General features: G+C 46.6%; 4 protein-coding genes across 16 annotated transcripts; 2 read left to right on the top strand and 2 right to left on the bottom strand.

Annotated features, from left to right (window-relative positions):
- Positions 1–29542: 29542 nt before the first annotated feature.
- LOC8030073 (flavin reductase (NADPH)) lies at positions 29543–46904 on the bottom strand. The gene is made up of 5 exons (XM_002408811.5): positions 46663–46904; positions 39526–39684; positions 37829–37918; positions 33165–33296; positions 29543–30702 (listed from the first exon to the last, which is right to left on the bottom strand). The coding sequence occupies exons 1-5, from the start codon at positions 46745–46747 to the stop codon at positions 30551–30553; spliced, it is 618 nt and encodes a 205-aa protein (XP_002408855.4). The 5' UTR covers positions 46748–46904; the 3' UTR covers positions 29543–30550.
- Positions 44897–46216, bottom strand: LOC115322569 (methylglutaconyl-CoA hydratase, mitochondrial). Its single transcript, XM_029982931.4, has one exon. The coding sequence runs from the start codon at positions 45851–45853 to the stop codon at positions 44963–44965; it is 891 nt and encodes a 296-aa protein (XP_029838791.4). The 5' UTR covers positions 45854–46216; the 3' UTR covers positions 44897–44962.
- Positions 46905–47381: 477 nt separating the features above from the next.
- Positions 47382–121365, top strand: LOC115322567 (mitogen-activated protein kinase kinase kinase kinase 5). Of its 13 annotated transcripts, none has more exons than XM_029982924.4 (26): positions 47382–47699; positions 82369–82426; positions 86303–86458; positions 88290–88436; positions 88737–88809; positions 89366–89560; positions 90444–90525; positions 92170–92277; positions 92632–92710; positions 93263–93324; positions 94225–94313; positions 99051–99089; positions 106446–106493; positions 107889–107922; positions 110242–110407; positions 112360–112547; positions 113281–113407; positions 113992–114071; positions 114160–114220; positions 114531–114799; positions 115331–115428; positions 116324–116493; positions 116611–116703; positions 116807–116933; positions 118521–118574; positions 118712–121365. In XM_029982924.4, the coding sequence occupies exons 1-26, from the start codon at positions 47598–47600 to the stop codon at positions 118797–118799; spliced, it is 2793 nt and encodes a 930-aa protein (XP_029838784.3). In that variant the 5' UTR covers positions 47382–47597; the 3' UTR covers positions 118800–121365. The 13 variants fall into 13 exon arrangements, with proteins under 13 accessions (XP_029838784.3, XP_029838788.3, XP_040361121.2 ...); XM_029982922.4 differs by having other exon boundaries at positions 47411–47699; positions 99000–99089; XM_029982921.4 differs by having other exon boundaries at positions 47442–47699; positions 98997–99089.
- Positions 121366–125518: 4153 nt separating this feature from the next.
- On the top strand, positions 125519–137207 carry LOC8050915 (putative glucose-6-phosphate 1-epimerase). The gene is made up of 10 exons (XM_029982917.4): positions 125519–125637; positions 125702–125753; positions 125814–125872; positions 128444–128526; positions 129107–129180; positions 129637–129707; positions 131098–131204; positions 134436–134500; positions 135151–135236; positions 136551–137207. Exons 1-10 carry the CDS (start codon positions 125568–125570, stop codon positions 136712–136714), a joined length of 831 nt encoding a protein of 276 aa, XP_029838777.3. The 5' UTR covers positions 125519–125567; the 3' UTR covers positions 136715–137207.
- The last annotated feature ends 5922 nt before the right edge of the window (positions 137208–143129 follow it).

Genomic DNA, 143129 nt, shown 5'->3' with positions numbered 1-143129 from the left:
TGCGACTCTCAGAAGTTATGTGAACCGATTTGGGTTTCATACACTTCTGCTGCCATTTAACGTTCGGGAAAAAAAAAAAAAAAGGAATCGTGAGGTTAATACTTCGGAGGTGAAAATTCATACTCGGCGTGAACTTTTGTGTGCTGCGTCGTCATTGGAGCACAGCGGATATGGTGGGCTTACTGGGAAAAAATCGCTAACCTTCATAACGTGGCAAAAAAAAAAAAGAAGTTTTAAGCTTGAGCTTTAGGTTCAGAAAACGTTTATCGAATTCATATGGTTCAATGCTCACCTTGTCTTTTTACTCTCACCGTCGGACTTGCCGTTCGCAACGATCGTCTTGGTCATGAGATCACGGGCAAGAGACATAAGAGGGCGCCACCGAAACATTTCGTTGCAATAAAGCCTAAACTCAGCCGATCCCGTGAAATTATGGCCATTGTTAAATGAGTCAATTCAACTATTCTCTGCGCGTTACCCATCACTGCATACTTTCTTTTCCCCAGATGCCACAGCTAAGTCATTTGTTGTTCAGCGCTGCGTGCTAAGCGCAAGCTTCCGCGCAGACAAGATCGTTGTTCTTGACGAACAACAACCGAAAAACTCAATCTGAGTAAGCGCTCTGAACACAGACTCAGCTGCATCTACCGAAAACTCTAAAAATCCAGTGCTTCTACTTTCCAGCATACAATCGCGGGAGAACCAATCGCGGCTCTCTACGAATGGGACTCGGCGAATTACGAGGCTCCAAATATATTTAGGACTAACAATACAGTCTGCGCTGCGACGCAAAACATAAATGGTCTAATCACGTAAAATGTCGATCACGCTGACAGCCAGTGTTTCTTTTTTTTTTTTTTTTTAAGTCTAGACATCATGGGGTGCAGTATTGCGTATACGAGCAAACGCAAGAAGCGCTGCGCCTTTGCGTAAGCGTTCCGTGCTCCACGCGTCAATACAGGACCGCAGTTTGGGCTCCGCGCACGCGCAGTGTAGAACACGCAACGCTAACGGAAACGCACAGTGCTTGCGTTCGTTCGATATATTCCATACCAAAACTCCCTCATTTCAGCCTTGTCATTCACATAGTCCCGCATACTGCAGCAATTGGTTCTCCCAGGTGCTTTGCGGCAGAGCAGACGCGCGGAAATTTTTTAAAGTCCATATTCGGAACTTGGGGTCGCCCTATCGGGAAAACATGGCGGTCTAAAACAGGTCGTGTTGTATCAAGTGCCAGTTCAATTTTGGTTGAACCTAACACAACGCACGGGTTTCGGCAGGCGAGCATTGGAGGCAACATGGTTTTCCCTGATTTTTATTCGCTACGTTTCAAACCTGCGTCGATCTGTTGGCGATAAGCGAGCTTCCAGAGTCTCGACCTTGGGGAAGCTCGATGGAAGAACTGCGGTGTTGATGAGCGTCGATCAACGCGAAATGTCTGGTTAAAACGGTAACGCAAGCTGCGTTCCGAGCAATTCGGGAAACACGCTCATACGACAGTAACGGCAGAGTCATCGGGACCACTGTTCCATCGCGCCAGCCGCCGCCAACATGTAATCACGAAAACCGCAATTGGGTATACGAGCAGAAGATCGCGAAAGGAACTGTTCCGTTTCGTTCCGTGTTTCTCCGCTAGGTGCCGTTCGGTTTGCTGGAGTGGCGGATAGATCGGCACTCGATTCCCCGATTTTCTTTCGGGCGCCGCCATCTTGGTTCTTGGTGCATGCCGGCGCAGCTGGCGGTTGGTCGAGAGGCACGATTTCGTGGGCTGGACGCGGTGTATAGGAAGCTCAGGCAATCTCATTTTGCACTTTCGCCGACTGTTTTAACATTCCTGGAGGTAAAAAAAAGAATCGTTTCCTGGCTGATAAAGTTTTAGATAACTGGAAACTGGGATTTTAAGTCCCAAGATGGCTGAAGCGTTGCCAGCCCCCCCCCCCCCCCACACACACACACACATTTTTTTTTTTTTGTGGCTCCATAGTTCTTACGCAACAGTGTCATTCTAGCCAAGACTAGACGCCATATAAACTCAAATATTACCGTGTATTTTTTGCAGCTCGTAATAACCTTAACAAGCGCCTCAAGAGTGTATATAAAAGCATCTTTTGCGAAGGTAACCGACCGCGTTTCGTTAAGGCGGTAATAAACGAGACCCTAGTCGGCACGTCACGCCATTCTGAGACGCGCGCTGTTAAGCAGACGTCGTTAAGCGTAAGAGCTTCTATGTTTCGTTCAGCTGACAGTGCGATGGAAGCTACGAGCCCGTTGGACACAGTCGTACGCCGCCACGTGACCAGGCTTCCACCCATGTATTAACGTGCAAAGAGCGAGGTCAGGTGATGAGAGAGATGCTGTTCATTGGTCCGGTGGGAACGAAGCTCTCAGCGCATTGCAGCTTATAGGGGGCGAACGGAGTTTAGTCGAGACACCTGTAATTGATTCTGAAGGGGATGGCGTAATATTATAAACTCGAAAAATGAGCGTCGAACAACCGAGGAGGAGGATGCTACATTAAAACAACATCAAGCAGACTTTTACAGGTGCGCCGAACTTGGCGCGTTGAAGAACCCGCAACTTCAGTAGCGTTGCGCTTTAGACAAACAATTAGTGGAACGTTTAATCCTGCAGATTACTTCCGGTCGATCAAACTTTTCGTTATTACGAAAGTTATTGATCTTCAAAAATGTTCGAGGGTTGAAGCGCAAGGGAAAAACAAAAAAGAGACAAAAGTAGAAAAACAACAAAGAGGCCGCATCTCCACGTGTTGAATGATGTTGATTGGGGCGAAGCTCTGGTGGTGCTGGTGATACTGATTTTATGGTTCATAGGTAGTGCTGATGGTGCTGATTTTTTTTTATTGCTCATATGTAGTGCTGAGTTTCGGGTTGCGTTTCGACTTCATTATTACTGCTTTATGGTCGGTGAAATGCAGAGCCAGTGGTTCTTCTAGCGGATCAGCTTGGATCCGCTAGAAGCCGTGAGAACGCATCTCCACCGCTTAAGTCGACGGTCCATGTCAGAAAGAGAATGTGTGGTATGGAACGTGGTTATATACACATTTGAGCATTTGACCGCAGCGCCCTCTCGTCTATAAACGTTGAGCCAATGCATGCGAAGTTTAACGCGATTATATACGCATTTGACCGCAGCGCCCTCTCCTGTATAGACGTTCAGCGGCTACATGCAACGTTGGAGTGTAGCGTAGTGGTTGAGACGTCTGCCTCTTAAGCAAGGGGTCCTGAGTTCGAACCCCCGTGCGGGCTTACGTTTTATTTTTAAAGTGGGCCGATCCCGGAGGCAGTGCAATCGATGTGAGCACAGACGCCGGACGGACAAGGCTAGACCCTAAGGAGCTTCGTCCCTAAAAAAACTGTCAATTTCTTCGATAAATTCCAAAGGTGCTCGAAATGCATAAAATTTATGCATTTTCTTTGCCTCACACAGCTTACTGCTCTCGCATGGTCTTCTCCGACCGGTGAGCTGACACCCTGACATAACATCGCGACGCCATGTCACGTGATGACTTCACGTGACGGGATGTCACACCATGGTCTCACCTGATGTCATGCCCCGTCATGCGTGCATATGGTCCACGTCCCCTGAAGTCAAATCACCTGACACCATGACGTCCCCCTTTTATCGAAGGTACAGTCTCCACCAATATCAAAGACCCACTCGGAGCGCGTGACCGAGACGCTGGCTGGTGGGGATGCGTCGCGCGTTGTGGACAGTTCCCTACGGTTCCGAGAGGAACGAAACTCAATAACGCAAGCGAACGGAATCGGCGCGCACTGACGAAGCCCCTTTCCTTCCGCTGAAAGCAGGTAGTATTGCCGAAAGTGCGAGCAGCGCCCCACCAGCCGCCATTTTGAATCATTGCATAGTGCACTGCACGATTACTCTACGAATAGCGCGCCGTTGGTGTTAGGAGTCTTGGACGACGGATCTGCCAAATCACAGTCGGCGACGTCGACAGCAAAAGCAAGAACGCGAAGCAAAGTACTTTGAGCAAGTGGCTCGCACGCTAAAACCTACAAAACATTTCAAAACACCTTGGAAACGGTAGCTACTATGTCTTCCTAAGAATGCAGAAAATAGCGGAGGTGTTCACTCTACTCCATCATCTTTCCGGGCACAATAACAGTTCAGTTGTGCAAGAGTACGTAGGAGCGCAGCCGATGCTACGAGCCATCCCAGCCAATCCGATGCCGCCTTCGTGTCACGTGACCCTCGGAATTTGAGTAGCGACGCGCGGGTCGCATATTCCCATTGTACCATAGTCTCACTAAACCGAGACCGCGGCAGAAGAAAAAAAAAGTTTACATTGGTAAAAAAGAAAAAAAAAAGAACCAGACAACGTCTTGATACCATATTAATATGGTATACTTTCACCAGCTCGCCTGCACACTCTACACCGATCAGTCGTAAGCTGACAGTGCGGTGGAACGCGTCCAATGGCTTCCTGCGCTGCTTGATTGCGCACCTAATGGCTGGCTCTGCATCGCTCGCGAGTTGCCTGCCGTCTGCGATGACGTAACAAAACGAAACGCACAGGCTTTAATTATTAGAAGGTGTTGGGAGGACACCCCTCGAGCGAGTTGTTCCATGTTGCCCCCACGTAACTTGAAACAGTCGCCGCGAATGCCACCAGTCGAGCGCTCGCTGGAGGTATTCGCGCGTTCCCGCGTTACGGACGAGTGATTATGTTACCACTGTACACCCGAGCACGGACACAAAAACCATAAGATCCGATCCTGTAAGTACGTTGCATGTGAAAACTTGTTAGCAGTCAGCATCGCATAGTTAGTATACTTACATTTGCTCGCTATTAAACTTGTCGCGCCTGCGCTCAGTCACGTTTTCGAGGGAAAGAGTCGCCCCCTAACGGATTTAGAACGAACCTCTATGAAGGGTCGTTGCCGTCGCCTCGGCACTCGTTTCAACATAACGGGTGTGTCATCTGCTTCCGGCTTGCCGGTTCTGAGCAAAATGAATGGTAAACCTTATGACTAAAACCTGAGATAAAGGAAGCAAATGCGAAGACACATAAAAAGTGAAACATGCAGGCACACTGTTTCTGACATTGAATATGTATCGCACAACACAAAACCAGACCCCCGCCTTCACCCCCCCCCTGCCCCCCCCCCCTGCCCCGGGCCACACAGACCCATACACAGAAACATTTCTTTCCACTGCCCTGGATTTCCAACGCCAAGCTTTCCCAAACCAAGTGAAAAGTTCAACGATTGCATAAACCAAACACTCGTCTGCATTTCAGCATAATCCGGCAGTTAATACGGCAAACCCCTTTGTTGCCTCTGCCCCCGATCAAAGAATGGGGAAGAAGAAATCTCATTAGCATATCCAAAAGCAAATGCGAAATCGCGTGTGCGCGCTGTGGAATACGCAAATGAGTTCCCGTAGCGATGCCTCTTCCGACGGTTCGGAAAACAAGCAAAACAAAGAAACAAAAAGACACAAAAACGGGATACGGAAAGGGAGGGTTAAAGGGAAACGGTTAGGGAGTAAGGGGGAGGAAGGGTATGCACATGCACTCACAAAGCAGGCAACGTTCAGACTAAGGAACCGCGTGCGCCTCTTTTTTTTTTTTTTTTTTTAAATATCCGGCCCCGATATGCGTGCGACAGGTGGGGCGGACCTCTTTTATGAACTTTTTGTAATTAAAGAATTTGATGAAAAGCAAGGGGATAAAACGTAAAGGGGAACACAAAGGAAAGAAAAAAGTGGGAAAGAAATCTTTCATTTCTTCAAACTGGAGCCAAGATTGCGCGAGTTTTCCGTTTCACAATGTTCCTCGGCGCTTGTATACGATGGCGAGAACGGCGAAATTTTGTTGCCACACCACGCAGACTCATCTACGGATAGAACGGAAGTTACGAACAAATTTTTTTCAGTCGCAGGTTTTGCGCTTTCGTTCGGGAAGATGACAACAGGCTTCAGCTTCTAGAACAATCAAAACAACAAAGGCTGGTTCACAACACTCGCGACTGCTCATACAACCGAGTGCCTCGAAACCTATTGGGATCTGTTACGACGGAAGCAGACACTGGCGCTATCTAGCGGGTAACTGCGAAACACTTTACATTTCCATATATTTACATTTACATTTAAACAAACACTGACTGCTGGCATATGTATGTTCCAAGCATACGGACGTGTGAAGCTTTCGAACACGCGTGAGTCGTGTCCGCAAACGATGATGTCATCATGACTGCTGCGACGAACGCCGCCGTGTCTTTTTGTACGACGTAAGTGCGGTGTCGCTGCGGCTTCAAAGCTCGGTGTGACGTCACAACATTCAGTCCGAGCATCGTTTCGGCCTCGTCATCGTCCAAGCTCGTCTTACCCTAATTACCGTGATGTGATTGGATTTTCGAGCGCTTTGCGAAAAAAAGTAGACACACGGGAAGATTTTAATAATGTATAGAGCGCAACGCGTAAAAAAATTATTATTTTTTTAACGCAAAATGCGTAATGCAAAGTCAAGGACTGTATTTAAGGGTCGAAAAGGCCAAGCAGGCGCAAAACTGAGAGCCGCTGCGGTACGGGCTAACACGATTTGTGCATTAAGTTCAATTATCCGGTTAGCCGCCAAGTTTAGTTCCCCGCGCGCTAACAACTCCGGATGTGGCGAAGCTTAAAACGCCGAGGTTTAAAAGCCACTCTCGACCCGCTTACGGTAGAGCAGATAAAAGAAAAAGGCTATAAACGAATTCAATGGACAGTTTAGTTGTGTTTGTTTCATTTTAGAACCTAGGGCTGTCATGCTGAAGCAGTGCAATGATGTTTATATATTGAGCAATGAAAACTCTCTATCTCTCTTTTTCTTGTGGATTAGTCAAGCTACGTATTTCCCTGGAATTATGTAGAATAAAAAATAAAAACGATGGAGATTAGACGGAACTAAATTAATTTTCTTCTCTGCGGAACTATGGTGCATTTCGCTAGTTTGTGAAGCAACTTGATTCTGTTTAGCACCACTCGAGCCATGCCAATTAATAATAATTAAATAAACCAGTAATAATAATAATTATATTAATAATAAAGTATTATTATTAACAATCTTTATCGATGAATCAAAAATAAAATATCGACAGATTGATTGAGATTGCAAAAACGCATACGTTCAAAACTTAAGGTATGCTTCCCCGCACAAGCACCCTTGCTGCGGCGGAGCACCCTTTACAGGGCAATCCGCGTCGAGATGGAAAAAACTTTTCCGGGCATCATTATAATGCGGGGCTCACGTTCGTCTGCTGCTTGCACAGGGATTGCATTGACGTCAGAACGCCGAACTCGGATTGGCTCTGATGAATGGAGAGTGAGTGGGAATTTTATACAAATTTCGTTAATTAAAAAATATATATATATTTCTATCTACTTTTTCCAGCTGGCTATGAAGCTGCGATGCCCTTTTGTTTTCCAAAACGTTTAAATGTAATGTCTCCCGGTTTAAGGATGAATCTTACGAATATGTGCCCCTAAACAAATTCAAGTCAGAGACAACCAACCCATCGTGCATCTGACAAGCATATCTTTGCATGCTAAAATGCGAGTGCAAGAATTCTGCTAGCACTCTAGAAAACTAAAATTTTGATATGATAATGGTAGGCCTCAATACCCTCGCAAAAGCTTCCGCGCGTGGCACTTACATATTTCTTGGCACGCCGCGTCATCTGGCGGCACTTGATTCAATCCACACAAGGACGCAGCGTTGCCAGAGCGGCGCGACTATCCAGTCAATAATAGAGAATTTCTAAATTCTTGCTGGAGCGAGAAATGCATGTGGGATGGAACCTAAGGGTCCAGCGCCGAAACTGAAGCATCAGTTTGGCTTTGTCTGGTTATTGTATACTTACGCAGAAAATAAAAACAGAGATAATTTCTCTTCTCGGTGTAAAACTGAGCTGAAAAAAAAAAGCTGAAAGCGCCGATTTAGGAAATTCCTGTACTCTGCCGGCAGTGTCTTCTCTTGCGATTATTCGCAACGTCATTTACTGCGCATAAGCCCAAAAGATGCTAGCGCAGATTTTACTATACAATGGTTTTACACAGAGTCCGGCGCACCAACCATAGTTTCGCACCCTTTTCTCAAGTATACATTTCACTCACTAAACTTCACAAAGCGAAATAAACAACCTCCCCTCTTAGAAACAACTACTTTGGAACAAGAGGCTTATCTACAAAGCGACAGAACTCTTACATAAGTGAGAGCAATGGAAAACATGAGCTTAGTCATTCTGAATTATTTTTTTCTTCTAACATAATGCCTAAAGCATTCATCGTCATGTCGAGCCCAGAGTGCCTTTATGAATACACTGAAGACGCAAAATCAAGTTAATGTTAACTGACCTAGATTACATTGTTACTCTGTCATTCACGCCGCTTTTCATCCGATCTTTGACTCGAGAACGGATAACTGCGCTGCGTCTCGCAAAAAAAAAAAAGAAAAAAACAGGTAAAAACAAAAGGAACCGATTCGTAGACGACATATCTCGTGACGTCACAGTCGGCGCCGCCATGACGCCACGTCCCGCCCCAGTGGGATTTCCAGGGAAGCAGACGACAAGCGCGCGGTACGAGAGGGCGGACGCCGGCCAATGGGGCGCCACGCCGGGGTCACGTGGTCCGCGGCGGACCAATGGGGTCGCCTGGTAGCAGACGGCGCCGGGGTAACGGCGTTTCGGTTGACCCTGGAGGGGGTGCAGATGTTCGCGCTCGGGACAGACTCTTTTTCGGGAGCGGCGATTCTGGGCCAAAGCAGTTTTGGTTCTTTGAGGGACGGCGAGCAATGGCGGAGCACAAGTTTGCCTTCGTGGCGTTTGTGGTGCTCGCTGCAGTGACGCTGAACAGCGCTGGTGAGTTGGGACTTTTTTTATTTTATTTCTTTTAGGTCGTCTGCTAGCTGTGCATGCTTAGAAAACGCATTTTCTTCTCTTTTTTATTTTTTTTTTTTTTTGAAGGGCATGCTGATGTGTTTCTTGTAGTATTCCCGTCATACTGTAAATTCGAAAAACAAACTCGCGATTTTCGGTTTTTATGTACTGTAAACGACTAAATTTTCGCGGGCTCAAATTTTCGCGAATCGGGCCAAAGCTGAAAATTTGAAATTATTCGAGGGTTGTAGTTTTCGCGAATCGAGTGTAGCTTACGTAGCGTTCACATATTGCCCGAATTGTTCGCGGGACGTGTTTTTCGCGAATTGTAGGTGATTCGAAATTAGGTCGTCGCGAAAATTTAGTCGTTTACAGTAATCGACAGAGTAAAATACATCGAGAAATAAACAAATTAGAACTATACGGCTGACATTTATGGGTTCCTGTCTCTACAGATCGCATCACAAAATACGCCGTAGGGAGGATAAAAAAAAAAAAAAAAAACTAAGTGGGCGCTTAACGTATCGTACAGCTGCGTTTCGCGCCAATGACATCGTGAAGTATTTTTTAAAGTATCTGCCTCTCGACACTTTTTCTAACTGCGCGGCTGTTAAATAAATACTCAGCAGTTAAGAGTCGTAATCTTCAAGATAACAAACAAGCGCGACGTTTACGCAGGGCTCACGGCAGCTTGCTACGACGAAGACGGTAGAGGCGATTGCAGGAATGGCAGCGCGGCAGCAGACGACGTCACCGCGGTAAAGTATACACGCTCTTTTTTTAAAGTCCACCTCTTTCATCCGGGGCTCGGCTATCCGGAAACAAAACCAAAATGCACTCCTACAAATCATTCCGAGTTCATTTGTTTGTAAGAAAAATATAAAGAAGGGGAAGAAAAAAGTGTTGGGTATATAAAAGTCGACTACTCTTTGTTCGTTTATCCTTCCGCGCTTGTGTGCTCTTGCTTTTGTCCGAACCCTGATTTCTTATTTATGCAGAAATGCTCTCTCTTAAGATTGGAGGAAGAAAAGAAAAAAAAAAGAAGGAAAACGCATGTCGGTTCTCGCCAAATCGATACGGCCTGAATATGTTCCGAGTTGCAAACTAGTCGTTTGTTCGCAGACTGTTCGCGAAGGCGATGTCGGGCCGAAATTGATCGCATGTGGGAAGGGCTCCCGCAGAAACAGCCAAGGCGCGCAACTTTAGTTCCGAATCGTTCTTAGAGAGGTGCACGTGACGTTGACCCGCCCCTTCTCAGACCTTGCACAAAGAAACGTGAGGAGCCGGGCAAACATCTCATTATCGCGGCGCAGCCAATCAAGTTCCGGCATTAGCAGATAAGAAGCCAAAGAACCAATCAGGAAGCGAGAAATGCGAACGGTATAAGCCACGCCCTTTTTTTTTTTTTTTTCAGGCTGTGAGTGACAGTTGAGAGCACAAAGGGCAGGACTGGGAAACAAACTTGCGTTTAGAAAAAAAAAAAGGGGGGGGGGGGATTAATACCAACGTGACAAGGAAAAGCTGACGGGTGTCCGTCTGTGGACAAAGCAGTGGAAAGGGGAGCGCGCCGTGGAGAGAGGGTGGTGACGTCACGGGGCGGAAGCCAATGAGCGCGCGCGGATGCTGGGGTGAGTCTGAACTTGCAGGTGTGCGGAGTGCGCATGCCTTGGTTTGTGCTACAATGATGGAGTGGGAACCAGGTACTAGCGCTGGTCCGAGTAGGCGGCCAAAAAAAAACATTAAAGGAAGATTCATCGGTGGATTCTTAGAGAATGCGATAGCATCACTTTTTGGAAACGCCAACACTGACCCTGTGACGATGCCAAAAAGTGACAGCAAAAAAATATAGGAAGAAAGAGAGAAAGCCGCAACAAAAAAGTGAAGGGGTCAGCGTCAGGGTCATGCTAACGCATTTCATAAAAACCCACGAATGAATCTTTTTTTTTTTTTTTTTTTTCTAATCACCGTATTTTTTTTTTTTTAGGTGCCAAACGCGTGGAATGAAACGCGCGAAACCCGCGATTCAGTCCCCGGCGAAGTCGGCGGGGAACACGGAGAGATGTCGAAACTGGACCGCAAAAGCAGCGCGCAAGGTACGTTCGTCAAATACACGTAGATGGGTTGGTGACCAAGTTGGAAGTCGGTCGAGTGTGTTCCGTTCTCAGCCACATAGTACGTTGCATACGATATCTAGAATTATAGCCTTCGACTGATGCTGTTTTCTCCGTAAAAATAGTCAGAGTGCAGGCAAGCTGGTGTAAGTTGAACATGATTGTAAACCTGAGACTGGGGCAGAAAAGAGAACACAACAGAACCACAGCCGAGGCCAAGGAAGATAAGAGAAGGTTTACCCAAGTGTCATTGTCCTCTTGTCATGTGTGTATTTTTTTTTTTTTTTTTTTTTGTAGAGACGGCGTTGGAGATGGGGTATATAAAGCGTGTTCGAAATAAACTTTGCAGCTGAGTTTGAGACGTTGCCTCCTTTTTTACTACCTTCTGTTGTGTTCTCTTTTCTGCCCCAGTCTCAGGTTTACAATCATGTTTTCTCCGTCTTTGTTTTTGTTACGTCCCGTTACGGCTTGTGACGTCAAAACGGTGTTACTTCTGTGGAGGGCCTCATTGTCCGCTAAGGATCGCCGCCATCCTGGCTGTGACATGGGAGCTAAAAAGAGTACAAAACGATGCCTCTTCAGACTGTAGTACGACCTAAAACAATGCATTAAATAAAAGAAAGAAAAAGTGCAGCCTTACATTCTTTGTCCAACATAATAGAGCCCAAAACTTCAGTCCGACGAACAGCGTACTCACGTGGAACTGACGGCCACAACTTTTACAAGGGGCTTGATAACGGTGCGATATAACTTATTAAAAAACTAAAGTTTGTATCAGACTAAAAAAAAAGTTTTGTAGTAGCGTGTATTTTAGTTATTTTTATCAGTTGTACCAGTCGGCTATCGAGCCGCTCGTGACAGTTGGTACCGTCGGGTTAACGTCAGTGCGCTGTCCGTCGTACTGAAGTTTTAGAATGCATATATGGCACAAAAAAAAAAAAAAAATTATGCCGTGTTTTTTTGTTGTTTTTTTTTAGGCAGTGTACTACCTAGAAAACAAGGTCCGCGCATTGCGTCATCGCTAGTGCATTTTGGACCCGCTTCAAGCGGCACACACGCTGACGCTTGACTGCAGTACACCGCAAAGTGGATGACTTTGTCCGTCTTGGTGTCGCTGCGAGATGCGCGCGCGGTGATGCGGACGAGAGCTATAGGTGGCGCTGTGTGCATCCATATTGATATAAACACTGGCTAGGTGGCGCAAGCCGCCGCCCAATTCAGCCTCATCCATCCGTGACGTCAGAGGAGGAAAGGCGCAGGCTTTGCCTCCTACATGGTATTGTCAGCAGTCGGGCGACTTCCGGAAAGTTTCAACGAGGAGATGGTGTCCGTTTTCAATAACAGACTCCATTCATCTTCGTGTTTCCGCGGGACGGAGTTGGCCGCCATTTTCTCATTGAAAATTAGGTATGCCGCGAACTTTTTTCGAACCGAAGGAAGCGGTTCAAAAGCTTTCGAATTTTCCAACTTTCCATAACGAGAAATTCGACAGAAGTCGAATTTTCGAGCTTGTTAAACTAAGGAGTTCGACGCATTTCGAAATTTCGAACTTTGCACGTTCAGAAATGCAATGTTTTTCGAACCTTCGAAACTATTAGGCTAGAAAGTTCGATCCTTTTCGAACTTTCGAACTCATTACGCCGCAAAATTCGATGCTTGTCAAACTTTCGGATTTGATAGACCAAAAATTCGGCGATTTTCGAACTTTCGACTTTCTTGCACTAAAATATTCGAAGCTTTTCGAACTTTAGAACTTCCTACGCTAAGAAATTCGATAATTTCTGAACTTTCGAACTTATTTATCTAAAGAATTCAAACATTTTCTAACTTTCGAATCCTGAGCAGTCAAAAGTTCGACGAACTTCGACCTTTGAGAGTAAAAGTTCGAAGTTCGTCGAACTTCGAAAGACCGGCGGGCGGTTTCATTTGGATTCAAGCAGTGAGGTACATTCGTTATTTTTTTTTCCCCACTTTTTACATGCGGTGCCGCATTCTTAGCGAAAGACAATGCCGTTTATTTCAATGTTCTGGCATGCGTAGTTTTAATGACATAAATTCCTGAAGGAGCGAGGAAGGACGACGGGTTTTTGACAATTGTCGTTTGTGCCATATTTGAAGCGTGCGATAGCCGAAGCTATTTATGGTAGAGATGTTAAACTTCTTAAGAATGACCTATGTGTAGCCTAGGTAATTGTCGTCCTAATATATGACTATTGTTGCTCAAGATGAGTTTCGAATAAATATCCAAACATGTATCTACGGGCAATTATGCCCTAAACTTGGTAATTTTTTTCGTCGAAATTGTTTGAGGTATTGCATTTGAATCAACACTACAGAGCTAGAGTACATATCATTGCAATCTGCAGAATACAAAATAATGTATTTATTGTTGTTGTTTTTTTTCACGTTGAGGAAGAAATGAACTCATGGGGGAAGATTCGTAATATTGTTCAAGTTCAGCACGTCATAAAAAAAAAAACAAAAAAAAAACATTTTTTTAACGTTTTTGGGACGTGTTTCTTTCAGCCTGTACACGTTTTTGGTAGGAGAAACTTGTTTCAAAGTTCTGGGCCTCCGAATATACAAGAATACAACACTTCCGGCGGGTTCTTGATGGGTCCCTTTCTTTTAGCTTTTTATCACCGCGTTTATTGTTATGTTTAACTTTTTTTTTTGTTATTAACGGCACAGTTCTTTAGATTGAAAATACATAGCTTTGAACTTCCGAACCACTAAGCATGTGACGAGCAGTGCCTTCTGACAACGACTTTCTAACAATGAACATCTACGCGATCTTTTATGCAGTGAAGAGCGACAGTAGCCACACATATGCATAAATAATTTCAGATTAAAATAAGCTCGACCACGCCCTCTTTGCCCGTGTTGTTTTCTTTAACAGTTCAAAGTATCTGAGGGGAGGGGGGGGGAGGGGGAACTACAACCCCCCCCCCCCCCCCCCGCTCTCCCCTTCCTCCCCCCCCCCCCCCCCCCTCGTTTTTCCTCTTCCGACGCCGCTGGTATGGTAGAACGCTCCTCGACCTCGAGTTGTGTCGGCTTCTGTGCTTTTTGCTCGGCGTTTCTTCCGTCCCGAAAAATAAACCTCCAAAGCAAACTAAAATATTGTCAAGGTGCAGGCGAGCTGGTGTATGTTGATCATGATCCAAAATCCTGAGACTGGGAATGAAATTTGAAAGAAAAAAGTGTAAGAAGACAGAAAAAAGAGGACAGGACAACGTCTTAAACTCAGCTGAGTTGAGTTTGAGACGTTGTCCTGAGCTGAGTTTTCAGCTGAGTTGAGTTTGAGACGTTGTCCTGAGCTGAGTTTTCAGCTGAGTTGAGTTTGAGACGTTTTCCTGAGCTGAGTTTGAGACGTTGTCCTGTCCCCTTTTTTCTGTCTTCTTACACTTTTCCTTTCAAATTTCATTCCCAGTCTCAGGATTTTGCATCGTGTAAAAACTAAACTTACTATATGTTAGCGTCACTCGGGCGGCATTCGATCGAATTGCTACCAGCGTGCAAGGGAGTAGGGAGGCAGTTTGACAGATAGCTTCAAGGTTTTTCTGAGCCTCAACCCCCTGCCTGCTCCTGGCCGTTTCGAACTGGATGAGTAGCGTTAAACAGTGCGTTCGTGTGATCACTACTGCGTGATGCACGTTAACCCCCCCCCCCCCCCCCCCCCCTGGCTGGCGGTCACAATTACTGATCTATGGTCATACGTCACTCTGCACTGGCAAATATTCCAGCACATCCGAGACGCTCGCCGTCTCATTTAATTGCCTGACCAACTTCGCGCAGACTAAATATCACACCCGGATTTTTCTAAACCTGATTTCGTAAAAGCCAGTGAGGCGTGAAAACGTTATTTGAAACTGAAACTGTGGAGGAACATGAAAAAAGACTTCGAACTTTGCGTAGGGTGACCACCCGTCCCGCGACTCGCGGGACTGTCCCGCATTGAGGGCTCGAGTCCCGCGTCCCGCGAGAAATTCCCAAATCTTCAAAATGTCCCACATTTCACACTGCCGTAAAATTGACTCTGCAACTCATGGTGTTGCCGAACAACGGAGCACAGGGAAGCGAGGAGGTCACTGGTAATCATATGAATCGGAATGGTACGCCATTTTCTATCCAAGCATTGCGGGAAGCGACCGTCGTTCTTGCAGGAGACCCAACGCGCATGCGCCGTTGTGCCTCTCTCTTTAGTGGCAAAATATTGTAAGAAAAAATTGCTCGTTTATTGTTATTATTTTCATATCGCTGTATGAACGCGAAAGGGTTGCAGTGGACGTTTTTTAGTGAAGACAGCCACACAATTAAAAAGAAAAAGAACATAATGTTAAATATTTGTGTAGGACCATGTTGATAAAAGTAAGCGTTGACAAGAAACCACAACCCGAAAAAAATTTATTGTTTCTTAATTTCATTCGATGCATTGATTGCTGCTGCATATTTATGCTTTCAACTTCGACACAGTTAATAACGTATTGGGTATAAAAAAGATATATGTCACTGGGAGTGAAAACTATTTTAGCTAAATTGCTGCAATACGATTTGCAGATGTATAAGCAGTACAGGAAATTAAATGAGTTAACAAAGCCTCGGTTCGTGGTGTGCGTGTTCATAAATTCCCACTACCCCCCCCCCCCCCCTTGCCCCGCGTGTCCCGCATTTCGTTAGCAGGAAGGTGGTCACCCTAACTTTGCGCACTTGGACTTAAAAGAAATTTAAAACCATCGAAGTTTTTTTTTCGAATTTAGCCCTAAAAGAGAATCGAAACTTTCAAACTTTTCGAACTTTATGTAGAAAGAAATTCGAAATCTTCGAATTTATCCACTTTTATGTCTAGAAAAATTCAAAACGCTCGACTTTGTCGAATTTCAAATCCAAAGAAATTCGAAATATTCGCATTTTTCGCACTTCATATAGAAAAAATTCGAAATCTTCGATTTTTTCGAACTTTAGATCCGAAGACATTAAAAACTTTCGAATCTCTCGATTTCCAGTTAGGAAAGTTCAAAATATTCGAATTTCTCGAACTTCAAATAAAAAAGAAATATATTCGAAATAATCGAACGCTAACTTTTAGAAACCGTGAAAGCTTCGAACTTTTCGAATTCGAAACTCCACGGTGTTTTAAAGTTGCGAACTTTTCGAATTCAAACCTCGGTACGGTCGAAAATATCGAAATCTTTCTAATTCGAACCTCAGTTCGGTTCGAAAATATCGAAACCTTTCGAGATCGAACCTAGGGTGGTTCGCGGCATCCCTATAGAAAATGGTCTAAAACTCTTGGCCTTACTGGATTCCAACTTCCGGTGCTACATTTGAGCGGACACTGAGTGTTGTTCACACTTTCGGTGGAAATGCTGGCTCCTTCGCAGCACTATACTGTGTCGGAAAATGATCATTCCGCCCGTTTTTCAGTGTCAATAGATGGAGTTTAGAGTAAACGAGTTGTGCGAGGCGGAGTAAGGGTGCGATCGGAGAACAAAGTGTTGTGCTCTGTCGTATTTTGGAAGATGTCTCGTTCTTTCTTTGTTTCTTTTAGGTACGAGACTGAACGACAGGGACACGGTGTACAAGATGCTCTACGAGACCTTCAGCTTTCCGGAATCTGTGAGTACGACTGCGCTTGCGGACACTCATTTTATGAGCAACCAGAGAGGAGGAAACTTCCTCAATTCCTTCTTTCCATTCGAGAAAGGGGGTGATCCTCCTCTCTGCGCGGAGTAGTTCAAAGATCTGCTCCTGTGAGGAGAGGAGGAGAGAAGCAGTGGCGTACCAACTTGTTTTTGAGTGTGTGTGTGTGTGGGGGGGGGCGCAAACCAGACCCTCCCCCCCCCCCCCACACACACACACCCACGGCCAAGGGGCGGCTCCCTTGGCATCCCTTGGGCGCCGCCGGCCAGTGTTTGCCCTGCCCAGTGGCGGTTCTTTCAGGGGGGGAGGGCAAAACACATGCCTTGCCCCCCCCCCCCTCTGAGAACCGAGGGGGGGGGGGGCCGCAAGCTCCCCCTTGCCGCCCCCCCCCCCCCGGCCCATGAAGAGAAGAGTGCGAGAAGGAATGGAAAACCCTTACAAAAATTATTAATGTAATTCAATTGTGTATTCCCATAGAGTCGATTGAAGCTTAACGTAAATTCAACGTCTAATGATTTTGATAATAAAAAAGCTCAATATCGACTTTTTTAATTCAGTCATTAGGAATGCAATTGAGTTTGGTCAATAACTCAATATATATATTCGTTTGAATTTACTCATTAAAAATGCAATTGCATTTGTTCATTAAGAATACATACTCTTTTAAATTTACTCATTAAGAATGCAGTTGAGTTTGCTCGTTATGAACTCAATATCTATTGATTTGAATTTGCTCACTAGATATGCAAACGAGTTTTATCATCAATAACTATATATCGATTCTATTGAACTTACTTATTTCACTTGCAAATGAGTTTCGTTATTAAGAACTCAATATTGATTATTTGAAGTTTACTCATTAGATATATAATTGAGTTTTGTCATTCATTATTTTGACCTTACTCACTGGACATGCACATGAGTTTTATTACTTGATAGACATTTCTTCGTCTCCTTATTAGAGATTCAAACGAGTTTTTGTCACTGAGTAATTGACATCAGCTGGTTTGCGCCCTTTGCTATTGAGGAACCCATCATGGGCAAAGCTGCAAGCAACCCTGGTAAACTTATGTCTCTAAGAATAAACATAGTATTTGGTCAGATTCATGTATGCGAAAAAATGGAAATCCAAAACTTTTGACACCCTCGAGAGCATAGCGTGCGTTATAATAACTCTTAAGGTCCCTGACAAAGTGAGAACAACAGGGTGGAGCTTCACTTGTCTCCCCTCAAGCTTGAGTCTTCCCTGGAACGCGCTTCAACGTCTCGTGCACATCAAGCGCGCGCGAGCTGCCAAAGCATGGTGGAAGGCATGGAGCGCGTGCTGAAGGCCGAGTGTTTGAAAGACATGCCGTGCCGTTTTCACTCCGTCAGTGACTATGCATGGCTTGCAGATGACGTCATCCCAAGAGCGCTCCGATGGCCACGAGAGAAGAGGGAATATGGAGCTTCCCTCTTACCAAGACCCTCTTTTGTGCCCCCCAGATTAGCTAAGATGTTCGGGAGGTCGTAGAAGACTGCCCTGTTACTCAAAATTTCTACAAAAGCAGCTTCCCTCTCTCTCTTGCATCGTGGTCAAGAATACGCTATGTGACGTCAGTACAAGCCATGTAGTGACATCACTGAGCCTATTATACTAGTCACTTTGTAGAGAAAAGAAGCAATAAAATATTTTAAAGGGAGCAATTACCGTGCGAAGGAAGCAACTACCTTGCCTCGTCTTATCCTGTGTGCTGTTATGCAGAGAAGCGATAACCTACCGGCTAGGAATTACTTTTGTGGATTTAGCGACTGCACCGAACGATTATGTCTTGTACCAATGTTTTTATTATTACTATTATTAACTCTTTCGTAACCGCGCCCATAGACCATCGATCACCGGTGATCGATGGTTTCTAAGCGCTGTCAAGAAATTAAAATTTTGTGTGGAGAACTATATTCCACAATCTCGTAGATAGTCGAGGAACGCTAGTTTCGGTTTCAAGGTAGCTTTATTGAGAGGTGGTGGGCTGTCAAAAAATAGTCCTTGGAACGGCGGTTGCACTTGTCTAACGTGGCTAACTGCTTGCATCAGTCTTCGTAACGAAGATGGCATTATTTACATAACTCGACTGTATTGTGGCATATTTTTTAGACCTCAAGATCTCTGGGGAAACTTTAAACTATGTTACGGGCGTCGCTTAACAAATAATTGTCGGTAAGCATCACTATAATTCACAAGGCTGTCCTGAGCCGGCGTGTACGTTTTATGCTCCCAACAAGGCGCACAACATTTCTGAATATGAGGGGACGGACATCAAGGATGTGACAAAACCGAGGTAGAACACAAAGAAACCACACTGCTGGGGATGTGAGGTGTACTATCTGTGCTTCACCAATATAAGCAGTTACAAAGGCTAACTCTCCGACGAACAAAGAATAGACAACGTTAGATAGAGCACTAACTTTCGGAAGTACTAGGCGTGAATGTGGCGCACATTTTATATTGTGATTTGTTTTTGTTGTTGTTGTTTAACTTGACATAGCTGTAGAAGCTATGGCGTTTGTTCGCCTTCCACACGTACGATTGCATATTGAAGAAGTACATTTTGAAGATATGTTTTCCACATTATATTAACCTCTGTTCCTTTAAAAAGAATTAATTGGCCACATTTTGATGTGTCATTATGCTCCATACGCGAGTTAGTTAAGAAAATAAAAGCGTCTGCACGGGTCTTTTGAAAAGTGCTACTTTTTTTCCCGTGGTTAGGAAAGAGTTAATGGATAGAGTGCAATGATGTCGAAACACTGTTTATCATTTATGGGACTTCCGATGAGGGGCTTGCATTCTGGGAATCTTAATAAATGATGAGGTGGCCACCGGCCTAATGAATACCTTTCATATGTAGGGTTAATAAGGCGGCGGAATAGTTCAGGGGTGTGTGATTAGTGTGTTGTGAGTGCTTTTTTGGTGTTTGTGGTCGTTTCCTTCATGTGCTTCGTTTCCTCCATGTTCCACGCTTACGGAATTATAAGATAAAAATTCCCATCAATTTGCTAATTTTTTTTTTGACGCAGTTGCAAAAAAACATTGTATTAAAACACAGTTGCAAAAGTTGTACTGAAACACTATTGAAAAAATTGAATTGAAACACTATTACCAAACATTTGATTGAAATTTAATTGAAACTCGGTGGCAAATATCCTGCGACGATTTAATAGGAACGTATAAAGATAAAAACAAATGAGTTTCAATTGAGACTCCACGCAATGCATTGAATGAATCCTTTGCACTTTCAATTAACTCTCTTTTTTTTTTTTTTGCAAGGGAAGGAAATTGGGAGTCTGATTTATTCCCTGCAGAAGGCGATTCTGTAGGTCTGCCTTTAAGCTTCTTGCGACTACAGTTAGCTCATTAGTTATCATGTCACACGTTCCTTGCATCCACCACAGCCGATCAACTTATCCCAAAACATTAGTTTCTTAAAGGGACCATGAAATGACCTTTTTACTTTTGCCCAAATAACTTTTACATTAAACCTTCAATGTTCACTGAATGCCGAACAGGCATCCGTTTTCGTCTCGGTTTATTAACTTCTACACAAAAAATTAATGAAGTATCGACTTTTTCTTTCTCTCCAACTGACCGCAAAACAAGTTGCGGCGTAATTTTGACGGTCGTGACGTACTCTGGCACAGGAACCTGAAGTTCTCTCGGCAGTAGGAGAATGGGAGCGTTAGCGGCGGCGAGTTGGGGGTGTGCCGGTAGGTTTTACTGCGCTGATGTCACCAATGTATTTTATGGATCGGCGCCTCTCTTCGCCGCGATAGCCATGAACACGTCGCAGCTGAGCGAAATTCAGTTATATATGTTGCGCTACGGCGACAATACGCCGGTATGCCTGTTCCGAGGTTGCGGATCCGCAATGGCTCGACAGTAATTTAGCACATGCATATTGTACTGTTCGTTAACAGGGGAGTAGTCTACACTTAACGCACTCTTCATTCCACACATGGTAAATTTGTTTAATGCTCGTGACGTGACTCACCGTGGTCCTTTGACGCTTGGCGACTCTCACCTGCTCGGGGGGCGACGGTAGCCGAAGCGTCGGAATCGTATCGGGTTTCAGGCGGAGGGATTTTGGAACCTGCCCGAATTCGCGGATAACGCTATGAATGTGGCTGTAATCACGCTCGGTGTTAAAACGTTCCGAGCATACACGGATGACCGTAGAACCGGGGTCCCTCAAACCGATGAGCCTGCACCAAGTGCTTCGACGTAATTCATCGAGTGGCAAGCGGTGAAACTGCAACTGTTTCTCTTTAACCACCAGTCTGCAGAAACTGTAATTTGGGCACTTCGGTACACTGCAGCCTTTCGGCATAGAAATCCAGCGATCGATCACAAACAACGTAAACACTACTCGAGCAGCCAGAAAACAAAAGTCTACCCTGCGAAGAAAGCGCGGCCAGGAGTAAACCCGTTCAGCAGACGACGCTCGTCGGTTGCCTATTCAGGCGCAGTAGGCTCTTTCTCTTGCTTCGTTTACCACACGATAGATGGCGCTTGGTTCTCAGCATTATCAAATTCGGCAATTTTCGTCACATCTCCAATTATGGTACAAAATGTGGATCTGAATATTATTTAACAAAACTTTTAGGAAACATTCGTCGGTTATTTATTGTTTATGATCACAGTGCTGGTGAGGTAGGCTCTTACCCAATAGGCTGACATGCTGTGGCTCCGCGGATGCATCGCAGTGAAATGGCAGAGAGCTTTCAAAGAAAAGAAGGCGCAAAAGAGTCCGGTTTTGTTTTGAAAGTTCTATAGTGAAAAATTTTTTTTGGCTCTCTCTTTTTGTGTTTTGGGTTTTTTTTACACACTTTTTACGACGCACGGTGGATGAAATTCGATTTAAGAATCGTTTCATTGTCCTTTTAATTTCAGTTCTTATTTTTGACTTATTGATTTACGTCTAACAAAATCAGCAGTCATACGCACAACAATGACCACATGAAAAGGTTGCAAGTTCAGGGGTGGGCAAACTTTCAGACAATGCTTTAAAATTTGAGGAAAACCACTTAGATCGCCTTCATTTGGCCTCCACGATCACAAATATCAAAATTTATCTTCTTTTTTTTTTTTTGAGTATGGTGCACGAAGGGCTGCGTGAAATCATTTTCGAAGTACCGCCGCAGCCCCTCCTACCCGGAGCGTGACGTCATATACACAGTTTTCAGAATCTCCGCTCCCGCGCATCTTCAGCACTTACCAAAGCTATGTTCGCGCACTCTTGCTATTTTCAAAAAGATCAGAAAAAGACACAACGAATGGTGTCAGTGCGGGGGATCGTAGACGATTGCAAACAAGGCATCTTGCCGCCGCCTTGTTCCTGCTCGAGTGAGGAAGCATGCTGCACGTGTTTGAGCGCATGGGGCACCACAGTGCCACTAAATAAGCTACGCTTCAGAGTTATGACACTTGCCATTATTGTGGCTCAAAAACATGGTTGTCAGTTATTTGAAGCTTTATCTGAAATCACAGGAAACGCTTTTCCGTCCTCCACAAATGTTTGAACAGTTCGCGATAGAGCAAAACAATATTAGGTAAGCTTCCTAACACCGAATTTAATGCTGAGGAGGTCGCACGTTTGAATCATGGCGATCGACAGTTGCGTCTCTTCTGCACAAGCACCAAAATGGCGGCGCCCATAACAATGCTGGGGAACAGAGTGCCGATACTCTAAGCGCAGCTCATTTGGTGGCTCTAGGGCACCAGTCGGGACGCCATGCTTGCAATCGTATATACATCATTCCAATATATTACAAGTCCTGAGCCCAGCGTGCGATCTCCTCAGCCCAGCAGGCGAATGTTCGTCGCTACGAACACAAACACGAGCACAAGCACTGAAAATGGAACCGGCCAGGAGCCCCCCCCCCCCCCCCCCCCCTTTTTTTTTTCTTTTTCAAGAACATCTTCAGATTTCCAGGAACCATGAAAAAATGTTGGTTCCTAGTTTTACTAGTTGCACATCGCGCGGTACTACCGGTAAAGTCACTGGCAGGGTTAGTACAACAGGGAGGCCCCTCAGTCATTCTACCCCCAGCGCGAGCTTCATATACCCTCGATGGTGCTTCGGCGTCTCGTAAGCCTCGAGCGTGCACGTGCAGCCGAAGCATGGCGGAAGGCAACGAGCACCTACTGGTGGCATTTTAAAGATACGCCTGGCCGTTCTCACCCTGTCAGCAACTAGAGTGCACAAGAGAGATGATGGATCCGGACACAAGTTGAAGAAGTTAGCGCTACTCGGTTTCTTTTACGTTTTCTCTCATATTCGCATAGGGCTAGAAATTAACACGCATGTCCTTTGAATTACGGGCATCGGTGATTAAAATTATGTCTTAAGTTTTATTTAGATATTCGTAGGAGCGTCGTAACAGCCCATTAAAATTTCGACGCCCATTACGCCGCGCCGACAATAAAAAAAAGCAAAAGCGAAAAAAAAAAACTAGCGAAAGTAACGTCATCAGATGACCCTCGCTCGCCTCTAAGCTGGCTTGGGGATGCCGTCAATGACGTCACGGCACTCTGGACAGATCACCGGCGGCAGAGAGGATCGCCGTATGTGGGGCGGAAGTCGGTGCCCGTATTTTTCAAAATAAATGCGGTTTACGCTTATTTCTGCCCAAGATTAGCGCGATAACCGAGAGCGGAGCGGTTGTTCGTCTGCTTTTTTTTGCAGGGGGTTGTGGTGACGTCAGGAAGGCGCCGGGCTATGGTTGGCTCTGATTGAAAGATAGCAGGTAGACCTCAAAGCAAGCTGCTTCGAGGTCTACCCACTATCCTTCAATGAGAGCCAATCACAGCTCGGCGTCTTCCTGACGTAACCGCAACCCCTGAAAACGAAGCAGACGAACTCGCGCTCCGCATTCGCGGTACAAAAAGCTATGCGGAGCGCAAGTGCGTCTGCTTCTGTTATGGGTGACGTCACAATGTCGAGCTCTGATTGGCTTTGAAGGATAGTGATTAAACCTCAAGGTAGCTTGCTTTGAGGTCTACCCACTATCTTTCAATCAGAGCCAATCAAAGCTCGGCGTCTTTCTGACGTCACTGCACTGCAGCTCCTGCGCAAAAAGCATACGACTTCCTTTCCGCATAGACGTCCGCTCCTAAATCAGATTTCCCGAAAAGTGCTTCAGCTTCCCTTCAGGTCCAGACGCAGCCGACGCTACGAGGTAATAGGGACTCTTCGTGGACCGCTTTCCCTGCTCCGCTGTGCTCTTTGCAACGAAGACTCCGTTACTGCGCATGCGCGCCTCTAGCCTTTGACTGCAGAGTTCCGAATCTCGTAGCGGGTTGCTGAGACCGTTACGGGACGGAAGAAACGATCTACGGAAACTCCCCAATGGTACCAGTTAAGCAGCGTCAAAAGTGCAAGTCACTGCGCTGTCCCTTTTTTTATGATTGCTTCAGCGATGATAGAACACGCATACAGAAACATGATAAACGCCATAATGGCGCTTTTGATCCCATCAGCTCGCGGCGTCGGCTGCGTCTGGGTGAAACGAGGTATAAGCGGGACCTAGCCGAATCGACCAAAAATCGTTCCGTGGTTTCTTTAAAGCGATACCGAACAAAAGAAATGATGCTGAAATTCGCAGCTGTTGCACGCCGATTCTCGGCGAAATGCGCTCTGGCATTTAGCGCAGGGGTTCCGACCCCACGAAGGACGGAAATTGCAACCTCGCAACGATCAGGATACAGGTTGTCTCCGGAGAGCCGGTCTGGTCTCCCGGGCGTCGGCGGTTTCGGATGCAGCCACCGCAGCTTGCCTCGAACTCCGCGCCCATACGGCCGGATACCGCCGTCTTCGAACAGCCCATCTTTTCTCCCGGGTGTCGGCGGTTTTGCGCAAACGGCGCCTCGGTTTTACGTTGTCACGTACGTTGCGCCGCGGTCACTGGATCCCCTCCATCCCCTCCTCTCCCGCGGCGTGTCATGGGAAGCGTGCGAGAAGTCGCTTGCCCTCTTGCTCCAGTTCAGTCCAAACCCCAACCCTCCGAATAAAAGACTAACTATACTTGTTTTAGAGCGCAGATCTTAGGCGGGCGTATCCCGGTTGAGCGGCGTCGCCGTCGCCGTTACCGCGCGTTGCATTATGGGGCATTTCTCACAATGACGTCACGAGGCTAAAATTTTCCCGCTCAATTTAGCGGGAAATTTCCTGCCAAATCTAGAGGGGAAATTTTACCCTCATGACGTCACACGTAACGTCACGTGAATTAATGCGACGTCACGTGAAATTGAGCGGAAAAACTTTTTCGCTGAATTTTCCTGCTAAATTTGGGGAAATTGACGTCACGTGACCTAAACACCAATTCAGTTTCCCCTCTAAACTTAGTGGGAAATTTACCGAAAATTTCCTGCTAAATCAAAGGGAAATGTACGGAGAGAGGCGTATACCCTCCATTCCGTACCCTCACCTCCTCCCCCTCAAGAGCTGCGCTCTAATTCGGCATTACGAAAAATTGTAAACGTCTTTCATTTTTTTTTTTTAATTTATCGTGTTTAACAAGCTTAGTTACTATTTTTTTTTTTTTTCATCCTCAGACGGAACTGGATGCCCTGAGGGCATCTCGGTTCCCCCAGCGCGGCAGAAAGCCCCGAGCGCGGAAGAAGCGGTCCTACCAGGAACTCAGGTACCGCACCGTCGGCGAGGACGGCCGACGCACACCGCCGAACGCGGTCGAAGTCGACCTCCGCAACAACGTCCGACGTCCGACGGGCCTCGAGAGGGCTCCGCGGGAGGCGCACGCCGGAGCCGACCCGCCCTGGCACGAGGACGGAAAGGTGACGTCGGCGCTTTTGGGTCGCCCCTCCCGCTATGCACTGAACGCCAGAACGTTTGCTCACGACCGTCTCACTAAAAGCGTGCAATACAGCCAAAGCTACAGGGGACAGACTGTATCCAGACCTGTTCAAGAGGAGGGGAAGAGGAACGGGGAGATTCCAGCCCTTCTCTGTAATTCCTGCTTTCCCTCCTCTTGGAACAGGTTGGCATACGCCCCCTCTCCTGTAGCCTTGGCTGTACTGCACGGTTTTAGTGAGAGATCGGAGATCACGGAATATGGACGCCATTTAATAGCTTAACTTTGCTGGGAGTTTAGGGGGCAAAGGGTCGTTTTATTTCCTAACCCAGGTTGTAAGAGCCCAGTAATATGTGCTTGAATAAGTGGCGCAAGGTATAAATGATTACTTTTCTATAGCCACCAGTTTTGTTCCGATAGGTTAAGTATTTGTTTAACGCGAAAAATGGTAAATTCCGCCGTCTTGGACGCTGCTGCTTGTCTGGCAACCCTGCTTTCTCCTCACATTCGGGAAAAATGTAGCAGGATGTGGGCAGGGTAAGTGCTTTGGCGCAGCTTGGAGCAAATGGCGCGGCAATCAAATCACTCCAGTTCTGAAGTAGAGGTCCCACGCCCTTCGTCCGCCGCCCTCGTCAAGTCCGCTTCGTTCAGCCATCCAGCCCGCGACACGACGCCATGTTGAGAATTACGCAGAGAATGCACAATTTTCGGTTATCCGTGCATTTTTTTTTTTCAATCAACTTATTTGGGCAGTTTTGTAGAAGCCACAAAAAAATTAGTATCGTAGCGTGTGCGTTCGATGACCCACGACTTTGATCAAATTTGGTGGTTGTTTCTAAACCTTAGAAAATGACATGTGACCACGAAGAAGAGAGTGAGCGTGACTCAAACAAGCCGGTTCTTGATCGGCGCTTTTCGGGTGGAAAGAAACCGAATTTCGAGCCGCAAATTGTGTTCTGGGGTAGTTAGGCTTTGTACAAATAAAAAAAAAAAAACCTTGGCGAGCATAAATACCCCGCCAGTGTCCCTCTACAGAATGTAGGCAGGGCGAGGCATATTTTAAGTCATTTGCAGCGTCCTTATCGGCTAACACCGCCGTACGCAATCGACGCTAGGGGCTAATGGGACGAATCAAGCAGCTTCAAAAGTGCAAGTCACTGGGCCTTTTCTGTTGATCATTGTTTCAACGATGATAATAGTAGACGTACAGAAACATGACGAACACCGCGATGGCGCGTTTTTGACGCTGTCCGATTGGTCCCACGCATCAGCTCGAGCTGTGAATGCCTTTGTTCGTTTTCTTTTTTTTTCCCGGATTTTGTTCGAAGAGTTTCCCTAAAGGTCGCAAACACGTTGACGAAAAGAAAGACTCCTCCGATGCATGCCACACTCCGTCGTGCGAAAGCTCGTTCGAATGTTCCGAAACACCTCATCCGGCCTTCTCGCACGTCTATGAAGTACTTTTTTTGCTTTCTCCGGACACAAAGATCTGCCGTGCGAGACTTTACAGGCACGTCGTGGATAATCCTCAAAGTGAAGCCAGCCGATGTCTGTGCAGGACTTCGGGCTACCCATCCAGGATGACCGCTGGGAGAAGCATGTCTCCGGCAAGGCCAGGGACACCCAGTTCCTCAAGAAGAATCTCCAGGCACAACTGTCGAGAAGGAAGCAGCAATGGCGCCAAGAGAAACAGCTTCGAAAGAGAAATCACTGGGGGAAAGCTGTGCGCTATCAACGGCAGTGACGCGTGCACACTGGAACTCCCATGTCCCGTGGTAGTCGGCCTCATTACGCGGGAATTCCGTTTTCTTTCTAGTTCTAATGCAAACATTTTTTTATTTTTTACAGCGGAGCTGTTAAGGGCTAATTTCCCCAGGATCGTGTCCGGTACCAAAAAAATGTCGACACAACACTCTGGTTGCCGCCGTCGCTCATAGATGGCGGCAGCTGCCCAGAGTGCTGTGTTTACCGGTTGTCTGCTTGCCGCCGTCGCTCATAGATGGCGGCGACATTTCTTCGGAGGTAGGGCGAGAACGGAATGAGCAGCGATTTGCGCAGCAGCGCGAATGGTTCCGCAATCGCCGCGAGGCCGCTATCGCCTAAAGTTACACTGCCGTCGAGCTTTCCATATTCCCTTGCGAAAGAAGAGCAGATCGCTCGCCTGGAAAGCCACCGCGGAGAACAGAAGCTACAGCTCCGCTGCTCTTCCTTCTTCACCAGAATGGAAAGGCTGAACATTTTATTGTTTTTATGTATATAATTTCTAGCATGTCTTTCTGCCAATGTTCTGATCGTGTTCACGGGCATGTCAAGATTGTCTGCTGGTCATATTACTCTAGCCACTGAAAGGATGAGAATGGCAGGGTCTTTTTTGGAAGCCCAACCGAGTTTGGTGCCTTTCGCAGTGTTTTGAATGCACATGCAGGCTCGAAGCTCACGAGATGGCAAAGAGAATATAGGAATCACGTGCTGAAGACGGGACAGTTGAAATACCTCCCTGCCGTTCTAGCCCAGTCGGTGACCATAACGAAGATCGTCTGCAACGCAGTTAAGCAATCTGTAAACTACCTTCTATCTCGTTGATGTCTGCATGATTATGAGACTTTCGCTCACGTGCTCATCGAAATGGTTATAATTCTGACCGAGAAGCGCGGAAACGTAACCATATTATTTGCATTAAAAAAATCTATAAATGGATTCCCGCGCAATGAGCTATGATGGATGCCGTGTGACCATGTCCTTCAGCGGAAGGCAGGATACTGCTTTCGCATTGATGCCGACGCTATGAAATTACGCTGAACGACGTTGGCAGCTGCGGAGAAAAGAGTTACCGATAAAACAACATGTATGTAGAAATTACACCAAGAACAGAACGTCTGACTTCCGATAAATAGAACTCAAACATTCTGTCCCTCGAGGCCAGTCAGGGACTCCGCTTTTCAGTGGGTAATAGATGGATCATTCAAAATTGTTCCAGACATGCGGGTATTTCAGGGCATCCTTCGCAAAAGCCAGGGTGTATAGTTCTGATGATAATGCAAGTAATGCAAAGGTGTGTTTGTCCTTTCTCCCCCTTCTCCGGGGATTATTATCGTTATTACCGTAGTTCTGCAGTTGTGAGGCTATGGCTGCTAATATCTGTCTCTTCCTCTTACAACCGATTTCCAACGAAGCGTGCAGCTTTGAGGATAGGTTTGCCATGCGCACTTTTAGCGACGCTCCAAACGTATGTTTTTCTTAGACCCTAGGGGTGTTGTTAGGTTATTTGCAGAGATAATCAAGCTGGGCCATGTTGAGCTCCAGAGGAAGTGCGACAGATGGGCCGATAAGCTTTTGTGATAACTTTCGGTTGTGCGCGCGCATACCACTTGAATACTCAACTTTTGAAGAAAAAAAAATCTATTAGTTGTTATTTTACCGCCGCTCCACCGGCATCAGATACTCTACAACTTTACTACTACAAACATCAGGTTGTGCCGTCGTTTGCTGTATCCCAGTGCCATCATTTCGCGCACTCGAAGGGGTGGAACCCATATTTGATTGTTGTGTTCCAAACAAAATGTGATGGATCATTCAAAGCTGTTGCAACCATGCGGTATATTCCTGGGCACTAAACTTTCGCAAGTGCCAGGGGTGTAGTTTCGCGGTCATAGAAAGATTGTATCTTATGCTATGCTGCAGCATAGACTAAAATGTATGAAAAGCTTATCTAGCAAACTAGCAGTGACTATATCAAGCTTCTAAAGGAGTCCAAGAATGTAGCCGTTTCTTCCTGTCACAATTTCTCCACAAACCTCTCCGTATAAAAAATACCAATTGTCCACATCATGCAGGTCCCCATCAGATTGTGAAATGGCAACCGCCGTAAGGACATCCTACAAACCGCCACGAAGTCCTGTTATGCTTGAACACTACACTTTGCATTCTTCCAACATTTTATGAGCCGTGATTTCATGATTCATATCCACCTAAGTCAAGGTTCTTCAAAGGTTGAAGCAATAAATGTATTGCATCCAATTACCGCACCAATAAAAGTACCGGAAATATTTTTGGTTGCAGTAACTTTTTATTATTAACCAAAGACAGCTGGTACAAACCACACAAGAATATAAAAATAGTGTCTCTCTTGTAAACCATAAGACATTAGCCTTGTATATCAAATAGGAATGTGAAGAAAGGTGGAACATCAATGTAAGGAACTATGCAATTACAAAATGCTTCCACGTAAGTATGTCAACGACTGAAAAAATAATTTAGACAAAGTCCCACAGACTACATTTTTCCAATACTGGCTATATAATTAAATCTATACAATAATATCAACTTTACACTGCTTGCATCACAAGTCTGTTCTCAGAACGAGAAACAAAAGACTAGGCTAAGAAAACAAGTATAATTACACAATGCATATTCATTACCTTGACAACACAGAACACTAATTTGCCAAATAGTCGGGCAATATAGATTGCTGCAACTACTGAAGTTCCTGTACACTGCTGTCCGAACAAAAAGTGACCTTTCAACAAAATATAGAAAAAAAAATAACGCCTGAAGAAACTCACTATTACCGGACATGACGACAAAAAAAGAGCTTAAAAATTGTGTAAGGTACATTTGCCGAAAACCCAAGTAATAAAACAAAACAAAAATTAAAGTACAGTGCATCTGCACTTTGTTTTACTTTCACAAAAATTGATCATTATGAAAAAGGTTGTCGTAGGTATGTCGATGCCAACAAACACAGTCCAACGAACAAACTTATACAGTCTACAGTTGCCAAGTGCCCAAGCATAGAGATGCAGCGACAAATCAAGTTTTTTGTATGCTGCTTCTGCATCAGGTTTGTTCATCCGATAAAAAAAGAAAAAAAAAAAAGAAGAAAGTTATGAAAAACTTTTAAGAGTCACTTTCCCAATACCACGTTGACACCAAAAAAACGCCACCTGGCAGAAGTCTTGCGAGCCAAACTCCCCAAACGATGAGTAAAGTACTGGTATGCCATTTTGCAAACGCTCGTACGTCATTCGGCGTTAAGCTTGCGGCTCTTTTCCCTCAAGCCGACGGGTATCCAATCCCGACTCTGTGACCGACGTGTTCGTCCATGGTCAAAACCTTGACGAGGATCTCGGCCAGATCGTACTTGGAGATGATTCGTCCCACGGCGGCGTCATTGACGAGCTTGTAGCCCCCACGCGCCGGCTCGTCTGCAACCGACGAATTGACACGGATGAGGGCTGGTGCACTCACTTGCGACTGCTTACCAGTCACCACCCTGTGCATTAAAGCCTCTTAAAAATATCCCACAACGAGAGAAGACTTTGGCGCCATCTATGGGGTTGTGGTGGAACACTTGCAACTTCCGTTTATTTCCTACTTTTTTTCCTCCATTCATTCATTTATTCTCTCAAGGGCCTTGGCAGGAACATTACATAAAAGGGAGGGGAAAGGGGGGGGGGGGGGGGGGTTTAATACAAGAAAAAAATGTTTTTGTGGAGCATTGGCATGCAGAAAAAAAAAACATTAAAAGTTTCAGGAAAAAAAGATGCATATGAAAAGTAACATGTCATTTAACAAATGCCATTGCAATTTCAATAACTTTGTAGAGGCTAATTGAGATACACTTTATATGGTTCTTGCTTTGGTATTGGCGACGAGATGTTTATCTTTTCTCAATGCCTTGCTGCAACCCGACAGTGCGGCCGACCACGATCGAGGTCGACAGCCATTATGCCATACGGTGATACGAATGAGTGGAGAGAAAATATCGGGGATGTGGACAGGTGCCGCTACGTGCTCGGGCGGTGGCTAGCGCCACCTAGCGATATATATTCATAGAAACGTGGCACTAAAGTCGGCGCGCCTCAAAATTAAGGGGGTGCGGCGCATACACAAATAATTTCTGTAATTCTTTTTTTTTTTTCAATACTTTGTCCTATATACGGGGGTGCGGCTCTTACACGGGTGCGGCCCTTACACGCGATTATACGGTATGCGAAACCACTCCTACAATAGCTCTCTTCTTCAAGAGAGCTGCTAGTATATTCAAGCAATCAAATAATAACAACAAACATAAATAATAAAGGAGTGCAAAAAATATTCCGGGTGTAAACCGAGTGGCGGCCATGCTTGAGAGCATGACCGATCACAGAATAATATGAGATGATACATCATTTCTAAAAATACCTGGGTCACTGATTAATACCTTCGCTCTGGTGAAAGGCAGTTCCAAAATCATCTCCTAGATGGCGCCACTGTGCCAGTGTGTTCCCTTGTCTCGAGACATATCACAAGAGCTCGGTCCTAAGAAAATGCAAGTGTACAAACGGGCCTCGATCGACTGCGCTGAAACCGCTTGCGACTGCTTACAACGAGAGACCACCTATAACAGTTCCAATCTGCATACAATGCAACTGAAGGTTTTGCGGTATTTGCACGATCAAATCTGCGCTCTACTCTCGAGAAGTGGTCGCTTACAACATTGTCAGAACTATTCCAAGCCCATCATAAAATAATGGAGAATGGAGCATAAAATAAACGCAGATAGTCAGTGTTCCAGGGCCACCCGACAGGTGGCACACTAGTAGTGTTTTGATCTCTTCTTGTAAGCGATCCCATATGCGGTCACGACTCTGTCCGTGACGGTCAAACACCAACGTGCGAACCAGCCTCGAGACAACCTACAATCGAAGAGTGTGGCGCAGATCTCGAAGGGACCCATAGATTGTTTTGCGCTTCCATTCCTTTCGAACAGTTAAGAATGAGAGAAAAGCGAAGTTTTAAAACGTGCAGTGCTTTTTAACGGGAAGCCCTACTAGCAGACCTTAACATTCGTCTGTCCGTCTGTGCATTGCCCTGCTAAATTCGGCGGGGAAATTCAATTAGTCTATAAATTTATGCCAAATCGGGCCATGCTCAAGCTGTTGGCGTCACCCTGGAAGAGCTTTCCCGCTAAATTTGTATGGAAAATTGAATTTGTTCACAGTGAGATTCATTTATAATGATGTACTGCTTATAACAATCAGTTTCTAGAGTTTCAAGACTAGAAATGATCAGCTCCTCGTCCAGCTACAACAATATTCGGTTACAACAATCAAATTTTTGAGTTTTCTCACTATTGTTTGAAGTGGATTGCACCGTATATAGTACACCAATTGATGCCACACAACACAAAGCAACACCGCGACGGCACATCATGTGACCGTGTTGCGGAACATCAATCAGTAAACAAGATGTTGTTCTTCCAATTCGCAAAACAAACATTCAATATGCTCTAAACAAATTTAAACAATCACTCCCTAAATACTACAATCTATTGAGCAAGAATGAGCACGTGCGCACAAAGCACATTGGTGCAGGACGTCAGCTGCCCAGGCTCTTCTCCCAACTGCATGCAGCCCCCGCTCCTCTTCCGTCGGTAGAATCGCCGACCATGGCGTCGCGGTCGGTCGGCAGAAGAGCCTAGCAGACTACACTCGCACACGAACGTACTTAGTGCACACACGCCCGTTCTCGTTCAAGCCGCAGCATCACGCAGCAACACGGCACCGACCGGTACGCCGGGGCATGCTCTTGCAAACTCGTTAAAAAATTTGAGAGCCGTGCCATAAATAAACAATAAATAAATATCCGCTGCCCCGCGAGACGCGCGACCCGACAGGTCTGGTACCTGCGATGTGCGGCGGAAACACGGCCACCCATTCCCTGTCGCTGGCCTTGAGCGCCTGGAACATGCGGTCGTGGTCCTCGGTCACCGGGAGCATGTTCTGGGGCACCTTGGCACGCTCCCAGAAGAGGAACGCTGAAAGCAATGAAGAGCACGACGACAGTAACGCTCGAGCCCTCGTACTTCTCTTTTATTGTGGAACGTTATGTCCGACCACTGGGATCGCGACATCAGACAGCTAACACTCGGGGAGGTTCCGAGACATTATTTGTTGCCACTTCAGGGCCACTTTCGATGCATGGGCGGAACAGGACGCGAAACGCACCGGTCAAAGACTCGTTCCAGGCAACATGGTTGCACCAGATGCACAGCAGAACTTTGGTGCCCGAAACAAACAAACACAAGACAGCGCTTGACTTGTGTTCTCTACGTCTTTTTGTCCTCATCCCAGTCGCGCTGTTTTTCAACATGAACAAACTTCCCCTATGTCTTCTCCCGACTGGTGCTCAATGCCTCGTTATGTGTCCTTTCAATTACCATCCAGTCCCAACAACTGTGTACCGCCCAACAAGGTAGAGGGGCTTAAGGCCCGTTCACACACTTGCAGCCAAGTAAAACTGACTGAGACAAGACCAGTTTTAAGGCCTCTTTTGACGGCTTAAGACTGGATGCGCTGCTGCGGAGCTGGTCCTATGCTGTCGCCAAGCACGTAGCCAGGATTTTGTTTCGGGGAAGGGGGGGGGGGGGGGGGGGGCCGCCAATGACAAAATGCTGTATGAAGGGGAAGGAGGAGAGGAGGTCCCAGCAAAATGGAGGATTTCGGCGGGGGGGGGGGGGGGGGGGGGGGGGGAAGGCCGGGCACCATGGCCCCCCCCCTGGCTACGTGCCTGGCTATAGCAAGAGGCTGAAAAACCAGTCTTGTCTCAGTCGGTCCTACTCGGTTGCATGTGTGTGAACAAGCCTTTGGAATAACAAACCGAAATATGCCCCCTTCAGGTTGCCGCCATGCTGTACCAGCATTGTACGCAAAAGCGACTAGTCAAGTGACTTTACAAAAGCTGTGACGTCGCCGGTAGGATGGCAGCGCCCAGAGCTGGTTTATGCGAGCCGGTTGGTGAGTGGTAGTCGTGATGTACTACTGCTTGCCGACGATTTAAGGGTTCTTCATCGTCTCCGATGCTGAAGGTATAACAAACGTTAAAGTCAGAAGGAACGAAACTTTGTACGCTTTTTGTGCCAGATCGTGCTCTGAATCTTGGCAGCTGTAAGACAGCATCCAGGATGTCTAGCGAGTTATTATTTTGAAATTCCCCGACTTTTCCAGGTTTTGCCCGACAATTTCAGGCCAAACTCCCTAACCGCAGTAGAGGCAGTTAAATACACAAGACCATAACAACACAAGGCAATGAGCATTCAGCACTGTGAGGATAATTTTGCACAGCTTAATCCAACTTGCATACAGTCGAACCTCAATATAACGAACTTCAATGTAACGAAATCCTCGATTTAACGAAGTATTTTATTTTTCATGATTTCTTGCCCATAGACCCCATGTATTTTTAGTCTCTATATAACGAAGTCTATTTTGCTGCTATTTAAATATAACAAAGTGCCATTGCCATAGAGGGCAATAAATAAATAGACTCTAAAGAACAACTTCGCAAAAAAATTGTGGTTAAAAAAAAATTATGCGCAAACGCGAGCGCTTGATAGGTTACTTCACAGGGACAGGCCTTCCAACGTTTCTAGGCTGCCCGAGGATGCGGCGCCGGTAGCGCCGGCGAGGCATGCGGCAAAGCGCATTCCGCGGGGCTGGCCAGAAAATGCCGAGCAAAAAGTTAACATGGCATAATAGCATCACCACTGACATTCACTGATCATCATAGTCCACTGTACCACGGGTAGCGCGGGAGCCAACTTCAGCGGTGGAGCGACGTGATGGCGCGGCCACACGGGCAGTGCTATCTAGGAGAAGATCGAGAAGACCAATTATCGTCTTGCAAGCGTGATGTAAAGCAAAGGCTCAAGGGGGCAAGTAAACTGTATGGGCAAGAGTGCTGTGTAGGTTGGAAACATTGGCACCGCCTAAACAGCTTTATTTTTCAACCGGGCGGTTACTCACGTGCTTGCTGCCATGGGGAAACGTAAAGTTCTTTCTTTGGATGAAATGCTATGGAATGCTATAAAATGCTATGGAAATGCGATGAAATGCTATGGAATCACTTTGCATGCGATTCCATAGCAACGGCATCATCGTTGCTAAGGAGCCAGCCAAACTGCTGGTGGCGCAGCGGGGGTGGGGGGGGACGCGGGTATGCGCTGGTCTGACGTTAGGCCTATCGTTACGCTTTGAGGTCTGTCGTCAACAACCAATACCCGCAGCTAGGGCGATGACGATGATGAGACAACATGATTTGAGCACGTGCTGCGCCGAGCTTCGCACTCCCGCCGCTGCCTTACCCAGCGGCGCAGCAGTCACCAGCGAGCCAGGGATGCTTTTGCATTCGCAACTCATAAAAAAGTTAGGTGTGCTCGGAATTTTTGAAAATATTTTGGGTGGGGGCTGGCAGGAGCACTTGCATATGGGTTTGAACCTTTCTGTCCAGACTGGCACGCCATTCAGGGTAATATTCTTTGTGCAAGTAAATATTATTATTATTATTATTACCCTTAAACTTAATCAAACAGTTAATTTATTCCCTTAGAACTCACAAGGCAGTTAGAAAAAGTCTTCACATTTTTGACTGGTCAGCGCACAAATTGCTGCACCGTCAGAAATTAGTATTAGTAGGCCTCTCACCTTGTCGATAGGCATCAACAGCACTAACCTCCACTGTATGATCAGACTTACTGAAGAGCATTTATCCTGAGCAGTAATGAAGCTGCATCGCTTTAGCGGCAAGCCGTCCGAATAAGTCCTCTCCTTCGGTGTTTCGACTTCCGCGGTGGACGAACCAATCGGAAACGGATGTGGGGCGCCGCTCTTTTGGCACTGAACTACCACACCTGTACTTCATGAAAGTGCACGTCTACGCTGGAACAATTTCGAAAGCGGCACAGAATCATCTTGTATGGCACGGAAACTAACACCTTCAAAGCAGCTCTTCGGTGCGCCGCACAACCGAAGAGAGGCTCCGCTCAATTGGACTAAGTGACACCACGACTGCACACTGCCAAGAACAACTTACGCAATTTCCGTGACTAAACTGCATACGCTTCACTGCAGACCTCAAAGATTCCGAAAGTAAACAAAAGCACGAAAACGTTGCATTCAAATTTATCCTAGCAATATCCTAATGGATCCAAGATCCGAGCAACGTAGGGCTGCCGATTGCCAACGAAATGCTAAACGTTCCTTCGTATTTTCTCATTACACCTTTGTGAAAGACCATGCTGAACTCTGACGCCACTCCAAACCGGCTTCAGATCTCCGCGGCTCCCGCATCTAAAGTCGACTTGCTCGGACCAATGACAACGAACGACGCATCCCACAAGCTCCGGCCCAGCTGGGGCAGGCACTGCCTGGGTGCTGCCACCATGCCTATGACGTCACATAGTTTGGTAGGATCACGTGACGAGTAGTAGTCACATTTGCCTATTATGGCGGCGGCCTATGGGGGGAAGTCACTTTCTTGTGCAGAAAGTGACCGGAATACCGGCTCATCGCTCTAAGCCTCTCCACCTCGTTGGTGACACCACAGAATGCTGCAATTCTGGCAGTGACAGGACGGTGGAAGTGGATGCAGCGACACCTGTTTTCATGCCTCGCAGGTTGGCGATAAACTCATGCGGCACTATTTCCGTTGAGTCATTTCCGTCGGCGCTTCTACTACATTTTATTTCGTTTACAAAGACGGTCGGATGTGTGGGAGCTACAGGAGGTAAGAACACACCAGATGGAGACATGTTCCAGGTACCGTAGCTGTACCTATAGAGCCAGTACATGAGCACCAGTGAAGAGCGATGACTACACGTAATGCCAAATAAGGTCAGTGGCTTTTGTCGACCTGGCTAAAGAGAAGCACAAGTCACAAATAAGAGAAACAGAGATGCCGTAAAAATGGCAGCCAGCACCAGATACGAAATGCGGAGTTGCAGTTCAGAATGTGTCTCGGAAACAATCTACCATTAAATCCCGAGATGCCCCACCCTCGAAAGATAACCCACCCAATTTTTTGTCATATTTGTTATTTCTTTTAAAAACACTGAAAGATGGCCCTATTTCACTCATTGCACGGCTCTATAGAGCCGTGCAATGAGTGAAACGATGATCTCGGCAAAAATGGCATTAATTCGCCATTGCGGGAGATAGGCGAACACTGCCGACAGGGAACAACAGTTGAATTTGGGTCATCGCCCCTCCCTGCGACGATCGCAAGTTTCGTGCGTCGCAAAAGCCAAAACAAGCTCATTTTGACTCATTCTTTTTTTATAGCACACCGGAAGATAATTCTTTTCTTATTTCCACCCAATTTACTTTGATTTTAGGCGGCAATCTTTCGGGGTATTACGGTAACCACTGGGGGGGAAAAACAGAGACACCCAACGCATCATTAATGTCTGAAATGGTACATTTGAAGGTTGTGAACATAACTTTCAATTTGATTCAGATATACTGGCACAAAGTGTCGAAATAAAAATGAAAGTTTGATAATATTAGTACTCACAGGAAAGGCAACAGGAAATCCGTTTGACACCGTGCTTCCCCATCGCTGTCAAGACGTTCTTCACGCCTTCGGACATTACGGTGGTCGGACCTGCGTCATGATCACGTCATGCGCGCACATTGAACACTGCATGTTTCGTCGTCGTGCAGAGAAAAGCAAAACGCAGCCCGGGCCAGAGTCCTTTAAGGATACACAAACTTGCATATGCCACAAGCCCCATATTGAGCATGCACCAAAATAAAGTCACTTCACTCTATTTTAGGTATTTGAAACTCCCATGTGCAGGTCCACACACTTCTCATATTCTCAGCATTAGGATAATGCAAGTACAGAATCTAACAATGGAAGCTTTTTGGCCTCCTGGACAGCACAAGCGCAAGTAGAATCTACTTGAAATGTGATTCTGACAGGCGAAACATTGAAATAAGAGGAATTTCGCGAAATGTCCGATTGCCAGAGCCATCAAAATGGTCCTCTTGTCTCCTGCTAAGTGGATAAATTCCGATAAATCAAACAGCTGTACCCATTCCATCCGTGCAAATACGCAGTACAAACTCTTGTCATGAACTTTTGTTCAACTCTTTAGTAATTAAATCGAAAGGACCACTACTGAGCCTGTCAAATAAACAGCACGAACAACTAAAACGGTTAATAAAGGCCTCATAGTCTCACGACAAGAAATGGAGAATTTATTTTTGGCAACGAATTTTTAGGGAGAATTTTTAAGCAAATATTTGGTGGCAATATGCAGTGTTCCAAGCAAATTACGAGAAAAAATGAGACGTTTACAACACCCTGTAACGCGGAATTAGAGCGCAGCTCTTGAGAAGGAGGAGGGAAGGGTACTGGTGAGAGGGTAAAACCCTCCTCCACACCTTCTCATCCTCCCTGCTGCTCCTCCTCCCCTCCTCCTCCTTCTTCACCTCCTCCTCCCCTCATCTTTCAAGCTCCTCCCCCTCCTCACTTTCCTTCTCCCCCTCCCCTCCACCTTGTCCACATTGTCCTCCTCCTCCTCCCCGCACATTGCATCATGAGAAATGTCCCCTAATGCACCGCACAATTACGCCGACAGCGATGCCGCTCAAGCCGGAAACAGACGCCCAAGAGCTGCGCTCTAAAAAAAAAAAAAAAAAAACGGACGCCGCACTTACGGGCAACGGGTGCAGCAATACGAGCAAGACGCAGCAATGGGAAGAAATTAGAACGCGGTAGAACTATTTAGTGCAGCTGGGGGACAGGCAGGACAGAGTAAAATGGGGACACCCTCCCGCATGGCTCTGGCCCAAATCCTCAACCCTGTCCCCCAGCGGGTCTGGTGTTGGGGTGAAGCCAACAAAGTTTAACCAGAGGAAAGTTGGAGACTTCCTCGTTGGGGCGAGGAGGTACAGGGTGCGTGTTTTTAAGTCTTTTTGCCTCATTCCCCCAAAGATCAACCAGATGGTCACCACCACGGCCTGGTGACAGTTAAAGAAATGAGTTGGCTTGTTTGTTTGCTTATTCTGGGGTAAAGGGAAAGGAAGAAGACAGGAGAGCTGTGGCTTCCCCTTTCCCTTTACTCCAAAATAAACGAACTATCAAATTCACTTCTGTAAAAGGGGAGGAAGCATGTCTGCTTTAATTTTTAGGCTAGGTGGTGCAAGCTACCGCTCATCATAAAAGGCACAGCCGTCAACATCCATCCAAATAAGGTGACTCACTCAGATCGTTCCTGGTCCCGAGAACGACGACGACCGCATCTTGACCCTGAACTGCTTCATCGACAGCCTCTTGCCTCAGGACATCCCCCACAATGACCTTGACCGACTTTCCGGCCGGAAGGCGTGCAGAGTCCCGCACCAGAACGGTCACCTCGTAGCCTGAAAGCGATGAAGCATGCAATAAGTACCCGGGTTTTTGTTAAAACCATGGTGCCCAAAACGCATCCCCGACTGCCGCGTTCACCGATTCCTCGTTCGAAAATCCTCGATTTCTGCCACACAACGTCGCACTTGCGTCATTTCGTGGCCTGCCACCGTCGTGGCTGAGACAGAATGGACGAGGCGGAAGCGGCAGACACCTGTTCTGCTGTAGGCCTCTATCCAGCTTGACAATTCATCCCAGCTAAAAATTTCCATTCAATTCAATTGGAATTCCAACTGGTTTTAATTCAAACCAATTGGTTTTAGTAGGTTCCAACTGGAAGCAGACTGGCCAATCGGTCTCACCAATTGGAATTATTTTTTTCAACTTGGAACCTGAATTAGTTCCAAACTATTCCCACTGGTTCCCATTGGCAGTGATCAATTGGTTCTCCAAAATCCTTCTTTGTACCAATGGGAAAATTCCAACTGGAACCTAATGGGAATTTTCAGCTGGGATGGAACCTTCAGCAGTCAAGAGTTGGAACGCCGAGACAACAACACTCTGTTTGCCCGTATTTATTTCTTTTGACGGAATTTTCGCGATTACTTGCAAGGATCGCGATGTCCTACAGCAGGTCACACAGGGTCCACGGCGTCTTTCTTTGCCACTTTGAGGTCTCTTCCGATGCATGGACAGCACGTGGAATGCAGGTTCGTCTGCTTCTTTAGCAGGGGTTGTGGTGACGTCAGAATACTGAACTCTGATTGGCAGAAGGGTTTGGATTTGGGCTAGTTGGTTGAACATGTTTAGGGGTTAAAAGCGCTAAAAACGACGGACGAGTAGGAGAGACACACACCACAGAGCGCTTGGCTGATTGGCTCTAATTGAGGGATAGTCTGTAGACCTCAAGGCAGCTTGCTTTGAGGTCTACCCACTATTTATCTATCCGAGCCAATCAGAGCTTGGAGTTCTGATGTCACCACAAGCCCTACAAAAGAAGCTAACAAAATTGCGCTCCGTATATAGGACGCCAGACACACCTGTCGAAGGTGTGTTCCAGGCACTGCAGTGAAACCAACATCTCCATGTAAGTTACAATGTGCCTGTCAACTCCATACTCTTTGGTGGGGTGGGGCATGCACCAGATGCATCCCTTCACGGCACGTGCCAGGATAGACGGAGCCATCCGACAGAACAGACTAATTGCAATTGAAAGCAGGTATAAAACAAGTATCAGATTGTCTGCTTCAGTGCCGTTTCGATGCTCTGGCAGTCTTCCAAAATTTAAGCAGAATAATTGGGGTTCTGGGGATCTTTAGACAGCGTGTAGTTGGTCAGCCAAAGTTTGAGTGGAATGTATGAATGTGGCGTTGGATTTGTTTCGCTGTCGTGTCGCTATGCTAAGAACGCCTATTAAAGGGCCGCCACTACATAAAAAACATGCGTCTCAAAAAAAAAAAAAAAAATTATGCGAAATAAAATAATTTTTTAGAGCAATACTGATGGCACGAGATTTATTTTAAATTCTGCGCGCAAAGTCTATGACGCCACGGAATGTTCATACACTCTTTCCACCTCAACGACATGGTTATACACAATCTCTCCACCTCAATGTGATGGCCAAGGTGATTCACCTCTCCTCCATGTGCCTGAAATGCCGAGAGGGAAAACAAGTGGAAAGGAGGTAGCTACCGGCTAAATCGCGACTCGCACCCTCAATATTGCTCTAAAAATCTTTGTCTTTTTCGCGTAAAATTCATTTTTTGACATGCGTGTCCCAACCAGACTGTTTAAAGGCCTGTTCCCACATGCAGCGGAGCGCTACAAGCATAGCGCTTACCTCGCGCTAAGCGCGTGCTGATGGGAGCGTTCACCAGCTTTGTATCGCACCGTCAAAACTGTTGCTCATGGCAGACGATAAGTAGCTGACGGCACGTGAGGAGCGCTACATCAGCGCTTCGCTGCATGTGAGAACCGGCCTTAAAGAAACATTTTTTTTTTCTTTTCAGTAGCCCTTTAAACACTCTGCAACAATGTTAGCAGGCAAACGACTCCTTGCACTTTTCGGAGCAGACATCAGTCACCGAACGAGAGACTTCCACTCTTACCTGGCTCCACTATGTGGAAGCCAAACACACTTTAAGGGGCTGTGCAACGACATTGGGTAGGAATATTTCTTACTTAACACCAGCTTCCCGGCACTAGTGAAACCCAAGAATACTCGAACGCAACACAAATGATCAAGAAGCGTCTTTGTCGCGGCAGAATTCAAAGGATGAAAGAGGAGCTTTTCTTTTAGTCTCTACTTCCAAAGCCGCCTTTTGCTCCTTCGCGAAATTTGATGACGGAGCTGTGGAGAGAGACAATGGCAACAGTACGATCCCCGAGAATGCGTCATCGAACTTTGCGGTGACGATATTCAAATGCTGCTCACACAGTGGAAGCGAAGACTGCGTACGCATTCGATCTGGGCTCCTGACAATCAATGCCTCGACATGCATTCGGGTAGTGGCCCGTGTCCAATCGCTGCAACGACGACAATAGCCGAGCCATACCAATGTCTGGAACTCAGCGTGTGTCCTGTGCTTTGCCAGCCCCAGCGCGTGGCTATGATCAACATCGGCGGCATATAATCGGCTCCAGATCACGTGGCCGCTTGTTCTGGCTGCTCGTTTTGGGGCTGAACGCTGCTCGTTTTTCTTTAATTTTTTTTTCCTGGAACTTCTATTGCATGGGGTGAAAAACAAACGCGTGTTTCATAGGTCATTAACGTCAGGGATCCGTTTTAAGCGGTATTTGCGCAAAGCACAAGAATTGTTGCATCGCCCCTTTAAAGCATACTGCGATAGCCTCGAGATTGTTGGTGTGTAAAGCAGCCTTCGACAGTCACGCTTGTTTAGATAGACTGAGACTGTAAAAGATTTCTCATGGCTATTGCCTCCCATGGAAACTTTAAATGTTGCACCAAATCGCATGGCATCGGGAAGTGCCGATACTTACAATAAGCATAGCCTACCTAAAAAATGATAAACCCAAGACTGGGAACAAATAAAAAATGGACAATTACACACACTGTCTTGTCCGATTTCTTTATTTGTTCCCTGTCTTGGGTCTGTCGCTATGGGGTCAGTTCTCCAGCTTGCCTGCATTCTTTCACTCTCGGGGGATATCTTAGTATATAAATAAGGTGAGGAAGGCTCTCCCAATGACGACAAAGGCAGTTGCATGCATGCCCCGCTGACTCAAATGGTATGTGCGTGAAAAAAAAGCACAAAATGGAAAATTTCACATTAAATTTCACAGGCTGAGATTTCATTTATAGGGTTAACGAAAAAATTAAAGATATAGATAAAAGAAAAAGTATTGTTAAGCAATATACAGTCTCCCTCAGTGTCAGGGCAAACAGGTGAACGTCAACCGATCAGTACTGCCATGCACTTTCTAGCCACGCCTTTGCGAATCACGAGGAGTGAACACCAGTACAAAAGAGATAAGTGTGCCATCACGAGAATGTACGCTGCCCCCTTTCGCAATCTAGTTATCCAGGAAATTGCTTTGTAAGCTTATCAAGACTGCACACATTCATCAAGATAAGAAACACCAAGCGCATGAAAGGTTGTGCAATCTTCTACGCATTTAGTTTTGCTGGTCTTGCCGGCATTATCCTTTCTTGACTTTGACGCAGACTGTACGACCCTGCTTCCACGATTATCACTGATGAAAGTGACAATTACCGCAACTTGCAACGCGGAAATCGTAGCCAAAAAAGCGTAGTCTGCAGCAGATTGATCATTGCAACAAGCATTTCCAACTACTAATAAAACGAAATAGAAACCATAGAGAGAATGGTTTAAAGCAAAGAAAGGGGGTTATACATGCTTGTGTTACAGTGCATCAGCTCTTTTTCTGGAGGCACTATATCTCCTCACAACTTGCAGAGGTGCCACTAGTGTGAGCTTGCAGTAATGATTGGTCGGTGCTTGCATGTTCACCCTCATATTGAGGACGATTCTAAAGTGTGTTCAAAAGTTAAATATAAGCGAGCTTAAATATCGTATAGAACACTGATCACACTGTACAGGGTGCAGCAGTCAGCACAAACAAGCAATCTCTGGTTTTTTCCGTTTTATTTTTCTAGAGATTAGGGGCTATTATTAAAACTCCACGTGTGGTGCAAAAAGTCTTATTCAAGGCAGTAAGTTAAGTGGTAAAATGTGACAAGAATATCTGTTACAGAAAAAAAAAGCACTCTCATTGTTTGCGCTAATAGTGCCGAACAGCGCGTAAATTACTTGTTTTCTCGCAATCGGGAGAATGAAAATATTTTCCATTCTTCACCGACCCATTCGACCAGATGCCAAAGTAATGTAGTTTTGGGTAGCACCGCCGCAGGCAGGTGAGCACGCCGCCTATCTTAAAAAGAACACACCGGCTATCTTAAAGAAACACCAACACTCCCAGAAAATTTTATATTCCTGTCAGACGATTTATTATGGTGTCAGAAGATTACTACCCAATCGATATTTTGCTGCAGAGTTACATCTATTTTTAATAAAGTCAAAACACTCAACTGCTCGAAACCAAAACATGTGCACGGAGGCTTGGAGGAGAGAGTTGCCGGAAATCACAACTCACGTGGCTATCGCTCCCTAAAGTCACGTGGCTATTGCTCCTTAAAGTTATGTGACTATTGCTCCCAAATCGTGTTCTGGGTAGGCGGGAACTCATTGGTCATGTTCAAATAAAAACGTTGGCATGACGAAACCGTCCGATCCGACGTCCGACCAGGCAATACGACGGTCGGAGGCGAGGGTTTTCAACGCTCTCCGATGCTACGAAAATCCTCGCCCCCCAAGGTCACTCAGGCAGACTGCACGTCGGATCGGAAGGTTTCGTCGTACATGTGTTTCGCGCTTAAGTACCCTGTTAGTGTCCCTTAAAGGCCGTGCTGCTACCTCTACATTTTGCACATTCTAAGGCGACAGGTGTGGAAAATAACTAGCATAGAAGGCCCTGGTAAAACAAAATGCCTCGATCACTGCACCCTCTTAAACAAATTACGAGCCAAACACTACCCAATACGAGCATCGGACCTACAGTAGCAGTTATATATCAAGGCTACTGTCCTTGAACAGATGTTGAGTATAAGACTCATCTCAAGCATGTAGAGAAGCGTCTTTTCTGGTAGTGCGTGTTTCTTGAGAGAAATCACCACAGCTTCAGGGCTTGCCCTTGAAAAAATAAACCTTTACTGCGTCCATTTAACGCACACAATGAGCATATCCGTACCGATTACTCTCCGATGTACTTGGGCCGCCTCTTCTCCTTGAACGCGGTGAGCCCTTCCACCCTGTCCTTAGACTGCGTGACCTGCACATAGTACGACCGCTCATAGTCCAGTCCGTTGGCCAATCCGACGTCCATCCCTTTGTTGATGGCCAGCTTGGCCATCCTCAGCGCGATGGGCCCCTGCGGCCTGATCTCCTCGGCCAGCTTCAACGCCCTCTGGAACGCCGCGTCGCCATCCTTGTTCTGCGTCACGACTTCGTTAACCAATCCGATGTCTTCAGCCTGCTCGCCGTCCAAAACGCGGCCGGTGTAGATCAGTTCCTTGGCCTTGGCCTTGCCGACGATCCGCGGTAGCCGTTGGGTGCCTCCGGCGCCCGGTATGATCGCTAGCGTGGTCTCGACCAGTCCCATCTTCGCAGAGTTTGAAGCGATCCGGAGATCGCAGGCTAGCGCAAGTTCGAGACCGCCGCCGAGCGCGGCACCGTCCATCGCCGCGATGGTTGGCACCGGGAACTCGTCCAGGGTCACAGTGGAGCCCCGAAGTCGTGCCACGAAGGGCCCGACTTCCTGCACGGGCATCGCGGCGCGCTCCTTGAGGTCGGCGCCGGCGCAGAAGACGCCCGGCACGAGGCTTCGCAGCACGAGGATTCGGAGGTTGTCGTACTTGAGCGCGTCCAACGCCTCCTCGAACGACTTCAGGAAGACCCGGCCGATGGCGTTCTTGGCCTTGGGCCGGTTGAAGCTGAGCACTGCGATGCCCTCTTGCTCGCCAGTCAGCTTCTCGATGACGATCTCGTCCGTCGGGGAAGGAGTCGCTTGCGCTTGCTGGGAGACGAGGCGGTGACCGGCACGGAGAGAGTTGCGCAGCGCACGTGATAGGAGGGTGCAAGCCATGTTGGGTTTGTGCCCTCGGCCCAAATTCTCAAAACTGGCGCTTTTGTGCGAGTTCGTAAAAGTTTGGGAGGACGACCGCTTATAATACAGACGGTGACGGCGGTTAGTTGAATGGAGTGGCGGAAAACTGATAATATCCCGGTTGCTACCCTCGCAACCAGCGTTCCCGACGACAGAACAAGAACGCCGCGATTCACCGCTATTCTTACCGTTTTTAGTTTATTTCGTTTCCACATTCCAAAGACACGCCGACATCTAAAACGCTGTGCTGTCGCACTCAACGTAAACCTCATAATTATTTTGCAAGTCCTTAAAAAAACGCACTCGTAGCAGACGACACTCGCAAATTCCATGACGTCACACTCAAGTGGCGTGGCCGCGTGGCGGCGTGGCACGAAACGCGCTTGCGCAGTACCCACAATCGAGCTTCCCAGACCGAAAACTAAACTAAACTTAATACCAGTTTTCGATTACGCACCGTATCCTGGAGGAATTTAAAATAAATTTTACTTATTGCTAAGAATGCCACAGCGTTTTAGGTTGCCTCGCGTCCGGCGCCCTTAAACTGGAAAAGCCGTAATTGTGGAGTCGGCGTGGTAACAAAAACACGCCCCGCATCATGTGATCCGGTTTGCAGAGTTCGTCCCCAAACATAGAATCTGTCATGAGTGAATATAAAAAGCTTTGAGCAAGCAAAACAGAGACATCCGCGGGGTGCTATGACTGAACAAAGCAATCATGTGAAGCAGAAATCAACAACAAATTAGTGGAGATTTCACCGGAGCGGGACAAATAATAACAACACTCACCAAGTTTGAGCGCAGCATCAATAACTGCCTGACCAGTGAAGCCGGTAGAGCCGAATATAACAACTTTCTTAATGCTCGCAGCCATTATAATTTACGAACAGCACGAAACCAACGAAGTCGACGTACGGAACGGTTTAGTACGTCGCGAACCACGCGAACGGAAAGCGGGAAAGTGCGGAAAGTTAGAACTCAAGGATAACGTTGGTGGCAGACGAATATGGGTCACGTGAGTTATCACAAAAACAACAAAGCTTTTATTTGTAAATAAGTCTTGCATATGGTCCGTTTGTAAAGTTCAATGAATAAAATTAAGGAACGTCCAAGATTCCAATGGGTTTCTTATATATATTTAAAAAAAAATCATAATAAACCACGTACGTTCGTTAACAATTTGTGTTTCTCGAACATAGATGGCGGAACGATCGCGCAAATGGCTACAAATGGACAAATGGCAAATGCTCTCCAAAATGACACGCTCTGTTAATATTTTAGGTTTGGTCGGCATCGCGTACCCAAGAAATCCACTTCAAACCTTCTTAACCAGTCGCTGAAATATTTGTGAAACGAAAAAATAGAGAACGCCGCACTTATTAAATAAATAGAACACTTCGCTTCAGCGAGAAAAAGCTGGAAACGAAAGCGCGGCCGAGCAGACAGGAAGTGAGCAATTTTCATTCCAACGGACTGCGCATGACCGGAAACCGCTGAACAGAAGCAGCAACACTGAAAAAAAAAAAAAAAACGAAAGAAAAAAACAAATCCTTCAAACAGCAGCCAGCCGTACAGGAGCAGTCGGAGACCGAAGTGGACCTTTTTTTTCGTTTCGCCGTGTGGTGTGTGTGTGTGCTTCTGTGTGTGGCATCGCAAAACCCGGATCTATGTGAAACCATGAACTCGTGCGTCTGAGTACAAGATGCCCATGTGTCTTGGATAGAATGGCCACGCTGTCTGCATCGGACATATCCCGACGAAACCCACAGGATGAATACGAACTCGTGCAAAGAGTCGGGAGCGGTACCTACGGCGATGTCTACAAGGTAACGTATACCGGCGATTCTTGCACCATCATTCACACACGCTTTTTTCCCGACGAAAAGAGACCGATCTGACGACCTCTAGACGCAGGCAACGCTCGTTAAAAGCGATCGCTCGCTCGTCAGTTACCTCGACCCGTTGACGATACTGCGAAAGAAAAAGGAGGTTGGCTATCTTGTGAGCTCTCTTTTGAGTCACTGATATCTCGTAAGTACGTTCGGAGCGGCTGCCGTATTTGTTATATGGTTGTGTAGTTTCCCAGTCGTCGTAGTTCCCTGCCAGAGCCGATATATAGGTCGACTGGAGGGTGTGTATCACAAACTCCGATGTGCTTTCTCGAGCCGCATTGCGCTAAGCCTACTCCGCTACCGCAGTGAAATTTATGCAGGGCAAATTTTTTGTTTATATATTTTTTTTTGTCGCGCTTTGTAGATTGTTGTTTGTGAAGGCTAGAGCTATGAATAAACTCGCGATGTGTGTGGTTAAATCGCAGTTTTTCTCTTTTTCGAGCACGCACGAGAGTTTGATGGCTTCTCGTTTTTAAGAACTGTCGCCGGCGCGCAAAAGAAAATTTCGGTGGTGCGTGGTTGTCGCAGCGAGTCAGGAAAATAAATGCAGGAAAAAGAAGGTTACTTCAGATCTAATCTGTCCAGTGGATAAACTTCCCCTGGGAGTCAACAGATAAATGCGACGCCGAGAGTGGCCTCTCCGATAAGCGTTACGCGAATTTATGGTGGTGGTTGTGGTTGCTTCAGGTAGCAGCTTGCCAAATGGTGGTGTTGGTTAATTTAACCGCGTTTCTAGTCACTTTACTTTTTTTTAATTTTTTTTAACGGCTTTACGTTGAGGTTTACGAGGATAGTTTGTAAAGGAATCTTGCGTTGCGGCTGCTTTTCTACTTGCACACATACACAATTTATTGAAGACCACGATATATTGTTTTAGAAAACCTACAAGGTGTCCCCGGAAAAAAATGGTGTTTTTTTTTTTCTCACTGCAAAAATAAATTACGCGTCGCCGAACACTCACTCTCTCCCGAAAGGTAGCGCTGCTAGAGGCAGATGCCAAAGTTTCAGCACAAACCAATATTTTATTCAAAAGTTATAAATGATTTTCTGAAAATTTCAGCGGGAAAATGGGGCCCATTTTTTTCCCCATTTTCGGTTCCTGGCGTCATAAAGTTCCCGTCGGCCGCCATTTTCCCATTGAAATTTTCAAAAATCCCTTATGACTTTTAAATAAGATATCGGTTTAGGTTGAAACTTTGGCCTCTGGTTGGAACCCAAACGCTACCTTTTGGCTGAGAACGAACGTTCGGCGATGTGTTTTTCTTTTAATTTTTGTGGTGAAAAAACATTTTTTTTTTTTTTACACCTGACGATGCCATGCCCTTGGACTACAGCGGCACAGAGACGTGTGAAGCAAATAAATACAAAAGTAAAAAAAAAAACACTGTAAAACAAAATAACACCAAAAACCGGACAGCGTTCAAACCAATAGCCCATCAAGCCTTGAATATTCATGCTACTGATCGTCCCTGTTCTCACAAAACGCCGTTATTCACATTTCCTGGGCAATAAAAGATCCTTCAAATATTCTAAAATTTTTGTAGTGGGATATTATTTTGTAACAAATATAATATAATGAGGGGATGATTTAACACGCTGAATGCATTAATTTGGAGACTAGTCATCCGTTGAAACGGAACGAACGAAAATGTGCCACTTTTTAAACTGTCCGTCAGCTGTTTTATTCTCCTACGTGGGCTATTTTCAACTCATAACTTCCGAACAAAGAATAGCATTCCTTTGTTCGACCCCCTAAATTTTTTTTTCGCTAATATATAATATTTGCTAATCAAGATGAACAATAGAATCATTCTTTTTGTTCTTTTTCTTCTTTTTTTCTTTTTTTTTTGGGGGGGGGGGGGGAATTCATTATTATTTTTTTTTACTTCGTTTATAGGCAACAAAATTGAGAAAGTCGGTTACCTCACCTTGTGAATATGCAAGTGATAAAGTGGACGTAGTTCGTAATAACAATTCGTTCTACTTCCACAAAAAAAAAAAAAAAAAGTTTTAGACAGCTTTACGAGTTTTTGGTTTTCTTTTCGGGAGACGCAGCTTGTGGGCGGGAGAACACTACTAGAGTTATTTCCGGAAATTTGAGGGTCAAAACACAAGAATAATAACAACGCTGTAACGCTCTTCCTTTTTCTTTTTTTTCCTTTCGTAGCTGACGAGTTTCCATAACATGTGCACCAACACACGTCTCTTAGGTATTGTTCTCATCTTGACGGGAACTATTGGCGACGAGCGCGATCAAAAGCATCTTCCACGATTGGCCAGACACTTAATATATATGGTTTCTACTTTCATTAATGGAAACGTTAGGAACGTCAGACTCTCAACTTTTACGGGTTCATTTAGGGATTGCGATGACTTCGAGCTACTATACGGTGCTTTTTAAGCACCACACACCGTCGAAATTGTCGCTGACAATTGATAATTCTGGTCGTGACTTCACAGATAGAGAGAGAGAAAAAAAAAAAAACATCTTTAACCCTACGAGGAAGAAGCCAGCGAAACATCTCGTCGTCACTAGGGTGCCTTCATGTGCGCTTTGCTTAGGGTGGTGGCATCTGGCCATTTTGTTCCACACGTTTATTTTTCTTTTTTGTTCAAGAGCGCGTGCAAGAGCGTGTCCCTGCACGCGTTTGTGGCGCTGACTGTGCTATGGCGACATTTTGTTTTCGTCGATTTCTTTGTATTTTCCCCGTGAGCGCGTGCTGTCGGCATCGGGTGCTACAAAGGGTGGCATCACCCTAAACAGAAGAACATTAAGGCACTCTAGTCGTCACACTAGTCGCTCCTGCTTTTGTAACATCAAGAAAGAAGGGCAGGTTTTTGCGCGCAACCCGTGTTTTATGCAGTAGTGTTTGGGCTGCGCGGCGTTTAGTGACGACGGATCTAATTTCGTTTTTACTTCGTTCATGCGTCGACTTCTTCCCCCGGGGCTGTTGTCGCCTGGCACAGTGCCTCGAGAAATAAACGAAACAAAAAACAAAAAGAGCGGCGGTACTATTGACCTTTCTTGTGCGGTCTGGGCTCTGGAACACTCTTGATATAAACGGCTTTTTTTGTTTTTTTTTCCTTTTTGTGTACGCGACCGAGGCGGTACATGTGTAGGCGCTCCTTTTAGGAACGCCCGTGCATGTTAATGACGACGGGGGTCCGATGTTTCGAGACATCAGCAAGCGCTGCCCTCTACTTCATTGCTTTCTCTTTTTTTCTTTTTTTCTAGGGTAAGATTGAATACTGGACTAATTGGAAAGCCGTGACTGAGTCGTGTAACAAGACACATGCCCGTGCTTCTTTATCTTTTTCGTCGATTCAGCCACATTAAACCACGGTTACACCCTACCAACTCCTCCTAGGGTGTAACTTCACTCCCCATAGTTACACCCTACCAACAGCTCCTGAATTTTTGGCGCCACCTAACGGAGGTTAACTTCGGGCACACACTTTGGACACGAGTGTTGCGACAGCGTGCGGCGGGGACTCGTGATTGGAACACGAGGGCCAGCCGAATGATGACGCAGCATATTCGTGTCCAATCGGCGTTGGCCTCCGCTAGGTGACGCCCATTGTTGCTAGATGACCGACTGAACCGAATTGTGTGCCCGATTTTGTTTCGCCGAATCAAGACGACGCGCTGCATCTTCCTCTTGCGAATAGCGCATTTTCGCGCAATAAAACCCCGCTGCGTATAGTAAATTTAGTACTGGAACAAAAACTAAACGTAAACTAAAACCCCAGTTTAACGTTTTGGTATTATATACCGCAGCAAATACCACGAACTCCCGTAGTCTGTAAATCATCTGCAAATGTGCGAGGAGAGTTTGTGGACACCTTGTCTACTCTTCAGGATAAGGCCCGTTTTCGGCAAATACCGATAAACCCCGATTAAGAGAACACCCTAAGGGGTTTTCTCGGAATCGGGTGGAAAACTGTAAAGAACCCGGATTCGGAGCTGCCCTTGCCCTGTTTTGAAGGAAGCAAATTTTTATCTGCATCTTTTTGTGAACGTCGCTTGCCTCATCGTCTGCTATTCTCGGTACTGGGACGAAAATGCAAGAAAAAATATATTAAATATAAAACGAATTGCAAGTGCAAGAATGGAGAGCTTTAATAAAATAGTCATAGCTGAAAAAACAAAAGAGTTTTCGGTTTTATTTGTTTTTGTATTTTTCATACCAGTACATGTTTTTCGATTTTAACCGATTTTGTATTCTCGTCATCAACGAATGTTTATCGTTTCTTTGTCGGTTCAAACCAAGACGTTTTCGGGCTAATTATAGCCGGCTATGTATTGTCGCCGGCTGAGTTGGCCAGGATGGAATGAATGGATAAAAACTTTATTTACTCGCCATCCCTATTCCGTGGCGTTTGTGGAGACCGCCAGAGGGCGTGAGCGACTATCTGCAGCTGCTCATCCTCGCCGGAACTGGCCCATGATGTGGGGAAGGTGGGGTGCGTGTGTACCTCCATAGTGTGTGCTCTATGTGCGCTCCACAGGGGGTGCACATTGCAGGGCCTCTTGCGCAATTTGCGCACCAGATGGTGTGCGAGTACAATTGCAGTTTCTAAGTGAAAGCTAAGAGCAAAAGAAGTAAACACGTGTCTCTCTGCCTGTATCACCTGACGGTATATCGGGTGTATACCCGTTATAAACCTGTTACACCTGTGAGTTCCAACCTGTGAGTACAGGATGAAGCGTTTGGTCGGTGCGACATTTCGTTCGTTCGTTCGTAACGTAGCTCTTGGCAAAATTGTCGGCCACTTCTCTGGAACCTGATACGAGCTTTTCTTGGGATAGATGGACGGGTGCGTGATGGGTAAATCGGCTTGCACCCGAAGACACTAGATCAGCCGTTTATCGTAATAAAGGACCGCGCCTGCTTGGTCTCGGGAGCTGTATTTATTTTGGTAATATTGTAGAGAGGTTACACGGAGTGAATCCTCATTGAAAATGGCTATAACGATATGCACTTTAAAAATTGAGGACAGAAAGTTTTCAACTGTAGAAAGTTTCCAACTTTTACACGCAGCTTGTAAAACTGAACATGGGGGGGGGGGGGGGGGGAGGGGGAGTGGAGGGGAGAAAGGAAAGGGAGGGAGGGAGGGGAGAATTGACAGGTTCAGTATTGAGACGATTCCATTCCTGAATGACGAAAGGAGGAAGCAGAGTGGGCGAAAACATCGAAACAGTTCAACTCTCGCACTAATCTTTTTTTTTTTTTTTCATGATCGCTTTGTGCGAATTAAACTATGGGTCGTTTCATATATGCATTTTTTTTTTTATCTATGCCGGTTGGATCGTTGAAGATAACGTAACGGAAACTTGTATAGGCAGAAATGTCCTCCTTGGAGAAGGAAGTTTCCATGCGGGACGAGTAAAATTGAAATTGCCTCTAGCATAACGAGCAGCATGGTATTGGACTACGCATGCGCAACGTGTCTTTTTTTTTTTTTTTGAGTGCGTCGTTTTTGTTTATGCTCCAATTGCTGCGAGCGCCGCCGCTTCGCCGTAACGTCAAGCTCACTTGAACGGTGACGTCATGAACTTACGTTGATGACGTCACTGTTCGAGAGACCTGTCAGCTGCCCAATTGTCGCAGGCGTTCGGGCATTCTGCCGCCTAGCAGACGACGTCGCTTTGACTGCGGAGGCCGATTGGGAGCAGACGTGTAAAAGTTGCTCGTAAAAACGGATGAATCTAATTTTCAATTCAATTCATTTTATTTACTCCCATAATACAAAATGGTACTATCTGATTAAGTGGTATTAATAATCTGATTAAGTCACAAATGCGGTACCATGTTTATTATTATTTTTTTATATAGATGCTTCTACGGTCAGTGTCATTGAAAAAAACATGTTCTTACGAGATTCGGTTTATTTGGATAAAATATGAAATAACGGAACTTAAATTCCCGTGCAAGCGTCTTAATTCACCAGATGCGTGTTTTTGTTAATTTTGTTTTGCAGTCATACATTATTTACTTCCTATATTTTTATGTACGAGTAAATTGGCCCTGAGGGTAAAACAAACAAATAAATAAATAAATAAAGGGGCAGATAAGCAAACTCTGTAATGAGTCGAATTTTTTTCTTTTAATTCCGCTGGATTCTCGAAAAGAATACGTTATAAGCGTTTTACGAATTTATTTATTTACTTTACAGCTACTACTATACCCTGGATTAGAAGGTGTCCTAGGAGGTTTTTTTTATGCCAAGTAATTAGAACTTACAACGTCCCACGTCTTTGATCGTTGACCAACGGTAGGGTTTCCAACGCGACCTAAACGAGTCTGTCAAAATAGACGACTTTGTCGCGCAATCTTAATGGGACACTGTCTAGGCATGGTACTCTACCGCTTCGAACGAACATTACGAAGAAAGCTTGCACATGTTTGTATCTGTTCTCTGTTTGTGTTTTGCTTTCTTCCTATTAAGTAACATAGCCTGACGCGCTCGTCAAACCCATCAAACAAAAATAGTTTATATTATTTTCGTTGTGTGTGTGTGTGTGTGTGTGTGTGTGTGTGTGTGTGTGTGTGTGCGTGCGTGCGTGTGTGTGTGTGTGTGTGTGTGTGTGTGTGTGTGTGTGTGTGTGTGTGTGTGTGTGTGTGTGTGTGTGGTGTGTGTGTGTCTGTGTGTGATTGTTTGTGTGTGGGTGCTGGTCTTGGAGGCCCTTTAAACTGCTTCAGAGTGACGTCGCAGGAGTCGGCTACTGCGTGACACATTTCTCGCCGAGTGCACTGACCCGCTTCGACTGAATTGATGCAAGGTCGTTTCCTTCTCCCTTTCACGGCGGCGGGAAGGCGCGCGCATTATTCAACGCGGTCTTAATACAAATCTGTCCGGTTTATCCGGCGCCCGATAAAGCGAACTTGAGCCTGGAGTTGACGTCGCCGTCCACGCTCTCGTAGCTGCACTCGATCAACCGGTTGGCCTGGCGGCATTCCCCACAACCCGCGCCAAGAAGGAAGAGAAAAAAAGTGTTTTTGTTAAAACGGGGATTCGTCATGTGTACATCGTATCTTGGTTTGCTCCTTCTGCGGCGACTGCCGTTATTTACGGTGTTTTAGTAGATCGTTCCCCAGATAACTTCGAGAACGATATCCGGTATACCCCGCCGATGCCCTTGCATCGTTTTCGATATCCGAACGATCTACTAAAACTTTCTCTTGGCGAGGCCTTGCTGCCGATGCAGTGGTGTGTTTCGTGTAAGTGGGGGCGTGACGTCACGGAACACTATGGCGTCATGGGGAGACGTGACACGGATTACGTCACGTGACGTCACAAGTGGTGATTGCGTGTAGCCTGTGAGCAGCGGAGCGCGCAGCGCCTCGCATGTCGCCGCATTTGTTTTCGGGACATGGCATAAAAGATAAAATAATAAACGCGGACTATAATTTGCGTTTGTTTTATTACCCGGACGAATTCGGGGTTTGTATACGCGTTGCACACTAAACCGGGAGCAGAATGTAATTGCATCACCGTGATTGTGTACTGTTTTTTACGCGGAATGTTGTTTTGGTTTCACTCGTTGCTTTCCACCAGTAGAGTTCCGTTCACACGGGGAGGGCATGACGTCAGCCACGTAGCTTTGCCAAGCCATTCTCCCGCGTCGCTCGCCTCTTTCTCATTCTCTTCGCCCTTTCAGACGTGAGCCACATGTGACCATGAATGGTACATGATTACGAACTGAGTGGGCACCAGGTGTCATGATCGCGGCAATTGACTGCACCTGCTGCCTTTAATTTGGTCGTGTAAATTCGAGAAATGGTTTCTTTTTACACTCCGTTACCATCGTGCAAGTGGATACAAGCGTTCTAACGATGCGCGTAACTTCATTCAGCTTGAGAAATGTGTTTTGCATATAAAGAAGTTAAAATATACTCCCGAATTTTGACGGCGATTATTTTGTGGACCCGTTTGAAATTGTTTGTGGAGCGTTCGGACAATTGGGTTCAAAATACGGTTGGGAGTGTTCTTGGTATGCATTGCAATCAACATTGAACTATATGCAGTCGAGTTTGGCTAGGTTGTTTTTATTAATATGTATCGTGACCAACGTTGGATCAACTCAATTTGAAATGAACCTGCGGATTTTCGCTGGGGCGTGCCAGATGACCTTGGTTGGTTTGGCTTATATAAACCCCTACGATTTGGATATTTGCCTCGTTTTACCTTAGTTCAAAGCGCAGGCAACGCTTCGGTTTGTTGAAAGCACTGAAACAGCACCGAGAGCGGGATCCAGGGGCGCACCTGGCACGACTGTTGAGGTCATCAGACTTGAAGCGAACGAAACTCTACTTCGATGAAGTCCCCTCACTGTTGCAACAAAAGGGCCAAAATCCATCGTCTGAGCAGCTCGGTGGCTCTGGGAAATCTAACAGAACCGCTTAAGTTGACGTTACTGCGAAGTTCGGGACGTAATCCAGCAAGGTCGTGCCGGTAAACGAAACGCTCCGCGGAAGGTTTCTGCAGCCGTCTACACTGCAAAGTCCCATCTCAGTCTCGGCAACGCCACGCACTTTCGTTTCCTCAAACTGGTCAGCGTCTCGGCTCGTCCGAGACGCTGAGCACGTCTCGCACGTCTCGCCGGTCTTACCTTCGACCAGACGGTGCGAGCGCAGTATCTTCGGCGCGCAGAGCTGACACATCGCGCCCCGCTTCCGCTCCTCGAGTTCGACGGACCGTGCCACGAGCTGATCGCGCGGTCCGTCGTCTGCTCCTCGGCCTTGCCAACCTCGCCTTTTCTTCGCTCACGTAAAACCCTATTGGCGACGCGCGCGATCGAAACCGTCGCACTGGTCGGCCTGCCACGATTGGCTGAATGCTGACTATGACGTCAGCAAAGGATTTTTTTCTTTGAAGGAAATCAGAGGAATGGAAGGACTTTAATTTTGGCGGTGTTGGGAGCGTTGGTTTCAGAGCGCAATGATGCATGCTTTGTACAAACGCCATCGAACTTGTTGTTCGCGAGGTAGTGACGTCACGAGAAGGAACCATAGGAGGGAGCCACCAAAACATCTGGCAAGCTCCGTCCATTAAAATCCTCCTACCTCAAAAGCTTTCTTTTTTTTTGAGTTTGTACCCATTAGGAGTTAGATACAGTGAATTCGGTGGATGTAATTTCCAAAGCTTTATTTAAGAATGAAATGAATGGCATTGTAATACAATGCCTGAGGCTGGGTTCGTTGTCAATTTTCCACGACGTTTCTCCTTGATTGCAGCGCATAATTTTATACTCAGGTTCGTGTAGTAAGAACCTGGTATAGTGGCTCTACCTCGTAAATTATCGCATAAAGAACACCCTTGGCACCCCAAAAAAAATCGACCGAGAGCTCGTCATTTTCTTTCTACTGGGCCCTGGGACGGAACCGACGGGTACGGGACTCGCAGTCGGTTCCGTCTGGACGGAACTCTAACTGCGTCTGCCGCTGTTTCGTCTGGACGGAAATCTAGACACTGCGATTAGTGGGGAGTTTTCGTAGACCGCGTTTCCCCCTCCGCTAAGCCCTCCGCTACCCGCTACGATAGCCGGAACTAGGGTGCCTACATGTTTCCGCCGCCCCGCCGGAGCGGAAACATGTAGACACCCTAGCCGGACCTCTACAGTCAAGGTCATGGGCGCGCAGGCGCAGTAGCGGCTTCTTCGTTGCGGAGGGCTTAGCGGAGGGGGAAACGCGCACTAACTCCCTAGGAAATCGATTATGGCGCGTTGATTTGATTTGGACGTTGATTTCAGTATATGAACATTTGGACGTTCTGGAAGTTGCGGTGGAAATCACCGCCATTCTTTTGAGTTTTTTGTATCTCAGATTATAAATCAACGCATTTCTTGAAAACGAGGTCGTTGGAATCGCAGATTCTTTTGCCAACGTTATGAAAATTTGTACCCCAGTTGTATCGCGACGAAAGTCGGGACTTTTCAAATCAACGAAATCTTGGAAGGCGTTTTTGAGCCCGTCCTGTTTCTTGAACGAGTCGGTGACAGCTTAACAAACCCGGGGCGTGTCGACAAGAAACCGGAAAGAACGATTAAAAACGTCTTTCTTAAGTTTTCGGTGAATAGAACGCGCGCAATTTGAAGGGCAACCCGTTCCTAACTTTTTTCAGTTACAGTCCAGACGCAGCTGACGCGGAAGTTCGTCTGCTTCATTTGCAGGGGTTGTGGTGACGTCATAACGCCGAGCTCTCATTGGTCGTGTTCCAAAATTTACTCGATCTTACTCCAGGGTAAGAGTTTTGTACCCTTGGCGTTCCAAAACCTACCCGCGTCCAGCGTTCTTCAGTTTGTGTTGTCACGATACACGACCCGCCGGAGTAACTCGGGTTCATTTGGGTAAGATTTGGAACACAGCCATTGGCTCTGATGAAGGATAGTGGATATAGACCTCAAAAGAAGACTACTTTGAGGTCTACCCACTATAATCAGAGCCAATGAGAGCTCGGTGTTATGACGTCACGACAACCCCTGCAAATGAAGCAGACGAACTGGCTCTGCGCATAGACGCCAATGAAGCAGCGTCGAAAGCGCAGGTCGCTGGCCCTCTTCCGTTTATGATTGCTTCAGCGATGATTGAACCCGTGCAGAAACATAACGGATATCGTGATGATGTGCTTTTGACGCTGTATGATTGGGGCCAACATGAGTCGATCGCGCCTTCATAGATTTCCTCTAGAACTGCTGTCGGCTTTGATTGAAGTTAGGTTTGATTACATTGGCATAGATACGTTGGTCCAAGTGTGTGTGTGTGTGTGTGTGTGTGTGTGTGTGTGTGTGTGTGTGTGTGTGTGTGTGTGTGTGTGTGTGTGTGTGTGTGTGTGTGTGTGTGTGTGTGTGTGCGCGCGCGTGTGTGTGTGCGTGCGTACGTGCGCGCATGTGTGGGTGGGTGTTTGTGTGTTTGTTTCTTTTTATGAATGCGCGGATTTATTATCAAGTGATAAAACTCGATAGATTAGCTCGAATTCCGCCTAAGCTTTTTCTCGAATCGCGTCGTATTTGTTGTTTCCCCCGTTGAATATTCTTATTTTTGCTCATTAATGTCTCCCTATTTGCCCTTTATATCGTTTATGGTGGGAGGAAAAAATAACTAAATACATTATTGCGCATTTTTCGGCCGTGAAACGGCGTATAAACGACGCTCAAACGTATACAAGGAAACAGCAACAAAAAGTTGCACATTTGCCATTGCCAAGATTTGTAGCGTCAACGAAGCAGACCAAGATGAAGGATGAGAGCGAATTGGTCCTTGTCTTGGGTTCTGCCGAGTCTTTGGCCAAGGATTTCGTTCCCCATGTCCGCGATGGAGCAACGAAGAGCGAGCAAGGTCCTTTCTCGGTTTTTTTCTTTTTTTTTTTTCCTTGCTGCAAGGCGATTGAGTTACGGCGGTCGTTATCGCTAATCGGAGAAACATAAGACATCCTCTAAAAAAAAAAAAAAAGATACCCGTGACTCCGCCTTTTCGCGTGCTTGCATCGTTTCTTTTACTTTTTTTTTTTTTTTTTTTTTTTTGTACGAAAGGAGGTACGTTTTTTGTACGCTTGCGAGTATTCCTTCCGCATCCACAGTTGTGCTAAAAGTTTGGATTGCCCTTTCCATACCGCCGTTGAATTGTAACTTATAATTAGGCAGAAGATTTTCCTTTTTTTTTTTTTTTTTTTAGACCACCTGGGACTGTTTTCTAGGAAAATCAAATACTGTAATCTTTTTCGGTGCAGATTTTTTTTTTTTTTTTTTTTTTTCAGTTTATGTTTATTAATGTGCTTTCGAACATCGTCGTCCCGCTCTGACCCGAGTCGAACGAAGATAATCCCTGGGTGTGACCCACTGACGAACCGAAAAACTTTCGTGATACTGTCCTTTCTGCTGATTCGGGACTGCCTGGGTGCTGGATTCGAAAGCCGCGCTCCCGCTGCTAATAACATCGCAAAAAAAGACAGTGTGTAGACACTGTTCGACATGCGTTTCTTACCTTTATGACGTGTCCCGTCACGTCGGTCATATATGAAAAAAAAAAAAAAAACTGTGTGCAGTGTTTTTTAAAGTCTGCGGGCATTCGAGGACGAACAACCGCCACAGTCTGGTGAGTAACTAACTAAAGTTCGTTAATTATTTTTTGAATTGGTGAAATTAGACAGATGCTTTTAATTGGAAACTTGTTGAGCGTCATTTCAAACCAATAAAATCCGTCATTTTCAGAACGACATTGAGCGCGTGAGAAGTGCAGTAGTGCGCTACAGTTATCACTCGTGCAGCGGGTGCAAAGCTACCGGCGCATTAAGGCACTCGCGCGATTTGTCCGTCTCTTATCATGGCCGTAGCCTTGTACCTGCTCCACGAGTGGTAGCTTTAGCGCACGACCGCGCTTCTCACGCGCTCAAAGTCGTTCGGAAAATGACTGATTTAGTGGTTTGAAATGACGCTCGGCAAGTTTCTAATTCAAAGCATCTGTCTATTTTCACTGATTAAAAAGTTAATTTACGAATTTTAGGTAATTGCTACCCCTTTAAATGTCCGCCGATCTCAAGAGACATATGTTGAAGACGGCATTCACGTGGCAGTGAAGACGCCCTTAAAAAAAAATGTTTCGAATGAAAAAAGACACCCTGTAAAGATAATATATATGTTTCCGTTTTTTTTTTTTGTTGTTTTCTTTTTACTCGTGCAGTTTTGTGTTCAGCGCCAAATCACTTACGGTAGTTCCCCACATGTGGACGTTTTACCCCACGAGCGTTTTTGATGGCTGCCTTTTGGGCTTGGCGCGAAAGTCAAAACAAAGATGGCCGAAGGAAACGGCGCGTTCGTTCAACGTCGTGCTCTACGTCTACGACACATAGGGTGGCTCTTCTCCGATTCCTGCAGGGGCTACGACGTGGCACAAAGGGATTCCTTCCCCGGGGATACGCGAAAAAGAAATGTCATGAGTGACCACGGGGTGACAGCTGCTCGGAACACTCGAACCGTTGCCCTCGAATCAGATTAGCCAATCAGAAGCGACCGCATGACCAGTGTTACTGGTCATGCGGTCGCTTCGTTGTCGCGAAGGGCGTCCACTGACGAGGATTCAGCGGTGACGTATGGACCACGCCGAAGCGCAGCACTCGTGATAATTGTTGGTTCGTATCTTTACATCGCATTATCTGTCTTCGAGGATGATATGGATTACACTTCCCATGTGACTGAGCGACCTATGATTACCGCTCCATGATATGTAGTACACGCGCGTGGAGAGCTGATATCGGCAATGCGACCATCTTTCGCGCTACATGATCAAACCAGCCGTCACGCGAGATTAGTCAGTTGCATCTACAACCAAAACCCTTTTTCGCTTTTTTTTTTTTGTTGCTATTTTGCTTCTTTTTTTTTATGTATCTAGGCCGAGGGCTGGCGTGGCACTTATTGGTGGCCATTGCTGAGTCGCTGAGTCCTTTGGAACCGACCTTCCATGGCGCTTCTGCAGCGTGCATTCCACTAGGGTGCCTGGAACGCGACTCCGACTGGTTTTCTCACTATCTTGTACTCAGTATGTAAAACACATTTTTGAACCTTCGAAAACATTTGTCGCCTGCACAATCTACGGGACCAGGGATCGTCAGACTCCCAGTGCAAAGCTGAACCGGTTTCAGACAACGAGCAGCGTCTATGGGCAGTTCCGTAACTGACTAACCTAATAACGTTATGGTACCACTCGTGGGACTGGTCCGTACTATCTGTTTACGGCCACTTTCATTCATTCGTTCTAGTTGTGTTGCCTTATATTTCCCAATAGTATACGGTCGGGTCAGTGGTTAGACCCGTAGCCATAAAGACTAAACTTTTCAACGGGCGTTCTGCGCAACTCCCGCATGAAACTGCGAGTCGTCGTATGCTTCTGCGCTGCGGGCGTTCAGAAAAGCGCCCGCCGCGAAAGCCTCTTTTGCAGAGAGTGGCCGGCGCTCTGGGTGCGACGGGCTTTCCTCGAGGGCCACCGTGTGCCTTTGAGTTTTCGTTGGTTTTTGTGCGTGGAGCCGGCGACGTCGGCACACTGCCAGCGTCCGACGGTTCTCTTTGCGCCGACGCTGTTTCTTCTCATCTCGAGAGAGCGTCTTCTTCTCTTTCGGACGTCGTAACCCCCCTCCTCGACTGTCGGAGACTTCCGCTTGCGTTCACGTGAGAAGGACTGTCGTCTGGCCGACGAAAATTGGGATCTTGCAACACTCCTCGCGAAAGCTTTTCTTTTTTTCCTTTTCGAAGCGGGGTACGTGTACTTGCGAGGAGGGCACGAGCTCTATCTAGTGGAGGCTCGATGAACTAGGGTCGGACCTCGATTACGGATCCTCGATGTCTGTACGGATGGTTGGATGTATATGGCTGAACCTTTGAAATTGGGTGGTGGCTTGCGCCCTCTGCCCGTAGTCGGCGACCTACTCTGCAGCGTTCGGTCTGCTAACGAGGAAAGAGGTGGGAGGAGCTTCCACTACTGTAATGTACGAAACAAGGTAGAGGACGCCCCACGTTGGGCTCCAGCGTCTTCTCTCGCTTCTGCAAGCCGCCATAATGGTTGACACGATGCGTGTGGTTCATAAAACTTGCTAATTTAAGCCTGGTTCACGCACTTACGGCCATGTGCAATACCTCTCACGACTGGAGCCATCTATCGGGTGGCCGTGGAACACTTGGCTTTTCCCTCTATGTCCCAGATGTCTTTCGCGCATCGTTCTTTATTTCCCGGCTCGAAAAACCTTTGCCAGTATTCTAAACGACCATTTCCCGTAACGTGCATTTGGTATTGCAAAAACCTTCGCTCTAGGGAAATGCAGTTCCAGGGTCACCCCTAGGATGGCGCCGGCGTGCCAGTGTGTTTTCCAAGAGATCGCAACAACTGGGCCCTAAGCAAACGCGAGTGCGCAGACGGACCCTTGTTCTGTCAACAACCGTATGCTGTGAGGCCCGATAATGAATCCCGTTTCCGCACTTCGAAGCCGCGGCCTTTGAGCGATGTCGGAGTGCTCCCAGGGAGGCAGGTGCGGCCGATTGCGCTTGGCCACCTCGCTAGGAAGATGGCCGATAGGGAGGCTTGACTGCTTTCTTCGCAGGAGCGGATTTGGGTAGGGGAGAGGGGGGGGGGGGGGGGGGGGGGGCGGCAATCTCTTGGGCAATTTCAGCTGTCGAATGACTCAGTGCTTTCTCTTCTTTTCATCTAGTAATAATAATAATAATAAAATTGGCGACGGTCTTATGTCTCCAAAGTCCTATAATGCATTATAGGGAATTGGTGAGTCACGTGACGTATATTTTCCCGCTAAATTTAGCGGGTGTAATGAACGCCGTTCTGGAGGCCCACAGGGTCCAAGCGATCTTCCAAGAAGACAGCAGACGTGGGAAAACGTCAAGGCATTTCTACGTTCCCTGAACCCATTGGGCTCCAGGAAGCCCAAGGACATGCGTCCGCGTCGAGAAGAAAGTGCTGGTCAGCGACCTTTCAAGAGGCCCGCCGACGTGGGAAGAAGACCAGCCACTCGGCCTTCCAGGAATCCCACAGTGGCCCACGAGGTCAATGCATCCTTTCCCGCACTTCCCCCGGTGGACCCCTCCCATCGGGAGAGGGAGTGGTCCACTTCGGAAGAGGAAGCCGCTGCAATCATAGGTGCGCGCCGGGCCGACCCCGCCGACCCGTCGGGGGATAAGCGGACACGTCTTTGGTACAGCTAGGGTCCATAGTACAGCTAATCTGCATGGTGTTGGTGACGTGTGTGGGCGGAGACGGGGGTGCGTCGCTGTGTGTGGGGAAGGAGCTGACATAGCTAGCCGAAATCCCTACGTGGGGAGTGTAGGGAAGTGCGTCCCGTTAAAAGGAGCGGACTTCTTCGGGACTCCTGTCTTCTGATGCTGTTTTTCGACACTGTACAAATGTAAAGTACACCCGTTGGCAAAAGCGGCCCTGCTTCCGAGCTCCTTCTGCCTGATGTCCTGGTGGGCGCCTGGCTCCAGCGGAGCCCGACAACAAGGTCGACCCCGAAGCTGTTACACGGGGAAGCTGAATGGTTGTGTAGGTCACGTGACGTCGATTAATTCCGCTAAATTTAGCGGGGAAACTGGATTAGTGGCTGGGTCACAAGACGGGAATTGTCCTGCTATATTGAGCGGGTATCTGAAGTGTTGAATGGGTCGCGTGACGTCGATTTCCCGCTAAATTTAACGGGAAAGCTGGATTGATCTTTTGGCCACGAGACCCGAATTTTCCCGCTAAATTTAGAGGGGAGTCTGAGTCGGCGAATAGGTCACGTGACATCAATAATCCCGGTAAATTTAGCCGAGAAACTGATTTCGTGGATAGGAGTCGTGATATCAATTTCTTCGCTAAATTTAGCGGCAAATGCTCGGTCGGACGGACTCAATTTTGTGATTGGGAGGGGGACCCCGGGGGAGGGGGGGGGGGGGGCGTAAAAAAGCCCTTCGTGCTTCAATAGTACGGGTTTATTTCTTAGTCATCTCTCCCTCGCTCGCGTTGCTCGGCTGCCGGGCGATGTTGTTAAGACTGGGCATAACTTCCGCTGCACTTCCTCTTTGTCGCGGTGTCGTTTGCGCGGCCGACATTGCGGACCGCTGACTAATTAAAAGATTGTCCTCGTCGTCGCGTTCGCGGAACACGAGCTCGGGCGACACTCAGCGCGGTGACGCGCGGGTCGTTCGGGCAGCTCGGCAGCGTCCATGTCGCGCGTCTCGGGTGGCGCGACTTGTTATTCCCCTCCGTTGCCTCTTTCTGCGTGCCGAAGAAGAGCAATGCCGTGATAACCAAGATTAGTAAACCAATTAAAAAAAAAAGTGAAAGCCGTTTACAACTCCCTGCAACGCCGAATTAGAGCGCAGCTCTTGAGGAGGAGGAGGGAAGGGTACTGAGGGGAGGGGGGGTCACGTGACCTCGGGGAGGGGGTCACGTGACCCCCCTTCCCGAGGTCACCGAAGGAACCCGAGGTCCTGCCGAAGGAAACCGAGGTAATGGCATTTTTATAACCTTTTTGGTGTAACGAGCAACCCGTCTGGTGGTTGTTGCTGCGAAGTAAAAATAAAAAGGCAGCCCAACGTTCACCCGCCTGTCAGAAGACATTGGCATTGTGCCGTTGTATAGGTTTTCGTCGCTTTTTATGGCAATACTAAAAAAAATAATAGTCAAAGAAGACAAAAATACGTGAGGAGGTGCTGACAGTGTTGCTCGTGGTGGGCTGGGTTCGTGCTCTCCAAACATGGCGACAGCGGGAAGCTACCTCCAGGGGAGGGTGTGTACGCAGGCGTAGACGCTTACTGAAAACGGAAGGTATCTGGCCAGCCTAGAAGACGACGCAAATTTAAAATCAGCTCGGAGGCGCCGATCTTAGAGGAGCTGATTGGCGGATCGAGTTCGGTGTCGCTTTAGATCAGCTCCAAGGAATCGATCTCCTTAAAATTAGCCCTAAACGGCACTTTTTTAAATGTTATTGTGGTGTTATTTTAAGCTTTGTTTGGCGCGCGGCTGTTCTTTGAACCGGGCGATACTTCCGAACAAATGCGCCGTGTGCGGAGCGTATCCGGCCCCTTGTTTGTTTTTTGTTGCGTGTTCCGTTCGATAGTCGTCACGTGGCTGTTAGAGCTGCGGCGTGAGGCCCCGTCTGGCAGCGGAAGCCCGTCCCTTCGGGTCCCCCGGTCTGTCCCAGAGGTGCCGAGCGGACTCGGGGGGCAGTTCCTGCGTCGAAGGTCGCTATCGTCGCGCCCGGTCATTTCGCTCGTGCCGGCAGGACTCGGCCTTGGTTTTCCGCGAGGTGGCGAGGTCGTGTTCTGGAACGATGGAGCGGGAGCCCCCACCGCGACCGAGCATGTTGTGTTTCGGGGCTGCCTAGTGCGTTATCCCCATAGAGACTGCTTCGCGCATTTGCCTTCCTTCCACTTGAGCGCGTTGCGTTCTCCGCTCACGACGAGAAACACGTGGCACCACCTGTGAGGTATCGCCGGAACTGCGCATAACCAGTCTAATTTTACCGCATTTGCGAGATGTATGCACTGTCGATGAGAAAGGATCGCTTATTTATGACATGGCTTGCACGTGAAGAGCGCTCCGATGATCACCAGAGACGAGGGGAAAAAAGAGCTCTCCCCTCTTATCAGGACCCTCTTTTGTGCCTCCCGGATTTGCACGGACGTCGCAAACCCGTTACTGAAAATTCTTAGCAAAGCAGCTTCCGTCTCCTCCTCTTACATGGTGATCAAAAGTATTTGATGTTATGTCTCACTAAAAGCTCGCAGTACAGCCGAAGCTGCATGGGAGGGAGTGTGTCCCCCGACCTGTTCAAGGTGGGGAAGGGAGGAACGGGGGAATCCCAGCACTTGTCTCTCGTTCCTCCTTTTCCCTCTTCTTGAATAGGCCGGGATGCGCTCTTTCCCCTGTAGCTTTGCCTGTACTGCACGCTTTTAGTGAGGCGGAGTGTAGGTCCCGTGTTTTCGGTAAATACAGATCAACCCCGAAAATTCATTTGGAGTTGGTTTGATCAAAATCTGGGAAATGCGATAAACGCCGCATTCGAGCTGTCCTTGAAGGAGAAAAAACTCGAGCATCACGGTAGAAATATTTTTGTGCGGCTTTATTTTCAGTTTACCTGGAACACAAACCTTTAATGAACCGCCCTCGAAGCCGCTATTTTCTTCGGAACAACAATACTAATACTTAAGGTTCTTTTTTATTCCTTGTTCTCGTAGTCTTTGTATAATTTTTGTGTTTTATCTGTGTACTATATATTTGCTTCCCCCCCCCCCTTAAAGGCCCTCATACAGAGGGCCTTAGGGGTATTATGGAATAAATAAATAAATAAGTAAATAAATTATTTTTATTATTATTTTTTTTATCGGTGCGGGGTACGTTTTGCAGCTACTTGTATGTTTCTCGAAGGTTAGGGAATCCTATAGCTTTGCGCTATTTTCTTCCACAGAAACCCCGATAATCGCCGTGTTTTTTTTTTTTTTTCCGGCACTGAAAATAAACACCGAAAAACTCCGAATCCGTGAAAAAAACAACCCTAAAAGCACGTTTGAATTTTAAGAAAAATAAACACCGAAAACACGAAACCGTACATGTGACATCGTCAGAATTATTTGACGTGAAAAAAAAGAAAAAAGAAATTACGCGTAAAATATTCTAAAAATAGGTACGCCACTCGAGCACGGTCAAACGCAAATGTGCTGCTGGCCATGGCCCACACGTGGCGCCACCTATCGGGCAGCCCCGCGACACACTGGACCTGTATTTCATATTTTTTCTTAGCTGTTATTCTTTCTCCGTGGGCTCGGAATACTTCTGACATTGTTATGTAGACGACTATTTCTCATAACCAGTACTCCCGAACGAGAGAGAAAGGTGACGCAATAGTAACGTGCCTTATGTTGAGTAAACTCCGAGCGGAAAACCAGCGGGGCAAAGCGCATCTTGCGATTCGATCTCCTCGCCGTAACGTTGTCAAACGCTAATGACGTATTTCAGTTCACTTTTTTTCTTCTTTTGTGTCCCGTGGAATGTTGGTCGCGGTTACAGAACCCGACGCGGATGTTCTCAGGATTTCCGACCCGGCGTGCTCTCTTATTTATTGATGTTCGGGCTTCCGCGTCGTGTGTGAGGTGGTCTCAGGCGCACGCGTGTTTTCCCGCTCGCGGCGTCATATTTCACGTGGTGTCACGTGGGCACCGAGGAAACGAGAAGGAAAACAACAGCAACAAGAGATGGTACAGAAAATATGAGATCGGTAGAGGCCAATGGCTTCGGGCGAAAGGATTGAAATGTATTTGAAGGCCTCTATCGCAGTCCCCGCGGTCGGGCATCGCATCGCGTATACGGGAGCGTGTGTCTACTTCGCTCTTCTTTTTGTCGAATTTATTTTGGTTGCTTCTGTGCGTTTTGTCGAGTGGGAGTAAACTTATTCAACTCGCGAACCCTCACCCGCCTTTGGAACTTATTCTGCAGTCATGATCAGGTTCCATTAATGGCGCATAGGCTTCATTTTTGGAGAAAACGAGAAAAACATTATAATCAGTTCTGCTAACAAACTGCGTTCGATATTTCAATAATGATTAAAAAGGTTTTAAGTCCAGTTCCTCGGATACCATAGTGCTCTAACTTCCTTAATTGTATGTAGCATAACCCCCCCCCCCCCCCCCCCCCCCCCCCCCCCGCGCCAAGAAAAATCCTTTTGGTTGTTGAATTTTCCGTGGAGTGTACAGCTGAAGGGCGCCCCGCGGAAGAGCGGGCGTCGGCCACATCTAGCACTGGTGTTGTGATACCGCCAGGATCGCGGCCGTCGACAACATGACACGAAGAGCGACTTGCAGCAGAGCGTCGGCAACGTTGGCACCACAGGCGGAGATCGAGGGACCACTTTGATTTTTTGGACACTAGAAAGACATCAGTCGGAGACGCATTCCAGGCACCATATTCATATACACGTCCTTTCCTGTAACTGCAGGGGTACAGATTTCGGAGTTCTTTTGCATAGAAAAAAAAAAGAAAGGTAAATACGCGGGTCTTTTTGTGTGTGTGTGTGCGTGTTTTTTTTTCTTCTCTCTCTTTCTTTTTGTGTGTGGCTGTCAGTCCGGTTTGTCGGCCGATGCCCGTTTCTTGTGACGAATGTTCGAGCAAACTGGTTTGTCGGAGGGGCCTTGAATGACTGACCGATATCCTGGCCGCCATTGGGCTCCACTGACCGCCCGGTGTCGTTTGGGGAAGACTCGCCGGGGACCGACGAACCGGTTGGACGTCTGACGGCCGGTGTTTTGTTTTTCGCCGATCGGCAGTTTTAACGCCGCTCTTTTTTTCTTTCGGTTTCTTTCATCCACGTTGACTGCGTAGTTAACAGATGGAATAGTATCCTGCAACAGTTTTCTTTCTTCTTTTTTTTTTATGTGGAATTGTTTTCTTACCCAATTTTATGAGAAAATCGCCACGAAGAATCGTGACGTCACGTGAGTGTGACGCCATGATGTTACGTCATACGACGTCGTGGTGAGCTCCCGTGACTTTGTGGTGTCATGTGATACCGTGGCGTCGGTCCTTCATGACGTCATACACACTCGTACGATGTGCCCAGCCAATTCGCCTACTATAGAAGAATCGGAGCGTTACAATTGTGACGTCATTACAGTGAGCGCAGTCGCAGATCGGACGCGAGCGCTGCTTCAGAACTCTGCAGGCAGTCCTCTCCGATAGACGCGTTGAAGGACGCTAAGCGCCGAGCTTGGGATCGATTGTTAAGTTGGCGTCGTCAGAGTTCGATGACGTTTCTTCCCAGAAGGAAGAGCTCGATTCACGGGCTACGCTTATTCTGGCTATGCCCAGCTCACTCGCAACACGTTCTGCGCTCTCCCATCTTTATCAGCACGATCGAAGTAGTACTTAAAATAATTTGAAATGGCGAATGCGTTTAGTATAACCCCCCCCCCCCCCCCCCTGCCTAGCCATGTACACAAGCCCGTGTGGCTTTAGCCGACGCGATTATGTGTTTGTTTCAATGCATATGTTACAAATGAAACTGTTCTATTCCTTCTTTTTTTTTTCTCGAAAATGTATTGACCGGGCAGCAAAATGACGATATTTATTTATTTTATGTTTTTGTCTAAAACAAATAATAAACTGCGGGTTTTTTTTTTTTTATTACAAGTTTAAAACACACACACACACACACACACAGAAATCATATCTTGAAATCTGCATCGGAGCAAACGATAAGGAAGTGTAGGCCTGTGCTCCAGTTCTTTAGATGCTCCACGCTGGACTTCTGGCCAGGGGGTGTGCTGCTATAGTAGTTCGAAAAGAATAGCGCTATGTCGTGCAGAGCCTTCGCGGGGCAAAGGTAGGGTGACCACCCGTCCCGCGACTCGCGGGACTGTCCCGTATTGAGAGCGCGTGTCCCGCGTCTCCGCAAGAAATACCAAAATCTTTAAAATGTCCCGCATTTGACATCGTCGTAGCATTCCCCGCGCAAATTATGGCGCTTCCAAAGAACGGGCCACGGGGTAGCGCGGAGGTCGCTGATAAACATGTGAATATCGATGGTATGCCATTTTCTATACAAGCACTGCGGGAAGCGACCGTCGTTCTGCAGTAAATAGCCGATTCACACGACGGTCCGGATCGCGATTTTCGTCCGCGGACCGCGTACCACGTGACCGGCACATCACCGATTCCTGCGATCCGCACCTCGTCCGCGGACGCGCGGGCCGATAAAGTCGAGTGCCTTTTTGACTCGCGGATGTTTGGCGGGAGCTTGACTTGGAAAGCGTTTAGTCTGGCAACGATACACTTTTTAGTGTTGTGTCGTTTACCCGCAGTCTCGGTTTTTTTTCAACCATGTACATTGTTTTCTTTGTCTTTTGCTTCTGGGCGTTCAAAACAAAAATGGCGCATCGTTGTGTTTTGTGCGTTCGTTGGTTCATTTTGACGCGCGATGCTTGGTTCCCCGAGTGAAAGAAACTAGAAACTTTGTCCGGCTGACGCGACGCAGGTTCCGGTGCTCCTCCGGGTCCGTGTCAAGAAGCTCCCGTCAAAACTCGTCTAGCACGCCGCGGTAATTCTTGCCCGTCCAATCAGGATTTCACCGAGCAAGACCTCTCTTGTGGATGTGGTGTGCTTGAGTGTTGTGCACGAGCGCGGAGTGCGTGAAGGCATCTCCAAACGCCCCTCCGCGAGCCCAGAACTTCGTCGCGTCTACGCCGAAGCTTTCTCGGGCAGGATCATGCCTGTGTCACTGTCATGCTTTGGGTTAGTAAAGTTAGTGGCGCTTGGTGCGAAGCCTGCCTCGGTGTTTTGTCTCGATCTGTGCGCAACAGCGGCGTACGATTCTTTATCGCGGTAGCAAACGTCGATTTCTCTCTTGGACAACGGTGCCACGGTGCGATGTTGGGAGTTTCGCGGCACTGTAAGGTGGCGAACAGGTTCGGTCCGGTCCTCGGTGGCGTCTGCACGTCCTCTCCCCCTCGTGTGGGTGCGCTTGGGAGACGGATGAACCGCGGACATGTCATCACGTGATTAATCCGTCCGCGGATCAGTCCGTCGTGTGAATCAGCCAAAAAAGACGCACATGTGCCGTTGTGCCTCTCCCCTTGATGGCAAAATATTGCGAGCGAAAATTGCTCGCCAAAAGTTGAAAAATAAACTATCCTAATTATTTGCAAATCATACTGTGTCACGCGAAAGGGTTGCTTTGGAATGTTTTTTTTTTTTAGTCTCACGAGGGTTGAAAAAACGGCAACATAAGGTTCTAATACCTTACTTCTAATGTCAGCAACATAAGGTTGTGCAAGAGCATATTAGTATAAGAGTAAGTATCGACAGGAAACAATAAGCGGAAAAAGATTTACGATTTCTTATTTCCCTTTCATGCATTTTGGTCTGCTGCAGTCAATTTTTATGGTTTCAACTTTGACAGCCATAATGAAATATTTACCATTACAATTACACAAAAATATATCACTGTGAATGAAAATTAATTTAGCTTAATTGCCGCCACACAATTTTCAGGTGTTTAATACGCTTTTTCGGAGAGCACAGGATATCGGGGTGCGCGTGATGGCGACTTTTTTTTAAATATTTATTTTCTTGAGTTATGAAAATACCGCCCTCCTATTACAACCCCCTCCTCCGCCCCCGCCCGGATTTCACCAGGGGGGGGGGGGGGGGGGTGGGGAAGGGCACGAGCCCCGATGCCCCCCCCCCCCCCCCCCCCCCCCCCGAAGTCTAGGCCTATGTTCTAGGCGGTATTGCTTCGTCGCGAGAACCAATTGAGCCGCGATTTGCCGCGCAGTTGCCCTCGCGGGATAACGTCCTTGATGCGTTCAAATTCCACCCACAATATCTATCCAGGGATATAATTCACGAAAATGTCAGTTCGCGCGCGATCGCGTGTTTGTATGGTTGAGTGTGTATCTGTGTGCGTCTGGTCTGTGTTTCTCCCTTCGTCCGTTTGTGTGCGTTTTTTTTTTTTTTTCTTAATTCGCACGATGTGCCACATGGCATGGTAGGGGGGAGGTGTTAAAGGGAGGAGATGCAGTCCTGCAGAAACTGCAGAGGCCACTTGTCGTATTTGTCGTCATTTTATAATGCAACGACCAGCATGCTTCTGACGCGACTGAGTTCCAGTGAAAGTGCCCGCGGACGAAACACGACACGTCCGAGAGCAACAAAAAAAAAAAAAAAAAAAAAACACGAGGAAACGTTGCGGGAGCGCGTAAGGATGGATGGATGGATGTTCCTCCCTCCTCGGGTGTTTTTCGACCTTCGCCGATCGTGTTTCATCGGGACGCGTGCTCTTCCTTCGTCGCCATGTGTCGTGTACGCACGCGTCAACTTATCTTCCGGTCGCGCCGCGCCGGGAAGCGCGCCTGTTCACAAACTTTGCGTTGGTCTGTTTACACTTTAAACAGAGAAGAAAAAAAAATAAGAAAAAACAGCTGCTCCTTGTGCAACGAGACCGCACCATGGCCGTTGGGGTGCGCGGAAGCGCTCTCCCTTCTCTCATACACGTTTGTGAGTACGGCCTCTTTGCGCCGCCATCTTGGTGCTGCTGGTGTGTGTCCTGTGGACATCTTGGAAGACATGGCTCGCTCATGACGTCATCACCCGCCTCGAGCGACACGCGCACGCTGAAACTGGACGGGTGTGGCCTCAAGGCGGGTGGTCACGCGTTCGTCGTCGTGCTAGCGTCGCGCTTTTTGGGAGACGCTGCAAGGCGCGCTGTCGGCGATGCTCATGACGTGTGTGGAGTGGACGAGTCCTTGTCTTTTGGGTCAAGCCTGGATGTTGTAAAACGTATTCAATGGTGGCCGTAGTTGAGTGTGTGCCGGCGACTCGAGCTTCCACAGTTCTTTTGTGCATTCCACGCCATCGAGTTTGCGGTCTTAGTAGAGTGTATGCATCGAGATCGTTATGCATGCGCGGTGAACAGCGCACTCGAATTTGGCGCCATGCAGTGAACACCCCCCTATAGACGCTTTGCAGCAGCTGTGAATGGACGCCGCCATAACTGACCTTCAGTTTTGGTTTCCTCGTATTTCGTTTATTCCACTTCATCATTACCATAGCAGGCCAGGTTATTGCCATATTAGATTCAACTGTGTCCTTTTCTAAAGCATCGGCCTTTGTGGAGGATCGTCAACTACCGTTTCAGTTGCTCGGCATCTCGGTAAGACAAGAGAAGGTCAGCCATGGCGGCTGTAATTTGGCGCGTGTGTAAAGCGTCTATAGTGCGACCTTCTGGCTCCGATGTAAGAAAAAAGAAACACACACTGGTTAAGTGGTTAAGGGGAGCGTGTTGTAGTTAGGAATACTTAGAATAAAAATACGGTCAACTTTCACGGACAATCGCACTCTTTCATTTAGCGACGACGAATGTTTATTTCACGGCACGAAAAATTCCCGCGTTGACCAGAACGCGGGAGGGCTAAGGGAGAGCAGGTGAGGAACGGGAGCGCTGAAAAGAATTGAATCACTGTACCGTGACTGTCCACGTTTATGAGTTTTCTTTTTCTAGTTCTGGACTGACAAATTCCATTTCTCGTCTTCTCAAGGTCAAAACACACACACACACACACACACACACACACACGCACACGCACACTCGTCTCTATGTCTCTGTCTGTCCCTGTATGTCTGTATGGCGTGTGTGGTTGCGCGTGTGCGTGCATGTGTGTGTGTGTGTGTTTTCGAGAAATTTTGCGGTCCGTAATTCTCGCAGGCGGTCTTTATGGGCCTAACACGCGGAGGGACAGAGGCGCGTGCGCCACGCGTTGGTCGTGGAGGTCGATATTCGCGCCGTTCTAAACTCAAATCCACTGAAGAAAAAAAATAAATAAATAAATAAATAAAGGGCGGGAAATATATTAAAGTCTGTTCGGTCCAGTTCCCACGGTACTAAGCGAAAACGTTCATTTTCTTTTTTTTATTCTTTTTGTCTTACCCGACCAGGCGTGCGTGCAGCACGCTTATCACGACTGTGTGTACATAAAGCGAATATTAGGTTTGCGGGCCAGATAAAGTCACTGCCTGCCGTGATCGCTGTTCGGCCATATATTCGCGCTTCCGTTCGATATGAGATATAATCTAACGTTAAAAACTCGTGTATTTTCTTTTTTTTTTTAATTTTAGTAAGTTTTAGCGCGTGCGCACACCCTCTCCCCTGGGCTGCTCCACGCCGTCGCCATTTTCGGCCGGCTCCGTCCCGCACGACCAACATATTCAGCACCCATCTTCCGGGCGTAAATCGTCTTTACTGACGATTTTTTTTTCTTTTTTTAGGGATTGGTGGTTAATGGGGAATAAAAAGGAACTAAAATCGATTGAACGCACGACGACAGATCTGACTGGCGGAAGCATGTTGGGCTGCTCTTCATTTGTAGTTCTCAGGCAACACCCGCCCGCCCCCCCCCCCCCCCCCCCCTAATACTGTGCTCGTTATTCGAAAAAACAAACAAACAAAAAACACAGAATAAACAGTCGGCGACATTGAGCACGTCGACACTTCATGCCTCAGTGCCACACCGCGGACAGTATTTGTTCGTTTTCAGGTCTGAATGTCTTTTGAGCCCCGTCCATCGCCGAGCATGCCTTCGCATCGCAGCGACATCCCTTCAGAGATCCCATGTATGGCCATATCAAGAATTGGGCAAAGGAAGCAATATACGTATATAGTATATGTCGACATGCGACCTATAGTTCTTTATTAATATGCACATGACCACCATATAGGATGTTTCTGTACGGATTGGTTCTCCTAACTGCTTTGCGGAAACGTACTCCTGGTTTCTTCTTGGATCACCGGTCTCATTTGTAAACAGTCCCAACTTTTTCTTATTTTTCTTCTTTTTCTTTTTTTGTTCAAGATATTTTGTATGGTCGCTGACGGGATTAGAACGGCAGGAAGGCCCTTCAATCGTCGCGCTTTCGGCGATTCGTAAGGCTCGAGCGTGCACGTGCGTGCCAAAGCACGACGGAAGGCAACGAGCGCTTGCTGGAGGCGTTCGTAAAGACACGCCGTTCTCACCCGTCGGCGACCATTGGCGACGTTCGCTAGCAAAGCCCTCCCTCGCATGTGGTACGGCCTCCCACGATTGACCAAACAGCGACGTCTTTGAGTGGGATGGATTCTATACTTCCGTTAATTCAAATAAGAGGAACGTCAGACTGTCAACTTTGGTGTTGTTCGCGTACGACCTTCCACCGTGCTTTTTACACGGACCATCGAAATCGTCGCTGGCGTTCGATAATCCTGCTCGTGACGCGGATAGGAACCACAGAGGGATCCAGCGAGACATCTCGTCGCCAATACCGGGGTTTTACTCCCCTTCTGCGCGAACGTCCGTCGTCTCGTGTGACATTAAGCGGCGGGGTGTGTGTAGCCTATAGGCGGCGCCGTGTAACGGTCCACCACGGTTCGTGGCTGCGCGGTCGTTGGACGCTTGTGCACGTGCGCGTGCTCCAGGGACGCAGCCGGTCGTGACTGAGACTCGCTGGCCGTGACTCTGCATGCACTCGCTGGGGAGTTACTCTTCGTTTAGTTTCTTTGTTTCTTTATAAGTTTGCCACCTCCTCCGCGAGCAGCTGTCCGTTCCGTCTCCGTTCGCTGCTACTGTTCCCTGCCCGTCGTGTTGTACCACGGGTCACACTCGTGGCGAATTTCATCGCGTGTTTTCGAACCTATAGGGCTTTCGCGCGCTGCGAATATCCGATTCGCTCGAAAAGGCTGGCGAGCGAGTCTGCCGCCACAAAGCTCTGATATTTAGTCGCTATAGGAAATAAAAAAGGAAATAGATTCGTCCGGCTTTGGGAATAAAGTTTCACCTACTCCCGTCATCAGAGTTCTAGTGCGTGTACTGTTTTTTTGACCAACACGTTGTCTTTTAACGCACAAAATCTTATAAAGCGCTTTTTTTTATATTAGAGAGAGAGAGAGATGTATATGTCATTTTACCGTTAAAGCTAGCGGGACATTGTATATTGTTCAATGTGTATATATACTGTATAAGGTTCTTTTTTAAAAATCACAACACAATCGATCGTTAAAAAAAAAAAAGGAAAGAGCCGTGAAAGCTACCTTATGTGTAATGCAAGGGAGTTAGTTATAAGGCCAGAACATACTCTAGGGGGCTAATCGCCACAAAAATCGGATAATTAACTAGCATTCTTTAATAACTTTTTGAATTGGTGGAAATAAACACGCGGCTCCGATTACAAACTTGCTGAGCGTCACCAAAAGCACCAGTAAATGGTAGAAAAGTTTGGAGCGTCTGGGAAGCGTGGCATAGTGCTCTCAAGTTCCCAACGGGGCGCAAAGCTACCCATGCGATAGCGCGGGTTCGCGTTTTTGACGCCAGCCTCGCGCTCATTGCACGAGCGTTGTATCTTTAAGCGCATCACCGCCTCGTGTCGGGGCATGCATCTAGCTCTGCGGGAAACAAGTTAGAAACGAGCTGGACAGAAGTGCCCCTATATTTTGTTCGATCTCCTCGTCATCGAATAGCACTAAACAACCGACCCGGAGGGTCACGCACTTTCGTTGCGTGGGCGGAGTATAGGGCGCTAAAACACCCCCGTCGGAGACGCAGGCACCACCGTATACAGTTGAGAGAGTTCGTCGACTCGTGGTGTTTGGGTATATACCCCCATGCGGGTGCTCCAGCCCCCCAGAGACCCAAAAATGGGTCTTCGCTCCCCACCACGGGATCCGGCGGGGAACATTTTGTCACCGCACGAAGGACTCTGTCCTCCCTCGAAGGGCGATGAGACGAGCGAAGCTTGTCCTCAAAACGCTCCCCTGTAAACTATACGAAAAAAAAAAAAAAAAAGATCGTTAAAAGGCGTTGATGTTGTGTCTGCCCCATAACTGCGTCTTGTATAGTGTACTCCCGCGGGCAATGTAAGTTGGAATGCTCGATTCGATATCCTTTTCTGCGTTTATGATCTTCGCAAGCTCCATTATCTCTCGATTTGTCGAAGGGGCCCAAAACGGGACCTAAACTTCGCGTTCGGGCCTTATAGTTGGGAGCGAAGTTCGTTCAAAGACTGACGAGGTACGCCAAAGAGGCGCGAAGATTATAAGCGCGCCGCAACTCGGAGCTTATGTCTCGCGCTACAGAACCCAGGAATCCCTAGGGATCCCGGGTTCAATCCCCCCCCCCCCCCCCCCCCCCCCCTTACCACCCACCCCTGCCCGTATAAGCATCGTACCGGCGTGCGGTCGTGTATCGAACGTTTTCTAGCCGTAAAAAAAATTTTCAGGCTAGCCGTCTTACGCAGCACGGGCTAAATTCCTCGTCCACAGCGTAAACCAGTGTCGCCTTACGCATGCCTAAACGCTATAGCGTCTATTTTTATTTTTTTTCAGCTTGTATTTTTTGTTGTAGTTCTTAGGCGCGCCCATTGGTACGTTTAATTTTTGGGCATGTCTGAAGGGTTGCTTAGCAGCGCTGTGTGTGTGCGCGTTGTCTGTGTACGGTCGTGCGTGTGTTTGTGCGTGCGTGTGTTTGGCTTGTTCCTATTTAGCGTGGTGGCCGGCCGATTGCGTGCACGTGTTTTTCGCGTGCACGATTGCGCGTGTACACGTCTGCGCACGCGCGGGAGATGGGGCGCGTAAAGCCGTTTCCTCGCAACGTTCTTCTTCCACCCGCCTATTTCCCGCGAGCTGGAAAAAAAAAAAAATAATGAGGAGACGTGGCGACACAGCTATTTCGAGCAGCTCCGAGAGAAGAGACGTGGTACGAAACATCTCCCCCTGTACACCACCCCTCACGTGCGCGCCATCACGTTTACGCTAAAACGAAGACGTGCAGCACGGCGCTGGAGAAAACGCCGGGTAGTTTTTTTTTAAGCTGGAGGTCACGAAGAGAAGCGTGCTCTCCTCTTGGGGTGAAAAAACAAACAAATATTATTTATTTCTAGATGTAATCACGCGGGAAGTCTTCAGTTTCGCGTGTTTGCGAATTGACCTGTTCCCTTTATGTTATGGCCTTTTATTAAACAAAACAGTCTAGAGCTTTGTCTCGCATAATTTGTTTTGGCGTTGTTTGAATATTTCTAACTGCGAGACCACCTACCTTGCAAGGTAGACCTTGCGTGTTAATAAACCCTTTCCGAAATTCAGTCTGACCACTTTGATATTCATCGTCACCTATGTGTATCACCTGTATACACGCGAATGACGGCCTTTCGGTGGATGCCGAAGAGGGAATTTGAAAACGGGCACCTCATGCTCATCGGTGCTCGTGGAGTAGGCACGAGTGATTGCAAATTTATCTTCGCGCGTTATGTAAGAGCTCTTTCATAACAGTATATTGATACTGGGAGAAAAAAAAAATGAAAGCCGTTTACAACTCCCTGTAACACCGAATTGGAGCGCAGCCCTTGAGGAGGAGGAGGGAAGGGTACTGAGGGTCACGTGTTCTCGGGGCGGGGGGGGGGGGGGGGGGGGGGGGGGGGTCGCGTTTAGCGGGGAATTTTTTCCGCTATATCTAGCGGGGAAATTTTTCCGCTAGATTTAGCGCGGAATTTTTTCCGCTAGATTTAGCGGGGAATTTTTTCCGCTAGATTTAGGGGGGAAATTTTTCCGCTAGATTTAGCGGGGAAATTTTTCCGCTAGATTTAGCGGGGAAATTTTACCGCTAGATTTAGCGGGGAATTTTTCCCGCTAGATTTAGCGGGAAAATCCGCTACATTTAGCGGGAAATGTTTTCCGCTAGATTTAGCGGAGAAATTTTTCCACTAGATTTAGCGGGGAATATTTTTCGCTATATTTAGTGGGGAAGCTTTTCCGCTAGATTTAGCGGAGAAATTTTTCCGCTAGATTTAGCGGGGAAATTTACCCACAATGCACCGCGCGGTTACGCCGACGCCGACGCCGCTCAAGCCGGAAACGGGCCCCTAAGAGCTGCGCTCTAAAACGGGAGTAAATCGGCCACGGCTCGTTCGGGCTAAGAGTGTCGCGGGGTGTATCTATGTACTAGGTGCATGGTGTGGCGGCACTTGAGCGACCGGGTCGTCTTTTTTCGCCAAGTCGTCGCTCGGCTTCTTTGGCATGTTCGTGAGGCAATTTTGTAAAGAGGCGTACAGGTAGCGTGCGGGGAGGTAGGCATATGTGGCGAAGCCTCAGTTTCTTTTGACTTGCAGATGAGACGGGCCCGAGCTGTTTTGAATGACTCGCAGACGAGATACGGGAGGTGTCCCTGTCGACGTTGTCGTGAAACTTTCAGCGTGTTCGACGGGTACGCAGAGAATAGACGAGCGCGGAAAGGAACAAAGAGCGTCTTTCTCGTTCTAGTCGCGACGTCTTTAGCGGCGCTTTTGCATCATCGATCGCTGGCGGAGGCGTGTTGGAGGAGTTTGTCCCTTTAATTTTTGTTTTATTTTTGCCGGTTCTGGAACCGCCGGTGAGTGCGTCCTCAAACGTCTACGATCTCTAGGCAGGACAACTGAAGTTTCTCCTCGCCGTTCTGACGTGAAACTCGTTAGATCGCGAATTGTGAGTTCGGTCGTACACTCTTGTTTGCTATCGCGCACGAATGAAACGTGATTTGATTTGATTTGATTACTTCTTTTGCGATTTTCTTTGCCGCTCTCAGGTGCCGCAGTTGCACGGTAGGGCACAATAAATTTTTGTCTGATAAGCGCCGGGACAGAGATCGGAAGCGCGGATTAAAAATGACGGTAGAAATGGCGGCTAGAGTACCTTGTGGTTGTTCTCTTTGGTTGCTAACATTGGTAAAACATCGAGGTACCCTAATGGCGGTTAGCGGCGCGTGTAGCGTGGCTCCATCTGGTGGACTTTCCCTGCGATTCCCAGCCCCGTGAAACAATGGCGCTAAAAGCGCTAACGTGACCCCGTGAGTCAGCTGGTTTGTTACAACTTTTTTTTTCTTTCTTTTTTTAAAGGAAACAATGGAGGCGTCTTGTGAGAAGCAGTCAGTCTGTCCGTTTTCCGGGAAGGATAAAAACAACAAGAAAAGAGAGGGTGCTTTTGTTTATTTTCACTCTCTCCGTTGAGACTGGCTAAATAAAGTTCGGGCAAAAACACACACGAAACAAAAGGTTGCGGCGCGTTGTTTCGTTCTGCTGATGATTGTGTGACTTTGGGAAGTAGGTTACTGTTGCCTGCACTGTGTGTTTTTACTTTGTTTTAGATACTGTTTTTTTTTTTTTATATATATATACCCCCTTTTATTTCTATGTCTTGGTTAGGCGAGAATAGCTCTGACATGGTGATGTTTTTTTATGCAAATTCAGGGTTACAGTCACTTGCAAGGATAAAAAGGGTTGATTCCTGGGCTCGTTAAAATGTGCGAGTGTGTAAATAACCCGGAAGTTGGGGTGTGATATTTACAGTGACGATTGATGGTACTGAGTGAGAAGGCAGGAAAACTGTTGCATAGCGTAGAAAATTCTGAAGCCCAAAAAACGAAAGTTTGTTGAAATTTCAGAGTCCACTCACAGGATTGCTGAAGAAAATGCTTTTGACTTTGATTTGTGGAGGATCAAAAGGCCACATTTTTCGTATAGATGTCACCGAGGGAATTATAAATAGAACGTTGCACAGCCAGCGGGCAAATAGAGCAGCTTGTGTGACTGCTGTAAAGGGGCATTTTGGCGATTTGCAGTGTGGCTGTTATAATCCATTTTGCTTAGTGCAAAGTTGAGACAACGGAGCTTTTTTGCATTGTACTGCATTTTTTTTATGCTCCAAATGAGTACTTCCCACCTCACTAATAGTTCTCACAACAACCTTTCAATTGTAAGAAGAAGAAAAAAAGACAGCAGTTGCTTATTTGCAATAACAGTGTCGTGCAGGCTACCACAGCCTAGGTTAGGGGTTCTGAGCTCATAGCTTTGTCAGTTACTTTTAGGGTGACCACCTTCCTGCTAGCAGAATGTGGGACATGCTGACAAGAGGGGTAAAAGAGTAAGAGAAAACGGTATTACTGTCTAAATTCGTTATAACAGACCTTGATAGTGATCAAGATTTTAGACTGTTGCAAAAAGAGGCTGCTGTACGCAGATACGAAGTTGAACCAATGGTACAGCCGGGAAAATTAATCGAACATCAGAAAGCAGCATTTTATATCCAAATGTTTGTTGTAACGAGTTTATACTGTAACAAAACTGCGACAAATGAAAAAAAAAAAAAAAACTATTAGAGAAAATTTATTAACGCACACACCACAAAATTTGGTTACATACATTATGTCCTGTTCTCTCTGAAAGCATACTATATATTTGCAAATTGTATTGCAGCAATTAAGCTCAAACAATCTTCACTCCCGGTGATATAACTGGCTTGTTAATTTTAATTCCAAATATGTTAATAAATGTGTCGAGTAAGTTGAAAACTTAAAACATAAATCTCGATTGCTGCAAAGCCTGGCATCAAAAGGAAATAAGCCACAGTAAATTTTTCTTGGCTTTGTTTCCTGTCGATGTTTATTTTTACTAATCTGCTCCTACGGAAATATTTTACTTTGTTTTTTTCTACCGTTGTGAGTGGCAGGCTTTTTGCCTCGTGTGGTTGTTTTCACTAAAGAAAAGAAATAAAAACTTTCCACTGCAAACCATTTTTTATTGACACAGCATGATTTGAAAATAATTTCAATAACTTATATTTCAACTTTTGGCAAGCATTTTTTTTCTTGCAATATTTGGCCACCAAGGAGATAGGCACAACATCGCATGCGCGTCGGTTCTCCTGCAAGAACGACGGTCGCTTCCCGCGCAATGCTTGGACAGAAAATGGCGTACCATCGCGATTCATACGATTACCAGCGTCCTCTGCACTTCCCCGTGCCCCATCGTTCAGCAGCACCATAAGTTGCATGGTGAATTTTACAACAGTGTGAAATGCGGGACAGTTAGAAGATTTTGGTATTTCACGCGGGACACGAGCCCTCAATGCGGGACGGTCCCGCGAGTCACGGCATGGATGGTCACCCTAGTTACTTCCCATGCATAAAACTTTCTTTACAACTGAGGCGGGTCCCTGATCAAGGTGCTCGTGCTCTAGCCTTTGCAGTGGAACATTTAAAGGTAATTGTATCATAATCTGGGGTCTTTAACATGCTTCATGCAGAAGTAGCTACAGAAATACATGCAGGCTTGGTGCCAAGAGTGACAATGTTTGATAATAACTGACAAGAGAAAACTACAGGATGCTCAAAGAAATAAAACAAATTTATTTTGCCTTGGGTGGTTGCGACTAGCATTGCATACAGAAAAAGATCGGAACACCAATAAAAGCTTGTTTCACTTCTTGTTTTCTTTTTTGGAGGAAGGATATGGTTGGGTTGTTGCCAAGAGTACTGATCCGATAACATATTCTGGCATGGGGAAGTCCGTACAATCGTAAACGCCGTAGAAGCTGGTGTAGGAAAAGCCTAATGTTGGCAGCTGCACAGATGCTTTCAGGATGATGCTTCTTTTAAACTGGCATGTTACGAAATTCTTCGAACTTAGATGCAGCTATTTGGGCCTCGCAGGCATTGTTGGTATCGCTTGTATAGTGTATGTGTATCCATAGTCGCTAGCATACAAAATCACCTAACCTTTCTCCTTCTCCTCTTGGTTTCCAGGCAAAAAGGCTATCCACCGGTGAGATGGCGGCCATCAAGGTCATTAAGCTCGAGCCCGGTGAGTTCTCTTCTGGCCTTTTGTTCAGGTTCATCACCTGCAGAGTTGCAATATCATGCTAGTGAATTGGTGAATGTTGCTCATTCACCAATTCACCAGCCGTCTGACTTCGTAAGCGTGTTTTTCAGGGCCGCGCATTGAAACTTCTAGCACCTGGTGATTCTTTGAGAAAAGGGGACCTGGGGGCAAAAGTTTCGGGCTTATATCCATGTTCGGACTTTTCTTAGTTCTCTGTAACATGTGCAAGCGGGCGGTGATCTAGCCTTTTCCATGACGCAGTCACTGCATCGATCTGTCATGTGCCTTGGTCGTCATCTTTTTATTCCCCATCACTGCAGCTTTTTTTTTTTTTTTTTTTGTGTGTGATTGGAGTTGTAATGAATTGGTGTTCTGACCTTAATTTTATGTTCATTTGTTGTTTTTCCTTTGTGCAGTTTTTTGTGATTGGAGTGGGTATGGGTTGGATTATAAAAAAAAACAGGACTGTGCTTCTTTCTTGGTGCCACCAATGTGGTAACACATCGCAACTTCTATTTTATATATAAAAGCATCTAGGGTACTGTTTTCTCAAAGTCTAAAGGCTTGAGATTCCATGAATTCTGCTGCCTTGGCATCAGTTTGTGGTAACTTGAACAGTATCACCCGTATTCACCTGGCACTGGTAGCGCCTATTTAACCACTGTCTAGCGACGTCATTGACTAAAATGATCCTGTGGCAAGCGATAGTCGCCGCTAAGTGAGAGCTTGGTATTCACCGGTCGTGTTTAGGGCCTAGTCGCCCTGTGCGACTGAGAAGTCGACTAACAAATCTTATTCATGGGGTGGCGCTAGTTTAGCCGGTGTTTAGCGGGTGACCAGCGGCTCAGCGCCATGGCCGACTCGTATCACCACTGGCCGCCAGCGCTAACGAAGCACTTACTGTCTCGGAACGCTGGGGGAGACATCCAGAAAGAATTGGAGGAGCAAATATTGTGTAAATAGCCATCATAAATAGCCAGCTAAAAAGATCTCAACAAGGTGCTGGACGACGAGAAAAAGCGAATTTACGGGCGCTTCCATATTTGTTTATGTCGCTGGCAATGCAGCTGCCGTGTTCCTCCCTTGTGTTTCGTTTACTTTTTCTTTGTAAACCTCTCTCTCTGACAATTACTCTCATTGTAACTTTTTTTTCCTGATAAACATTTAAATATTACTTTTGGTAGGATAAAATACCCATTTATGCAGCGGCGTTTAAGTATGCGTAATTGTGACCTATCTTTTTATGTCACTTCCGCTTGTCAGTTCTGACTAGATAGTCACCCGCTCACTTCGCACTCATGAATACCGCAGAACTAGTCGATCCTTAGTCGCTGATTTTTTTTTTCTTAGTTCGAGACTACTAGACGCAATACTAACTTCAAAACAGTGCTAGTTAGTCACTACTGGGGAATACGGCTGTATAATTTTGTGTGACTATGCTACCCTATATTTGGTTGTTTCACCCACATACCTTTCTGGCTCTACATTCAGTGACAAGCATAATTAGTCTGTGAATGTGATTATAAGAAGGCCACAAAGGATGTGTAAGTTCCTGCTATTTTTATTGCTGTGAGAATATACACTGCACTCCACAGGTAGCAGAAACATGACACTTGACACTTTGTTGAAGTTCACTTGTTCAGGTTTGTTTTGGACACCAAACTTTGACAGTCTACTGGGTGCTGTACATGCTACTCGGGCATGTTTCGTTGTGCTGGTGGTAGCATCACTTTCAGTACCTTCCCGTTTTTTCCCCATGGACTTGAGCTCTTGGGCGAGGAATATATTGGCTGGTGGGTTTTAAATGAATGTGTTATTCAGGATCTGGCAAAAAGAAAACACAATGCAGGGAAGTTTTGTTTATGTTGTGTTGTTTTTCTCTCTTTTATGAAGTGATTCATGTGCATTGTGAACCATTGAGCAGCCTCAAGACCGTCCAAACCAGCAGGAAGCATATTCTCTTCATTGACTTAAAACGAAAGAAACACACAAGAGTTTTAAGTCAATGTAGATCACCAACACGCTCAAGTCTTTAATTATCATGTTCTGTTCTGTGTAGTTTTAGAGCGCACCTCTTAGGCGCCCGTTTCTGTGTTTCGCGGCGTCGGCATAACCACGTTAAATTCAGCGGGAAAAGTGATGTCACGTGACCTCAACCCCAATTCAATTCCCCGCCAAATTTAGCGGGAAATTCAGTTTCTCCGTTAGATTTATATTACAAATTAAGTTTCTCCGCTAGATTTAGCGGGAAAATTGATGTCACGTGACCTCAACACTTATTAATTATTCACCAAATTTAGTAGCGAATTGAATTGGTGTTGATGTCACGTGACGTCAATTTTTCCGCTAGATCTAGCGGAGAAACTGAGTTTGTTCGTAGGTGACGTTGCACCAAGTCAAGTGACCTCATTTTTCCCGCTAAATTTAGCGGGCAAGCTGAATTGGTGTTGAGGTCACGTGGCGTCAGTTTTTCAGCTAAATTTAGCGGGGAAACTGTAGGAGCAGGGTACGGAGGAGGAAGATAAGAGGGTACATAAGAGGGGGAGTGTACGGAGGAGGAGGGAATGAGGAGTAGGAGGGGAGAAAGCGGAGAAGCATACCTTCCCCTCCGAACTTTCCCCTCCTCCTTCTCAAAAGCTGCACTCTAATTTCGTGTGTCAGAGACTTGTAATTGTCTCATTTTTTTGGTCCCTTTATAAAGGGAAGAAGAGGACAAAGGCATTACCTACTTGTTTTCTTCTTGTGGACAGATTTGAAAGCTGTATTTGAGTTGTTTACTCTTTGCAATGTTAATCTCTTGTAGGTTGGCGCTACGGAACATGTGAGTTTGTCCGCAGCCTGTGTTTTTCCTTTCAACCTGTTTAGAGCCTAATCCAAGAACAAAAGACAGTATGAAACATACAATGACAAGAGAGATGTCTTCTCTTCTCGTTGTGTGCATCATGCTGGTTCTTTGCATTTCTTCGTAACATGTCATACTAGCCAATGCAAGCTCATACCTTCCGGCCTAATCGCAAAGTTTTTGAGTTTGACCTAACTGCATACCTGCATGTATTTTTTCAGGTCTAGAAGTTTGGTAGTTTCCAAGCTGTGTGCTGGTTTTAACGCTAACTTTTGGATTGTTTTGTTTGAACTTACATGCGACACTAGTCTTGTGGTATCGTCCCACCAGCTTGTACCTCATATGGCTCACTTATGAACCAATGCTGTGAAAAGTCTAGTATTGAAAGCTTGGGCTCGTGACTCTTGCCTGATTTGGGAAGGTGGAGGCATAGGAATTCTTAGGCGATGTGTGCTTGAGCATCCCTGAACTCCGGCCCTGGGATACTGGAGTAGTTTGAAGAGCCTTAACTTTAAAGTACTGTAAATAGTTACAATGCCACTAACAGTTATTTCCCAAGTTCCAGAAATTGCAGGGCACCTCGGCCTTATGATATATTTTAAGAGTTGTTTTGCCATGTAGCTTAGTCACCTTTTTGAGTAATTGGAAGCTAGTACTTCCATAATAGCATGACTGTATTCATAGACTTTTCAACTCAAGTGGAACTGTAGTTTGATTACTTTTTATGAGTAGCCTTGATATCTTTGTAACTGTGACTGCAGCATAATTACTTTCTGATTGTATCTTCAACAGCTAGCTCTGGTAGCTTGTCTCTCTGTCCGCTTCCCTTTTTATTCACACTTCAGACCCCAAAATTCATCGCAGAGGCGCGGATGGCATAGAAAGAGCTTTCGGGCTGTCTCTCGAGCAGTAGAGACGAATTCTGGAACCGTGCATTGATACGATTCGTCAATGGAAACCTTTGGGTTCCCGAGCCTGCAATGAAGGAGGGCGTGGTGCGCACGTCGTCTTCCCAGGGGACGAGTTTGGGGTCATCCAGCAGGAGATCCTGATGATGAAGGACTGCCGGCACCCCAACATTGTGGCCTACTTCGGCAGCTACCTCAGGAGAGACAAGCTCTGGATCTGCATGGAATACTGTGGCGGAGGCTCTCTCCAAGACATCTACCACAGTGAGTGGTGCCGATCCCGCCCGGAGTAGACCTATTGGAAGGACACCACACAGGCAAATTTTGGCTGAAAAAATTAGCGACATTTTTGGACCGTCTGGACCCGGCGCATAGCCTGCACTTCGTGCCTATAGTTGGTTACAAGTCAAGAAGGTAGGAGAAGCTCCTCCCACAAGTGTGATGCGCCCGTTTCAAATCTCTCCGCAGTCGAAAGAAGAGTTCACTGGAAACGCTCCTTGTTCCGCTTCAATAGATTCCACCTTGTCTCCGATCCCAGTTTTTAAGAAAGCGACCTTTGTATTCATTGTAGAGGAAACCGAGCCCCTGAAAGCAGCCTTTGTATCCATCGGGGGGGAAGCTAATCCCCGAAAGTCGCATTTGTTTCCGTCGGTGGGGCAGAACTCTAATCTCTCTCTCGTGGCTTCCACAGTGCTGAGTCAGATTCGAAAAATAAAGCAAATATGTACAGAAAGGCAAGACCCTCCTCGCGCGTTGGCCGTAACGTCACGGAAATGGTGGGACGCTATTGGATGCGGAGGTGGCGGAGGGATATGTGATTCCCTTTGAGGGGCATTTGCCGCTACCTTCTTGACCTGTAACTGACTTAAGTCTGCGTCTCAAAAGAATTTCATGCACTGCACAGATTGTGTAACAAATCTCGATTCTCCGCTGACACCTTTGCTTGTGCGCTGTATCATTATCGGAGATATCAGAAAAATCTGCCATGCTTTCCGGTGTATAAGGCAAGTTTTTGAGGGCTTTTTCCCACAATTGTTATAGAAGGAATGGCAGAGTACCTCCAATGACCTGCTCTTTCAGCGGTCCAAAGACGGTCCGAAGCTTGGCGGCAGGTTTGTCTCTCAAAGCCCGTCCAAAGCAAAATCAAATCAAACGAAATACTTTATTTTGCATTCGCATGTACAGATGCCAGAACCTTGGACAAGAAAAGCCAATCCTTGTTAATTTGACAAGGTTGTGGCCCCGAGCACTTGGCAGATGGTGACGGAGAAGCTGAAAACAATCAAAGTATTAGTAACATATATGTGGAAGATACATTGGCTAAATGGTTTACTGTATGAAAGAATGCATAATATACAAAAAGTAGGTAGAATCTAAACTATTACTGTCAATGCTACAAAGATGTGCAACCTATACCGTAAAATCCTGCAGGGTGCCCTTCTGAAATGAAGAGATAAATAGTGAAAAACATGAGGCGCGTCTATCTTTGAGGATAAGACATCAAAACATTATAAAAAATTAATGATAAATGCAAGGCGCACCCGCTACAAGCCATGTGACGTGGGAACCAATACTGCAGACTGCAGATACTACGAACTCCTGTGTCACGGGAAAGGATCCCGCAGACTGCGGATGAAGCAGATTCGTGTTTTGCAGTGCAGTAGACACGCAGAAACAGGCTAAACTTGCGTGCCGCAGGAAGTACTATCGCACGCGCGGATTGCGGACGAGAAACACGGGAACTTGCTACGAACTCGCATGTCGCTGGAACTGATATCGCATGCGCACATCGCAAACATGAATGCAGAAACCCGCCACGAACCTGCTTTTCATGTTCGGTACCACAGATCATGCGGTTGAGGTGATTTCTGTCAGACACTGCGTGATGTCTGACAGGGATCGGGATGGGCAACGTTTCAGAATGTTTTTGTTACGGGTATTTAGCCAGAAAAAGCGTGATGGACGATCTCTCGGGGGAGGACACCCTTACGGGATTTTGTGGTATACGAGCTTCTTTGTGTTTTAGGGGTGGGTAAGAAGTGCGACTTATAGACCAGAAAATAGTGTACTAAGGCTCTAATCCCTGGTCTGGCAGTCACTGGCCCTCTGGGGGAGCAGCAGATTGCCTACATGTGCCGGGAAACGCTCAAGGGCCTGGCCTACCTGCACTACATGGGCAAGATGCACAGGGACGTCAAGGGGGCCAACATCCTGCTCACAGAGGACGGCGACGTCAAGCTCGGTGAGTCTCTCTTGCAAGCAGCAAAACATATGGCACTCGCGTCGAAACCACAAGGTCTTTCCAAAGGCTATTCGGGCATTAAAAAAAATTGTATAAATAAACTACTTAAACTTTTCACAGAGGTTTCTTTAGGTGGCACATAAAAACATATCATGGCATTGATCCAAAAGTTTAACAACAGTTTTATGGACTTAGTAAAAAAAATTTAGGTCGGGCAGCTCAACCATTAAGCGTCGCAAGCTGCAGGTAGCGAAATGTGCCTGCCCTCTCCCTAACCAACCTTAATCTTGTTTCCTCCAGCGGACTTTGGAGTTTCTGCCCAGATTACGGCCACCATCAGCAAAAGAAAATCATTCATTGGGACTCCTTATTGGTAAGTCCTTACGTCCTTCGCAGATTGGTGCTAGTGCTGCGTCTCCACACTCCCTTCCCTTGCTTGTTTTTTATCTGTCCGTGGCTTGACACAACCTTCAAAAGAGATGGCTATGCTAGCTGCTGTCTTAACCATTGCATTCTGTTGTCCTTTTTTTTTTGTTGTTGTTATCTTTCACTTTTTTTATTTTATTTCTATGAACGGTCTTATTCTTTTGCTGAATGTGTTGCATGCTAAAGACCAAACCCCGGCACCTTATTGTTCACACTGACGAGGTACCAAGGGAAGTAAGTCAGCGCTTGCAGTCCAGTTCAGCGGTCTCTACACTCGACATAAACACGTTTCACCATGAACCATCGTTAAAAACAAACCGATTCGCCTCCAGACTGGGATTGCTTGTACCGCTTGGGCATCCCTCCCTCCCTCTGCCACGGAGCCGACGTTGCAGTGCGGTGCTGCGTCGCAAAAGCTCGACGTTTTTGTTGCGGGGCGCCGGGAAGAAGTCTCCGGGATTCCTTTCTCGACGTGCATGTGTGTGGCCCACGCGCTTGCTCAGGATGGCCCCGGAGGTTGCGGCGGTGGAGCGCAAGGGTGGCTACAACCAGCAGTGCGACATCTGGGCAGTGGGCATCACGGCCATCGAGCTGGCCGAACTGCAGCCGCCCATGTTCGACCTGCACCCCATGCGGGCCCTCTTCCTTATGTCCAAGTCGGGCTTCAAACCCCCGCAGCTCAAGGACAAGGTCAAGTGGTGAGTCTAATGATGCCTGGGAGATCTCCAATAGTAAAGACCCATTCACACACTTGTGTTTGCTTGCAACCTAGTTCTGGAGTTCTTGCAATCTCTTATGATCCTCGAGACCAAGTAGGGCTTTAAGGCTCCGCAGCTGAAGCACAAGGTCAAGTTGTGAATGCTGGCAGGTGTACGTGCGAGAAACAAGCGTGTCATGGCAGTGGTTATGGAGCTTGGCGTTACAGCTCACTGTGTAGTTTAAGGCTTACTTGGGAAGGCAACTGGTTGCTTACCGCTTCAGTGTAGATAATCTTGAAAAGCATTTATTTTTTGTAGAAATGTTTTGACGAATCTAGCTGTCTTTCTATGAATGCTACCAGTTGTGTGAATGTGTCTTCTTCCAGAAATGTTCTGTGTGTTCAAGTACATTGCATTTGTCTTATGATCCGAAACGTAGACCTATCTGGCAAATAACTCGAGCCTCGCGACTGGTCATCCTTAGGAAAAAATTGTGAGTGCTGGATGAGCTCATGGACCGTGGTCTACATCTAAAACAAGTTGTTTCTGATGTAGAAAAGTTCCTCGACCAGGACAGCGTGGCTGCATCAAGGGCATGTGTAAGACTTGCCTGTTCTTGTCAAACTTACGAAAAATTTACTAGTTGTGAACTTCTCAACGACAACTTCGCGAGTTGCGTTTGAGATAGATGATCGACTCATCCGCATCAGGGATAGATCAGTTCGACTCACCCTTGTCAAATGAGTTGTCAAGTCGTCAAGAATAACTTGACTAGCTGTCCTTATTAAATTGTCCTCGGCGAGGGCAACTCGTCTGCAAGTCAATCGCGAGGTTTCCGAGAACCCAGCCGTACGAGTCAACCCCGTTTCTTGTCTCTGTGCAGGACTCCCAACTTTCATCATTTTGTCAAGATTGCCCTCACCAAGAACCCCAAGAAGAGGCCGACGGCCGAGAGATTACTTATGGTGAGCGGTCGGTGCCCGGGCGCGTGTCTGTACTCCATTCACCCCTAAGCCGACAGTGTGGTAGAAGCTACGCACTCGTTGGACCAATCACCCGCTTCCCTTTCGTCACCTGACCCCAATCTCTGTGTCTGGATACAGGCGAGAGTGTGGGCACGTAGCTGCCACCGTTTCTTCAGCTTCGGCATTGTGCCGGGAACACGTCTTCCACCGACGTGTTCAGCGTCCCATCCGTCCCACGCATCAAAAGTGGTCCCCAAGCGGTGCAGGCGAGCTGCCAGAAACAAGCGTGCTTTGTGTCTGAACTAGCTGAAACTAAGTAAAGTACGGGAAGGATCCAAACATGGCTGAGAAAGGAACACAATGACAGAAGGCAACGTCTCAAACTCTGCTCTGCCACGTCCGACTCAGCTCTGTCTAAACTCTGTCATTCTGTTTCTTTCTTTTTCACTTCGAATTCTTCTCATTCTCCACCCTGTTCTCGGGTTTTCGGAGAAAACGGTGAAACAGATGAGATCACAAAAGCCGGAGCATCGTGTTGTCAGATGTCCAATCGTGGTGGTTTGGGGTTAGAAAGTATGAATGAAATCGAGCGTCGCCGTCGTTGCGGGGTCCCAAATTCCGGCCGCCGAAGCTCCTGCGGACTACTAAGTTGGAGAGCAACCCGCAGCAGGACGGGCGTCCGCCAGAGTCACCGAACGTTCCTGGAGTACCGAAGCTTCCAAGCATCATGCTCCAACCCTTCTTCAAAATGGCGCTGCCCCGTGCGGTCGAAGCGAGGCACGCATGGTGTGCCGTTTGTTGAGCTCTTCAATCCACTTTCCTGGTCCGTGGCGACTTTGGTTTGTTTTTGTTAAAGTTCTTTCCTTCGCTCCGAGCGGTGCGCGACTTGCTCCCCGCTGTCTCGTCTCTTTCTCTTGCCTGAAACACATGAAAGTCGAGAGTTAGGCTTAGCGTCTGAGGCGTAGAGTTCGAAACGCAGCACCAGCGCAACCGGAGCGAGCATACAAGCCGGCAACCTTCTTTGGCGAACCAGATAAGCGACTACTTGATATAAAAAAGAAAAATCTAAAGAAAATCAACGGGCCTTGTGTTCGGTCCTAACTCATGCCGCAGCCGTTGTAAAGTTTTATATGTGTTTTTCGTTGTTTTGGGCCCGGCTCCCAAATGGCCGACTGAAAACTTCTGCCGCGGGCGAAACCAGCCAATCGAAACTGGATTCTGCGGGATTTACTTTCGCTAAGCGGACTGAATCATGGAATGCGATACTCCGGGAACATTCAGTGACTCTGGCGTCCACCACTGCCGCCGCGGCGCTGCAAGTGCGCACACGCCGTGTCATCGCGTAACGAGGAGGAAAGGCAGAGACGCTCGCGGACGACCGATGCCTTCGCCTCGCGTTGCAAACGCAGCCCATAAACCATGTGATCCCAGTGGAGCAATTGGATGCCCTCTGTAATACTAGCTCTCAACCAGCAACAACGTAGCTCTTCGAATGACGTAGAGTTGGTCGGAAACCGAGGGACCACTTTTGAGGACATGGTGAACGTGCCAGTCGGGGATGCAAGGTTGCAGGCACCGTAGCTTGGGGGTGAACGGAGCGGCAACGTCCGGTCGGCTGAGTCTCTTTGGGCCCCTCTGCCGCAGCACCCTTTCCTCAACGGGGACCTCACCAAGCGGCTGGCCCGGGAACTCATGGAGAAGGTCAACAACCCTCACCACAACTACAACGAACTGGATCCGGACGACGAAGGGGTGCGTTTGCCGGTGGTCGTTTATCAAGGGGCGGTTTGCTTTTAATGCGGGATGCATTTTAACGGAAGCAGAGTTAGGACTTGTGTTGTGTTGTAGATGTAGCTGCAGTCGTACTGTACCGTCGTCAGCCGAGTTTGGCAGGCTAACCTTCCGCTAAATGTAGCGGAATGCCACCATGGGGTCATGGAGTCATGTGAGGTGTCAGGGCACGCCGGGTCGCGTGACGTCGCAATGTTACGTTGGGGTGTCGCGTCGTTGCATCGCGTGACATTGCAGCGTTACCTCGTGGTGTCACGGGACATCCTGACACGGCGGTTATGTTGAATTACTTGCGTCGACGGCAACCTCTTGCAGATCCTTTGTAATGTCCCCCAGAGGATTGCGTCGCAGAGGTCTGCAATGACTGCAGAGAGGCAGAATGCCGAACTCAACAGTGAGTGCTTGTTGTTTTGTATTCTCTTTTGGTTTTTTGCTTTTGAGATACACACTTTCAATTATTTTCTCCTGTTCCTTGCGCTATTCGTACCCTCGGATGCCTGTCCCTTGTAGAGTCCAGTCATAGGAGAGATACTGCATCAGTATTTTTACTAAATGAGCACACATGGGAGGGACTTTAGTAAGTTAAACACCTGGCAAGAAAGTCGGCGGGATTGGTGACCGGCGGGATTGGTGACCGCCACGATTGACCAGTGCCAAGGTCAACTGTGGTGCTGGCCAATCGCGGCGGTCCAACAATCTCAACGACTTTCTCTCTGAGTGTCCAGCTTGGAGCCCCTGGAGTGTTCGTATAGTTACTACAGGCTTGCCCCAACTTTGCTTTATTGGATAGGCGAGCTGACACAAGCCCGTAAGGTGGGTGCAGGCATTTTGGTAAGATTAGTGATGTGATGAAGATGGTTTTGTGAATTGACTTTTCCACAGTGGGGTTGCACCGTATTGGCTCTGATCAAAGTGAGCACTTAGTCATCTGTTTTTGTTTTTCCAGTGGAAAATGTCAGCTTCGAGCAGCGCATCTTTACGGAACTGGGCGGTGACACCACGGACCAGGTGACTAATTTGGGTCATATTTTCGGAGACATACTTATTGTGTCAATTTCGGTTTGGACGTTTCAAAGTGTCAATTTTGTTGGTATTCTGTGTTTTACAGCTCTTTCATTATGTCGTATGTGATCTTGTTTATGAATGCATCAAGATAAATAATTGTGTGCGATATGAGAGAAGAATGGAGCGTCCTGCGTCAGCTGCTGCTCCTAGCACGCTGGTGCATATCGATGAAAGTTGACGCATGCCCGGTATGATGCTGCGCTGATAAGATGGGAGTGGCACATCAAAAAATGCTGCAGAGGCAAGACACATGGTTGATATAGTAATCGTGTCAGCTCATTATGAGTAGGAGACCATGGCTCTATTTTATCGCTGCAGCCGCTGTTCAACCGTTTTACGAAACATCTCCTTGCATCAACCGTGTCCAGTGGCAGATTCTGGGGGCAACAACTGAAGACAACTGCAACGAATGGGAAATTTGAGCTCAAATTCCCGTGAGGGCTTAGTGGGACTGGTATTCAAGAACGCAGCAGCCGGGAAAAAAAGGAGACCAGAAACTTGTGAACGAGGGTCTATTGTAATTAAACTTTTCTGTGGTATAGCAAGTTTTTGTTTGAAAAAAAAAATAAATAAATAAAATCTTTACTGCATTGGTATTTTTCCTGTGTCAGTATCTAAAATGAGAGTATTACAAATGTACTTTGACTTTGACTTGGCTTGGCTGCATTCATACTACTGTGAAAAGGTCTTATCTTACTTACTGTTCAAGTTTTTAACTTACAATGTAAAAAAGCAGCTTGTGGGCTACATGGGGCCGCTGTTTCCACTTGGGTATGCAGCCCAAACAAGAGCAAACAACAAATTGCCATAAAATGCTTTCTTTTTTTTCGGTGATTTTTATAGAGCTCGGCAGTTCATAACGGCCAAGGGAACCACTACGACTTGGCCACGTCTTGGATGGAGCGGGACAGCGAAACGGAAGAGATTCAGAAGTGAGTGATGCCACCTTTTGATGTTTATCGGCTACTTTTTGTTGGCTTGCTATTTGTTTTTCACCCTTCTGACTTCATTCCCAACCACATTAATGGATGATGGCCTGGCGGCTAGGGGGTATGGGTGTCTTTTTTGCGCACCCTCAGCAGTTGGCATTGAGTGTAGAATGTTATGCTCTTATGCCGCCAACATTTGCTCTTGGTCATCCAAACAGAAAATGACGGCACGGGGCATTTTAGCCGGTATTACCGGCCAAATTTGGTTCCGGGCCCATTGTTCTTCGCCTAGAAAGAATGCCGATCGAAGTGTTCTCTTCTAGTTTGATGGGACTTCTGTGTTCTTTTGAAAGGTGTTCGATTGCTCAAAATTTCTAATAAGGATTGCATAGCTTGATGTATTCAAATTGATTACCAGAGCGTTAAAATATTTTTAAACTGACTTTGGGACATTCTTGGTAAATGCGGCATTGATTGTAACCACTCATACTTTCCCATAGAACCGCGTTAGATAATATTTAGGGAACAGGTGGTTTACGTCTTGCTTCAGCATCGTGCAACTGGGCAGTGGAACAAATTCTTGGGCGGTTACCTCTAAAAACTCGGCAAATGTTGTTGTCCAAGTATAGTAGATATGCTTTTGTTAGGCAACCATAAAATTTTTCTCTATAATATATCCAATGGGCGAAATCTCCCAAAAAATGCATAAATGGGGATAACAGAAAATTAGAAGCACTTTGTCTGTGCAGTTATTTTGTGAACTGGTACCTGCTTTTTTTTTCAAATATGTTATATAAGAACTTAAAAATGCATATCAATATAGTAACTTTGTGAAAGGTGGAAGAGAATCTGTTTTTGGGGGGGCCCCTCTCTAGACAACTGTGTTTACTGTAAATGAGTACTATCACATTTCATTATGTCCACCTAGTATTCACCCTCGAACATCGACGGAACTGCATGCAAGCGATTTTGGATTGACGAATCGGCAAAACATGTTAACGTGGCGTAATGGTATGATGCTAAAGAAAATGTGGAGTTTGCCCTTTTATGGCGATAACACAATGTACACTGCACGACACGACACCATTAGAAGGAATACGACATTGGCGCCGTTTTACGTTTTACTCGTACAGAGTATTGATGGGCACTACAGTTTACCAATCCGTTGATTTTTTTTTAGGTACCCTATCTAACTACATTTTCTGCATCCTTGGCCTTTACCCTTTCCAGTATGCTATTTAGTTTTGCGAAATTCAGAATAGTTATTTTCAAGTCAACGAATGCCAAAACTTCCATTCAAATATAGGTACCTGCACTTCTCAGTGCCGTAACTTCATCTGCAGGCAGGCTTGCAGGTCGAGTAGGTCATGCTTATGCATGGGTGTTGGGGCAAGTTTCTGAATCATTCATTCGACACCATCGAACTTCTTGTAATCAGTTGAAAACAAATTCTACAGTACAAAGAGTGGCCTCTGCCTGCCGCTGCCATCACTCTTTCGTTGTTACCAGTAGATACTTGCAGTCTGAAGGTAACGGTGAGGACCAAATTGTAAATTCAATAACTTTGCTAAAGGAATTACTTTGGCATAATATTTGGGGGATTAGTTTAGCGATGCTTGTCAATGTATTTGGTAAGTTTTAAGGTAAATCGAGGCCTGTGAATAAAACGCTGAAGTATACATACCTCTTTAAGATTACTGGCCCGAAGGGGGACTTTCCAAGACATTAGTACTTTTGATGGAAATGGTTCAATTTTAAGTGAAAAAAAGCAAAAACCAGCAATTGCGTGTTTGCACTAACAGTGTCAGGCCGTGCACATGCTTGAAACACTCTGAAAGGTCCCGAATTACTGTCATATTGAAGATGTGATTCAACATTCATGTGGCATTGATTTCGGAGACTCGTGACTTGGAAGTCAGATGACGGGGCACTCGTGAGCCAATCGCAAGCTGCGGCCTCTCTTGCATCAAATGAGCAGGCTTGCAATTGGCCGGTGGGTGCCTTCTATCTTCTGACTGCCAGTATATGTGTCTCTCACGATCAGCACCGCATTAATGATGAATGACATTTTTAATATGGGAATGAAACTAATCTTGGGTCTTCAAAGATACTGAAAGCATGCGGATCAAATTATCGCCATAAAAAGACAAGCTCGAAAATCTGACAGTGTTTTTGCCAGTTTACATAACCCACATTCATTTTTTTTTTTTTTTTTTAAATTTTGAGTGGTCTGTGTGCAACTGTGTTTTTCTGGGTCATGCAGTGTGCTAACTGCGAGCATCCCTCTGCTCTCAAGTTAATATCTGCGAGCTCAGTTTGTTTTAATCGTGTACCAGGTGTTTTTTTCTTTTATACTTGACGAGCAGAACCTTCTAATTTTTTTTTATTGGGTGTCATCTTGTGACATCAGTTCACCATCTTGTGGTTAGCTGTGACTTGTCATCTTCCGAGATTAACTAATTTGATGGTGCAAAGAAAACACTACCCAGCAGCTCGCAACGAAAGGGTAGGGAAGACTATGTCAATGAAAGCACCCCCTAATGTACAGGAAACATACTTTTTTCTTAAATTTGGTGCATTTGTATTATACAGTTTTTTTTTTATCATACCAGTACTATAAAGTTTCTGCTGTGTAGTAGTAGTAGTATTTCATTTATGAATTACATATGACAAAAAAGTGGTGTCAAGCCTCTAATGGCATTAGTACAGCCATCCTGATGTACAGTAAAACCTCGTTATAACAAAACGGGATATAACAAACTAATGGATATAACAAAGCAATCATAATTCCCCTTGATTGCTAATAGTGGGAAGAAGTGGACATTGGCTATAACAAACTAATGGTTATAACGAAATAATTATGACCGCTCCTTCAACTTTGTTATAACGAGGTTTTACTGTACGTACTTGTTAATTTAGAATACCGACACTTTTTTTTTTTCTTTTCAAATTTCGTTTTGCTTTACCAGAGAACTTTTCTATATGTAGCCCATTTTTCTTCCATAAAAATCTTCACTAGTATAATATTGGTATGCCTCATGCTTGTACCAGTACTACAAGTATACTTCATCTTTGCTTCACTATGTCCGTACCCTCACTGTATTAGTTCTTAACAAACACGGGAGGGTTCTACCGTACTGCTGAAGTAAGAATACTGATATAGCAAAGGATGTTTTTGCTGCAAATTGACTTTGCTGCAGTTTCACTGTAGAATTAGTAGCACCATCTGTTTGGACGTGACTCCCCAGCTTGTCTGTTACCTTGTTGCATTGCCCCATCTTACCCCAGCATGGTAACATTTTGTTTCAAGATTGCCGGTTGCTCTTGTAATGTTATCCTCCCGTGTGAATGACATTGTGCCAAAAAACTGCCTAACAAACCAACTTTTCTTTTTTTTTTTTTTTCATGTGGAGTTGAGTGTTTTAAGCACTGAGACATTTTTTGCACTAAACCGGCGCTTCCTAAAACTTGGCATAACTGCCTCATAAACCTGCTGTCCTTCGAGTTGCCTGCAGTTTGAGTTTGAGTTTCGAGAAAGAGGCAAGAGGGGAAGAGGCAGAGTAGGAGGGAGAGATTTGCATGTTTGAAATTTCTGCCGGCTACACAAGATGGCTGAGGCAGTACCACGATAATTCGAGAGTTCCCTAAGAAGTATGTCTTGCTGACCACTCCTAACCGGTCTCACTTAACCGCTCCTAACCCTAACTAACCATTTGTGCCCTGTAACAGTGGCACACTTAGGAAAAGGGGCGAATGAGAGGTAAGGTTGTTTTCAAATTAGTTCTGTTTTATTTTTTGTTTCTTGGTGGTGATCTTGGGGAATGTGAAAGCTCGGCTTGCAGTCATGACAGCATTCCACGATGCGGAGCAAAATTCAAGGTCCGTGAGAGAAATGTCCGCTCGACACAGGGGCACTGAAAACGAGTGGTGATTTTGGCGAGTTGGTTCATGTTTAAGCAATAAATGAAACAGCGTGCAAAACAGTGAAGGCAGGAGAGAAATAGTACACAGGACAAGCGCTTAACTGACTACCTTTCTTATTTTACTTTGTGCAGTGAAGTTAGTTACCAGTTTTCGGTTGCTAGGGGTCTGAGAGGGAAAATAATTTTCTGACGACTCTCTGGCGAGTACTTTCTTTTCTCATCATTGGTTCACCTTTCGTTTTTGGAAGCAAACTTAAATTCGAGGCTGCTTTACACATTGACGAGAGCACAGACAGGCAGAATGGCACCATCGTTAGGTGGCCCCAGAACGCTTTCGATCTGCGTATAACCAGGCCAAAGGTTTTGCAGTATTTGCGAGATCATATGTATGCACAGTTAATGAAAAACGGTCGCTTATGATACGGTCAGATTTTATTTCCAGCCCGTGGCGAAAGAATGACGCGTAAAAAGCGAGGCGATACGAGCGGAACGGAAGTGTTCCGGGGCTGCTCTATAGATGGCGCCACCCTGTTCTCTAGTCATAAGCGGTGCGGTTGCAACGCACTCGGCCACGCCCGAACCTAAACGTGCGAACCGGCTTCCGGTGTCCCCTTTATCGTGGCCGCAGTGGCATGTGCTTTTGGCGCCCCCTGCGGTGCATCGTTTCCGAGATGGGAGGAGTGGTCAGACTGTGTTTTTCTTGGGAATCCTCTCTCTCTCTTCTCTCCCCCCTCCCCCCTCGCTTCTCCCTCTCTGGGGACAGCAGCATAGGGGCTTGCGCGGACGACACTGAAGCGAAATTTTGTGCCGCCCTCAGGAGCCTTCTGGAGATTGTGGACGAAGAACTGCGCCACAGGTACGCCTCCCCGCGGACGAAAAAAAAAAGTCCCCGTTCTCCTTTTTCCTTAATTCTGGTGGCCATTTGTAGAGGCACGACGGCGCACTCGGGGGCACGCCTAGCGTTGCCGACGGTGCACGGAACGCGTCTCAAACCAGTGCGCTTACCGCGTCCTCGAATGTGGTTCCTCGATTTCCGCCCCATGACGTCGTAAAAACATTGTGCCGTCGCTTACCACGGTCCTCGCGGTGGCGGAGACGGACGCAGAAGACGCCCGTTCCACTGCGTATCGCCCTGTAACTCGGCGGTGCCCGGAGGCTCTGGCGGCCGGGACAGGACGGTAAACGCACTGGTTGGAGATGTGTGCTGGGCACTGTGGCAGTGCTGCACCCTTTCCGTCGCGTTCCCCCGGCCCCACACCCCTTTTTCCGCGGGGCCGGTTAGCAGATCTCTCTGGGCGTCTGTCACGTTGCTGCGCATCTGCTGCACCGCAATGTGTGTCGGACGTTGGCTGCGTGTGCATCTGTCACGGCACCATGCGTCTCTCGCACTGTTTGGCGTCTGCTCCCCGTCCGCTTCACGTCTGCTTCTCGTCTGCTCTGCGTCCGATTCATGTCTGCTCCTTGTCTGCTCTGCGTCCGATTCACGTCTGCTCCCCGTCTGCTGGGCTTCTGTGCGTCTGCTGCACTGCTGGATGTCTGTAACGTCTGTCTTCCTGTGTCTCGCTTTTCCGCCTACTATTGCGACATTCTCTTTCTGTCCGTATCGCACTCTCAGACTTCTTTGTCCACGAACACCTTCTTTCTACCGGAGTGACTGCCATGTAGAGCGAACCATGGTGCGCTGCTGCAGTGTGTTGCGAGGAAATTGTCCCAGGTCGCCGAAAATTTCTCTCCCGGCAAGGGTGGTCATCGCAACGAAACGTCTTCTTCCTCTACTCGCGAGTAGACTAATCTTTTTTTTTTTTAAACAAAACTTGCAGGTTTATTTGACAAAACATATTTTTTTATTATTGGTGTCGGGAGGAAGCAATCGCCCTAACACTCACTGACCGCTCAGAAATGTTGGGCTTATTATGTTTGCACTTGTTGCTTAATGATTCATTCTTGAGCATTCTTATCGGCTGATGTCGTAATATTATTGGCTACGGAGTCTTAATAACTCGTCACACACTGCATTGTCACAACTGTCGGTGACTGTAGCCATCCTATCACATAAAGCTTGTTTTCTATGTTATCTTTTACTAAGTGTGTGCCGGCTCCACACGTGATGTCAGGTTTTATGGGGTTTGAGATAGATATTTCCATGCTCCTGTGAGATAGATATTTCTATGCTCCTGTTTGTAAACCCTTGCAAAGTTTGCTTAAAAGGACCATGAAGGCAGTTTGGAAGCTTTATTTGAAGATTGAAATGGGCATTGGGGCATGTCTTGTACGCCATTGACCAAGTTCTAGCCCGAATAGACGTTTGGGTGCCGCACCAATGAGTTAAACAGTTGTAGTAATAATCGCCTTAAGAACGATGCCCCCCCCCCCTTGAGACGGTGGCAGAAACGTGAACTAAGGAGTGCTGCGTGACGTCAAAGTATGACGACAACTGACTCCTCGTTGGGCAATTGGTTCAAACGCATGACACGCTCTAGGCATTGTGGCGGCGTTGGCGAGTTGGGCAGAGAGTCGCTCTGAGGCGTCGACCGAGGAGTCGGTGGCAAGTCTGGGGCACCCTCATGAAGCACCAATCCAAAGTTTCGCGTCCTGAGAAGCATCTCCCGTCCCATCGGCTTGAGGTCGCCGAACGGGAGCTCGATCTCGTTTGCGAGAGCGGCGTTGTCATCCATTTCTTCCGAGTTGACGAGTACGACAACAGCTAATTTGACCGCCCCCTCACAGACTGCCGTGCACTATATCCAACTGCGGTAACCGTGCTGAGCATCCACTATATCCTACCGAAAACCAGCTGTGCTCCTTGACATTGCTTCCCTTTTCAGAGGCAAAAAAAAAAAAAAAAGAATGCCAAATGTTTGTTTCAGTTTAGCAAATTTATTTGCAGGCCCAGAAATGAGTTGCAGAGTTTTAGAAAAAATTTAGTGGCATGCTAGGGCCCCACTGCATCCAAAAACACCTTCTTTTAAAAAGTTTTGAAATTGCCTTCGTGGTCCTTAACGAATTTAGGGGATTTACTGGTTAGGAGTTCAGACTTTGAAGGAGCTTGAGCAGTTACAGTACTATGTGCTTTGCAGGATTTTTAGCTTTCTGTTATTTCTTTCAATGTCATTTTATGTTTACATGTGCTTTCTACTGTAGATAACCCATCTGAGAGCATCCAAATGCTTTTGTATTGTCTACTTTGGGTCAGTGTAAACTCGAAAGGTGTGTGACATATAGTATGCATTACATGTCTAGCTTGTCAAGCCCTTAAAAGCACCATTTCCTGTGCCGTTACAGGCCATGGTGTCTCAGTGCATGTGCAGATTTGTGTCATTGTTTTTTTGTCATTGTTTTTTTTTTAGATCTCTGGTACACTTTATTATTGTGTACTTCACTTATTTCGCTCTTAAAGGGCAACTTTGCTCAATTCCGAAGATTTCGGGCAGTGAGTGATTTTGCATTAAAAAGCGCTAGTAAAAGACACTACGTCATTTACTTCGCGAAAATGGGATATATATTTTTAAATTAATTTTAAACACGAGCACATATTGAAACCGAAACTTCGGCTCCGTCCGGCAACATAGGCCTCGGGCCGCCAAGAACATCGCCATCACACAGTATGAGATGTCACGTGATCCTCTACGCAACGACGGGCGAGATTGGGGCGGGCGTGTGCCAGGCACAAGTTTCGTCTGCACCGCACTCTTTACCACGTTTTGGTATCTACGACATTCGACGATGTCTGAACAACTGTGACATAAGTCTGTGCACGTAGTGTCCGTATGTGGACGAAACTCCGAGAGGCAATAATCACAAACGGAGAGACGACGGCGGCTGTTGTGACGCGAAAGACGGAACGGCGGGACCACGACAGGGCGGCCAAATGGCTCCCAGAAAGTGTGCCGTTGAGGCACGCCGAAAAGAAACGTTGCTGACGTCATCCGCTGCAACCAGACAATAGCGACGTATGGTTATAAATATGACAGCATTGTAATTTGTCGTAATTTAGAGGCAACGATTGTCAAAAGTGCAATGAGAGTTTCATGGTGGTCGATCATAATAGTATAATCGGTATAAAGCTCAATTAAAATCATTAATGCAGAAAATAGGTGCTGGACATACGACAACGGAATGGCCATTGCTAGGCAGTGGCATAGCTAGGAATATTTTTCGGGGGTAGGGGCTGAGGTGGCTGGATGTCCAAGACCTGAGGTGTAGAGGGGAGGGAGGGGATGCGAGATGCATGTGTATATTATAGGGACGGCCGGATTTCGTTTCAGAAAGAAGCTGAAATCCCATAGGCCCCCCCCCCCCCCCCCCCCCCCCCGGCTATGCCGTTGCTGTGAAGTCCACAAAACGGTTGTCCGTAAGAAGATTCACGACGTGATTCTTTCAATGTAGCACCTCTTTCTTTCTTTCTTTTTTTCGGCATATTCTTTCGTTTTTTTTTAATGTAGCGCCATACCGCTTCCCCTCGCCACCCATTGTTATTCGCAGTGACACGGCTCTTCTCTTCGTTGCATCTGAAAACAGCTGTGTCGGTTTCTTTTTTCTTTTTAGCTGTCGAATCACTCCTCATGCCCTTAATCACACTCGAGCACAGTGGCATTTTCTGTTCGCTTTTATTGTTTTTCTTCAGCCTTTCATTGACATTCTGGATCCCATCTAGGTTTGCGCTTTTCACAGCTGTTTCTTTAAAGGCCGCGTGGCTGTTCGGTGAGCCCTCGCGAGTCTGTCGACACAATCGGCGCCGCCTGTCGTTCCTTCCGCGCGGTGTGTTATAGCTGCAGCATTCTGAAGGAGCGTACTGCCAAGGTGTCATGTTTCCTCTCTGTGCTACTACGACTAGTCGTGGCAGGTATTCCCATTCTCATTGTGTCTAATCGAAATGAACTCGATGCTTTAGGGCGGTGCCTTTTACGTGAACTTGGGCCCATCTTCGCAGAAGTCCCGCGTTGACCGCCTCGTGATGATTTTAAAAGCTTCCGTGATTTGTACGCTATTTTAGTAGATTTGTTAATAACTCCAGTAACAATACCCGATACTCCACCAATGTCTTTGTGCATGCTTCAAACATCATAATTGGTGGGCAAAAACGATTTAGCAAAAACTCTCTGCTAACTTGTGAGCCTGGCAGGGTATTGCTCCCTGTTGTTAGCCAGTTTTTCTTTCTGTTTTATTCAAAGTTTTCTATATTAAAAGGGCACAGACTACTTCTAGTATGTTTAACCCTTTCCCTACTAATGGCGGTTGTCACTCGTTTATTCGGACCATAAAGCCCGACCACGGGTGTTACTTGGGTTTTGGCACCTGTTTAGCACGCACTCTGGCAGATGGCGAAACAGTCCCCGTTGTTTCATGTACTTTGGGCAGTTTGTTCGTTTGTTTTGCCGTTTGACAGAGAAAGAACGCTTCATTTAGCCAAGAAAAATAAAAGGAGTCGATTGTGAGTGTTTACGCTAAAACAACATGTCTTTGGTGCGGAGGTTCACTTTAGCCGACAAAGAGATACTAATCCTTTTTGAATGGGATTTATGCTCGGGCACAGGTGATGATGGATCCTTTGGCCTTTTCGTTTTTAGGAATCGTACGATAGTAGTTTGATGGGCAGTGACAAGAGTGATGAAAATGACGTGAATCTTGCAAGCATTCCATCAACATTGGCGTCTGCACGTTAGTGGGACTCAAACTACAAGTCCTGATTTAATTTAAAGCAAGATATGACACCTGGAAGTCGAGGAAATGTTTTTGTCTGATTTTAATGCAAATTGCCCGTTTAAAATAAAATTTTGCTGTACGTTCTTTGTAAGAAAAAATGAGTAGACAAGGAGTCAATGCCTGGGCTATCATCAGACTGTTTTTTTTTTTTTTTTACATCTGTTTTTTTTTGTGGGACGAAAGTGTATGTGTGGTACAGTTTTCTGCCAATCTCACACTTTCCTTCTTTTGGATGTTGTAGTGGCCTTGTGTTAGAGGTTAGGACTGGCAAGTGTGTAGTGTTGCCAGTAGCAGTTTCATCTGCTTTTCTACAGTCATTTCTCCTGTGTCTGTGATTTGTGTCTGGTGATATAACCAGGATCTTGTGGTGCCTAGCATAGAGTTTCCCAATCTGTCCACGTACGTGGCTTGCACCGACGTCACGTCAGCGGTCGCTGTGGTGGCTCTGCTGCTGAATGCTTACCTTCTGCAGCTTAAGTTTTGCACCACCGAATTTGTCGGCCAAAACGAGTGGGAATGGCTATCAGGGTAGTGCTATGACGTCACCTGGAAGCCATGTACAGGGTGTCGCAAAAAAAATTCACAGGGTTTTTTTTACCGCAAAAATAAACTGGGCATCGTCGAACGCTCATTCTCCGGCCAAAGGTAGCACTAGAGGTCACAACCAGATGCCAAAGTTTCAGCCCGATACGATACCTTACTCAAAAGTTATAAGTGATTTTTTTGAAAATTTCAATGGAAAAATGGAGCCCATTTTTGCCCGTTTTCACTTTCTGGTGCCATAGAGCCCCATGTGTTCGAAAACTCCGTCGGCCGCCATTTTCCCATTTAAATTTTTAGAAAATCACTTATAACTTTTGAATAAGGTATCGGATTGGGCTGAAACTTTGGCAGCTGGTTGTGACCTCCAGCGCTACCTTTGGGCGGAGAATGAGCGTTCGGCGATGCCTAGTTGAGTTTTACGGTAGAAAAAACTGTACATTTTTTTTTTTGTGATGCCCTGTATAAGGGGTGGCATGACAGGTGCAAGTTGTGCCGTACAAAGGGCTTTTCTCCTTATCTTGCATTGCACTGAGTGATCAATGAATTTTTTTGCACTTCTCCGGCTCCCAGAAACACCCAACATTTAATTTGAGACCTGTATTGCTAATCATGCTGCAATAGATTAGCAACCTTGACAAACCTTTTTGTGTGTGTTGAAGTGTAATACTTGTGTGTGTTATATTATATCGCTGCAGTAGAATACATTACTTTGTCAAAGGTGTCCTGCCAATACAAGTGCACTCTATTGTTTTCTATGTTGGTTGAATTAGGTGAATTTTTTTGTAAGCTTTACCTTCTTTCTTTTTTTATAAAAGGCATATTATAGTTAATATCTATAACATCTCATCTGTAGTTTGCCTTAAGAGAGTATTGCCATGGAAATTTATCTTTTAAGTTGCTACTAGATTCAATTTATGGGTGTGCACACTGATGTTAGCACCATATTTCACTATGGAAATTGTTGGACGAGGCAACACTTGCTATTTAAAATGTGACATGGATAGATACGCTGTATAGAATGTGTCTAGACGATGTATTGTACGTACAGCAGAACCTGAACATTTCAAATGCCGAAAAACGAGCCAGAAAATTGGTGCCATCACCTAGCAAGCTGCAGCGTTCAGCAAAAATTCATTCTTGCAGTCAATTTTACCTTTTCAATTTTCTATGCGTAGCTCTGTTCTTATGAAGAGGGGATATCTCGAGATCTGGAGAAATTTGAACAACAAGCTTATTGCAAATGTCAAGTCCTCCTATGCAGGGATGGCGCCACATGTTGTCTACCATTCTCTATCTCACCGTTAGAGAGAGCCCACACAGAAGATGCCACACTGGCCACAGTCGATAAATTTGAAGGTACCAGAAATTGTGTTTAAATTTAAATAAGGTTAAGACTAAGAGAAACAAAAGTAAGTGCTCTTGCTGCCCCTGGCTTGGAAATTTGGCCCATCCGTTTTCAATGACGTGTGGCACCATCTCTCAATGGAAGCACCCAACACGAGTGCTAATACACTGTCTGAGTGCATCAATTAAAAATTGTGGGGTATGTCTTTCCCATTTCCTTTGGGAGTGGAGTTACACTTTTATAATGAAATGAGCTACACCACCCCTTCACAGACATTCCAGTTCGCTGGGTCGTGGTGCCAAACTTTTCCCAGCTCGGTTTATGGTGGTCCGGACGTTTAGGACACGTTGTAGTTTTTGTTGTCATTGATCGCGTGTAGACAAAAACTATACTGTGTAGTTATAGATGGTTTATAAAAGTTTTGTATAAACCTTACATTGTTTTTCTAAACACGACGTTAGCTGTGTTTGAGACCAAATTCTTGTCACCAGCTTCATTCTGTCTTGTGAACACGCAAGTTTGCATTTTGTTCCGGCAATAAAAAAAAAAAAAAAATAGAGACGGGAATGTTGTGGAAATTCTCCGGTTCTGACGTCGTGCTCAAACCGCATTATTTTCCAGGGGTCACCCTGACAGGTTGTCCGAGCAGGACCTCAAGTACTCGCAACAGTAAGCGTCGTTGCATCGCGCCGACCGCCGGCACTAACCCCACTATCCACTAACACCCGGCACTCCCCTTCGACACCGGTTGTCGGGGTGTGGGGGGCGGTGTTGGGGCTGGCTTTGGTCTCGAAACGCCACGTCTGCATTTGTGTCGCAGTTGGCTGACTTTTCTTTTAGGCCTCGTTTTGTGGGGACAAAACGTCCCTCGTTTAATGCGTTGGCATGCGCGCCTGTTGCTCTAATAATGTTGTCGCTAAATGCTGCCGCCAGATCTTTTTTTTACTTTATTTTTTTAGTTTTACCTGAACATGCGAGAATATTCTGGCTTTTCAGCTTGAACAACGCCGACACGCAAAAGCGCTGTACCACCGGCGATTATCTTGAGGTTACGGCGATGCGCCGCGTAATTCGTGGGGAACTAGGTGTACAGCCACTCCATTATTATTTCTGTCTTTAGTAACCATTTTGATATGGTAACATTAGGGTTTCTAAAGCTTAATTGCACTCCTTGTTTTGTTGTGGTTTTTTCTTGAAGCAAAGGTTTACAAACGCCTCTTGCGAGACGACTGGAGTAGACTGTAGTTGGTGTAGTGGGCGCCAAAATACCGAGACATGAGAGTCGCATCGGAGGCTGACATGTTTCTATTGTGCCTCTCGCAGGTATCTAGAGGGTCTGTTAGTCCGATTAGCCTGTTGCATTGTCTGTGGCAGTGTGGTACTTTGGTCTGAAATGGAGCGGTTGTGCCTGCTTTCTTCTCGTTGTTTCCAGACTGCTTTCTGCCGCTTTGTGTTGTTTTCAAATGGCTGCTGACTGCACCTCACACACACTATTCTCTCTTTTTTTTTTTTTCTTTTTTTTAAGCTTGGTGGCGGAAGGGTCGGCGTTCTCACTAGTGACCAAATTTCTGACCTTACCCTTTTAGCGCCTAAGCAAAGTGGTGTTTTTTTGTTTTTTTTCTTGTTTTGGGGTTGTAGTTATCTGTTAGCTATCAGTTTTTCTTGTTGTTATTGCTTTGATTTCTTTTTACATTTCTAGTGGGCCCGTGATGAAACTTTAAAAAGAACTTGCTTCCAACCTATTGGCGGACGAGGACAAACGTGGCATGATGCTCGTTGTAGCGGGATCGTAGAAAGGGGTTTTTTAGGTGTTTCTGATTGATGCTGGCTTATTTTAAAGGCAAATTACCGTAGCAAAATCATTTTGTTCAAACAAAGTATTTTTTTTTTAATAATCTTCAGAGTGTTAGGAGCAAGACATGATTTAAAGACTAGAAGTTTAGAAAAGGGTAGGAAACATTGTAGAGACAAGCACTGTGTTACAGCTACCCCCCCCCCCCCCCACATCCTTTGTTGGTGTACAATATTTGTTCTTTCTTAATTTGTCAAACTTTTGTTTTGCAGGGCAACACTTCCAATGGACAAGATGGACAATTCTGTGAGTTGTAGCTTTTATGATAATGGTTTTTGTAAGTTTACAGAATGTTTTATAGTTTGTCTATCACAGGCACTGCATGACCTTGGGAAGGGGAGAATGGGCTATAGACCTATTGCTAGATTACCCAAGCATCAAGGAGAATGCAGGGATTGGTGTTCCATGCGCCGCACGTGCTGGCGTCAGCAGTTGTAATTTTTGTAAAGCAAATACCTAAAGCAAATGGCATCTTGCACGTGCGTTCGTCTATGCTTTATTTTGGTTATTTACTTTGAATCTTTAATACAGGGAAGGCGTGCACGTGTGGCGCATGGAGCACTAATCCTTGCATTCTCCTTGATGCTTGGGTAATATAGCAAAAGGTCTATTGGACCTGGTTCAGACACTTTTCAGTGCCTAGCAGCAGAAAAGACATAAATCTGTAATTGATTTACAATTTCATAAATCAGTTGTCTACTTGATGACAATGGATGCAATGCATGTTTCTCTTTTGGAAACTGACTGGTCTAGCTTGTTTTATATGGGAAATGTTAATTTTATGGACAGTCTTTCTGCTATGGGAAAGGTTGTCATTTCAGTGAACGTTGAAATTAAGGCAGATGGTGCCATTATAATGAATGTTGCCATTACAGAAATAGTTGATGGAAGAAATGTTTTAATTATAACGCAAAAGCAAATGTTGCCCTTATGCCAAATGCTAAAGCGAGTTTGTTAAATGTTTTTGAACAAAATAATGCCACTTCTGCAAATGTTGCCTTTACAGCCAGGGTTGCCATAACGGAAAATAGTGTGGGTATCGAATGTTCCTTTTGTAGACCCTCCTCCGTGCCTTGTGGGGACAGAGCAGCCGAGAGATTGGCCTGCCCTGTTTGGGAAAGGAGGTACAAAATGCATTATAGAAAAGGTGCTGGCACTTGCTTTGTGGTGCGTTTACCAAGACGTGGGCACGTACTACTTTGCTGTTGTCTCACATGACCCTTTTCAATACTCGTGCAAGCCAATTCCCTTTTCTTCTAACGTGATTACTATGCGTTCCTATTCCCATTCCGAGACATTCACGTCTTGGAATAGAAATTTCTAGTGTCGCACATAAATTGAAGTTGGAAGTAGAATATAGGGTAGCATAAGTGGAAGGGCTGGCTGTTACGCGAGCCAGTATAGTCGGCTGCTCCCTGTAGAGAGGTCAAAATTTCGTGAAGGGTGCTTTTAGCGGTGCGTTTTACCTCGTTAAATCTAGCTCCGTTCCTGCAAAAAATAAGAAAACGTGAGTGACGTTTTTAACGGCGAACTTGGATGCAGATGACAGTCGTTCGAGAGTCGTGCTTGTGACGCCATCCACCGGTAGGCGCAGCGAGCACTCGGTTTTGTTTATTTTTTGGGGGTGAAGAGAAGTGGGGAAGCCAGGAGATGTGTGGGTCTCCATTGATGGGACCAGTTGCTACCTGTTCAAAAGCGGGTAACGCCATCGTCTGCTTGCTGCGTCTGTTGGGAAATGGCGCCACCAGCACGACTCTGGGGCAACCCGGTCAACAGTCATATTCTAGGTAATTTCTCGCGGGTACGGAGCTACTCCTTGAAAGTTCACGAGGTAAAATCCACCACCAAAATACACCTTAACTGAAAATGTAACCACTCTACGCAGAGGCACCGATTTCCTCGGTTCGTTTTACCGCCATCTTCTCTATTCAAGCCACCTTGTGCATTAAATTAAATTAAAGTAAAAGAAAACACAATTAGGCTTGATCATGCTGACAAAGACCAGGAAGCACAAAGTGTAATTTGTGCTAGATTTTCAATGATTTGATTATCTTTTTGCCCTCTTAATTTTTTGTTTATTTTCATCTGTTTATTTCTAGTTATTTTTGCTTTTAATTTGTTTGAATTTGTTTATTTTTACTTACTTCTATTGTTTTTTTTTTTGTTTTTTTTTATGTGCATCGAGAACCTGCTTTTCCCGCCAGCACGTTTGCATTCAAATAAACGAATTTACCCTGCCAGAGCAGCTGTGCTGTAGTAGCTCACTGGTTATAGCATCTGACAACCGCTGCACCGACCCAGGTTCTAGCCCTGCTGGGGCTCCAACCTTATATATCGTCTTCATATACAACCTTAACGTGCGTAATGCTCCCGGCATGTCACTCATTCGTGACGCTCATTTGTGGCAATCTTCTCGTAGAAGGCGACCCACAAAACACGTTCTGCGCTAAAACATTGTGGCACGGGCAGAGAAAGAAAACTCGAATCGGGTAAACGAGCTGGCAAAACTTTGTCGTAACGGACGAATGGGTAATCGCCCCACGCACGTTTTCCGCCCACCCACAGGGTCTGTGGCCGGCGTTGCGCCTCCACGAGAACGGGCACGGCAAGGCGTCCAGCGGACCGAAGGGCGCGCAGTCCAGAGACGGAACACTGGAAGCTCCCCGCTCCGGAATGCTGCCACTCTCGAGCTACGCCATGCTTGAGACGGACATACTCGGAGACGGCCCAGGTGAGGAGCGGGACCTTTCTCTCTTTGGCTCAGGAGTTTGCATTCCAACGCAGAATGTACAATAGGGCAGGGTTTTACGAGAAAAGCCCCACATTATGCTCGAGCATCACTTCGATTGACTCGCGGGTCAAGGTCATTTGAAGGGCAACTCCACCTCATTTTTGTCTTCAAAGAAAAGAAAAATGATGCACTCCTCTTCAGTGTCACCTACGACTCAGGAGGACCACACGTCAATTATTACGACCTAGTTCTGTCTGAAAGTTCCTTGAACGGCTTTGGAAGGCGCCAAGTTGCCGAAATCGGCTGACACTAGCGGGCAAATTGAGGGGCAATCAACGGCGCAGTCGAGGCCGTGACGTTGGCGTAGCCAACATTGAGCTAAAGATTGTCGACATTGATACTTTTTGTTTGTTTGGACTTGTCCGGGCAAGCGTAGCAAATGACAGCTGCAGCATCTCCTCTCGGCGCTCAGCGGTGTCCACGTGATTGGCGTAACACGCCTGCGCAGCGCACCTCTTAGCCTTGGGAGTCGTTCGGCCTTCCCGCTGTCTCCTGCGTCACAACTGCTGTCGTCGTCTCGTCGTTTGTGATTACCGTTTCTCGGAGTTTCGTTCGCACTACGTGCGCAGACAAATGCTGCAGTTGTGGTGCAGACGTCATCGGATCTCATAGATATCAGAAGTGGTGAAGACTGCAGTGCAGACGATACTTGCACCTTGCACACGCCCGTGCCAACAGTGGCTTGCTCCGATCCTGCCTGTCGTCGCTTAGAGGATCACGTGACCACTTGCACCATGTATTAGCCATGTTTTTGGCGGCCTGAGGCCAAGGTTGCCCGACGGAGTCAGAGTTCTGGTTTTGGTTTCTGTTCATGTTTAAAGTAAGATTTCACAAAATCTATCCCATTTTTCGCAAAGTGAATGGGGTAGTACCTTTTATTAGTGCTTCTTAATGTACAATTACTCACAATTCCGACATTTCTGGAATTGAGTGGGGTTACCCTTTAAGCGGTATATATAGACTAATAGGGGCCATATTGCTTCGTCGTCAAGTTGTCCCATGACTCCATGACGTCGGGTGATGTCACAGAGTTACATAACTTCTCGCACGCATGCACACACACACGACATTTGCCCAGCTCATTTGCAATGTATTCTGTGTCTGTGAGTTTGTCAGATGCGATCAAGATGTGCTTTTTCTCTCTGTCAAGCATGTACTTTATGTCGGTCTACTCAAGCACACTGGGACCCTTCACCTTTAGGCTGTTTACCGTCAGCTTACATCACATTTCCCAATATGGCACTTTACGACGGAGATACCATAATACTACGGAAGGGAATGTTCCTGGTAACATTTTACGGCTGAAACACTGTAAAGTAGCAGTTTGAATCAAAAGAAAATACTCCAACCGAAGCCTCGAAAAAGTAACCCAATGTTTTGAAACCTGCTTGGTTTTTCCGTAGTCTTCGTCTGCCGAGAACCTCCGTAGAAAAGGGTTGTTCTTGGCTGACAAAAAAGACAGAACCTGCTGCTGCCCCGTGCTGCTGCCCGGTGCGATTCAGTCACCCCTGAAGAAGAAACCGAGCAGGTTTGGAAACATTGGGTCAGATTTCTAGAGCTTTCGTCCGAGTTTTTTTCTTTTTGTTACTGTAGTTCCACCTGATCCAGTGGCAGATCTAAGGGGGGGGGGGCGACGGGGGCGGCGGCCCCCCTTCCCTCCCCCTTCGCGGAGGGCGATTTGACATGGGTGTACCCCCCTTGCACAAGAGAGAATGGGAGAATAGTATCCTTAAAAATTCCCCCCCCCCCCCCCCCCCCCAGAACGGAGTTCTGGATCCACCCCTGACCTTATCGGATATATTTCTGTCTCAGGTGTTTACGTTACAGAGTAGCAGTTGCAAAAATTACAGAAGAAAGTCTCTAATTGCATTTTTTTTTTATCCATCCGGCAGAAGACGCCCACGAGAACAGTCCGACACCCACGGGAACCCTGGAGAAACAAGAGGACGGGCTATCGGAGATGGAGCACGGGTCGAGGGAGGACGGCCAAGAGAACGTGCACTCGAGCGGATACCGGCCCGAGGCCCCGCCCCGCAAGAAGGAGAAGAAGCGGACGCACCTGGTCGCAAGCACGCCCCTGGTTCGTGACGCCATCTCTTGTTTCCTCGTATTTATTGTCGGGCACCCACCCGCTTCCGGAAGTTCCGTCTCGACGGGATTTTCACTCTCTCCAGATAACATTACAGAAAGTGCATATTTTTCGCGTTCGGTTCACTCGAAAGTTGCATATGCTTGCAAAAATGTTTTTTCTTTGAGTTTATTTTTTACGGCGACACCCGTTAGTGGGAGCGTTCGCAGGGGTTGATGTCGTTGTCCTTTGTTAAAACTTCAGGTCTTTCGGTCTTGCACGAGGACGTACTGGAGGCTAGCATTCGAAAGAGACGTCCTACCGTTTTCACTTTAACAGCGACCGCAGCCGAGACCCCGTCGTGCCGGCGCTTGTGCACGACCGTCCGAGCAGACGAACTTGCAAGCCGTACGGCCAGACCTTGAAAGGTTCGTGCCAGGTCTGAAGAATGCGACTTTCGGTTGCGGCATTTGAGGAGGCTCATCAAAGACCGAACACGGATTGGGCACGGGAGTGGCATCGGGAAAAGAAGTGAAAACGGCGCGTGAATCCTTCGAATTGCGCTCATGAGGAGGCGTTGGAACGACGCCGACGCCACAAAGATAGCAAATTACGCAAGCAGCTCGCTGCTCGAGTTACGTTCTCCACACGGTGTTTTTCACAAATTGAGAGCAGTAGAGCTGACGGCACGACTGTCGGAGCCTTCTGTTGAGACAGTCTGTCATTTGGCGGCTTGCTCTTGCAGAAGCCCGTGAGCAACGGCCTTCCCCCGACTCCGAAGGTGCACATGGGGGCCTGCTTCTCCAAGGTGTTCAATGGCTGCCCCCTCAAGATCCTCTGCAGCACCAGCTGGATACACCCAGAAACCAGAGGTGCTCGCTACCGCACACCTCCTTCCGGGCACAGGGCCACACACGTATCGTTCACACACTTGCGTTTGCTGACGACCGAGCTCTTGCGATCTTTTACTACGGGAGTACAGCCATCTGTGAAATGGTCTGGGAACTGCATTTCACTAGAGCGAAGCTTTTGCGACATTTTCGAGATCAAATGTCCATACCATCTACGAGAAATGGTGGTTTATAAAGGAAAGAAGGATGTGTAAAAAAAAATAGGACTTGCACAGAAATGCGGAGTGTTCCGCGGCTACTCGATAGATGGCGCCAGTGTTTCCTTTTGTCGTAAGATGTTTAAAGGGTTTCTGAGGCACACGGTCGTAAGCGATTGCAAGTGTGTGAACCAGGCTTAAGAAGGTGCGAAAGAAAGCCTGGCAAGCCTGGAGCGTTCAAGTGCCCGAGACTCGGCTCCCCTTGCCACTCTGTTTGTGCGCTTGCTCAGCTGTGCTTTTTTTCACCCGGTCCGAACTGAGACTCTTTTTCTAGAGAGTGGCCCTGGCCCTGAAAGTCAACTCGAGGGTTTGACGGAAGAGCTCTTACGGTTTTTCGTTTCTCTGCAGACCAACACATACTGTTTGGTTGCGAAGAGGGCATCTACACTCTGAACCTGAACGAACTCCACGACTCGTGCGTCGACCAGGTAATTGCGGCTTCGACTTTCTCTGCAACTTTCTCGCGTTCGTCTGCACCGTCGACGCTCGACTTGTCGGACTTTTGCTCCTTTGCAGATTTTCCCGAGGAGAACGTCCTGGATGTTTGTCGTCAAGGACGTCCTGATGTCTCTCTCTGGTTTGTGCCCCCCCCCCCCTGTGTTGATTTGATGGCACTGGAGATTCTGGATGGGGTTGTAGAGGGAGTGGCAGGTCAAAGACCTGTCGGACGGACATACCAAATATGAGAGCAACGGTCGACATCATGACGTTACGTGCCGCGTGACGTCATGATGCCGTACGACGTTTCACAGTGTCGCGTGACTTCATGGTGTCTTCGTCGAGGCTGCAGATGCAAAAAAACGGAGGCTGGCCATACAAGTGCCGCGCATTTAACGAGCAATTGAGAGCGCATGCGGTCGTAAAAGGGTGTGGTGGCGTGGGCGCAGGCAAGAGCCAGCAGCTGTACAGGCACGACCTGGTGGCCCTGCACAACCGGCAGGGCCAGCGCTTCTCGCTGCCCGTGAACCGCATCCCCGAGAGGCTGGTGCCCCGGCGCTACGCGGCCACCTCCAAGGTGGCGGACACCAAGGGCTGTCTGCGCTGCTGCGTGGGGCGCAACCCCTACAACGGCTACAAGTACCTGTGCGGGGTCTGCCCCCTGGGCGTCTTCCTCATGCAGTGGTACAACCCCCTGTCCAAGTTCATGCTGCTCAAGGTGACTTCACTCACCCACACATTTGTTTGTTCACTCGAGCCGACGCTTGCACCTTCATTGCCTAGCTCACTCGCACGTTTGCTCACTGACGCTCTCACACCTTCATTGATTCACTCGTGCTGACACTTGCATGTCTGTTCACTCACTCGCACGTTGACTCATTGACAGTCTTGCACATTTACACATGAATGTTGGTATGTGCTTTTAAATGCAGCCTCTCCGCATTCATACATGCATCCGACATTCTCTCACTCCCTCACCCGCAGATTTAATCGCCCACATACTCGCACATGCGCACACAGATGTTGGAACGTACAGTGAGATGCAAGCTGCTGCAGCCATCCTTATGTTTACTCACAGACGTTCTCATCTCACACGTTTGCTCACTCCGTCGCATGCAGGCAGGCTAGAACGTATGGTGAGGTGCAGCCCCGCTGCATCCGCCTTTACCGGAATGCGTTTGCGCTCGTTCCACTTCTGCGTGCGTGCCATACGTAGTGAGTTGCGTGTGACTGGTTTCTTCTACTGCAGCACTTCGAGTGCATGGTGCCGTCGAGACTCAGCATCTTCGAGATGATCATCACTCCCGACCTGGAGTACCCCGTTCTGTGCGTCGGCGTCCGGAAAGGGTGAGTGCCCCGTCACATTTTTTCAGCAAGCAATTTTAGAAGAAACTTTAAACTCACAAAAAAAACATTTCTTTTTGATACTGCATGTGACATGCATGTCACAAAAAAAAAAGCCTTTGCAAAAAAGAAAAAAAAAAGAATTAGCGTAATTTTTATGTTCATATTTCCGATATTACAGCGCACAAAAAAACATACAATTTGCACAGGAACACTTGTGCCATTCTGCACAGGAGGTGTTTACTATTAAATTGCATATGCACTCCATGGTTGGAGTCTCTCCCTCTCTTAAATCTTGGCTGTCTTAGTCATCTCCATCGTCGTCGCTGGCGCTTCAAACACACCTATCGGCATGCCACGACGGCTTCTCCGCGTGCAATGCTAAGAGGCCGCTTCCCAGTTAAGGAATGGGGAGCAGACGGTGATGCAAACGCTGCCGCCGTGGCCTTTGTGACACGTCTGCGGCCTGTTCTGGGTGACTGCTCAACCACGGCTGCAAACTGCAACGGTCTGCAGCCTGTTCTGGGTGACTGCTTGGCTGCGGCCACAAACTGCGGCGGTCTGCTACTTAATAAACTTTCCGAATTCAATTATTTTTTAAATTGTCACAAAATTTTTTTTCGTTATATCTGCAGGGCTGCTCAATTTCGTTCACTAAAAACAGGCATGAATAGTACATTGAAAAAGTGTGGACGAGAATGGGAAATTGCGATTGCTTTGCTATAGCCGCCATTTCGTTATAACCGACTTCGTTACAAGCAGGCACGACTTACTCTGTTTTGGTGATCTCCCTAGATTACTGCTTGTGGCATTACGTCCAATCAGCAGCCGGAAGCGGCCTTGCTCTCACCTCGACTAAAATCAAACCCCCTGGACGCTTTCTCTCTTTCGTTTCCAGGTACGACGGGGCCCAGCTGCGGCTGGACACGATCGACCTGAACTCTTCGGCATGCTGGTTCGGGGACGAAGACCAGGACGGCATGGAGACAATGGTTCCCCGCCACGAGCTGCTGCGGGTGGTGCACGTCACCCAGATCGACAAGGACACCGTCCTCGTGTGCTACGACAGTGAGTGGCGGCCGCGGCGCAGCGCGGGCACTCTGCTTTTCTCAGTCTAGAAAGTCATCCCAAAATACCTTTGAGTAAAACTGATGAGCCTCTGCGATCTCGCGTTTTTCTGCGCAGATCAAGTGAAGTTGTTGGACCTTGAGGGGCAGCTGAAGCCCAGCGAAGTCCAACCTGCCGAGCTCCACTTCGACTTCAGGGTGGAGTACATCGGTGAGCTCTCTTGTTCCCACACACCCTACTCGGAGCACGGTTTAAGGCGGCGACGTCGAGCCGCGATAATCGATTGCGCGTCGTCTGTCTCCCTGCCCGCCAGTGTGCCTGCCGGACAGCGTTCTGGCGTTCCACCAGCACGGCATGCAGGGGCGCAGCTTCCTCAACAACGAGGTGGTGCAGGAGATCTGCGACACCACCCGCACCTTCCGCGTCCTCGGCTCCGACAGGTGCGTGCCGATCCCTCGTCTTTCCGTTCGTAGTGAAACGAGGCACCGACTTATTTGTTTACCATTGAGGTTTTCTTACGTGGTCGTTAGAATCGGAACAGATGCGAGTTCTCTGCCCAAGCAGGGAGAGAGAATTGACCTTTTGTTTTATTTAATTACCCGAACACCACGTGTGTTTTCATGTGCCACGTTTGGTGGCGTTGGCGGCAGAAACTTTTCTAATCCGAAACTCTACAACAAGGGGCACTGTGCACGTGCATTTGTCAATGCCTTATTTTAGCGATTTGATTCTAATTTTTCATAGAGATAAGTTTAATTTACGCTACTGGTCCTTGTTCAGGATGAGTTGAAGGGGCACTAAACCACTTTCTGCGATAGTCTATTCGTAATTATAACTCAATTTATGGGCTCTAGACATCCTAAAAAACCAAACATTACATTCACGTGTCCTTCTCCTCACTTGGTGGTACCTTCTGGTGTCTGTGATAGTTCTGGGATCTTTGATACCGACTTTAGTAAAGAAATTAGCCATGCATGAATGTGATGTTTGGTTTTTTAGGATGCTTAGTGCCCATGTATTCAGTTATGACCATGAATAGACTATCACAGAAAGTGTTTTAGTGACCCTTTAAGAAATCTTTGCAGAAATGCACTTGCACAAAAAAATAAAAGACGGTTACAGAAGCAAAGGTACCAAGTTTCCATGCTTTCACATGTCGCAAATCTATAGCAAAAAAAGAGGCCGCATCTCCACGTGGTGAATGATGTTGATTGGGGCGAAGCTCTGGTGGTGCTGATGATACCGATTTTATTGTTCATAGGTAGTGCTGGTGATGCTGATATTTTTTTATTGCTCATAGGTAGTGCTGAGTGCTGAGTTCTGGGTTGTGTTTGGACTTCATTATTACTGCTTTATGGTCAGTGAAATGCAGAGCCAGTGGTTCTTCTAGCAGATCAGCTGGGATCCGCTAGAAGCCGTGGGAACGCATCTCCACCGCTTAAGTCAACGGTCCATGTCAGAAAGAGAATGTGGTATGGATCGTGGTTATATAAGCATTTGAGCATTTGACCGCAGCACCCTCTCGTCTATAAAAGTTGAGCCAATGCATGCAAAGTTTAACGCGATTATATACGCGTTTGACCGCAGCGCCCTCTCCTGTATAGACGTTGAGCGGCTACATGCAACGTTGGAGTGTAGCGTAGTGGTTAAGACGTCTGCCTCGTAAGCAAGCGGTCCTGAGTTTGAACCCCCGTGCGGGCGTACGTTGTTTTTTTTTAAAAGTGGGCCGATCTCGGAGGCAGTGCAATCGATGTGAGCACGGACGCCGGACGAATGGACAAGGCTAGACCCTAAGGAGCTTCGCCCCTAAAAACAGACTAAGAAAAGGTGTACCTATGTTTCCAGCATTCTTCTTGGTGCCTGGATAATTTGGCAAATGTCTCTAGCTCTTGAGCATGCAAGTTGTATAGGTTGCTTATTTTTATCGTTCGTTTTTTTTGGTTAGTTACGGCGAAGACTAATCTTTGGAGGATCCTTTTCTGTTTCGGTTAAGTCTGTGTCTCCTTTCCTCTCTTTTGCATCGTCAGCGCGAAATATTTTGGGTTCACGGCGGCTGACCCCACCTGCGAGCAAGCTGAAAGGTCAGGGACACTTTAGTTTCTCCTTTGGTTTTGTAGCGTAGTTTCTTAGCTTGGCGTCTATCGTAGCAGTGGCGCAGACGAGAAAAGGCTGTCGTACGATTGGCGCGTGATCAGCGAGGCGATTCTTTCATTTGCAGGATCGTCGTGTTGGAGAGTCGAGCAACGGACGAGCCCAGCGGCCCGTCCAATATCTACATCTTGGCAGGACACGAAAACAGCTACTGACGTGGTTCTGCACAGTGAGACGTGGTACGAGACTCACAAACCTCGCTCGACCTCCAGTCGTCGTCTGCGTCGGCCCCGCGCCGTCACCTGCAAACCAGGACCGAGGCACGGAAACTGCGAAGCGACGTGCAGTCCAACTACAAACATTTTCGTTTTGGTCGTACGGAACTCATGACGGCCAGTCGACGTGCGCCAGACTCGAGACGGAAGGAGGTCCGTTCTTCGTGCATTTTTTTCTTTCTTTTTTTTTTTACTTTCTTAAGGAAAACGGCACGTCTTTTTGTTACCGACTGTACAGTGGCGGCCTCCCTCACCACCCGATATTTATTTGTGTATATAAGCGAACAGTGTCTACTTGTGTGCGGTGACTTTGACTCCCCTCCCGGGCGGCAAATCCCGTGCGTTACTTCGATTCTTTCTCTCGTTTTTCGTGTGCGTGTAGTCTCCTCCCCACTTTGCAAGTTGCGTCTTACTGTTGCGTGAGGTTCAGTCTGTTTCGGTTGCTTTTCCGTGAAACTTGTCCATGATGCAGCAACAAAATGTGGCAGGTGTGCATTTTTTTTTTTTTTTTTCTTGTCTCGAAATTAGATTGACGCTTGCTGACTGGCAAGTCGTGACCTTGGACTTTTTTTTTTTATTAAATTTTTGGTGAGAAATGGCAATGTTTGGGAGATTGTGACAGGCTGTTGGTGCGACTCAATGTTGGGATGTACAGTTTGTCTGTGAATAGAGACGTTATTGTCATTTCTTTCACTTTTATCGAGGGACCCTGGAAAAATTGCTCGGGCTTTCCTTTTTACGTTGGAAAGCAATGTTTTTTTTCTCCTTTCTCGTGCAAGATTTTCTCCCGCTCGTTCGAACACACATTGTGCTTTACTTCAGAAATGGCCCGAGGTCCACAATCTCCGAAGGTTGTGCTTTCGTCGGGAGTTTGGAACTTGGCGTTGAGGGTTGGGTCGAAAGGACTATACGGCCAGTGCCGCTTAGAAGCCGAATAAATGCGTCGTCGCGCCGTTGGCTTAAACGGAGACGCTGTTGTTGCACGACTGGAACTCGTTAACTAATCACGATTGGTTCCCCCCGGTGAATCCTGCCGATACGAGCTCCTCCACAAGTTGACCAGTCCACGTGTAAACTGCGAGTCTGTGTTGCGGGGATTTCACTCCAGTGAACGTTGCAACAGCATTGAATGCAGAATGAAATTAACCGAAACCACGTCGAGGCAAAGGCAAGTGAGCTGATCTACGGCTGGGGTGCGTTGGTTAGTTCAAAGTACAATGTCGAACAACAACAGTTTAAATATTGAAGGCAAGTCGAAGTCGCCTTAGCAGTAGAATGCATTCCTTAACGCGTGGCACGCCGGTGGTATCAGATGTGCACAAAAAAGAGAGAGAGAAATCCAAGTATATTTTTCGGGTGTCTCTAGTGCAAAAACTGACGATAGCAGTTTATTTAGATACTCAGCAAAGGACTCTTACCTTATACAAGGGACACATTTACAGTGTTAACCGTGTTCAATACTTTTCCCAGGTCTGGGCGTTTTAGGCGGCAGTTTGTGGTGGTAGAGCGACGAAAGCGTTTGTTAAATGTGACGCGAAGGTTCTTCCGCTAACGTAGAGTAGTGAAAGCCTTTGAGAGATCGGTAATGCTAATAGCGTTTTAAGTCGCGCGAGGGCAACGGCAATGCTAGTGTGGAAATATCGAGTTGCTCGTTTCTAGGCACACGGCAAATCGGCTTTGTGCAGAATCCGGGAAAAACTGTGCGACAACAATGACCGACTTCTGCACCTCTGTAGTAGATTGTACGTGTAAAAAAAGGTGTACGCCACTTGCGTAAGCTTTTCTGTTTGAAGACCGATGCATTGTGTACATATTGTAATAAGATAGTAGGTTTTTTTCTTTTGCCCAGAAAATGCCGCAGTGTGATAGCTATGCAAGCGAGCGTTGCATTCGAGGGTTATTTTACAATTCCCTTTTTTTTTTACGGCATGTTTATATTTTACGAGCCCGGAGAGTGTTTGTTGTATATGTTGTGTGCTTCGAAGTTTTAGAAGAATGTATTCGTTGACAACGAGCCTTTTTTTTTTTTCCTCTGATTGCACGCACAATTTGCATGTGCACAAAAAAAAAGGAGTGTTTTTTTTTGTGACTGGCTTTTGGTGTAGAGACGAAGTGTGATACAACTGATTGGACCAAATTAGGGATAACATCTTATTGCTTCTGGTGTTTTTATTTACGAGAAATGAGAAGCGTCGTTTCGATTTAGGCTCTTGGCGTGGCTCGGTCGCTTTTGAGTCGGCGGCGAAGCGGCGTCAAAATTGGTGCTGCCTCGCGAGGAGCGTTAGTTGGCGCTTGCCGCTGCTCGGTCTCTGTTCTCGTACAGTGGTCAGCAAGGTACCCGCGGAGTGGACTTCCCGATGGGTGTGAGACTTTAGGCCCCCTGTGTATAACGCTAGCTGTGATGTTAGGATTACCCCTTTTTATTACGATTACCGTTTCCGTGCTTGTCAAATGCCAACGGGAAGGCGACTGTAAAAAATGAAAGAAATAAAGTTATCCTCTTGGATTGGGCGGAGTCGTCTCGGGGCACCGTTGCGCCCACTGCTGTGGTTTGGACGTGGGGCCTGGATTGCGTGTCTGACTGGTGTGTTTACCGCGTTCAAAAAAAGTGGTCAATCGATTTTCTCTTGATGACGTCAAAAAAGCGTCACGCTGTCGCTGGCCGCAATCTTGGCGGTGTCCCGGCGGCGGTGGTTCTGCTGCAGGTCGATCTCCAGCTCGGCGGTCCACAGAAGCTTCAAGCAAGCAAATGTTTTTGAGAGGGTGTTAGGCGGCACTGGTAGGTAGTGGCATGCATTCATTTCTTTTTTAAATATTGAAATGCATGATTATCTTCTTTTTTATTGTGCATTAATGTGTGCTTGTTAAAAATATTGAAACTTGTGGTAGATACATTATTCGCGCTTCCCCGCAAATGAGGGCTGAGTGAAGCCACGCGCTTGTGCTTGGGGTCCCTATCGTTATGTCGAAACTTGTTTTGTGGACCACTTTTTATGGAGCGTTTTGTTGACACGATCAGTTCATCGACACTCGGTACACGAATTGCGTGTTGTAGGGACATTTCGTCGCACGTGTATCACCGGGGTGCGCGTTAACCCACACCCCCACCTGCGTTCCCACCGCTTTGCAGAGACAGTCTGCGGCGGCTCATTACAAAACTGTTAACCCCCCTGACCGACCCATACATGCCGCTTCGCAGCTGAGTCGCATTGAAGTGCTTGGATGTTGAAAAACATGCTACTTGGGGCACCTCAGTTCAGCTGGCAGAACTTCCTGTGACCAAAATAACTTGCAGTTATAAGGAGCCCCTCAGTTCAGCTGGTGGAACTTCCTGTGGTCGAGATAACTTGCAGTTGACCAGCTTCTTGTGTATGCTTGATTGAGTAAAAATGACGAGTGTGTCTCTTAAGTTTTTTTCAGCTGAAAATTGGAAAAAGTATCGAAAACCGGATGTAAGATGGATCAATCGGTGCTTTCGGACCATACGGTGCCAAGAAAAAGCACCGCATCTCGTTTTACTTGGCCTCCATGGCGAAAGTTATGTGGCCCTACCTGACGCCCCTGTGGAAACTTGTGTACACTTGCAACACTTAACGAAGTTAGACGCCCACAAATCGGCCGAGACACGTAATTGGTGTTTTTCATGCTCAGGAGAGCGTGTGCGAGCACAACATCGCTTCGTCAACTGTGCATCGTTGCCGTGAGTGTTCGAGCTGGCCAAAGCGAAACTACGCTATGCTTGTCGGACATAGTTGATGGTGGGTGTGAAGGTGCCACATATGCTCGATCGTGCCTTGAAAAAGCGAGCAGTATGCTTTCGAAGAGGAGTAGAAATATTGTGACTGGGGCAAAACTGTTGCAGTGTGTATGATTGCACTGCCTGTTCTCCGCAAAAGAACAAGCAGCATGTGTTTTCGATGTCGAGTGGAGATATTGTGATTGTGACAACGTCGACCTACTGCTGCGATGAGTGGCAGTTAGTCGAACAACATTTTAGAGAACGCAAACTTTTCATCGTAAGACACTTTAGCGAATAATCGGTTGCTGCAAAGCGGCATTTACAGGTGGGCCAAGTGAGTTAACATATTTGTAATGAGCCGCTGCAAACTGCCATCGCGGAGCAGTGTGAGCGCAGCTTGGTGGTGGTGGGTAGACATGTGCCCCTGTTATTCACTAAAATGTTGATTCGCTCAAATAAGTATGTACGCTAAAATGTCATTCGCTCGTGATATGGACCCGAACTTGGGCGTTAAGGTAAGGAAGCTAGTTTCACGTCAGACTTGTTACGATCACGCGACTTCTGGGGAGATATCTCATTTGTTCTGACTGTTCTGTTTGGGCAGACACACACAAGCGCTGTTCCGTTTGACGGCATGTGCGAGTAATAACATTGATAGGATGGTATCCAGTGGTTTCATGCTATGTTTCACGTCTTGCTTTAATCGTCACTGGGAGACACTTTATTGCATGCTGAAAAGAGAAATCTGGGTCTTGAACTTCGAAATTGATGTGGAACCGAACCTCTTCCATGTGAAAAGGTCTGAAATCCTCCGAAGACACAAACTCTCCAAATTTTGTGGGGTTTTTTTGTTTTTAGTTTGTGGGTTTTTGTTGGAGTTTGTTCAGTATTCAAGCCACCTGCTTGCAAGCTCGCATGCACCTCAGAATTAACGTCAGTAAGGACTGCTGTAAGATTAAATAATAGTAAAAAATCATAAACACTTATTGCAATTTTAAATATTTTATGCGGTACGAAGTTGTCCCGTGTCAGTTGTATGAAAACCTGGGTTCAGGCCAGGGGCATAGCCAGGGAGGTAAGGGCTTCAGTCCCCCCCCCCCCCCCCCCTCAAAAACGCATTTGACCCCCCCTCCCTCTTCCCCATCCGCACCCCAAGTCTTAAACATCCCAGCCACCTCGGCCCACCCCACCCCACCCCGAAAAAGATTCCTGGCTACGCCACTGGTTCAGGTTAAAGTACAAAGCTAAATTTGGTTGAATATTAATTAGTATTTCAATCAATCCTTTATTTGCATAATATCTCAAGTGTGATTCGTTTGATTAAGCTTATTCGCTGTAGAAAAGAGTCGAATGTGCCATCCGCACTCGGCGGCCTCGAAGGCTGTGTTCCAATATTTACTCGATCCGACTCCGGAGTAAAGTTTTTGTACCGTGGCGTTCCAAAACTTACTCGAGCTTACTCGATGACGTCGGGACTCGGGTTCCAGAAGCGGATTGTTTACTCCGGAGTAATTACTCACGCTACCCTCCTCGATTGGGGGGTAACGTCGGATCAAATCGAGGAAATACGTCACGTGATCTGCTCGTCGTCTGCTTTGTGCGCAGCATGTGTGGTTATTGCGATTTGCTGTTATCAACACACGAATTGACTGCATTACATCCAGACCGTGCACCTTCCCCGGGAAGTTATACTTGTTATTATCAGAGTGAGAGCAGAAACAGGAGTTTCTCCGCATTCTTGTTCTGGGCGTTGGAGGGAATGCCATATTCTCACGTTCAAGGCTGAAAATGTTTGAACGCAGTAAATGATAAGGTAGTATTTTTGTTTCCTCCAGAGTGTGTGTAATGAGAGGATAACGCTTGTAAAGCTGTGAAGACTTCGATGATTTTATTGTAATCATATTTGCGTCAAAGCAAACGTCAGTTTCATGTCATTTTTGAGAAAGCACCCTCGTGCTGTACCACTACACCGTGTGGAATCAATTTCTGCAAAATATAATCGATGCAAATTACAATGCGTGAAATATATGAATTTAGGGCGATCGCGCTGATTAATAAACACATTTTTTTTGATATCTAACTGTAAGGAGTAAGTAATTTTTATCTCAATATACAGCTCAAAAGGAAGATGAGTAAAAGGAGCTGGTGGATCGACCGAAAAAAAAAAAATACGTCGTCATTAATATTATTGTCTCTTCGAGTGCTTTCTTTACGATCAAAAGGATCGTCTGCTGTTTTCTGCCACAGCTGCTGTTTTCTTTTTGCCGTAGCCCAAGACGAAGCCAATCCGCGTAGTATCCAGGTTATTATCCCGACCGTTCCAAAATCGAGTCGCGGATCTTTTGCGCGGATCGTTTACTCGCGATGTCACGTGGGCTGTGTTCCAAATCTTGCTCAAATGAACCTGAGTTACTCCGGCGGGTTGTGTCACGTGACAACACAGATTGAAGTGGATTAAAGCACTGATTGAAGAACGCTGGACGCGGGTAGGTTTTGGAACGCCAAGGTACAAAACTCTTACCCTGGAGTAAAATCGAGTAAATTTTGGAACACGGCCGTGGTATTAATTACCCTCTGACGTAGGAGGCAGGTTTACTCGGGTAAAATTTGGAACATAGCCGGAGTCTCGGCTCCTTGCATACGTCACCAGTCGACGCTCAAAACATACCAACCTAAAACCCGATTTAATTGCGGAACACATGAAACAGCGGTAATGTTGCCATTTAAAAGCACGCAAATAATACCCGAAACGGAAGTGTTCTCGGCTTCTGTCGTGGCGGCCGGAAGTGGCCCGGATACCATGTAGTTTATTTCTGTTTTCTTTTTTGTAGTTTCGGTTCTGCGGGAACGGAAACTTATTGTTTCACTACTGCGCGCACGAACCGTTCCCTTTCGTTCAGGGTACAGCAAAATATTGGGTAGTCTTTGCAGTTGAAGCTAAAGTTGGTTTACAGTGGGATAACGTTCCCATGGATAAATGCAGCGATGACCTCGTCAAGCTGGCCACGACAGATGCCTCTGCCTGTGTCCACCTGCACGGTACGGTTTGTTTTCTGATTTTCGGCACCGCTCAGAAAAGATTAACCTGTTTCTGCAAAAACAGGGGCGACGCTGCTCTCGTGGACCTATAAAGGGAAGGAACATATTTTTCTGAGGTATGTATTTGGTGTGCCGCCTGTGTTTGTTGTCGTGCTGCAATCTTGGCACACTTTCAGCGAGCAAGCGGTGTTTGATAACAAGAAGGCGATTCGTGGCGGTATACCTTTCGTTTTCCGTAAGTTTATCATCTTCGTTTCTCGTCAGTACTTTTGCATGCACTCCCCAAAGGGAGGCACTCATTTGATCGAATGACGTTTTAGTGAACGCCGATATTTCACCGAATGACACTTTAGCAAATAGTCGGCCGCCGCGAAGCGGCGTTTACGGGTGGGCCAAGTGGGTTAACATTTTTGCAATGAGCTGCCGCAGGCTGCCGCCGTGAAGCGCGAAGTGGCGTAAGCGTACGGGGGGTTTGGTTAACACGCGCCCTGTTGTTCCTTAAAACGTCGCTGTTCACTATAACGTTATGTGATATGGACCATACTGATACACTATTCGTTAAAACGTCAGTGTTCACTAAAACGTCATGTGATATGGATCATATACTGATACACTATTCGTTAAAACGTCGCTGTTCACTATAACGTCACGTGTTTTTCCTGCTCCAGTGTGTGTTGCTTTTCTCGTATTTTGCCAGAAAATGTATATGCCCCCGTTCCTAGCTATGTTAACCCCATGAGGTACTTATAGTATTTTGAAATAAATATGGAAATTAGGAATGGCACTCACTTGGTCGAACAACGTTTTAGCGAACAAGTTTTTCATCGAAAGACACTTTAGCGAATGGTCGGCCTCTGTGAAGTGGCGTTTACGGGCAGGCCAGGTGGATCAACAATTTTGTAATGAGCTGCCACAGACTGTCGCTGTCGAGCGGCGTGAACGCGGCGGAGGCGGGGGCGGGGGGTTTAATGGGGGTTCACGCGCGTCCCAGTAATTCGCTAAAACATGTTTGCTCAAAAGACTGCTCTTCGCTGAAACTTGATTCACTCGTGTGATATAGACCCAGATTGTTTCAGGCATGTAGCTTCCAGGCAGTAAACAATTCTTGGGCACCACAGTCTGCAGCTATTCTCTGTTGTCCCTATGTTTTTGACAGCGCGGCGGGAGCTACGCGCTCGCCAGGCCAATCGACCGCCTCCTTTTCGTCGTCTGACCCCGGCCTGTTGTGCGTTTATTGGCAGGAGCCCATTCACATTATTATAATGCAGACGTATGACTGGCCCAACAAGGACGTTGCTTCTAATGCACTGTCAGTGTAGGAGTGATTGGAGTGTTACTGGTGTGACGTGTAGCATAAAAGGGTTACTATTTAGCTACGGCTATCACCGAACATGAGCGCTGCGCGTCACTTTTGGGCAGGCTTCTCAGTTGATTGAGATTGGGTCCAATCATTGTGCTGTGCCCTCAAGCTCGTGCCTCGGAATTACCAGAGTTCCTCGCCATGTAGCATTGCCTACCAAACCGAACGGCCATTTAATATGCTTACTTAGTTTACTGTATATTAGGTATCTACTAGGCATCCTATTTGAGTTCATTGTTCACTGCTTGTGCTTAGTACAAGCTCACTCTTATCATCTGCTGAGGAAGTTCATATTGGTGAAGTGGAATAAATGCTTTGCGGAACAGCCGTGAAAACTCGCTGTCGGCCTGTGCTCGGCTGCCACGAACTTGGCTATGGCCGCCTTTTTATTTTAGACAAAACCCCGAGACTGGGGGGAAAAGAAGGACAACACAACACAAAGTCTCAAACACAGCTTAAATTTATTGGACAGAATATTGTGGTTTTATAGGGTACAAGTGCCCTGAAAAACAAAAGGAAGGAAAAAGGGGGGAACGGGAGGTTGAACCTCTCCTTCCCAAACACACACGAGAGGAATTGGGAACATTGATTAATAGCACACTGGTACTGTTCTAATGCAAAGAAAAAGGGGGAGGGGAAAGATCTCTTATCCCATCTCAATGAGGTCCTGATACACATCACAAAAGAAAAGGCTGCGGGATGGTGAACCATCAGAGGAAAGATTGAACCCGGACAAAAACGAACAACCTCTGACATTCGTCACACCCGAAACGAAGGGGGCAGGGGTGAAACTTAAACCCAAACCAAACAACATCCTACTATCTTCAGTTCAATCAATCAATTGATTTCAATTGATGGGTTTGTCTCTTAACTCATATATTTAATAGGTTGTAAGGAAATGTCCATTTAACAAATAGTTTCCTAAGATCAACATTCTGAAATGCTGCTAATGAATGTGGGCTGATAGTTGAAGAAAATCCCTACTCGGCCTATGATGGACCGTCAAAGCATAGGGTACTTAATTTCTTCACAGAAACCGACGGAGACAATATCGCTTCTTTTTTCCCATTCCATGCGTCATTACACGGAGGTTTCCCAGTCGGCAATTTTCACAAAACGGTGCTGTTCTCGAAAACCAAGCATTGAGCACTAAACTTGCGAGTTCATCTGTCCTCTGCAATTCAGCACATTGTTAGTCAGGTCGTCGACTTGCTTTTGCACTGTGCCTCCAAGCATTAGTCAATCTTTTCATTATTTTATGGAAACTAGTATCAGCGGGCAGCCGCAGACACCCGTAATGCTCCCCCTCTTTTTAACATCCCCACACATCTAGTGGGTACAGTAATATCTTGTCATCAGAGGCGAGTGATTATTTCTACGACTAAATTTATAGTCGCAACTTTTGTTAATAAGCACAATTTTTTGCACACTTACCTGGCAACTCAGCAAACTTTGGGCCATGGAGCTTGGGTCCTCAGCACGGATTTGCGAGGACATCACGATGGACCTTGAAGGAGGCGCCACACACTGTAAGAAATTTGTTCTTGCTTTCTCGGCGCCGGTACAGTGCCTGGATTGCATCCCCAACCAGTGCATCTATCGCACCTTTATCTCCTCTCTTTGGTTTTGTACTTGGAGAAGTCCAAACGCATAATCATGCAGATCACTACGAACTGTTGTGGAATGATAACGAACGATACCCGGACTGTTGACGAAAACTCCAGCAGCCACAAGTTGGGACACCAGAATGACAGCAATAGCTATGTTCGCTTGCCTTCTTTGCTGGCACTTGTGCGTCAAACTGTTTTCTTCACAGCAATTGTAGCATTGCTGTGCTGCTTCTGCAGTATATTTAGTCGTCAGTTTGGGGTCCCTGCGTTGCATGTATAGGATTCGAAACACAAAAATGAAGTATTGCAGCTTTGTATTTCCAGAGTTATTGGAACCATCTGCCCTTTTGCCTCGATCTCTCTTAGTTCCTAAATGTCAACAGTAATGTTTATGCTATTGTTGCATGTTACACCGTTCCCTTGTGTGAATATACCATGAATTTTTGTATTTGACTACCGTTGGGGTTCTGTGAGACTACTAGTGGTCCTCTCTGTCCAGTTGGCAAACGGAGACACCACAGCCGTCTTTATCCTGTCGGATGTCGAGCAGACCAGGGCTATCTGGGATTTCAGGTTTGTGCTGCTCTCGGAGATTTTGATGCAGGTTTTTTGTATATTGCTGGGCGACTCGACTGGGGAGCCCTAGTAGCCTAAAGGGAATGTTTGAGGTGCGAAAGCTTGCCCTTGTTCATACTTTCTACTTATATGCGTGACATATATTGAGGTCGCTGCTCTTTCAAAGGCAGCTTATTAGAACCACCAGAGTGGCATTGATGCTAATAGACTTGACTTGTTCAGGCCGCTGAAAAGGTCTCTAAGCGAAACATTGTCTTCTACTCTGAAACTTCTACTGTTTTTTTATTCTTTAAGTTCATTGTATCAACCTTGTCTACCTTTGTGATTTGTTAGTTAATTGAACCTTATGATTCACAATGCTGTTTCTAGTAAAAATTGGGATTTATTTTGATAGAGTCTTGGTCTGACCGGTAGGGAATGAACTTATTACGTGACGTTTTCACCCTTCTACAGGTTCCAGCTGATTTATCGGGTGACCTTGAGGAGCAACCAACTTGTCCTTGAGGTTGAGGTGGTGAACACAGGTACAGTGAAAGACAAATTTAGTGGCTTCACAGCAAGAAGAATAATGTTTTGTTATTCTTTTTTGTCAGAAATTGAAGCTACAAAATATTTGGATGGAGAAGAGATGGCTAGGCCTACTTTTCAAAATATCATAATATCCCTTCACCCCCCAAAGTTAACCCACCCCTATCAACATACTATTTTTTCAAAGTCACCAAAAGATAGCCGCAGCCCACTTCTAGTAATTGCAGGGCCCCGGCCAATGGTGAGCTCGGCAGAAGATGGTGTTATTTAGCCACGGCGGGAGATGAGCAAACATTGCTGACTGGGAAGACAGTAGTTTTTAGTTCAGGTTAGAACAGTAGCTTTTAGTCCCTGCAATTTCAAATTTCGCATGTCACAATATTTTTAAAACATTTCACCTCTTTTCACTTGCACATTGAAAGTCAGCACACTCTTTATTTTCCCCCGATTTGCTTTTGATTTTAGGGGGGCTATTTCTCGGGATATTAAGGTAATTGTGATGGCAGGTGACGTCACAATTTGAAGAACTGCACACATGAACATGGCTCTTATTTGTGCCTTTTCAATTCGCCGGGAGGTCTTGAAATGCGAATTTGACTAATTTCGCAACCATATTCGGTTGCTATTTTTTTGTACATAAAATATAAAGATTTAAGGATAATAAAACACTAAAACCTGAAATCACAATTTTTGCCATATTTCTAAGTTTTTCGGCTTGCCTCTTCCTTTAAGCCATTTTAATCCATAAGCTATACATACAAGGTGCACAATCGACCACCAAAATGCTTCAGAAGGTAAAAGCTCTATTGAACAGATGGGTGGAGACTAAACATGCGGACTGCAACAAATTTTATCAACTGTACTACCCAAGTTAAGTAGAATACCTAATTATTTTTGTATGGAATTTATGCAAAATGACAAGTTTGCATCATGGAGTCACCCGTGCAGAGCAAACAATGGTGCATTGCAGTCGGCCCACATTAAAGGCCGATCTACAAAATCCTCCTGCCGGGAAGAAATCTGGTTTTCCAGTTTCCTTCTTTCCATCCCTTCTCTTGCTCCTTTCTCCTTTCCCCACAGGCGTTTGCCGGCCTTAAGCATTTTTTTTAGCAAAATTGCGAGTTTGCGAAAAGGTTCCCGATAAATAGCTTTTTTGGTGCACATTAATCAGCAATGACGTGCCCCCATCGGTTCAAACAGCAGGATGCATCTTGACATGAACTTCAGCAGCTTACCAAGGTTAGAAAGAAAACAACCGTCGATAGTCAATTAACAAAAGACTGCAGGAATTAAGGTTGTGAGTGTAAACTGAATCAATTTAAAGCTTTCTTTTTATTTTTTACATTGAGAAACTTGGAGTGATATTTGCATACTTCTCTTTTTCAGATGAAAAGGAGTTTGAGTTCACTCTGCTTCTGCATACCTACCTGAAGACAGACGACATCCAGCTTTGCTCCATCTCGAACCTAAAAGGCTGCTCTTACATCGATAAGGTAAGTCCCATTTTCTTTGTTTTCTTTTCCTTTTGTCGGAAAAATTTATCCTTTCCTGCGCTGTCATCGCAAAGACAGTGATGCTGCACAGAGGAGCATGGTACGCATTTTATCCCTCGGCTACGCGAATATCTTTAAGCGTCTTTGAAAGAGAGACCTGTTGAGACCAGCTCTCTAGCGGGAGGGAAACACGAAGTTATGTCTCTTGCAATTGCAGAGCCCAGCCTCAGCCCTGCCATTTCGCACAACCCCCAACACATGTGCTTGTTCTTTTCTCCCTTGCCTCCTGCACACTCTCCCATGCATATGTGCGAGCCTATTCTCTGCCTGGTGGTGAGATTTCCGACTCGCTTTTCTCTCGTGCGTTGTTGACGCAGTTGGTTTTCAGCTTTGAATTTACAACCGGAGAGATCCCGGTTCAAAACCAAACACTCGCACACCTTCTCTGGTGCTTTTCTTATATACCGGTGAATTTTCGTGCAGCACTTTTTCGTTACGGGATTTTGTGTCATAGGGAACTCTTAGGACCCCTTAAAATGACGCAAGCTGTGTTCAAAATTGTTTGGTTTATTTTTTCTTCCAAACACATCATAAAATGGGGGAGTCATTTCTTACCTGTTACCTTTGAGTAGTTTGTTAGTACTTGTACCGTATATAACGAGTTGTAAGGTATGCTATGTGCATGTATCTATTTATTTAGTTATTTATGTGTTTTGTTATCGTCGGGGCCAGATGCATCACAGAGTGGAACGGGCTACATACCGTAGAATACCGCGCTACCACCCATTCCTCACTAAGCGCCCATAACCAAATTTCTAAGATCTGAGAAAACAGGCACAGTATATTTATATGTAAAATTGATGACCGGACAAGCGCCCATCCCACATTTTTTCACAATTATCTCTAAATTTTGAGTGGGCGCTTGCCCGGTATTTTACGGTAAGTAAAACAAGGTAAAAAAAAAAGTATAGCGAAAAAAAAAAAATTTTACTGTTTTTTAGATTGTAGTTAGGGTTTTTCACAAAAAAAGGCTAGTAGTGGCAGTGTGAAAATGTTCATTATTGGCAATTTCAGCGGTGGCTGGGGGTAGGTGATTCCCCATTGATGAAATGTTGGGAATCAAAGATACATAAAAATGATTTATGTGACAGAAAGGCATGCCAACTTTATGACGGTGATCAATGTGTGCTGAAAAGTAAGAAGGTGTTCCTTAAAGGGCCCATGAAACGATTTTTGGGTTGGGATAAATCATTTTAGATTGGGATTTTACTAATAGCACATCGTTCAGTGAACCAAAAGAAAAAAAGTAGAAAGTCAAAAGCGTGACTTTCAGTGCGAAAATTTGAAAACAGAGCGGACTATTTCGTACCTCCTCCCCTTCGCAACCTCTCTGCCTTTTCACTGTGATACATCCGCGGTCCCAAAAGCGCGTCGTCGGGTCCAAACTGACGTCACACGCAACCGGACCTCACTTATTCCCTTCACCCCTAAGCTGACATTGTGGTGGAAGCTACGCGCTTGCCGGACCAATCAGCCGCCTCCCTTTCATCACCTGACTTCATTCTCTGCAGCCACATTTGCCACGCTCACGTGGCAAGTGTGGCTGGCCCAACGAGTACGTAGCTTCAACAGCACTGTCAGCTTCGGAATGAACGGGGTGCGGAAAGCAACTTTTGTCTGAATTTTGAGTGACGGGCTAATCTTCTAGGGGGAGAATGGATGTGTCCGGATTACACAAACGAGGGTGCGAGCAAGAGGGGGCTCCCCCTTTTCGTCTTCTTTAACTGTTTGGTGGAATGCGCGATTTATGAGTTGAGGAGGAAAGCTGAACTGGAAAAAGTTGGAAAAGCGTTTCATGACCCCTTTAATAGCCTTTTGTTAAGAATCGAATTGTTGTGATATACCCTATGAAACAAGCACAGAGGTAATATTTTCCTACATTATGATCCTCTAGTTTCACAGTGCAATTTTTCCTCCAAGTATAGGGCCTTGTGAAAGACCTAGACGAGTCGTAGCCTTTTTGTATGAATGGCCTGAATCCACCTGGAAGCGTCCTGTTGTGTCATCTCAGCCAGAGCCGCCTAGGAACTATCCTAGAAGTCACTGCTTCAAAGCTGTAGTTAAATTTTTGACAGTGTCTCAGAATTGTCATGGCCAGTCACGACTTGGGATGTCTGTCATCTTTGCACGGATGACCTTTAAAAAAAAAAGCAAATGTAGCAGTCATGTCAGCAACAACTGTTAAGAGTTTTCAAGAGAGGAGTGACATCGCTTGTGAACATTATGACAGTCACTCGTTTATGTTGAATTTCGTGTGGTATCTTTAGGAACAAGAAATAGACGTATCTCCGTGGTATGCGGTATTAAACCTCCATGCCAAGGCTGTGATTTGGAAAAGAATGACTCAATTCGCCCTTTTTTTCTCAGTTTGGAAGTAAAATTCTATTGTAGTGCTTCATTTGTTGGCATTGGAGTAAAATGTCCTTACTAATGCGAAATCATTAACTATCCCATGTTTTTGGATCCAGCGTTCATGTTCGTCTTGGTCGGTTTCATGTACTTTTTTCTTTTTTCTTGCTGCATGAAGTCGGGACGCACGAGAAGAGCACGTAGAAAAATAATTGTCCGTTGGTCGTCACGACCAATTAACTGAGCGACGCTGTCAGCCATGTTGATTTGATCATGAAAAAGTGTGTAAGGCAGCTCGAGAGCTGTCGTAGGATTCCATCATAACCTGCGCAGAAGTTACGATAATCCACCTTTTGGCGAATATGTGCTGCCACCTAGACACGTGACTGGGTTTGAGACTAAGTGACTAGAAAACAACGCACACGCAAGGCCTCTTCCACCCGTTCGACACCCAAAACATTGGCGAACATCCTGTTCGCCAATGAGCCGTTGTGACCTAGATATTGCTTCCCCAAACTCGCCTTTGTCCCCATCGTGGGTTATCCTCTGCATTGAAGTCGACACAAAAAAACCATCTTCCCTCTCTGCTCGACCAGAATGAAGAGAGAGGGGGTACTGGAACTATTTACTCTCGAACCGATGTTTCTACAAAAGGTCCATTTCATTTCGTGAATACGAATTTGTTCTTACGTTTTGTCGTACACGCATTTTTGGCATAAGATCTTTTCGTGAATCTACCCTTCGGTGATTTGGGATTAAATGTTTTATTCCCTTTGCTTGCTGTCACCACAAAAGAAATTAATGACCGAACTTATATTTCAGGTAGATGGAAATAAAGAAAAGACTGAAACTGCCGAATTGGTCTGCATCAAGAAAGCTACTGACAGGTGACAGCAAAGATGTTTGTTTTTTGTGTGCTCACATGGCAGACATGGGAATTCTGCATTTTCGTGATGCATGTGCAACAACTCTGGAAGTCTCTTGCATGGTTCTGGCAATGACTCCTGACGTTTAGACCAATGTTAGGATTCACCAATGGTCGCTTGATTGTGGTGTCCGATGTGTACAATGGTAGTAATAATAATGGTAGTCTTCTTTGCATTGCCTAACGGCGAGACCAAGGAAAAAAGCCACCTACTTAGGAATAGGCAGTTTGATGAGCTTTTGGCTCCTAATAACCATGGAAACCTTTCTACGTAATAAATAATGAAAAAAAGAAAATCTGTTATATTCTTGGGTACCGTCAGTGAAAGTGCATATGGCACGAGAATAACACCAGTTTCCTTTTGGTGTCGTCAATTGTTTTTTTACAGAACTGGAAAAGTAATTATCTAGGGAGACATTATTTCAAGTGTGTATTGTAGATTATTTCAAGCATGTATTGTAGATTATTTCAAGCATGTATTGTAGATTCTGCCAAATTCATGTCTGACTGAATAGCATTTGTTTGTTTTCTGAGCAACTTCCAGTAACTTGCATATTTATAGAACGGATGCCTGTACTTTTCTTCGTTGACTCGAATGATTTTTAATTGCAGAGTGTATAAGAAGACCGGTGAAAAGCACTCCTGCAAGCTGAACGGCTCCACTGTGAATATTATAAAAAAGAACTTTCCAGACACCGGTAATTACCTATTTATGGTGGCCAAGGGTGCGCTGAAAACAATTAATGGCTCCCCATGTATTGATCCAAAGTATGGGGTAAATACTATATTAGGTTGTCGCACTGTCAAGAATTCCAAACTGCCCAGTTATGGGGACCATGGAATTGTTTTACAGCTCTTTTCAAAATGGTGACCTTCAATTAATCTTGAATGTTCATAGAACCCGCAACAGGTACCCAAGCACAGGCACGTAGCCAGGAGGGGGGGGCGGTCCCCCCCCCCCCCTCCCCTTCCCCGCCCCCCGAAATCTTCCATTTTGCTGGGACCTCCTTTCCTCCCCTCCCCCTCGTACAGCATTTTGCGCGGGCCCCTCCCGAAACGAAATCCTGGCTACGTGCCTGCCCAAGCATTAAAGATAATGCAGGGAATGGCGTTGCACGTGCCGGCATCTGCAGCAGTAACTGTTCTAAAGCAAAAGCCTGAAACAAATGACATCTTGCATCTGAATAAGAGGCTGAAGTTCAGCTAGTTGGTACATAATTTAGGTAAATGGTCAGCTAGAACGAGAGGAACAAACACAGACAGGGAGAAACAGAGACATACACACCGCTGACTATCAACTAAGACTTTATATTTCTTCTTTATCACTGTGACCCACAGATTTGTTCCTCTCGTTCTAGCTGACCATTTACCTAAATCTTGCATCTGTTTTGAATTTTTTTATACGGGTAAGGCGTGCGCGTGCAGCGATGCGAGCGTCGAGTTTTTAGTCAATGCACACGAAAAATCCACGTAACTTTAGCCATAAACAGCTTCGCTGTAAAAGAAAACTGATTTGACTATTATAAAAGGGTAGTCACTCAGCTTGAAGCAATGCATCACAGGAAAAGAAATCGCCTTCAACAACTATCGGGCAGGTGTTGTGTGTGGTTAGCTACGCCATAAATTGGAAAACGAGCGACGAATGGGGATAGCATGTGTTAATAAACATTTATTTCTTCCTGAAATATCACACGTGGCCAGAACAATAAAAAGAAATATAAATATATATATATCAGCCGGCTGTTGTGCCCAGTGGCGTCAATGTACACGAAATGCTCGGGATTCTGAACGCGTGCACTACCCTCGTGGCTTTTATGCACCTTTTACATTAATAATTCCCAAATGTATCATATATGCCATTGAGACGAAAGGATGTTGCCCAAGTTTTCATTGCACATGCATTTGAATGCATTTGCAGTGTACACGCTATATTATTGGCACTTGAAAAGAAAGATAATTGTTTTTTGTGTTTTCAATTTGTTTCTGCATACAGTATGTTTGTTTATCTGCAGTTGTCTGGAATCCCTGGGACCAGAATGCCAAGGACATGGCAGACTTTGGGGACGAAGAATATCTGAAGATGATCTGCGTCGAGGCAGGTGCCGTGTCCGAGCCAATCATCCTAAAGTCCAAGGGTGTTTTCAAGGCGTCTTGCACCTTGGAAGTCGCTGCCTGAACAGTTATAGCTGGGCACACTCTTTTCTATTGCATATTTTCTAAATGGTGAGGGATTATACTAGTAAAATGTATTTCTACACATGTATTATACAGGTTGTTTCACGTACGACAGTGTTATTTGTAACAGCTGGCACATAGAGGTTGAAACGTATGCACTCATAGATTGTTTTGTCCGGGAATTGCCTTACTCGAAATGAAATTGGTCAGTCTTGCCTGGGACAGTCCCAAGAAAAAGCTTTCCTGAGGTTGGGTGGGGATGCTCTATCATTCTGCAGCCTTAAAAGTGCTCTTTCTTGAGTCTGTCTAAAAGACTGATTGATTTTAATGTGAGCAAGCCATTCCAGGGATTATGTGTTAGCGGTATTTATCGAAAGCAAGGAAAAAAGAGTTTCAGAGTCTTGAAAAAGAATGAAAACTCGAAAAAAGAAATTGATTGTGTGAAACTATTTTTTTATTCTTTATGATATAATAAACCAACTAGTGAAACTTTTGCTGTAGCTGGATTCCTAATTAACACGAGATTAGCGACAAAGTAATTACTGCGTCCTGAAAACGTCCAAAAACTTGCAAATTTGAGTAACTCTACAGTGTGTTTCTTAGCGTTATGTGGGTGTAAAAAAAGTGTGTAAATCAATAAGCAGAGTACATTGAAATAATCATTACAAGCTAAGGGTGCTACCTATGCGGAGGGCAAGTTCGTCTGCTCCTTGCGCAGGGGGTAGCAGTGACGTCAGAATGCCGAGCCCTGATTGGCTGATCGCGCCCCTCTATCTGAGCGTCGTCTGCTCCTTTGCAACGTCGTCTGCTCGCAACGTCGTCTGCGTCTGTCTTACGTTTCCTGCGAGATTCACGAAACGATCTTACGCCAAAAATGTGCGTAAGACAAAACTTAAGAACGAATTCGTATTCACGAAACGAAATTTTCGTAAGTTTTGCGCAGGTTACGGCGAAATCCTACGACAGCTCCGAAGCTGTCTCACGCACTTCTTACGATCAACTCAGCATGGCCGACAGCGTCGCGGACGCGACGACCCACGGACGTTTATTTTTCTACGTGAGCTTCTCACGCGTCCTGACTTCAAGCAGCAAGAAAAAAGTAAAAATTACTTGAAACAGAGCACGACGAACAAGAACGCTGGATCCACCGACACCGGGGAAAAGCTCCAACGGCCACGATTCCACCGAACGCGACCAAACGAGCTGGGCAGTTAGGCCTAGCAGGCACTCCGCGACTCGGCGACCGTCTGACGTGCTGAATGGTATATGCCCGCGCGACCCTTGTGAACCCTTCCCGTGTTATACTTTGATCGCTGACCTCAATTTTAGATTAAGCGGTCAATTTCTTCCTCTTGTTATTTCCTTGTTTACCGAGGCAACGGTGACTCTCGCCGGTGAAAAAGCGGTGAATCTCCGACAGACGCAGGAAAGGTAAAGCAGCCATCGCTTTGACTAGCAGACGTAAAGCAGACGACGTTAACTGCGCCAACCCGCCGGCGCCGTTAAAGAGTGAGGGGTCTCGCCGCACACGAATGGAGGGAAAAAGTATTTGGGAGGGAACTTGCAGTCACTAACACGCTCACTCTCGGTTCTAAGCAAACAAACCTCGGCGCCCCGGGACACCTCGCCAGTGAGTCCTTTGACTTCCCTCCTTGATGCGCGTCTGCTAGTTGTTAGACGAAAACAACGTACCGCTAGAGTTATTTCGTCTGCCCTCCCTTAAAGGCGAAGTCGAGTTCGCTCCGAAAGTCGCAGGAAAGGTAAGACAGAACGCAGACGACGTTGCGAGCAGACGACGTTGCAAAGGAGCAGACGACGCTCAATAGGGGGTCGCGATCAGCCAATCAGGACTTGGCGTTCTGACGTCACCACTACTTCCTTTCTCATGCGCAGAAGACGAAAATGAGCCCACTTGCGAGGCGTATAGGTTGTAATGTGCATAAGGCCTTCTGTGGGCTTTAAAGGGGCACTAGGCACTCAAATCTATGGGCTCCAAGCTTCCTAAAAAATCAAACATTACATTTATGCATAGCTGATATCTTTTTCTATAAAATCGGTATCATATGACAAGATTCAGACCAGATGGCACCATCGGACGAGGCGCCGCTTGCGGAGCAATGGTGCTCCCAGTGCGGCCATGCAGAACCAAGGAGGTTTTCTGAACTATTCAGGAGATGGGGGGTGACGGCAATATTGCATTACCTCCCACGCATTGTTTACATTAAATTTCTGAACTTCCTGGGGGGCGGTCGCCCCACCTGCCCCCTCTGTTCCGACGCCAGTGCGGCCATGTTGGATCCAAGGCTTAACTGCGGGAAGCGACCGTCGCTCCTGCAGGAGATCCGGATGTTGCGGTGTGCGGAGCAGAGATCTGCGGAGCGCGAATTCGTCTGCTTGCATAAGGGTTGCGATGATGTCAGCAGGCCGAGCGCTTATTGGCTGATTGAAAAAAAATAGTGGGTAAACCTCGAGGCATCTACAGGGTGATTCAAGGAGAGGCCAGGCTCTTTAAATCGACCGCAAAATTCGGTTATCGCGCTACGACTTTGTGCAGCGTTGCCCACAGATGGTGCATGTTTGTTTTTTTTTGTAAAATTTGCAAAGAGCAAACTTACCTGAGGAAAAAGTAAAGAAAGAAAAAGGCTTAGCTGCTATGGAAACGCAGCGACGCCACCGGTCTTCAAACAACACGGCGCCGTTTCGCACGGGACACAAGAGATGGCGCAACGACCGCCGCCAACGAACGAGCATACGGCGCCGAGAGCCGGCGCCTTTAGCAGACGATATTTGGACTCAAAAGCGGCGCGCGTTCCGCAGGCGGTGACAGTCGCAGAAACAAAAACAGGCACGGTAACAACAAGGAACTGCAGTTCCTTGTCTGCTAAAGACGCCGGCTTTCGGCGTCGTATGCTCGTTCGTTGGCGGCAGTTGGCGTCGCGACCGCTTGCGCCATCTCTTGTCTCCCGTGCGAAACGGCGCCGTGTTGTTTGAAGACCGGTGGCTTCGCTGCGTTTCCATAGGAGCTAAGCCTTGTTCTTGTGGTGGCGTGGTTCTGACGTCACCATAACCCCTGCAGAAGAAGCAGACGAACTTGTGCTCCGCATAGTGCGGCGACACGCCGCTTGTGCGCCGTCGTCCCATTATTTCTTGGGGATTTTAGTTAATCCCTTCGGGGCAAGCTGTAGCTGCGCGTTCTTATCTGGTCTGACGTGCCCGGATGTGACGGTCGCGTATCACTCGGCGAGCGCCACAGACGCGAGCAAGGCGATCGTCCTCCTAGTCGTCTGCTTCCCAGACTTCGAATTTAGAACATCGCTCGCGTTATAAAACGCGCGTACCCAGTGGCTACACATAATGTTCAGTGGTCAAGGAACCTTCCCGTTCGGTCGATTTTGGTATAGGATGTATATTTCGCAAACGCAAAGCGAGAAACATGGTCCCGCCGAAACTCGGCGCCTGCAAGGTCGCTTTCCCGCATGAAGATTGCATCGAGCTCGTTGCACGTGACAGCTTCTCCTTGCCAAGACGGAGTTGGCGGTGAAACAAAAAGGAGCGCGATACTCTGGCTCTGCAAACAGAACCTATGCGGAGCACAAGTTCGTCTGCTTCTAGCACAGGGGTTGTGATGATATCAGAACGCCGAACTCTTATTGGCTGATTGAAAAAATAGGGGGTAGACCTCAAGGCATCTAGCATGGATGTTTACCCACTGTCCTTTCAATCAAAACCATTCAGAGCTCGGCGTCGTCCTGACGTTACCGCAACCCCTGCGCAATAAGCAGACGACTTGCTCTCCACAGTGCAGGAAACACTCTCACGAGACAACTAAGTCTAGCCCGTATACCATATAGTAAGACCCACAACATGTGAGTGGACTATAGTCCTCATTAGCAAGACCCACAACACCGCAAGGAAATTTTTGATGCATTACTACAGTACGCCAGGGTCACACATAGCCATGTGTATATTTAAGTTCCCTTTTACTCTTCCCTTTTTTAGTGCGCCGTCGGCGTGACCACGCGCGTTGCATTATGGGATGTCACAGACCTACACACCAGTTCAATTCCCCGGTAAATTTAGCGAAGAAACTGAATTGGTGTGTAGGTCTGTGGTGTCTGCCCGTCTGCTAAGCTAGCTACTCATTGCGACAGAAGCCCTTGCGCCCCGGAACTGGAAAAAACAAAAATTCTGGGAAAGCTGAGAAGCAAAATCTCGAGAGATGTTCGAGTCATTTAACATTCGAATCCAGGGGTAAGACAGATGCATAAGTGCCCCGTCAGTGCATCTAACAGACAGGGAATTTGAATTCTTACTTGAGAAGCCCGATTGGGTGCACAAACAGTGTGTTGCGCTTCAATAAACATTCAGTTTAAAGTAGCGCCTCGTGTTGTCTCACCTACTCTGTCCCTGTCTTGCGGCGCATTTGTCAAAATAAGTCTATAGCAAACGCACAAACAAGACGGGTGCCATGACGATGCACTTTTAAAGCCACCCCGTAGCACGTAGCTTGAGTACCGGTGGCCTGGTTCGTCCTGTAACTGCCATGTGACGCCGGTGGAGAGAAATCTAGCCGTAACACAGCGAGTCCGTGAACAGCATCCTTCTTTGGATACTTGTATATATATGGTGCCTCAAACGCGCCTCCAACTGGGGTGTGTGTGTGTGTGTGTGTGTGTGTGTGTGTGTGTGTGTGTGTGTGTGTGTGTGTGTGTGTGTGTGTGTGTGTGTGTGTGTGTGTGTGTGTGTGTGTGTGTGTGTGTGTGTGTGTGTGTGTGTGTGTGTGTGTGTGTGTGTGTGTGTGTGTGTGTGTGTGTGTGTGTGTGTGTGTGTGTTTTAAGGTGTCATTTTATTTTATTCGAGGTCGTCATAGAATTGTCATTCGGTCGACGGCCGCGATCCTGGCGGTGTCACAGCCAGGCTGATGGATGCGGCAGCCGTCAGTTCTGCTGCTGATCGCTTTCTAGCTTATACATTCCACGAAAACTGCGCCAGACAGGTGCTGGGCTCCCCAACCACTGCGACATTTTCCTCCCTTCAACGTAGCAACGGCGCATTTTCTTCCCTTTTACTGACGCGCCCCCGAGCGGACACAAGAAAAGGGAGGAACGATACGTGTTTCTCCTTCTCCAGGCAGACGGGAGAAAGCTTTCGCCACTTTCGCCCTCCCGACTCACCTTCTTTCGGTTTCGTTTTTCGAGTACGTCGCACACGTTGTTTAATAAATGTTGTTGAGTTGATTTGGCTTCAGCGGCAGCGAAGGCCGCCCTGTAATTCCGTCTCCCAATCCAAACCTGGAGAGCATTTCGGTTGCATTGACGCTTTTGCCACTAATTTAATCAAACGAGCAAACGAAGCCGCTGGAAACAGCGAAGTTCCAGTGCAGTGCCAGCAGTGCTACGTACACTGGGATAAGATGGTCATCTCCGGATCGCTGAACTCATGCTGAACCATGCTACCACGCGGAACGATGTGTCAACAGATGCGCCGACGTTGACGACGTTATGGAAATCGCGGTATTTGCGTTCAAGACAGGCAGGTGTTTCTGCCTGTGCCTGGGTGCCTTCTGTGCTGAGTTCGGTTCTGTTTTCCGATGCTGAATGCAAACCGGCAGTCAACGTGGTTCTGTATTTCTGCGTGTCAGCAACATAGCAGCAACATCGCGATGGCAGTGTTGTGCGTTGTGAACAGAATAGGGAGTTTTAGTAGATCGTTCCGATACCTCCGATAGCCCCGATAACGATACTATGCATGCGCAAGGGAGGCGGTGGCGAAGTATCGGGATATCGTTATCGGAGTCATGGGAACGATCTACTAAAACTCTATTATTGGAATTATCGCCGATATGTAACCGCGTGTTAGCGCATCAGTGGTGTAACAACAAGATGATATATCGGGCATTGATGCCGCTGGTCGGGCCGTGATCGGAGGGGGCGGGGTGTCGCAGGTTGACATTCCGCTTTGCATTAAAGAGTTTAAGACCACTTGAGGGATTAGGTGCAATCGATCGACGTGCAGATACACTCTCAAGGAAAGAGGGTGTAAAAGGGTGTATCGGTACACTCTTTGTCCCATATAATACACCTCAAAACTTCATTTCGACGTACAACAGACGACCCCAAATTTTACGAGGGTCTTGATAACGGTGCAATATAACTTATAAAATAGCTAAAGTACGTATCAAAGACCACAGAAAGAAAACACCGAGTTTTTACAGTAGGACCAAAAAAACCCCGATTTTTTTTTTTTTTTTTTTTAGTAAAACGTACATTAGCTATTTTAATAAGTTGTACCACACGGCTATCAAGCCCCTCGTAAAATTTGGAGCCGTCTGTTCGACTGTAGGGCACAGTACGACGAATTGAAGTTTGGGGGTGTATTATATGGGACAAAGGGTGTACTGATACACCCTTTTACAC

The sequence above is a fragment of the Ixodes scapularis genome, unplaced genomic scaffold, assembly GCF_016920785.2.
Source record: "Ixodes scapularis isolate PalLabHiFi unplaced genomic scaffold, ASM1692078v2 PGA_scaffold10__122_contigs__length_95168666, whole genome shotgun sequence".
Lineage (NCBI taxonomy): Eukaryota > Metazoa > Arthropoda > Arachnida > Ixodida > Ixodidae > Ixodes > Ixodes scapularis.
This window is presented reverse-complemented; position numbering and strand designations above follow the sequence as displayed.

Coding starts and splice junctions, on each gene's coding strand:
- LOC115322569 (XM_029982931.4), bottom strand. CDS start 45,853: ATGGCTTGCACCCTCCTATCACGTGCGCTGCGCAACTCTCTCCGTGCC.
- LOC8030073 (XM_002408811.5), bottom strand. CDS start 46,747: ATGGCTGCGAGCATTAAGAAAGTTGTTATATTCGGCTCTACCGGCTTC. Junction 39,685..46,662: donor TGATGCTGCGCTCAAACTTG/GTGAGTGTTGTT, acceptor CATCGCTTTCAG/GCTACGAGGTGACCGTTCTG. Junction 30,703..33,164: donor GTTTCCGCCGCACATCGCAG/GTACCAGACCTG, acceptor CGTCGGTTGCAG/ACGAGCCGGCGCGTGGGGGC.
- LOC8050915 (XM_029982917.4), top strand. CDS start 125,568: ATGGATAAATGCAGCGATGACCTCGTCAAGCTGGCCACGACAGATGCC. Junction 125,754..125,813: donor AAGGAACATATTTTTCTGAG/GTATGTATTTGG, acceptor GCACACTTTCAG/CGAGCAAGCGGTGTTTGATA. Junction 129,708..131,097: donor GGTTGAGGTGGTGAACACAG/GTACAGTGAAAG, acceptor TCTCTTTTTCAG/ATGAAAAGGAGTTTGAGTTC.
- LOC115322567 (XM_029982921.4), top strand. CDS start 47,598: ATGGCCACGCTGTCTGCATCGGACATATCCCGACGAAACCCACAGGAT. Junction 47,700..82,368: donor CCTACGGCGATGTCTACAAG/GTAACGTATACC, acceptor CTTGGTTTCCAG/GCAAAAAGGCTATCCACCGG. Junction 114,221..114,530: donor CGTCCTGATGTCTCTCTCTG/GTTTGTGCCCCC, acceptor GCGTGGGCGCAG/GCAAGAGCCAGCAGCTGTAC.